At 35.3% G+C, this 144,179-nt stretch overlaps 6 protein-coding genes across 10 annotated transcripts in view; 4 read left to right on the top strand and 2 right to left on the bottom strand.

Annotated features, from left to right (window-relative positions):
• LOC148953709 (uncharacterized) overlaps nucleotides 1-13,986 on the top strand; it is a 123,955-nt gene extending 109,969 nt beyond the window's left edge. The window contains exons 9-10 of the mRNA XM_089108441.1: nucleotides 9,852-10,011; nucleotides 13,803-13,986. Coding sequence (XP_088964567.1) covers nucleotides 9,852-10,011; nucleotides 13,803-13,847 — 205 coding nt within the window. The 3' untranslated portion in view covers nucleotides 13,848-13,986. The remainder of the gene's footprint in view (nucleotides 1-9,851; nucleotides 10,012-13,802) is intronic.
• A 28,175-nt stretch (nucleotides 13,987-42,161) lies between these two features.
• On the bottom strand, nucleotides 42,162-43,901 carry LOC148953708 (serine/threonine-protein kinase pim-3-like). The gene is given in 1 exon segment (XM_089085815.1): nucleotides 42,162-43,901. A coding segment is annotated over 1 exon segment (1,740 nt).
• A 12,427-nt stretch (nucleotides 43,902-56,328) lies between these two features.
• Nucleotides 56,329-79,260, top strand: LOC148953707 (polycomb protein eed-A-like). 3 transcript variants are annotated; one of them, XM_089108448.1, is made up of 3 exons: nucleotides 56,329-56,429; nucleotides 73,268-74,587; nucleotides 79,124-79,260. In XM_089108448.1, exon 2 carries the CDS (start codon nucleotides 73,296-73,298, stop codon nucleotides 74,565-74,567), a length of 1,272 nt encoding a protein of 423 aa, XP_088964574.1. In that variant the 5' UTR covers nucleotides 56,329-56,429; nucleotides 73,268-73,295; the 3' UTR covers nucleotides 74,568-74,587; nucleotides 79,124-79,260. The 3 variants fall into 3 exon arrangements, with proteins under 3 accessions (XP_088964574.1, XP_088964573.1, XP_088964575.1); XM_089108447.1 differs by lacking the exon at nucleotides 79,124-79,260 and having other exon boundaries at nucleotides 73,268-74,660; XM_089108449.1 differs by lacking the exon at nucleotides 79,124-79,260 and having other exon boundaries at nucleotides 56,349-56,463; nucleotides 73,268-74,660.
• On the top strand, nucleotides 79,192-86,837 carry LOC148953706 (polycomb protein eed-A-like). Of its 3 annotated transcripts, none has more exons than XM_089108446.1 (2): nucleotides 79,192-79,304; nucleotides 85,288-86,837. In XM_089108446.1, exon 2 carries the CDS (start codon nucleotides 85,317-85,319, stop codon nucleotides 86,586-86,588), a length of 1,272 nt encoding a protein of 423 aa, XP_088964572.1. In that variant the 5' UTR covers nucleotides 79,192-79,304; nucleotides 85,288-85,316; the 3' UTR covers nucleotides 86,589-86,837. The 3 variants fall into 3 exon arrangements, with proteins under 3 accessions (XP_088964572.1, XP_088964571.1, XP_088964569.1); XM_089108445.1 differs by lacking the exon at nucleotides 79,192-79,304 and adding an exon at nucleotides 79,314-79,453; XM_089108443.1 differs by lacking the exon at nucleotides 79,192-79,304 and adding an exon at nucleotides 79,558-79,615.
• A 4,515-nt stretch (nucleotides 86,838-91,352) lies between these two features.
• LOC148953704 (uncharacterized) lies at nucleotides 91,353-139,131 on the bottom strand. Its single transcript, XM_089085814.1, has 5 exons — nucleotides 139,105-139,131; nucleotides 124,428-124,538; nucleotides 107,790-107,982; nucleotides 100,445-100,486; nucleotides 91,353-97,941 (listed from the first exon to the last, which is right to left on the bottom strand). The coding sequence occupies exons 1-5, from the start codon at nucleotides 139,129-139,131 to the stop codon at nucleotides 97,802-97,804; spliced, it is 513 nt and encodes a 170-aa protein (XP_088941940.1). The 3' UTR covers nucleotides 91,353-97,801.
• On the top strand, nucleotides 101,731-103,071 carry LOC148953705 (acidic mammalian chitinase-like). Its single transcript, XM_089108450.1, has one exon. The coding sequence runs from the start codon at nucleotides 101,788-101,790 to the stop codon at nucleotides 103,009-103,011; it is 1,224 nt and encodes a 407-aa protein (XP_088964576.1). The 5' UTR covers nucleotides 101,731-101,787; the 3' UTR covers nucleotides 103,012-103,071.
• Nucleotides 139,132-144,179: the final 5,048 nt, after the last annotated feature.

Here is a 144,179-nt window from a genome sequence, read left to right as displayed (position 1 = left end):
TTCTGCAGATCTAGAGATCACCAGTTCAAACGTGGTTGTCCCCTGATTTTAGTCACAAGAGAGTGAATAGCTATAACATTGAAATTTAATACAAAGTAATTAAAATTTTTATCAAACAGTTTTAAAAAACAGTTTATCATACAGTTATATGTAGTTTTGTGTTATTTGAAAAACGATCAGAAATTAAATAAGAAAAACAAGTTTTTTTTTAACTGAAAGTAAGGAGCGACATTAAAAACTTAGAATGAAATGAAATATTTCGTTTATGAAAGGGCTGTCCACTTTTCAACACCTCCCTCTTTACGCTAAAGTTTCACTCTGTCGCAACTCAAGTTTTTAAAGTAACAAAAAACTTTAACGTAAAGAGCGGGGTGTTGAGGAGGGGACAGCCCCTTTCATATACGGAATACTTCCTGTTCCTTTTAAGTTTTAATGTCGCTCCTTACTGTCAGTTAAAAGAAACTTTCTTTTTAATTTAATTTGCTGAATAGGATTAATCTGCTCTCAGGTCATGATATACAGACCTAAATAACCGGTTTTGTTGATCTTTCCCACATCTTTTGAAACCTTTGCTAGTGGTATGGACAAGGCCGTATCCGTGGGAGGAGGGGGGCTAGGAGGTTTGACCCCCTCCCCCAAATGTTTGTTCGTCTCATAAAAATGTAATAACAATGCATAAAAACAAAATTTTGATGGGTTTTTTAGAGTTTTTTTTTGTAATCCCCCCAAAACAAATTTCCTCCCCCCCCAAAGCAGAATCCTGGGCACGGCCTTGGGCATTGAAGAAAAAACGCAAGAATTTCACAAAAACACAGGCTGTCTATAGTATTTTATAGATTTCGGCGTCTTTCGTTTTGGTTAGCTTTTTCTGATTGTTGATGAATTTTCACTAATATTTGAAAAGCTATGTTTTACGGACTATTTAAGAACAACTGAGAATTAATAACATAAAACTTATTCTTCGAGGAGGACAACAAATGTAGTAGCAACCCATCTAGTATCTGAGCTGGCAGCATAAATCAAGTATGTTCTTTCAGAAACAATCCGGGGCATGTCAATGGACGCACATATGCCTCTGATTTGAGGCTTAAGTTGATCCCAGGTACCTCTGTTACGCAGACAACATTCAGCTATTATCAGACGATCTCCAAGTTTTCCAAAATGCAGTTGATATAGTTTGCTCTGGTCTCAATAAGATCGGCCTTTAAAGACGTCTCCTCTAAATTGAGTTTCTCATCTACAGTTCGTCTCAGTCACCTCCGATGACTATTTCCAGCATCCATTTCCAATTCTAGCATTCATTTCCAATTTCCACCATTCATTTCCAGCATCCATTTCCAGGCCCAGCAACTATTCCGCATCGTGTTCTCAGGAATTTTTAAGTTTCCCGTTTGGCTCAAATGTCAAAACTATTAAAACACCTGTCATCCTATATACGGGAAACCTGCAACCCCCAACAATAAACAAATTTAAGGCCCTTAGGCGGGCCTTTCGTAAACATAAATTCAGACAATCTTGACAAGCAGCTTCTGTAAATTGATGCCCTTGACTATCCTAATACTTTACTTACCTCACAAGCACAAAACAATTGTGATTTAAGTTAGCGAAGAAGAAAACAATTATGTCAATCACATGATCATTAACCAAAACTACCCCCTACCCATGTACAAGGTTTAGCTGTGGTAGATTTATTTGGCAATTGATACGTCTATGTTTCAAATTTATTTTTGAAGATACCGACATTGTAACTGAAGTAACTGATAGGTATCCGCGGTAGCATCAGTAAGTAATAGCGCCACGTAAAATATCCGTGGCACTACTGCTTTGAATATTCTAATTTCCAGTAGGACTACTTTTTAGTTATTTATAGACATTTGTTAGTTATTTATTGGCTATGACCACAGTATGTAGTATAACTACATAACTACGAATATATTTGCCATAACTAGAGTAATTGACTTCATTTTCGTATTTAGCACTTAAGAACCCTTCCTAAAAAGGTGAATTTGTACCAAAAGTCTGTTTCTGATGTTTAGGACCCCTCCCTAAATACAATTTAATAGGGAGACTTTACTGGGATCAATTATAATTCTCTAATTATTTGAAATTGAACGATTAAATTTGAGCGTAAGCACTGAGGTTGAGGGAGTTATCAGCCCTCTTCAACTTCAAGAGAGCTCTAGATGATACTGAAAGCGAAAAGAATCCAAATGAGAGCAAAAGAAAGATATTAAAACTTATAAAGAACAAAATAACCCTATGCAGATGGGAGGTTGTCACCATTCTCAACCTCCTACCCCTTACGATACATAAAGCTAATCTTTTATTGCCAAGATTAATTTCTACAACAAGTGGAAACTTCAGCTGAAAATGAAGGGGGGCTGATTGATGCGGTTGCATCCTTATATTGAGGATATATCAGGATATTCAGGATCCGTTCGTTTTCAGCTTTGTCAGGATAATTCAGGATGTTCAGGATCTGTTTGTTTTCAGCTTTGTCAAGATAATTCAGGATATTCATGGTCTCTTCGTTTTCAGCTTTGTCAGGATAATTCAAGATATTCAGGATCTGTTCGTTTTCAGCTTTGTCAGGATAATTCAGGATATTCAGGATCTGTTCGTTTTCAGCTCTGTCAGTTTCGAATCTTATCAGTGCCCTCTATCCTTTTGGGTTTACCAAAAACATAAGCATCAATAGGATTTTGGTATCCCTCTGATGGGCCCTGACTAATAAGATATGGCCATTTAATTGCTGTGTTTTTTTTTACAATTTACTTATTTTAAAGAGTACTCTTTTGTTTTATTTTTGTATTATTGTAATCGTTATTTACAAGCATTAAACATGACCTTGTCTGGCCTAGTCTATCATGACCTTGTCTGTCCTCGGCTTTTCTATGACCTTGAATATTTATGACTCTAAACATGACTTTGACTGGCCTTGGCTATTGTATGGATATTGTGACGTTTATAAATAAGTTCCTCAGCTGGCTAAATATAACAAAAAGGGAAAAGTAGGAAAACTACAAAAATTGGAAAAATTCGCAGCCACTGAATAAAAAGGAAATAAGGCAAATATTTAGTATCCACTCAGCCGTCCACAGAGCCAAACAATAAAAATACGGTATGAATGAAGTTCAAAAAGAATTGAGTCCATGAAATAGAGTAAAAAGACAAACCTCAAAATCAAGGCCATATCTATTAGGGAGGGGGGTAGGGGATTTGAACCCCTCTGAAATTTCTGCCCGACTCGTAAAAACGTTACAAAATGTATATAAACAAATTTTGATGTGTTTCTAAGAGTTTTTTTTTTTGTAACCCAGCTTTTTTTGAGATCAGTAAAACTTAAAATGTAACTTTTGGATTATAAGGTAGCAAAGATGTTAGGGAACTGCTTTTTAACCTTTATAATTCAATTTTAAATAATAACAATACATTTCAACCCTCTGTACAATCATGAAATTCACTTAGATGAACAGAAAGACATAGAAAATTGAAGAAAAGTGAAGGCAATATCAAGAAATAACTCACGAGAAAAATAACATCTCAACTACGTAGACAACGCAATTACGTCATCACGTCAACGTCATCCCGTCAACAGCAACGTCATCCCGGCCCTCCTTTACACAGCCGAAACCTGGAGTTTGAAGTTTGAACCAACAGTAGGAGAAGAGAATCCTTGCATTCGAGAACAATTGTCTTCGAAGAATTTTAAATATTCATTGGTCAGACAGAATCACAAATGATAAAGACCGCAGACTTGCCAACCAGCGTCTGGTGACTGACATCATTGGAGCTCGGGGGTGGAGATACTTTGGCCATGTTCTCCGAATGCAGGACACTCAGATCCCAAAAGCCACTTTACATTGACATCCAGACGGCAGTCGAAGACGGGGAAAACCTCGGAACAATTTGTGACGAACATACCAGTCTGATCTGCACAGTATCCATGCTTTTCTTCAAACCGATTGGGAAAACAAATACGCAGCTGTCCAATTCAGAAAAGATTGGCAAAGTCGCGTTGATAACCTGGGTGCCTCTGGCGGCACAGGTGGATCTAAAGTAAGGTAAAGTAAGTTAAACGGAATAATTTCACGACGCTTGTCCTGTTCACAAGCTGGTCCATTTTTAAAGAAATATCAAAAACGCTATATCTACTATAAATGTAACGGCCACGAGTCAAAAGTGGCAACTGTAGAAGATATTTTCAAAAACAGAAGAATGCAGACAGAATTTTCTTCCCTTCAGATAGTGTGAAAAACTCAATAATGGGACCAAGATGAAGACATGTGGGGACATAAAAAGCGTTGTAAAGTTTGCCCAGGGTTATTTGGTGAACCTAGCCTTTAACTAGAGCAAGCATCCCGTACGATTTTCTACGCTTTTCTTTCAATGCTCCACCAAACCGTCTTCAGTGCTAAAAAAATTTGTTTGTTTTGTTTCGGTTTTAGTACTAAAAACAGCTTGGTGGAGGTACATGCCGAAATATCTGCTTTTGTCCTTTCGTTTCGTTTTGTTCACTGGCTGAAAATTACCCCCGTTTTCTTGTTTGTTTTCTAATTATATTTTTTCGTTTATTTTTTTTTTCTAACGTCATGTATAGTTAGTGTGGTCTTAGAGCGTATTTAGGAAGAGCTGACGAAGCTGTGTTGGCTTCAAGTAGGCTGGTCCTGCGATGAGTGGTCAGTAGCAGTAGCAGTAGTATCTTTGTTTCATTAGATCTTAGTTTGTCTCCGGAGAAGAGGAAAAGTTAATTAATGTCCTATCTTTATTATTCTGTTTATTGTAATTATTTATTTTTCACCAATACTATATAATTGTATAATAAGTGGAGTAATCCATAAGAAAGGAGAAAAAAAAATGTAAAAGGAGAAGAAAAAACTCACAACTGGAAAAGGGCAGTAATGCAGAGAAATACGAACGCAAACTGTGCATTAATTCTAGTTTTACTGAAATGTCAGGAGATAGAAATTTCTAATAAGAACCTGGTTTTTTGTCCAAAGAAGAAGAAACAACAAAAATTAAAAAATCTTAAATAGCAAACTGGATTATTTTTTCTTAAGAAGGGGAACAAATTATAATAATAAAAAAATTGTGCCATCTATAGTATTTCAATGCAATTATGGATGAGTTTGCTTCCTTGTTGTTATCTGGAAAAAGTGTCTAAATTATTTTGAAGTTTACTTCCTATTTGTTTACCCTCTAATGATAGATTATCTGCTAAGTAGTGTTTGTAAAAACTTGAACAATTGGAATAGGGCTTTTTCTTTAGGCCTTCTTACCAGCGCCATCTTTTTCTTGAGTAAATTGGCGCGCCATCTATAGTATCATTTATAATTAAATTTTACCAATAAGCGAGCAGAAGAGGGGAGTTTCTTGTCGCAAGGGCCGTTGTACCTGCCGGGAGTGTTACTCCCTTAAACTGCGGGGATCAGGTAGCAAGAAACTACGCTTCCCTCGCTTATTAGCACGCCCACTGACTAATTTTTGGACTATTCTTTGGCATCCGATTGCAATGTTGGAGAAAAGCGACAAAGATGAAAAGCTTATTATCAATCCGTTACTGAACTTTTTAACACGTGTCATGAATGATGGACTGAAAATAGAAGTGATCACGGCAACTCCCCTGAGTTTTTTCACTCTTGAGTACATTATTGAAGCTAAAGCTGTACTGCATAAGGAACTAAAAGACGAGACCTGGCTGATTAAGCATAGTAAGAAGGAGGATGAGAACGTAATAGATATGTGCAGATGGTTTAACCATGCTGCAACTCGCGATAAAAATCTGATTCCTACCTTTGTGATCCTAACGCCATGCTCTGTTACTACTGTCGGGGAATCCACCTCAGCGACAGCTATCTGTCGGCTCAACGAAATCAAGCGTAAGGTCGATGGACTATACGAAATGGCACAAAATCGGCCACTGACTTGGAAACCGAGCGAACCCGCTAAGGAGCCCCCCCCTCCGGCCCAGGTACGCTGTTGTCATCAAAAAATTACCTGACAGCTTAAATACACCAAGGGCGCGAAAGGAAATTATTGACAAGGTCTGTCCGAACAGCGAGGAAATAAGTGAGCTTCGTAAACTGAAGGGTGACTGGAAACTAGTGGTGAAATCGAAGAAAACTGCTGATACAATTGCCTCAACACTGAAAACTGATAAATGTGGTGTTACTGCGTCCGTACGCTCACCGAGCTATATTGGTGTACTCAAGCGCGTCCCTGAAGACCTGAATGAGCAGTCATTGCTCGAACTTATCCCCCGTGCTACAAAAGTTATGCAATGTGGATCCTCTCGTGCGTTCAAAGTTTATTTTGAGTCACGACACGAGCTCGAAATCTTCGTCCGCAACTCCATTAAAGTGCACTACGAAAAACTACCCGCCGAAGTATTCGTGTTCACTCCAAGACGATGCTACTCATGTCATACAGTCGGTCATTTAGCATCCGAGTGCACCAATCAGCCCAAATGTTCCAGATGTGGATCTGTAGAACATACATCTGATCGTCTCAATCCCTGTAAACAACCGCTTTTTTGCATAAGCTGCAACACTAGTGGACATTCTTGCTACAGCGTCCGTTGCTCGGCAAATAAACCTGAAAACGCAGACTCAAAAGCTAATAGGCTTGCCCGTGCTACTCAATGAACATTTTATCTTGGAATATGAATGGGAATTTCGCAGAAAGGCACCCAATAGTTTGTGAAATGCTAAAAAGCAATCAAATTGTGTGTATCCAAGAGCACTTTGCTCTTCCTATTTCTGTAGGTCAACTGGACATTTTCCGTGCTAATAACAGGTATGTTGTTCCTGCTGTCAGAAAAAAGGACCAAGGAAGGCCCTCCGGGGGTCTTGTGACGTATATTAGTAACGATGTTGAATCAAAGTTGTTTTTTTCAACGCAAAACATTCTAGCGGTTCAAGTGTGTAATTTTGTTGTTGTGAACGTATACATGCCAACTGACTATCGTGATGACGCATCTCATTCCGAATTTGCGCAAAGTTTACGCAAATTAGCTGAATATCTTAGCAAAATCCGATTAAAAAGATTGCCTTGTGTAATATTAGGTGATTTTAACTGTCCTATGAGTGCTGATTTTACTGAAACTAACGCGCTTTTTACTGGTGATCGTGAAAGTATGGTACATGGTCTCCTAGATGATACATTTATCATTTTAGAAAAAAAACAAAATTTTACATACATACACAACACAGGAAGTACTTCTAATCTAGACCATGTTATTTGTTCTAAAGACCTACTCCCTACTTCAGTACGGGTGTCTGACACCACTTTTACTTCTGACCATTTTTCAATAGAACTGCAAATCACACCTCCCGCTACACAATCTGAGCATCCACACCAAAATAACGCAGCAAAAACTACAAAAAAATGGACACAAATACGGGATTGGAATAATGTTAATGCGTCGGTTTACACGCAAGTTTCGGATGAAATTTTAGCTAAAATTAAAATCCCTTTTAACCTTCTGATCCAGTCACGACGAATTGAACCAAAAGAGGCCCGACTTGAACTTGATATATATGCCGCCCAAATTACACACGCTCTTCGCTCAGCTGAGGAAGCTGCTGTTCCCATAAAGAAAATTAAGACTGGTACGCAAGTTTCAGGTTGGTCGCAAAATGCTGGCCTAGTTAATGCATGCAACCAGGCAAAATTTTGGCTTTCTGTTTGGAAGGAGTGTGGACGGCCGAGAATTGGGGTTGTAAATGCCGTTAGACTCCTTACAAAAAGAAAGTTTGGAAAAGAATTGGCTCTCCACCGGTCTAATGTAATTGCTAAGTCTTCTGAAGATGCTCTACGAAATCCTGACCTTATATGGAAGACTCTTTCCAAAAGAAAGTCGAATTTTGCTGCATCTTCAATTTCCCTTGAATCTTGGAGAACTTATTACGAACAAGAGTTTAAATCCCCCTGTCCGACTCTTAGCGCAAAATACAAGGCAGAGCTGCATAATTTCCTATCAAGCACCGACCGTTCTGACGTTACTGTGTCGGTATCCGAGGTTCAGAACGTGCTCCGTCGCATTAAAAAGAAAAAGTCATGTGGTGCTGATGGAATTTCTGCTCTTCATTTAAAAAACCCATCTTCAATGCTCATTCAGCACCTTGCCCTGCTTTTTCAGATGATTTTTGTGCAAGGTGTGGTTCCCAGTAATTTTTGCATAGGGTCCCTTACCCCTGTGCCAAAAAAGGGGAAACACCTGGAAGAACGTACGTCTTTTCGACCCATTACTATATCAACAACTTTTTGCAACATTTTTGAGCTACTTATAATTAAAGAAATAAATGAGAAATGTTACGCACCACCCTCCCAATTTGGCTTTCAACCTGGTCTTGGTTGTGGCCATGCGCTAAGCGTCGTGGCTTCTGTCCTTATTGACGCTGAAAGCTCAGGCGAGTCGGTCGCGATTGGTGTTCATGATGTCAAGCGTGCGTTTGATTCCCTTATCCACGACCAAATTATTCTAGAAATGGGAAAGAGAGGCGTCCAACGAGATGTCATAATGCCATTAAAGGACATGTATGAAAACCTCCAGGCACAAATAAAAGTTGTTTCGCCCGAGAAGAATATAAGGGAAATCTACCCAACCGTCCCAGTACGAAAAGGCGCCCGGCAAGGTGCTCCTACTTCTGCCCCGGCTTTTAATAACAGTGTTCTTCCAGCACAGGAAAATTACCAAATAACGTGTGTTCTGGATGGTGTTGACCTTTCTCTTCTTTGTTATGCTGACGATATTTTAAATATGAGCCGGAATATTGGTGGCATCGAATGCAATTTTGCTATTTTTCAAAAGCAATATGCTGCGATAGGCCTAGAATTTAACGCTGCAAAATCAGAGGTATTACTGTTTAATTGGCCCGAAAACCAAGTCCCGCCTACCATAGACCTTGGACAGACAAGTATTAAGCCAGCAGATCACATCATTTATCTTGGACTACCGATTGGTAAAACGCTGAGACACACACGACAGCTATTAATTCAACATCTCGAAAAGCGTACTGGTTTTGCATACAGCAGATTGGTTGCAACGAAGTTCAGCTTCAACCGGTTTATCCTTGCTCGGCTGTATACTGCACTAGCATTGCCCCATTTTTTATACCTGAGCCCTTTTTGGCGAACATTTCCATGCACCGCTAAACAGAAACTTCGAGCAATATTTTTTAAATATGCTAAGTACCTTTTAAGACTCCCCCTGGACACGTAACACATACCTCATTAATAGGTATAAACTGGCAGATCCCACTCTCATAATTGAAAATCAGATTTCCCGTTTTAACAGTAAAATTGGTAACCACCCCTGGCATAGTTTACTCAAGCACTAGTCAAGTGTAGAATTGTTTCTTATTTCTTGTCAGTTTAGTGTTTTTCTCGTTTGTATCCGTTGATGTATTATTTGTCCCTTTTTTTTTCTTTTTTATTTTTCTTTATCTTTATTGTACTCTGTCTTGTGTTTTTGTAACGACGGGTTATAAATAAATAATAATAATAATAATAATAGAAAGTAATATAGATTAAAGAAAAACTTTTAATTCCATTGCTTTACTTTTGGGACATAATTTCGCAAGATAAGCAACTCATTCGTTATTTCTGTAGAGAGAGACATCCTTGCCTCTAAAAAATATGGTAAACTAGTACTGAGCGACAAATCTGTACAGGCAAAGAAAAAGATAACTCCGTCTTTTGTTTGGCTGATTGCTTCTGCTGTGGGAAATATTAAGCCAGTAAAAAAGAGCGAAAGTTTTTCGAGTCACAACGCTTTTTAAAAGTAAAACCTCTGTTTATCTGTGTTTCCTCGCATTTCTCTTCCGTTTTTATCTGTATATTTTTTTCAGTCCGGGTACTGGTCGTACAGGTACCGTCATTGCAATTGAACTCCTTATGCGAATAATAGATACCAAAAAGCCCATTGATGTCCCGCGGACTGTATACAAACTGCGCAGAGATCGAAGTGGCTCCGTACAAACTAAGGAGCAATACCAGTTTATTTACCAGGTGATATACTAAGTAACATACTGCACTGCATACATACATACTAAATAACATAAACTGCACTGCATAACGAACAAGGCACAAGTAGCTCCTACTCTAGTAATGATATTGGTATAGATGCCCTTTTCTATTTAGAGTATTAATGGTAGCAAAAATGGTTTGAATTGTTTAAGTGGATACCTATGCAGCTATGTATTTCTTAAAAGGCGGAAAAATCAGTTATTCAAATTTAAATGAAAAAGAAATCCATATTGAGGTACGCAGTTTTTAATACTAGCGGATGTGACATTAAAAAAAAAAAAATGGCGGTAAAATTCAGCAAAACAGATTAAAACATATGACCTGAACAGCTTAAAAAGGTTTAGTTTTTCTTAGAAGGTTTAGTTGTTTTTGGAAATCAACATTTGTTAACGTTCGAGTGTTTAAAGACGAACAACGTTGTCAGTTTTAAGTTATTCATTTTCATGGTTGAATGTTGCAACACTGATGGAAATGGTGTACTATTAATTTTTTTTTATATAATTTTGAAGCAACCAACGCGGAAAAGTCAGACAATTTTGGTTTTTATGTTTAAATGCACCTAAGACAGACTCGGGGGGGGGGGAGGACAAAAAACTTTTTTATTTTGATATCCTTTGTAGGTTAATAATAAGATTGGATTAAAGTATTGGCATTGTGTATATGACTGTTAGTTACATAACTGTCTAAAACGCTCGGTTATGCAAAATACCCCCCAGGCAAAAATTATAAATAATACAGCCATTACCAGTATTTCATAATCTATCAGGTATATTAAAGAAAAAGAAAGTATATGTTTCAAATTAAAGGAATACAGCTTAAACTGCAGGTTTTTCTTTTGCAAGTATAATTCTCGGACTTCAATTTTTGCTTTAGAATTACTATAGTAAAACCTCCCGAATGAATGTATCGACTTTTTCTTTGTAAAATCATTTAAAACGCAGCGTTATGTAAAATAAAATCCAACAGTAAAAAAAAAAATGCTGTTGCATCGATTCTCCGCAGTTAAGAATCTATTAATTACTTAAGAAACAAGAACAGTTTTTTTCTTCGATCTGTGCAAACTTTTTACTTTAATTTCGGCATCTAAATTATTCTAGAGAAGTAAATGATGCAGTATTTTCCGAATTAAGACATCGGTTTCTCTTTTCTAATCATTGGAAACGCAGCATTATGCAACAAAATTCAGCAGCTAATGTATCTCGGATGTGATAAGTCAAAATTGCTTCGTAAAAAGTCTCTTGGTGATGTTTATAACTTACCCTAATAATCCTAGTATGTTCAGTCGATTGGTAAAATTGCTTTTCAAAGTCCTATTTGGTTCTTTAAATAATTAGAAGTTTATATTTGCTCTAAAATGTGTTCTTTCAAGTGCATGAATTAGTTTTCTAATGGTGCTTTCTATTTCAAAATTGTGCCTTTCTTATCTTGACGACTAGGCAAACATACCCCACTGAACGTGGTATGTTCTAAAATTGCTTTCCTGCATCTTATTTGGTTCTCTAAATTATTAAACGTCTTTATTTGTTCTAAAATATGTTCTTCAAATGCATGAATTAGTTTTCTAATGGTTCTTTCTATTTTAAATTTGTGCCTTTCTTATCTTGACGACTAGGCAAATATACCATACTGAACGTGGTATGTTCTACAATTGCTTTCCTGCATCTCATTTGGTTCTCTAAGTAATTAAACGTCTGTATTTGTTCTAAAACATATTCTTCAAAAGAATAATTATTTTTCTAATGGTGTTGTCTATTTCAAAATTGTGCCTTTCTTATCTTGACGACTAGGCAAACATACCCTACTGAACGTGGTATGTTCTAAAATTGCTTTCCTGCATCTTATCTGGTTCTCTAAATTATTAAACATCTGTATTTCTTCTAAAATATATTCTTCAGATGCATACTTAGTTTTCTAGGTGCTTTCTATTTTAAAATTGTGACTTTCTTGTCTTGACGACTAGGCAAAAGCAATTCTTGCTCCACAATTTTTCAACAGTAATGATTACAAAATCCATGCGTGTTTTTATTTTGCCCTTTTTTGTTCTTCTGTACAACTTAGATTGTGTAACATATCACCGTTTGAATTACCATAGATGAGCGATTGCCGATGCTTCAAAACTTATAAAACGAAATTAAGAAAAGCAAAACTATATTTTTATGCGAAGGTAGCTAGTATATGCTACAGTTTAGTTTCTAGTTTCTAGCTATCTATCTGTCCTTGATAGGTGCAATTTTTAGCCTATAATAGTTTAAATAATTTATAGTAGTATAATATATAATACTATAATATAATATAATAGTATAATATTTATAATAGTTTATAAGAATTTACAATATATAAAATAATTTATAATAAAAAATTATAATAATTTAAATAATTTAAATAATTGATAAATTATAATAGTTTTTAATAATTAAATAATTTAAATAGTTTCTTAGACCACACTGCTTTTTCATTCATAAAATTCACCAAAATGAAAATATTGAGAAAACGGGTATAATATTTTAAGAAAATGAAAACGGCAATATAACCATTTTATTGTGCGTATTCGTGCTATTTTCGCACGAATTTTTTGTCCATTTCATTGTGCGTATTTGTGCTATTTTAATGGTCATATAGGAAGCTGTTAAAATGTGAGTTTTGTTTATTGTTTTGTTTTTTTACGTTGATAAAGGCTTCCGGACGTGGAGTCGAATTTTTCGGTATTTTTTATTATTTAAAGTTTGTTGGCTTTCAAAGCCCGGAAATATCCATATGGTAGCTTATATGCTGAATATTGAAATTTGGTCAGTTTTGTTTCAACTGTAAAAATTGTAAAACAGTAATTTGTAGAATTGTAAATAATTCAGCTTTCAGAAGTAGAACTGCCTAGAATACAACATTTAACAAAAGAACCCTTGCGCAAATATTGTAAAATGTCAGGGAATTCTAACTATATTTTTAAATTTAGAAGAAAAATTGAATTAGTTGCTGTAGTAAGGCTTCAAAAACAGCATATAACGTTTTTCTTTTACAAACAGTCTTGGTACTAGAAATTCTAATATATATTCTGGGATTGAAACATGTTAAACTAGTGCATAATCTCGAAGGCACAATTTAGAATTTAACAAAAATAAACTAAAATTTTCTAACAATTTTTTAATTCGGAAAGCAATTCGGAAAGGTGATTTGTTTTTTATTTTGTTATACAAACGATCTCAAATGAACATGCTAATCAGAATATGCAAGGGAGTTTTTAATTTTCAACACAATAAACCATTTTTTGCATAAAAATATTTTTAAATGTTGAAATTTGTTTGACTTTTTTTTTAGAAAGCCGAAGAAATACCTTTTTTGGCTTCATAAACCGAAGTTCCTGATTTAATAGGAACTTACATGAAGACTCGCAGCAAAGACATACGCAGGGGGTTGCCTTGGGGCCTAGCTCCCCCCCCCCAAAAAAAAGATCCAGAGTTCTTCTGAATTTCTAAACATTTCTTGTTGAAGCTAGAAAATATTTTCTTTTCACTTGCTCCCTCCATGAAAAAAATACGTTGTACGTGCCTGATTGATAGTTATCGTAAATCATTTGACCTTTTGATGCAAAACTCTTTCCAAGTGACCGAAGGAATCTGACGATTTTAAGGATTCTGGCCATTCTAATTAAAATGAATAAGATTATTTAAGCCCTATGTACGTTCAAAACTTGATTTGTCAATTATGCCATTTAAAATTTGATCTTTTATTTTAGTCATATGTGAAATAGTTTAATTTTATCCTAATTTTTATTTCAGGCTCTTGCATCTTACGCTTCAAGACTGTCAGAGAACGAGAATTAAACCCGAATTCCCAATTGAAAATTTTTAAAACTAATATCGTCTTAAGAGTATCTTTTTATGATTTGTGACCTGTCTATTTTAAAAATGCACAACTTAATGTTTTTTTATTGCCTGTGATAATAAATAACTTATTTATTAATTAGTGTTTAAGCTTGATAACAGATTACGAAAGATTGTTTTTTTTTTGGCCATTCTAAATGAAGCCAAACGAAGAGCAGGTCATTCCCGCATTGGATGGAAAGAGGTCAGAAAAAGGATAAAAATCCTCCTGAGCCATAGATGGCGCAAAGAGCGTCTAATAAGCGTTTGAGTTGCTGGATCTTTTAACGGGCACACGTTGCAGACCTGTTGCGTAACCTTGCAGTAGTGGGAGTTGAACCCCGGGCCACACGTTGCCGATTAGAGCATCAATTCACTGTTTTACCGAGGAAAAAGGGGGGGGGGGGGGCAGATTTAAAGGAAATCGCAAGAGAAGATAGTCAAAAGGAAGGATTTTAAGTAAATCGAAACTTCATAGGAGAGGATAAATTTTGAAGCTTGTGAATAAATTAGGGTGGAGAAGGGCCGTGCACGGGTGTATTGGCCTGAGGTGGCCTGGCACTGCGCTGAATGTTTAGTATTAGTAGTAGTACTAGCAGCTTAAGCGTACTGTATGTGTTTTGTTTACTTAGTATGTACACTTTATTAGAAGCTCAAAAAAAGTAAACTGATTCTGGAGCTCTGGAACCCCCCCACAAACGGTTGTTTTGTGAGAACTGTAAGAAGTTGTTGGACATATTGCTAAATCTTAGGATTTTGTATCTTCAAGTTACCAGCTTCGTTAGAAGTTCAAAAAAAGTAAACTAAATCTGGAATTGTTGACCACTGGGGAGTTCCAGAGTTAACTCATCATAAATGAAAAAAATAATTGTTATGTGAGAACTGTAAGAAGCTGTTGGACAAATTGTTAAATATCAGGATTTCATATCTTTAAATTACCAGCCTCGTTAGAAGGTTAATATGTAAACTAGTTCTGGACTTTGGAACCCTGGGGAGCTCCAAAGTCAATTTGTTAAAAATGTGAAATAGTTTTTTTTCGGAAAATTTAAGAAGCTATTGGATAAATTGTTGTTCTTCTGTTTTTCTGTTAATCACTTGTTTAAGTTTGTGACGTTTTATCACAAGTCTATGATTATGCTCCTTTAGCAGATGTTACAAAGGTAAACCAAATAGTCCCGCTTTCTTAAAACCTGGTAAACTCTCATGTTTTCGCATCCCACTAATCTTGATTATTTACTGCGTTTGTTATAGTTTTTGTAATAGGGTGTTAAAAAGGCTATAACAGGGACTATTACATAGTCCTTCTCTGTTTCTTAGTCCTAATGACAATGTTTTACAACCCGATGTAAATAATAACGAAGATCATACTGCGATAAATATTGTGAAAATTAGAAACAACAGAGTGAATACAACGTAAGCGAATATTTCGGCAATATAAGCAACATCCATCGTTGCCGAAATATAATATAAAACAAAGCAAACTACTCAAAAACACATCGATAAAAGATATTTAAACTAAAGTTGCAAAACAAAAATATACATTTATAAGTTTTTCTTAGTCTTAGTTTCTGATTTTAGTTGCAACAATTTTATTGGATGACGTTTTTAAGATAGAGATATTTATTTCAAAAACATCACTAAGCCTACAAAGGGCCGAATTCGGACTTTAGAGTCGACAATATAAATGGTTGCACTAAAACTGGAAGATGCAAAGAACAACAATGAAATAGAAAAATCATAATGAACAATCATTTCAAAGTCAATAATTAAAACTGTAAAAAGTCAATTAAAAAATTAAAAAGATAAAAACTGGTCAAACTAAACTTAAACAGATACAAATCAGAAAAAAATTTAGAACGGGCATAAAAAAAAGGGGAGGGGGGAATAAGCAAAAATACACACAAAAAAGAGCGAGACATAAATACATTTAAATTAAAAGGGACACTAAGAAAGTGTCAATAATTCAACTACAGTAAGTCAATAAAAGAGTTAAAAACAATAAAAACTGGTCAAGAAAGGGGGGGAGGACAAAAAAATAAACCCCCGAAAAAAGAACGAAAAATAAAATATAAAAAATTACAGGGGAAACTGAAAAAAGAGGGGGGGGGGCAAGCAAATGAGTGCAAGAACTTGGGCAGTACCATCAGCTGATAAACAAAAAGAGGGGAAAAAAAGATTCTTTCGTATCTGGAAGTAACGCAGTGAATGGGGGACAAAGCAGGGATGGGCTCAGAAACAGCTCGAGGCGGCCTTAATCTGGATGGGGAGTGATGTTTGGGGAAAATACTTGCCGTCCGAGGGTTTGTTATGGCATTTTTCGCAAAACGGAGGTACAGCGAAACCCTCCTTTGCTCCAGGGTTTTCAGACTAGCTTTTTTGAGGAGCAGAGACTATGGTACCTCTTCTTTGAAAATTATTCGCAAAGCCCTTTTTTGAATTGATTTGATTTTTTCAGATTCTTCGCGAGAGATACCAGGGTGCGAAACTGGACAAGCATATTCTAGATGCGGGCGGACAAAAGACGTGTAAATTCTTAAGGAGTGGGAAAGGGGGTCACTAATTTGTTTAAGAGCTTAAAGAGGGTGATAGACACATTAGCTCTACGGATGATGTCTTTAAAGTGGATATTCCACTTTAAATTTGAAGAAATTGTGACGCCAAGTAGTTTAAATGAGGACAAAGAAATTTCAGGAGGGAAAGGAGTAAGAAAATAGGGTGAGGATTTGAGGAAACAAATGGGCATTATCATGGACTTAGAGGGGTTTACGGTCATGTCTAAGTCTAAGGCCTCGTCTCCAATTTCATTGAGGATACTCGTAGGGTCGCTTATTAAATTTCTGAAGCAAGTTTCAACAGTCGTTAGGTCATCAACAAATTTCCATCGGTCAGGAAATTCCTTTGCGAGGCTGTTGATCATTACTGAAAAAAGGAGGGGACCTAAGAAAGTACCTTGGGGTATGCCATTGTGGACAGGGAGAGGATTTGAATAATGATTTTGGTATTTGACAACTTGCTATCTATTTGTTAAGAAGGAGGTAACCAATTCCACCAGTAAGGGATCAATATTGAACTCGTTAACAAGTTTCTCAATTAAAATATTGTGGTTAACAAGGTCAAATGCTTTCTGAAGGTCGATGGAAATTAAATTTAGCCAGGAATTAGGCTTTTCAAGGATTTTCCCGATGTGATCAATAAGAGAAACGAGGTAATGGGAAGTAGAGGTGGATTTTAGGTTCCCGAATTGTTTTAAGTCAGTAAAAGGTAGGATTTTTTCCTTTAGTCAATCTGCAAGTAATCCTTCATAAAGTTTCGAGAAAATAGGAGTAAGAGTCATAGGACGGACACCTTCAAAACCAAGCTTTCCGTTTTTCTTTTTCAAAGGGGTTATGAGACCCTGTTTCCAAATTGTTGGAATTTGCTCAGACTCGGTAATCTTGTTAAACAAGAAAGACAAGGGTGTAGACAAGAAATCACCGAAGGCACTAATAAGAGGAAAGGGGATATCCAAAGGACAACTACTTGTCTTTCTTAGTTTTTGAATTCTTCTTTCTATCTCAGACGGGGAAACAGTGGGTAAATAAGGGAAAGGGCTTCGGTTGGTAATTGGTCAGAAAATGCTGAAAAGCTCTGAACATGGAAATGATGGATTTATTTAGATTACTGGCATTAAGATTAGAAGAATCGGGAAAATTGGAGTTAAGCTGTTCTAGCCTCCCGTCACGTAGCTTTTTAACCTCAAAATGCCAATTTTTGGGTTTATTAGTGAACAATGCTTCGACCTTGTTTTTGTAGTACGATTGTGCCAATTTATGAATTTCTCTTTTAATTGATTTTCTTAGTTTATTTGCTTCATCCGGTTTACTATTTTTGAAAAGCTTCAATTTGGTTCTAATAAGCGTTTTTATAGTTTATTTAATAAGGGGTTTATCACTGGAGCACTTGTTAAAGCTTTTTTCTGGGAAACAAATTTGATAGATATCAGTTAGCCTTTTGTGGAACGTAGTAATTTTCTCATCAAGATTTTTTAAACTATAAATATCAGACCAATCTTCAGCATTCAGCCGCACACCAAAATAAAGAAGACCAAGATTTTGAAGGTGGTGGTAAGCGCCATAAGTTATCTAGAAAGAATACCTAAAACTTGAGGTGAGGGATAAAAGAATCGAAAGATGATAACTCCTACCTAATGGAGGCAAAGCTGAAGAAGGGCTGTAAAAATTATACATATTAGTTGAAATAACATCAAGAGAGGTATTTCCCCGAGTCGTTGGTATTTTAACAATTTGCTTTACTTTAAGTGAGGAGTAAAAAGAATCCATTTTAAGGTCTTTTGAATCGCCAACTAAAAAAAAACCAGCATTGGGGTATTTAGAAATAACAAAATCAGCACTTGTCTGCAATTGCTGGATGAATTTACGTTTTGACTCGATATTTTGACTTGGGGAGTAATAGAAAACAGATATTGCAATAATATTAAATGGACGAGGGAGAACTTTTGGTCTAATACTTAGCCAGAGGATTTCATCATACTCGGATAAACTAGGGACTCGAATAACTTTTGGATAAAGGTTACTCTTATTAAATAACAAAACACCGCATCCTTTTTTTCCGAGTGGGTGGTCTAAAGGACGGAGTTTTATAAACTCTGAATAATTTGTCAGGCGCAGAAACCCTGGGTCATGGGACTGTACTTCAGTAATAGATATAATATCGATGAGATTTCATTTTGAAAGCACCTCGAGTTCGGTAAGATTTTCAAAATTAAGACTTTCAGCATTAGTAACTAAAAATTTAGGAAAAACAAACCGATTGTGGAATCTTGACAGGGATAGCCTACTTGGTGTGTTTGAGAATTTCCTGAGTGGGATTTCAATTTAATATTATGATGCTGCGGAGAAGTAGGGTAAGAGAAGGATTTACCTTGGAGATTCGGAGGTGGAAGGAAGGGCGAGGATACAGACGAAGCATGATGAGGAAGGTGCGACTTGTTTTCAGTTGTCAGGAGGTGCAAACAATTAGGATTTAATAAAAGACAATTATTAAATGCAAAAGGTCTCAGACCTGAGTCACACTGGTAGGGTGGGCACGAGGGATAAAACGAATGAGTCGGAGGCGGGGTTTCGTGGATATAAGGTAAGAAGTAGTTGAATTGGGAGGATTTTTGGTAGAGAGGAAAGGGGGAGATATGAAGGTAAGAAGGTGCTGGGAAATGGAAATGGGGTGGGAACTTTCTGGGAGGAGGGAGTTTGGATTTGCTTTGGCAAATGACGGATGGAGGCCAGAACCGGTCAACAGCATCTTGGGCACATGGAGCGGGTAGGGTATACAAGGGGGCTTGTGACTGGGAGGGATATGAGTAAGAGGGGATTGTGGGAGGGTTTTGGTTCAGTAACGTCTGTGATGATGATTTGACTGGTCGTGAGTAAAATTTAGGGTTGGAGGGGCGTTTTGGGTAGAGGATGCCTGGGGCATGTTTCTTTGTAAAGGATAGAGAGGTAGGTAATGAGGGGTAATTACTGAGGGAGGAATGAGGTCCGTAGTGCTGCCTAAAAAAAGGGGCTTTCCAGTGTTGAATCCTTGACTGGTAACAGCTGGGACTGCCCAAGTTTGTGCACTTGTTTTTTGTTTGCAGCTTGATTTTTTCGTAAAATGGAAGGGGGGACATAAATATGCAGGCTTTCACACCCGAAACAACACCCACTTGATGCTAACTTACATAAAGGAACGTGGTTAAAATTACACTTTGTTTTAGTACACTTGTCAGTGAGGTAAAAACAACATAAGTGCAATAACGAGCACTTCTTTTGGTCGCACTTGTTATATAAAAATCGAGAACAAACTCTTGGAACAAACTTCATTTTGTTTTTTGAAGTTACGGGTGATAGATCCATGATTATAGGGGCACTTTGGACCTAATTTACAATTTCCTTGCTTAAAAAACTTGCAATTTTTTATAGCACTATTATCAGGAATACTTTTTTTCCTGCAGCTTGCGTGGAGCACGATCATGTCCAAAATGACATTTATCACCTAATTTGCAAATACCTGCCAAAATTATATTAGCACATTTGCGATTATTTGCAGAGAAGTCCTTATTATTAGTCAGAATCACTTCCGTACTTTCAAAACAAATGGCGGCTATGTGTTGTTCATTTGTATTATTCACATTAGATGAGGTTTATTTATTAAAGATATCTTTCTTATATTTAGATTATCAAATGTGTTCAGATTGATTAGGTATATCATTCATCTTTTTAGTGCTCCTTATTTCTTCTCAAGTGGTAATCTAGTCTTCTTATTATATGAGTGAGGAGGTTTTTATAAGTGTCAGGATTATAATTAGGGTGAATAGAGGTAATAATGGGGTCAGGTACAATTTCTGAACTTAGATTTATGTCACTCGTAGTTATCCATTGAGTCTATCGCCATGTGTCTATCGCCCTCCTTAAGCTCCTAATTAAATTCAGCGTCCCCCCTTCCCACTCCTTAAGAATTTACACGTCTTTTGTCCGCCCGCATTTAGGATATGCTTGTCCAGTTTCGCACCCTGGTATCTCTCGCGAAGAATCGGAAAAAATCGAATCAATTCAAAAAAGGGCCTTGCGAATAATTTTCTAAGAAGACAAGGTGCCATACTCTCTGCTCCTAAAAAAAGCTAGTCTGAAAACCATGGAGCAAAGGAGGGTTTCGTTGTGCCTCCGTTTTGCAAGAAATGCCATACCAAAACCTCGGACGGCAAGTATTTTCCCCAAACGTCACTCCCCATCCAGATCGGTACCTGCATACCGCAGATCTTTGGGCAGCATGCGAAAAAGTTTAAGTTAAGTTAGTCATTTTCATGGTTGAATGTTGCAACACTGATGGAAATGGTGCACTGTTAAATTTTTTTTCGTAATTTTGAAGAAATGTACCTAAGACGGCGAGGCAACCTTAACCTACTAACCATGAAATGTTCAGTTGTTTGCTAGAATTGCTTTCATACTTCCTATTTGGTTCTCTGAATGATTAGAAGTCTGTCGTTGTTCTAAAATATGTTCTTCGAATACATGAATTAGTTTTCTAATTGTTCTATCTATTTCAAAATTTGCTTTTGTTATCTTGGCGACTAGACAAACATACCATAGTAAACGCGGTATGTTCTAAAAATGCTTTCCTGTATCTTATTCGGTTCTCTAAATGATTAGAAGTCTGTCTTTGTTCTAAAATAAGTTCTTTAAATGAATGAATTAGTTTTCTAATGGTTCTATCTTTTTAAAAATTGTGCTTTTGTTATCTTGATGACTAGGCAAACATACCCTAGTAAACGTTGTATGTTCTAAAATTGCTTTCCTACATCTTATTTGGTTTTCTAAATGATTAGAAGTCTGTCTTTGTTCTAAAATATGTTCTTCAAATGCATGAATTTTTTTTCTAATGGTTCTTTTTATTTCAAAATTGTGGCTTTCTTATCTTGACAACTAGGCAAACAGACATTAGTAAACGTTACATGTTTTAAAATTGCTTTCCTACATCTTATTTGGTTCTCTAAGTGATTAGAAGTCTGTCTTTGTTCTAAAATATGTTCTTCAAATGTATGAATTAGTTTTCTAATGATTCTTTCTATGTCAAAATTGTGCTTTTGTTATCCTGACGACTAATCAAACATACTGTATTAAACGTGGCATGTTCTAAAATTGCTTTCCTGCATATTTTTTGGTTCTCTAAATGATTAAACGTCTGTATTTGTTCTAAAATATATTATTCAAATGCATACTTATTTTTCTAATGGTATCTTCCATTTTAAAATTGTGCCTTTCTTATCTTGACGACTAGGCAAACATACCCTACTGAACGTGGAATGTTCTAAAATTGCTTTCTTGCATCTTATTTGGTTCTCTAAATTATTAAACGTCTGTATTTCTTCTAAAATATATTCTTCAGATGCATACTTAGTTTTCTAGGTACTTTCTATTTTAAAATTGTGACTTTCTTGTCTTGACGACTAGGCAAAAGCGATTCTTGTTCAACAATTTTTCACTAGTAATGATTGCAAAATCCATGCGTGTTTTTATTTTGCCCTTTTTTGTTCTTCTGTGCAACTTAGATTGTGTAACATATCACCGTTTGAATTACCATAGATGAGCGATTGCCGACGCTTCAAAACTTATAAAACGAAATTAAGAAAAGCAAAACCAGTATATGCTAGATATACTACATCTAGTATGCTACATATAACACATATAGTATGCTACATATACTACATATAGTATGCTACATATACTACATATAGTATACTACATATACTACATATAGTACATTTTTATTTTTAGTACATTTATATTATATAGTACATTTATATTTTTTCCTTGATAGGTGCAGTTTTTAGCCTTTAAATAATTTAAACTTAAAATTATAATTTACTATCATGTAATATAATATAATATAATACTATAATATTTATAATAGTTTATAAGAATTTACAATATATAAAATAATTTATAATAAATAATTATAATAATTTAAATAATTTAAATAATTTATAAATTATAATAGTTTATAATAATTAAATAATTTGAATAGTTTCTTAGGCCACACTGCTTTTCCATTTATAAAATTCACCAAAATGAAAATATTGAGAAAACGGGTATAATATTTTAAGAAAATGAAAACGGCAATATCACTTGTTCATTTTATTGTGCGTATTCCTGCTATTTTCGCACGAATTTTTTGTCCATTTCATTGTGCGTATTCGTGCTATTTGGTGACATAGGAGGCTATTAACATGTGAGTTTTTTTTATTGTTTTGTTTTTTTCCGTTGATAAAGGCTTCCGGACGTGGAGTCGAATTTTTCGGATTTTTTTTATTATTTAAAGTTTGTTGGCTTTCAAAGCCCGGAAATATGCATATGGTAGCTTATATGCAAAATTTCTAAATTTGGTCAGTTTTATTTGAACTGTAAAAATTGTAAAACTGTAGAACAGTAATTAGTAGAATTGTAAATAATTCAGCTATCAGAAGTAGAACTGCCTAGAATACAACATTTAACAAAATATTCTTTGCGGAAATATTGTAAATGTTCTAATGGGGGGGGGGGGGGGGTTAAGGTAGCCGATTCCCATGGGGGGATTTTAGTTTGCGTTATCAAATGGGGATTTTTTATACTTCTTTGTAGTAAGGCTGTATAAACTTTATACCATAGTTTGAGGGGGAATTTCGTGTGGCGGGGGATTAAATTAGTGGGTCAAACGGGGAGCGTATGTTAATTGCCATACTTAGTCGAAATTAGATTACTAGGATCCAGGTTCCCTATAGAGCGATTGGAGGCACAAGGACTAATTTTCTTGAGAAATACTAACTTGAAGAGATAAAATTAAGATAGTAATGTATTTATTTTTACTCACATTGGCGATACAAAGCTGATACAGGAATATCAAATTATCTGCACTTTAATTCACGGTTATAAGCACTTTGATAAGATTATACACTGAGATGTATGTAATGCAACGTTGGTCTCGACTGTCTGAAAATTGCCAAGTTCTAACTAACTATACTATCCAACTTCGCCAGAGGTTACATTAAGGCGTTTCTAAAAAGTATATTACGTTGGACCTTTTGGTCAAATAGCATGTCCTATATTCTTATTGGACGAGGAATATACCAATTGGCTGCATGAGCTTTCATACGATTTATAGCTATAAAATTTGCATTTTGGATTTTTTTTTGACAAAACAAAATATTACTTTTGTAAATTTATTGCTAACGACTTGTCACTTAGTTTCCTGGTGGCTTATAATTTATCGCGATGAAACTTGTTGCAGGACAATATAACTTGGTTACATTGGAACACCTGACTCTAAACTCAGTTTCGAAACAATGTATGCGAAAATTCTTTGTATCTCTCATGGCTATTTTTTTGTCCAATAATTTCTACCTACTCTTGACAGTTCGAAAATTCAAGCTCTTAAAATTTAAATATATTGTTGGTCGCCTGTCGCATAACATCTAGTCACACTGATATTTATTGCATATTTTTGTGATACAGAGATGGATTTATTTATTGCTACTACATTTTCTGTGGGAAAGATTATACAAAGTTTGTTCAATCAAGATACATTTGTTTGCTTTGTTTAAAGCAGCAAAAAAATCGGGAGCTACTCGATCTGTGGGTTACCTGAATTTTTAGGTTCATATTTTGGGTGATTCTATTTTACATGGGTAACTTTAATTTGGAAGGTTTGAGGTTTTTGAATTTTGATACCGCTACATATCATCCTTCCCATCGTTAACGATGTTCTCATTGTTGTGTTTACTACTTCTCTTTTTATTTTTTGAATTTTGATCCCGTTTTGTCATTGTTAAATTTTAAAATTTGGCACTTTTCATTTGCCTAAACTCATATTTAGTAAGACGTATATATTTTTTTTTAATATTCCCCATTGCTTTATGTGACTACATATATGAAAACATTACTTAAAAGTCCATCACCTATTCACTCTATTTGGCGAAAGGGCCAACGAGTTTCTACTGACTAATATATTGATTATATGATTAAGTACGTAAATATTACTTTCCTTCACTTAATACCGAAATGCCTTCACCTGATATGCTAATAACTCTACATGGTTTAATTTTCTAGTTTCTGCCTTTGCAATTATTCCCTTACCTGACATGATACTGATTACTGAAAATAAATGTTTACTAGTTTTAATACTACACTGTGCTTTCACCTGAGGCTATACTGATATGATAAGCTATTTAACTCTAATGTAGCTTATTACGTATAATTAATAAACACACAAACATATTAATAAAAACAAACCTGTGAAGTAAATGATTTTATGAACAAAGTACAAAATTTTAACCTGGGATATGGGAGCGACACCGGAAAAATGTCACTTGCACTTGTTTCTTCTATTTTTTGGAATTTTTCTCACTATTCATAAAAGTTACATGTTAGATACATAGGACTTCACACTTAATTCATCATCCTACGTGTCTATAATACTCACATACGTTGTCACTTTATTTTGGGCTTCCATTGAATTAATTACTGTGTCGGCTAATTGTTTATGGCTTGTCTTCATGGTGTTTCACTTTTCGGCACTTATTGCTTGGGATAGGCATTTAAAATTTTCATAAGTATGACTTCTTGCACAAAACTGTCCCTGCGTGGTTTGTCACCTAGTGTACGAGGGGTTGGTGTTATAGAGTCGTTGATATTTTTACTGGGGACACATCTCTTGGGGAATTAGTTACTGGGGATGGGTATCTTGATAACTTTGGTAGGCATCTCTTCTGATCACTTTTATCCTCGAGAAAATTTAATACGCGTTCAGTTTATTTTTCCCGTAAATTGTTCACGTTCGGCCCTTCTTTTGTTTGAACAAAGGGCTGCATTACGACATATATAGGTGATTATGGTTGGATCAACGCTTGATCTTAGGGTCTAGGTTCGACGCATTGTCTTTGATTCCTGGTTCAATGATACACGATCCTTGAGGGCTTAATCACTGGGATTATAATTATAATAGCTTGATTGGGTCTCTTCTCAGAGCACTTTATTTTGGGAATATTTAGCACGTACAGTTTATGTTTCCCACAAAATTGTTCATGTTTGGCTCTTCTTTTCATGGAGGATGGTTTGTTTTTTGCAACACCTAATAATTATTGGGTAGGGTCAAGACTTAAACTTGGAATTTTTTTCACATATTGTCTTTGACTCGGCGTTTAAGATACATAATTATAGAGGGATTAACCTTCTGGATTATTCTTGGTTATTGGTATAAGGTTTGGGGACTTTGCCGTCTAAGGATAGTTATTTGACGGATTTTTATGCAGTTTTATGACATGACTGGTCGGGGTGGTTCTCTAGATAATCATCGATTCAGATATATATACATGTGGGGTTTTTCGTTTGACGATCTTGTTTGAGGTAGTGTTATCTGGTACTAGGCTTTGGTGACTTGGATTGTCATCAGGGTACTGTCTTCAGGGATTTACTTGGTGGGTACTTATCGGTGGTTGACCAATGATGAGAGTAGATGCTACTAGGTTGTATCTGTGTTGCGTGCTGCTATATCATGTTTGAATTTCCACTGATTACTCCGCTTCCTAGAATACAAATATCTAGGCAGAATCATATGCTCTTGGAATCACATAGGTTAAAACACATAAGGCAATAGTACATACTTTGTAGCTACAAAAAAAGTAGTAGCTACATCAGTAAAATCTTTTAATTCGAATATACCCTTTGGTACTTAAGATTAATGATTCAAAGGTGACTCAAATGAGTTCAAAAGTGACATCTTCTTCAAAGGTGACTCATGAAGATGATTTTACAGCCAAAATATATCAAAGTTTAGTATTTTAGTATTACGAGGTTTAATATACTGAAAGGGTTTCTTTAGATCCACATTTTGAATATCTCAACTACGATCAAAGTATGTATTGAATTAACGTGATTTGGGGTTGTGCATTAAAATATTGTTAAAATCAGTACATGGAGAGCTCTAGTGAAAAGAATTTTATCTTTTTTTGAATTATGGTTCACTTTTTTGAATTAGTAGGTAAATATGGGGTTCACTAGGGATAGGTAAAACTGAGACTGCTACTTCAATTATACATCAGCTTCTATTGCTGAATCTGAAATACAGTATTTTATACTGCTCATCTTCAAATGCGGGTATAGACGAGATTATTTAAAGAACCAGGAAGGAAATGAAAAGCCTTAAAAGGATTTAACATTATTTGCTATGGCGTTAGCAATAATTTAAGGTTCCTAGTTTAACGTCCAGCATTGCTGCCAACACTATGCAAATATGAGTCCTCCAGTTTAACTTGAATCTCGCACGAATTGTTTGATTACCGCTATACCCTTGTTTGCACAATTTATTATACTAAACTTGTAAAAAATATTTTTTTTTGTTTAGGTATTTAAGCGAGAAAAAAGAATTTTACCTTTTTTGAATTTAAATAGTCGCCATGATCAACATTTTCTTAGTTTTCTATATCTGACGTTATCGGTTGCACCTTGGGCGTTCCTTGTGGTGGAGAGATCTTTGAGGAGCCTTGGCCAGTTGTATCATGTACTTTGGTAGTGGTGTATTGGGTCCTAGCAGTTATGCTATCATAGGTTGGAGGGTTTTGTTGAATTGGTTCTGTTTGGGGGTTTATAAAAGGATACTGAGCCTGACTGGGAATCGTAAAATATGCGGGTTGTGGTGGTCTTTCATTATATGTGTTAGCAAGAATGTTTTCCAGTTGTGGGTTGAGGGGTAAATCGACTTCAACTGTAACTAAGATTTCAACCATTTTCTCTAAGTTGGAGCAAAATTCTCTTTGTTTTTGCAATTCTCTGTTGATTTTGGCTTTGTTTCCCTTCAGTTGTTTTTCGAAGCTTTCCTGTCGTAGTTTAATTATTTCTTTTTGTGCTTTTAAGTGGTCGTATTCATACTGTAAGTTTAGGAGCTTGACTTGTTCGGGTACCAGTGCTTTTTGTACCTCTGATGTTAAAGTTAAGACAGTATTGTTTCTATAATCTTCTACTTTTTTACCGATTTCTTGCATTTTATTATATAAGCCTTGTAGTTTTAGGAGTTTATCGAAGTAACTGTATCCCTTGACAAGTTTAGCGTCGCTTATTGATTCCATTTCATTCTGAATTTTTTTGGCCTGTTCCTTAACTTCCATAAACTCAGTCTCGATTAGTTTATCTATTTGTTTAGTCACAAGGATCTCATTTATTTTTTGTTTATTTTTTCCTTGGATGCCTTGACTTCGCTAAGATATTTAAGTATGGCTTCTATCATGTTTTCGATTTTCAATCTTTCTGTTATCAATTGTGCCGAAGTATCTAGGAGTTTCAATCGCCTCCGAAGTAATTGGTGCATATTCGTTTCGTCGGCTACGGGATGGCACCAGGTTTTTGGGGGAAAGGTTGGACAATTCTTGTTCTGATTCTACCCTCAGGGTTTTCTATCAAGCCGGAATTCATCTTATCTGCAAAAGTTAACTATTAATTTCCTTCAACCTTTTACAGATAGCTTTCATTGAAGTGTCGTATCCAAGCACATTTGTTTTAAGTTTTTTTTTCTTATTTATCCTACTCAAATTTGCATCAACATTATTTTATGAGTTTTTAAGTACTTGGTCTCTAGACGTATTTCCACTTATCTGGTTTCTTAACCACCCTACCAGATTGGGTGGCAACTTCCTCTTCGCTTTCTTGCCTTTTATTCTTTTTAGACTTTCCTATAGAGATTAGGTCAAACTTCTTGTATTGCTTCAACAGGAATTTTTGACTTTTTAATTTAGCCTCTTTTGTATGGGCTGCAGCCGAAGTTGGTTTTTGTTGTTGTGTGTCATGGGGTTCGTCTGGAACTGGTTCCTCGTCTGATTCAGTAGAACTGGTTTCTGAAGATTCATCATTAGGGCTTTCCGGGGTGTTCCTTTGCGATTTTGGAGTATCACCTGCCCTTACTTCATATATTTCGTCTCCTCTGGAAGTCGAAGGTTTATTTTCCATTTCCTCATACTGAATTCTTGTTTCGGGAGAATTAAAAGATTCTTGAGAGCTTTGGGAGGAGTCAAATGTTTGTGCAGGGTGTCTCCATTCTTTGAACGCCATATCTTCAGGGGGTGGGGTATTTTCTGTATCATGGTCTGTCTCCAGGAGGACGATTCCTTGGGCCTAACTTTGGACACCGTTATGTCATGATATTGTCCTAGATTTACGTCTTCAGGGGATTCTTGGGTCCAAGGCAAGGTACTTTGCCATGTTTTTATAGGATAATTAACTATGTCCATGGCTTCTCTCAAATTTTTCTTGTTTGTTTCCTTAGGTGGAGTTTTCTTTATTTTTACACCAGGGGTTTCCATAGCTCTGTTTAATTCATCCTGTAACGATAAGGGCCTCTCTATTGGGGTTGCTGGTGATACCATATCATCTGGAAACCTTTTTGGGGGACAAGGGGTCGAGATTCTATCGGGAAAAATTGGGTTTTTCGGGACAGCGTACAGTCTAATACTTCTGTGCTTTTTGACGATGCACCTTAGGGTCTGTTAGGTGTTTTTATTTCTACTGGAATTAAAGATTTCCTTTTGGGAAAAACTAAATTTTTCATAGCTAGGAATACTTCGAAATTTTCATCATTACTGTCATTTTCGAAATAATCTTGTTTGAAATTAAACGGTTTCAATTCAGCTAACCTTGACTTGGGGGATTTGTCTTCCACTTCAGACGAATCGGTAGATGTGGGTCTCGATACCTATCTTTCTGGGTATTTGGCTCTTTTTATACGGCTAACATGTGCCTTATATGTTCTTCCGTTATCTGGGTTTATCACTTTAAAGGTAAAATTATTGACGTATGATTTGATTATTCTGTAAGGTCCAGAATATTTATTGGAAAGTTTTTTTGCCTTCCACTTTTGCCACATTTTTTAGGTACAAACAGTCCCCTATCTTAAAATTTATGTTTCCTTTGACTTTGGGTTGGCTTCTTAACTCTTGGTTTCTTTTACATTTTCCAACTCTTGTCTAACTATTTTATAGGTTTTCCTCATCCTATTTATAAACTCTTGTTTGTAATCCTCCGTGTTATTATAATCTTGTCGAGACTCAACAACTTCATCGTACGGCACTCTGAAATCGCCACTAAATAACAAATAAAAAGGACTTTCTTTAGTTGTTTCTGAATAGGCAGTATTGATCACATTAGTTAAATAAGGTAGGAATTGATCCCAGTCATTTCTGTTGTCTTTTGTATAAATGAAAGCTTAATACATTGGAAAATATTTTGTGCCTGTTTTCGGTTTTCCCATTAGCTTGTGGATGATAAGGAGATGTCACCAATTTCTCTACGTTAAGAAAACTCATTAAATATTTTGTTACCTTAGAAACAAAATTATTTCCATTATCGCTTATAACCTTGTTAGGAATGCCAAATTTCAAAAATACTTTCGCTAACGCTTTACTCGTAGCGTATGCGCCTTGATTTTTCAATGCTTTAGCAAAAGTGAATCCGGAAAAGTGGTCCATAACTGAAAGAATGCAAGTATAGCCCCTGTTGGAAATAGGTAAGCCTCCACTGGTTCCATATGAATCAAATGAAACAATATCGAAAGGGAACCTCGCTACCGGGACTCTCCCCATTGGAGGGTTAGGATAAGCTTGGGGATATTTTCTTAAGTTACACGCTTCGCATGTACTTACAAAATCTTTATATTTGTTTAACGCCGACGGTACATAAAAATATTGTTTTAACTCGTGGAAGGTTTTAGGTATCCCTAAATGTCTACCTATATCTGAATTAAAATATTCAAAGGCATGTATTATTAAGTTTTGGGGTAAAACTGGGATTATTAATGTTTGATTTCTATTCGTATCGCCTGTTACTATCCTGCAAAGGATTTCCTAACCTAACCTAACCTTGCCCAAAATACTTGATAACTTCAATTCAAAATCAACGGTAATAAAAATTATCTATTTCCCTTTTTAGGGCTTTGAACTTATCGGGCAGGTTATCAAAATCATCAAAATAATTAATGAGAGTCAAACACATTTCATCCTTAATTTGGTTTCTTTTAATGTTCGCCAGCGATAAAGGGCAATGATTATCCTCGTTTTCTTCTATTTGAGATTTATGTTTATTCTTCTTGTGCTTTCGTTTACTGGGATTGATGGCATCTATTTTTTTTGTTTTCATTATCTGAGGAGTTATTTTCGGGGTATCTACTTAAATAATCACAGGGGGCATTTTGTTTACCCGTCAAATGTTCAAATTCGTAATCCAGATCTTGGATTTTCATTATCCATCTAGCTAAAATTCCCGTTGGATTTTTGAATGTGCTTAGGTACTGTAAGCTCTTATGGTCCGAACGCAAGTTAAAATTTCGACCCACTAAATAATGTTTTAAATTTTTCCAAGTGGTAAATTATAGATAGTAGCTCTAATTGCGTTGCAGAATAACTGCTTTCGCCTTTCGATAAAGTTCTACTTGAATAGCATATGACTTTCTCTATATACTGAGGGGTTTTTTTCAGAGGGTCGGTGTGATTTTCTACGGGGATTAGTTGGGAAAGGATTGCACCGATGCTAAGAGCCGAGGCGTTAGTGGTGACCACAAATTGTCCTTTTTCGGAATCAGGTAGCGACAATACTGGTTCGGAAGTAAGTGCTTTCTTGAGAGTGTCTAAGGAAGTTTGAGCTTCATGCGACGTAATACTTTGGGGGGTCCCTTTAGTTAGGTCCGTTAGAGGTTTTGTGATTTGGGCGTAGTTACGTATACATTTTCTAAAATAACTGGTCAAACCAAGAATTGCTCGCAATTGTTTTATAGTTTTTGGGGGTTTGAGGTTTTCTACACATTTTATCTTGTCAGGGTCTGGTGATATTTGACCTTGGGTCACTATCATTCCTAAAAATTGTATTTTAGATTGAAGTAAGTTTACTTTTTCAGGTCTACATTTCAGATTAGCTTCCCTGAATTTTTCGAAAACGTTGGCTAATGTGGCTAAATGATCCTCTGGGGTTTCTTCTACACGAATTACATCATCCGCAAAATGAATAATATTTTCTACGCCTCGTAATAAATGTAACAAAGGTCTACATAATGCACTTGAACTAGTTGTAAGTCCGAAGGGTACTCTTAAATATTCATAAGAGCCACATTCAGTTGTAGAAAATGCCGTTTTATAAATGTCATTATCTGTTATCTCGGCTTGATGATACCCCTGTGTGTGGTCAAGAAAGTTAAAAATTTTATTTTTGTTTGAGATGGTGTCCAGGATCTTGTCGATTGGGGGCAAGGGAAACTTATCGCTAACTACTTGCTTATTTAGGGCTCTATAGTCTACTACGAGCCTAATGTACTTTTTATTTTTTGGCACAAGTATAACTGGGGCTGAATACGGGCTTATGCTTGGGCTGTATACTATTTTTTCTCTCTAATTTGCGGATTTTGTTTCTAACCAGTTTTTGTAGGGATGAGGGATACGATAGGGTTGTTTAGCTACGGGCAACCCTGTAGTTTGGATAGAATGTTACCAACCCAATGTCCTCTTTACACGTAGTAAATATATCCCTAAATTTCCAGAGCAATTTGCATAATTTTTCTCTTAATTCCGTATCTTGGATATGATCTAATTTAAATTTTTCCCAAATTTGGGATCTTGTTAGTGTGTATCTATCCCTTGGATTTCTATCACTAATAGTATCAACTAAGCTCCTTTTGGAGTTTTTCAACTCGTTTAGCTCGCACTCGGAAATCACTTGTATTTCAACGAGACATGTTCCCTTTTTTAATGTAATTGTATCATTTTCATGTGTGTTTGTCAACCAAATAAAACTTTCCCCCTTTTTCATATAAAATGATCTGTTCTTCACAAAATAGATTCTCAAGGATTTCTCCCCACGGGGATGCAAACCAAATTTCGAAGTTATCATTTACGGGTGTAACCATTTGTGAGATCTGAATCTTTGCATTGTTTTTGGGGGAATCTTTGTCTTACGCACTGCGAATGCATAATATTTTTCTTCCGAATTATTTTCTATTAAGTTAAGATTGGCGTTAGGTTGCGTCAAATCTTCCGCTAGTGGGGTTGGCTGTAAGGGAACGGTATCGAGGTATATTATCTCGTACCATAAATCTGCTATTTTCTTAATTTCCGTTTGCCTATACTCCTGCATTTTCCTTATTTTTGCTTTTATTGACTCGATCCATTTGCCACTGGAATTTCTCTTACAGGACGAGAAACGGGGTACAAAAGTTTTTATTCTATTCACTGTTGCTTCCCCTTTCTCCACACGTCGGAGAATAGAATTGGATGGATATACGAGTCTGTGATTAGCTATATCTAATAACACTTTATTAGATTTTAAAAAATTAGCACCGATTATAGCCTCATATGGAAAATTCTTGCATATTATGAAGTTGGTAGGAAAGATTCTATTATCTTTTGTCACATCTAGGCGTATCGAGCCTATTGCTTCCAGCTTATCCCCTGTGACGCTAGTTAAACTGGGAATATTAAAATTTTTCCGTCGCTTGATATACACTGGTAATTTATTGAACACATTCGAGTTTATTATGTTAACTGACGCACCGGAATCTATTTGCGCCCTGAAATAGATATTTGCCACACCAAAATCATTAGATATCGGTAATATATCATTATTATCACTTATAGAAGGTACAACTACTGGAAGGGACCTATAAAAAATTCTGGCCTCCAGGGTCCCGGTTAGTTTTCTTGGGGGCCTGATTCGTTTCCTTGTGCATTAATTTGGTAGGTTGGTGTTTGACATTGGGGCTCGGTAGGAACCTCTCTAGCAAGCTGATTGACGCTTGATTGTCTTAATTGCCAAGTACTATTGTGCGGGTTGGCATTTCTTGTGCCGACGGCTTGCGGCATTTGTTCATTTTGCATTGACAAAAATTTCCGGATGGGTAAAAATATCCTCTGTTATCATTCGTATTCATGCTAAATCTGGTAGGATACACTGTCCGTGAATTAAATTGGTACATGTTTTGCCGCGTATTTGGGTTAGGGAACCGATAATTATTTTGTCTGTTGGGATGAGGGTTTGCATATTCCAATCCCTGTTGGTAGGGGTTGCGGAATAATGGTAGGCGTGGGGGGTTACTCCTATAAATTCCTGACCCATTGACGTTTAAGTTTGTTCTCCCAAACAAACGGTTATCATAACTTGGGGTTGCTCCTGCATAGTTGTTTCTAGTACGGCATTCCCTTGCAATATTCCCTTGTTTATTACATGCGTAGCATATAATTGGGGGGTTATTTAAGTAGTTTGTCGTGTTCGTGGGTACGAAACGTACAGTTCTTTGCCTGGTAGGGGTTGAACTTCTATTTTGATTTGTTTTAGGGGAAATATCTCTTGAGATAAATTTGGGTGAAATTTCTCCTGATCGTCCCGGCATTGATTCTCCTACATTATTTATTCTTGACTTATTGTGGTTGGCCAAAATCGTGTCGATTTCAACCATTCTTTCTACTTCTTGAACTGCTAATTCTAATGTTTGCATATTCTTAGCACAATTTTAGCTACATCATTCTTAGCACAATTTAGCTACATATTCTTAGCATATTCTTAGCTACATATTCTACATATTCTTAGCTGCATATTCTTAGCACAATTTAGCTACAGAGGTATTCTTAGCACAATTTTATCATATAAGCTACCAGATTCTTTCCCGTTTTTTGCTTCTATTGATACCATTACATTGTGTAGGTATTCCCTGACATTTTGTGTTTCGTCAAAACATACTGTTCCGTGCTTTAATTTGTGTGTGGAACTGGTTTCAACGAATCTTTCTCGAAACACTTTTAGTAATTTTTCTATGGAGTTTATTGGGAGGTTATTATCTTCCCCTATAATGTTTGTTATTTGCTTTAAAAAAGTTAACGTTTACCTTTTTAGTCTCATAAACAGATTACCTACCAATGATTTTAAGTCCGTTTGGGTTACTTCTACAAATTGGTTTAATTGTATACTAAATTCATCTACATCAAAATCTCCATTGTATGAGGGAAAACATTTTGAAATTTCTACTGTTTTAGCAATAAGTTTTTGTATTAACAATTGTTTGTTTGGATCTAACGACATACTGGTAATTATTTCAAAAACAATAAAATTCGGCACTTTAGGGGTTTTCTTTGACAGAACTTAAATTTGACACCTTCAAATTTTACTTGGCTTATGGGGGGATTATAATTCTTATCTCTTTCTTAAAAAAAAACACTACTATAGAAAACAATTCTAATGGGGGGGGGTCTATACTTATTTTCTCTTTCTTAGGGGTGTTCTTTTTTTCGTTATTATCTTAAGGGAACTTAGGTCTAACAAAATATTGCACTTTCTCTATGCGTAGTATTTCTCAACAATTTATATATATCACTTCTTTTTTGTCTAAGGGAATATTTTGTCCTTGTGTTTTACTCCGTTAAACAGGCCGCGCCGATTCTAATGGGGAGGTAAAGGTAGCCAAATCCCATGGGGGGATTTTAGTTTGCGTTGTCAAATGGGGATTTCTTATACTTCTTTGTGGTGAGGCTGTATAAACTTTATACCATAGTTTGAGGGGGAATTTCGTGTGGCTTGGGATTAAATTAGCGGGTCAAACTGGGAGCGTATGTTAATGGCCATACTGAGTCGAAATCAGATTACTAGCATCCAGGTTCCCTATAGAGCGATTGGAGGCACAAGGACTAATTTTCTTGAGAAATACTAGACATGAGGAGATAAAATTAAGAAAGGAATGCATTTATTTTTACTCACATTGGCGATACAAAGCTGATACAGGAATATCAAATTATCTGCAATTTAATTCACGGTCATAAGCACTTTGATAAGATTATACACTGAGATGTATGTAATGCAACGTTGGTCTCGACTGTCTGAAAATTGCCAAGTTCTAACTAACTATACTATCCAATTTCGACAGAGGTCACATTAAGGCGTTCCTAAAAAGTATTTTACGTTGGACCTATTGGTAAAATAGCATGTCCTATATTCTTATTGGACGAGGAATATACCAATTGGCTGCATGAACTTTCATACGATTTATAGCTATAAGATTTGCATTTTGGAATTTTTATTGACAAAACAAAATATTACTTTTGTAAATTTATTGCTAACGACTTGTCACTTAGTTTCCAGGTGGCTTATAATTTATCGCGATGAAACTTGTTGCAGGACAATATAACTTGGTTAAATTGGAACACCTGACTCTAAACTCAGTTTTGAAACAATGTATGCGAAAATTCTTTGTATTTCTCATGGCTATTTTTTTGTCCAATAATTTCTACCTACTCTTGACAGTTCGAAAATTCAAGCTCTTAAAATTTAAATATATTGTTGGTCGCCTGTCGCATAACATCTGGTCACACTGATATTTATTGCATATTTTTGTGACACAGAGATTGATTTATTTATTGCTACTACATTTGCTGTGGGAAAGATTATACAAAGTTTGTTGAATCAAAATACATTTGTTTGCTTTGTTTAAAGCAGTAAACAAATCAAGAGTTACTTGATCTGTGGGTTACTTGAATTTGTAGGTTCATGTTTTGGGTGATTCTATTTTACATGGGTAACTTTAATTTGGAAGGTTTGAGTTTTTTTTGAATTTTGATCCCGTTACAATGTCAGGGGAATTCTAACTATATTTTTAAATTTAGAAGAAAAATTGAATTGTTTACTGTAATAAGGCTTCAAAAATCGCATATAACGTTTTTTTTACAAACAGTCTTGGTACTAGAAATTCTAATATATATTATCACGCACAGACTTCTGGGATTGAAACATGTTAAACTAGTGCATAATCTCGAAGGTACAATTTATAACTTAACAAAAAATAAACTAAAACTTTCTAACAATTTTTTAATTCGGAAAGCAATTCGGAAAGGTGATATGTTTTTTCTTTTGTTATACAAACGATCTCAAATGAACATACTAATCAGAAAATGCATGGGAGTTTTTAATTTTCAACACAATAAACCATTTTTTGCATAAAAGCATTTTTAAATGTTGAAATTTGTTTGACTTTTTTTTTAGAAAGCCGCAGAAATAAGTAAGAAGTATGAACAACGTACGATATTTAGTAAAAATATTCTATGTAGGTAACCAGGTAAACCTTTTTTTGGCTTCATAAACCGAAGTTCTTGATTTAATAGGAACTTTCTTGAAGACTCGCAGCAAATACATACGCAGGGGGTTGCCTCGGGGCCTAGCTCCCTCCCCCAGAAAAAGATCCAGAGCTCTTCTGAATTTCTAAACATTTCTTGTTGAAGCTAGAAAATATTTTCTTTTCACTTGCTCCCTCCACGAAAAAAATACGTTGTACGTGCCTGATTGATAATTATTTCGTAAATCATTTGATCTTTTGATGCAAAATTATTTCCAAGTGATAAAAGGATTCTGACGATTTTAAGGATTCTTGCCATTCTAATTAATACGAGCAAGATTATATAAGCCCTATGTACGTTCAAAATTTGATTTGTCAATTTTGTCATTTAAAATTTGATTTTTATTTTAGTCATATATGAAATAGTTTAATTTTATCCTAATTTTTATTTCAGGCTCTTGTGTCTTACGCTTCAAGACTATCAGAAAACGAGAATTAAACCTGGATTTCCAATTAAAAATTTCTAAAACTAATATCGTCTTAAGAGTATCTTTTTATGATTTGTGACCTGTCTATTTTAAAAATGCACAACTTAATGTTTTTTTTATTGCCTGTGATAATAAATAACTTATTTATTAATTAGTGTTTAAGCTTGATAACAGATTACGAAAGATTGTTTTTTTGGCCATTCTAAATGAAGCCAAACGAAGAGCAGGTCATTCCCGCATTGGATGGAAAGAGGTAAGAAAAAGGATAAAAATCCTCTTGAGCCATAGATGGCGCAAAGAGCGTCTAATAAGCGTTTGAGTTGCTGGATCTTTTAACGGGGACACGTTGCAAGCCTTTTGCCTAACCTTGCAGTTGTGGGAGTTGAACCCCGGGCCCCACGTTGCCGATTAGAGCATCAATTCACTGTGTTACCGAGTAAAAAGGGGCGATTTAAAGGAAATCGCAAGAGAAGATAGTCTAAAGGAAGGATTTTAATTAAATCGAAACTTCATAGGAGAGGATAAATTTTGAAGCTTGTGAATAAATTAGGGTGGAGAAGGGTCGTGCACGGGTGTACTGGCCTGAGGTGGCCTGGTACTGCGGTGAATGTTTAGTATTAGTAGTAGTACTAGCAGCTAAGTGCACTGTAGGTGTTTTGTTTACTTAGTATGTACACTTTATTAGAAGCTCAAAAAAGTAAACAGATTCTGGAGCTCTGGAACCCCCCAAAAACGGTTGTTTTGTGAGAACTGTAAGAAGTTGTTGGACATATTGCTAAATCTTAGGATTTCATATCTTTAAGTTACCAGCTTCGTTAGAAGTTCAAAAAAGTAAACTAATTCTGGAATAGTTGACCACTGGGGAATTCCAGAGTTAACTCATCATATATGAAAAAATAACTGTTATGTTTGATTAGTCGTCAAGATAAGAAAGGCACAATTTTGACATAGAAAGAATCATTAGAAAACTAATTCATACATTTGAAGAACATATTTTAGAACAGAGACATACTTTTAATCACTTAGAGAACCAAATAAGATGTAGGAAAGCAATTTTAGAACATACCGCGTTTACTGATGTCTGTTTGCCTAGTTGTCAAGATAAGAAAGCCACAATTTTGAAATAAAAAGAACCATTAGAAAACTATTTCATGCATTTGAAGAACATATTTTAGAACAAAGACAGACTTCTAATCCTTTAGAAAACCAAATAAGATGTAGGAAAGCAATTCTAGAATATACAACTTTTACTAGGGTATGTTTGCCTAGTCGTCAAGATAAGAAAGGCACAGTTTTGACATAGAAAGAACCATTATAAAACTAATTCATGCCTTTGAAGAACTCATTTTAGAACAAAGACAGACTTCTAATCATTTAAAGAACCGAATAAGATGTAGGAAAGCAATTTTAGAACATACAACGTTTACTAGGGTATGTTTGCCTAGTCATCAAGATAACAAAAGCACAATTTTTAATAAGAAAGAACCATTAGAAAACTAATTCATTCATTTAAAGAACTTATTTTAGAACAAAGACAGACTTCTAATCATTAAGAGAACCGAATAAGATGTAGGAAAGCAATTTTAGAATATACCACGTTTACTAGGGTATGTTTGCCTAGTTATCAAGATAACAAAAGCACAATTTTGAAAAAGAAAGAACCATTAGAAAACTAATTCATGCATTTGTAGAACATACTCTAGAACAAAGACAGACTTCTAATCATTTAGAGAACCAAATAAGATACAGGAAAGCATTTTTAGAACATACCGCGTTTACTGAGGTGAGTTTGTCTAGTCGCCCAGATAACAAAAGCAAATTTTGAAATAGATAGAACCATTAAAAAACTAATTCATGTATTCGAAGGACATATTTTAGAACAACGAAAGACTTCTAATTATTTAGAAAACCAAATAGGAAGTATGAAAGCAATTTTACCAAACAACTGAACATTTCATGGTTAGTAGGTTAAAGTTGCCTCGCTTTCAAGATAAGAAATACAGAATTTTGAAATAGAAAGCACCATTTGGAAACAAATTTCACGCATTTGAAACACGCATTTTAGAACAAATACATACTTTTAATCATTTAGAGCACGAATAGAATGTAGGAAAGCAATTTTACCGATCAATTGAACATACAATGTTTAGTAGGGTAAATTTGCTCAGTCGTCAGGACAATAAAGCCACAATTTTGATATAGAAAGCACCATTAGAAAACTAATTCATGCACTTGAATGAACACATTTTAGAGCAAATATAAACTTCTAATTATTTAAAGAACCAAATAGGACTTTGAAAAGCAATTTTACCAACCGACTGAACATACTAGGATTATTAGGGTAAGTTATAAATATCACCAAGAGACTTTTCACGAAGCAATTTTGACTTATCACATCCGAGATGCATTAGTTGCTAAATTTTGTTGCATAATGCTGCGTTTTCAATGATTAGAAATAAGAAACCGATGTCTTCATTCGGAATATACCGCATCAGTTACTTCTATAGAATAATTTAGAAGCCGAAATAAAAGTAAAAATTTTGCACAGATCAAAGAAAAAACTATTCTTTTTTTTAAAGTATTTAATAGATTCTTAACTGCGGAGAATCGATGTAACAGCATTTTTTTTAATGTTGAATTTTATTCTTTTTCTTTAATATACCTGATAGATTATGAAATACTGGTAATAGCTGTATTATTTATAATTTTTGCCTGATGAGTATTTAGCATAACCGAGCGTTTTAGACAGATATGTAACTAACAGTCATATACATAATGCCAATACTTTAATCCAATCTTGTTATTAACTTACAAAGGATATCAAAATAAAAAAGTTTCCCCCCCCCCGAGTCCGTCTTAGGTACATTTCTTCAAAATTATGAAAAAAAAATTTAACAGTACACCATTTCCATCAGTGTTGTAACATTCAACCATGAAAATGAATAACTTAACTTAAACTTTTTCGCATGCTGCCCAAAGATCTGCGGTGTGCAGGTACCGATCTCCTGATTCAATGCCTACAGCCGGGAGCGCAATGCGTGGTTGAGGGCAAATCATGCGACAATGAATAACAATCAAAAATGAATAATAAATACTAATTAGTTAAAACTGACAACGTTGATCGTCTTTAAACACTCGAACATTAACAACTGTTGATTTCCAAAAACAACAAAATTTTCTAAGAAAAACTACATCTTTTTAAGCTGTTCAGGTCATATGTTTTAAGCTGTTTTGCTGAATTTTTACCCCCATTTTTTTTTTTAAGGTCACATCCACTAGCATTAAAAACTCGTACCTCCATATGGATTTCTTATTCATTGAAATTTGAATACCTGATTTTTCCGTTTTTTTAAGATATACATATCTGCATAGGTTTCCACTTAAACAATTCAAGCCATCAGATTTAATTTTTGCTACTATTAGTACTGGAAATAGAAAAGGGCACCTATACCAATATTATACTAGAGTAGGGGCTACTTGCCCCTTATCGTGCAACATTTCTTTTGCTGTAGTTATGTCGTCTTTACTAAAGAAAACAGTTGTTTTACAGACAATTAAATCAATTTTCGCACCTTCTGTCATTGATCGATAAATAAAGTTCAGAACAGAGCTTAATATTAATCTTGTCATGGTACCAGAAACTTGTCTAACTTGATTTATCACCTGGCGATTAAACTCCAAATCACTGTCAAAATGTCCAGTCTTATATCCAGGGCAAAAGTCCGTTCATTTCACTAGGTAAAATAAGTTCATAAAAACTTGCCAAACAGCTACTTAATATCCAGAAAATTGCTATTTTTTATTCGTCCACACCGAATGAAAGCTAGTTGAAGACTTTGAAACTATCTGCAAAGATATATTTGCATACACTATGAAAGTCCCAAATAGCAGCTATTTTTTACAGATGATTTACTAGTCCATTGTAAAAAATTCTCCTTATCTTACTCATGTAGTAACGGGTTGTAGCTGAAGCTCAGTAAACTAAAGTGTTAATTCCATACATAACTTGTTTTTAATCGGTGTTATGTATGCAAGCTGCCCACTTCACAGACCACCATTTTATATAAACATGATTGTTTATTCTGGCAAGGAAACACATTTTTATTCTCTTATTCAAAAGATTATCATAGTGACGACTAATTTGGTACCAGCCATTACTTCTTCAGTCTTTCGAAAGGGAGTCTTTCAGTCTTTCAGTCTTTATGTATGCACACATTGTGCATACATAAACAATACATGAATACTAATACATAATACTACATAAATAAACCACAATACTTTTTAAATATGCAGCAGTATTGGGGCCATTCGTAACTAACACCTTCAAACATTCGTAACTCACCTCCATCCGCTCTGTGTAACACAGAATATGGCAATTAGAGTTCTTTATGGTAATCAAATTGACCTATCTGCATCGGTGAGGCATCTTTACCGCGAGTATAAAATTCTACCGTTGGCAGGAATATGTGTATTCTATAATGCTCTGTTTATGTTTAAATATTTAGCTTCGGAGTTACCATCATGTTTTTCAGGAATGTTTAGTCTTGCGTCTACTATTCACGATCATTTAACACGATCTTCTCAGTTGGTGCGAAGACCAGCTATGGTCACGTCTAGGTCTAGGTTTTCAATTCGCCATGTTGTTCCGTTAGTTTGGGAGAGTTTGCCAGAGGATTTGAGGACTGTTGGGGGTTTGCAGGATTTTCGTAAGTCGCTAAAGAACCATTGTTTTGATGTGTATATTTTGAATGGATTATTCCACGCCACTTAAGTTTTGTTTTTGAGGAGGGTTTAGTTGCAGCTGAATATGATTATAATTATTATAATTTTGTTGGGTGTTGTTTGGAGGTTGGTTGGTTTTGGGGTCCGGTAAGTTGAGCTATAATTATTTTTTTTTTTTTTTTTTTTCTATTTCTTTTTTTTTTCTTTTTTCTTTTTTTTTTCTTTTTTGGTTTCTTGGTTTTTTGATTTATTAGATGGGTTTTCTCCCGCACAAGCATTGCTTCAGGGAATCGATGATGTATATATATATTTTTTTTTTTTTAAATAAACCCATTGTTACTTAAATAAACCCATTGTTACATTAGGAAGTCAGCATATATTGTACATACATAAAAATACATAAGCATACATAAATAATAAATTATGACCACATGACTTTTTACATATGCAGCAGTCGAACATCTGGGGCATATCCGAACACAAAAACTATACCAGATTCAGTCTTCTTAATGGAAATGGTTTTCTTCCTTTTCATTAAAATATCTGTTTCATTATTTACGATATACGGTAGATTTAAATTTAAATATTCCAAAATTTCTTTGGTGTTTGGTCTTTTGGTTGGATCTTGGTTCAGACACATAAACAACAACTTTCTTCCCAGTGGGGAAACTGAGGATTCATATATTCTGCTTTCCACAGCTTCTAAAACTGAGTCTGCACTCTTCCAAAATGTAAGTGGTTCAGCAAGTAAAAGTTGTGCCAAGATTACTCCCAAGCACCATGTTGTTATTGGACCATAGCCATAGAGTTTAGTCACTTCTTCGGCGATTTTACCGTCACTTTCTGAAATGAAGTTATAATTAGGAGTATTATATTTTTCTTTCATTCTTTGGTGATGGCTGTTTAATTCAGAAGGGGGAAAGAGACGTTGAAAAATAAGAAATGGCTTCGCAATTTCCTCTTCCATGTCTCTGGAGCTATCAAAATCAATAATGGTTACTTTAAAATTGAGATCTATAAGTATATCATTTGTCCTTATATCTCTATAAGATATTCCACACTCTTCTAATCTTACAACTATAGACAATATTTGTTGGTATGTTTTAAGGACTTCATATTCACTCAACCAGTTATTGTTTAATCTATCCTGCCTATAGAATTCTTTGAATCCTACCAATTGCTTGATAAAAGTTTCCAAATCAAGTGAATTTTCTTGGAATTCTGTAACAATAACAGCATATTTTTCGTCAACATAAAAGTCAATATATTTTTGGTAGCCTTCTATATCTTTGACTTTTTTCAGCCAATAAACTTCTTGTGGGATAGTAATTCCAGATGTTTAATCTCGAAACTTACTAGAGTTTTCTAGCTTTACAATTTTTACGGCAACTTTTTTTCCGTTGTATTTCCCTTGGGCAAGAAGGACATCTCCATTACGTCCATATCCTACTACTGTCCTGCTCAAGCGATATTCATCATAAAACATCTCCATACTTGTCTTTAACTTCTTTACCAGGTCACAGCTGCTCCTGGAAGCATGGCTTATATTGGATACAAGTACATCATCACATTTAGCTTGAGAAATCATAGGTCTAACATGGTCAATAACATTTTTCATTCGTACCACTGCCTTTCTCCGAATATTGTAAAAAATACTCTTTACCTTACTCTTGTAGTAAAATATTATAGCTGAGAAACGATAGACTACAGTATGAAGTCCAATCATCATTTCTTTTTTTATCGGCGGTATATTTTCAAGCTTCTTGTATTCCATTCTACTGAGTATCCTTTTTACAAAAACAGGACTTTTCAGTTTGTCATAGCTATGCATTTTTGTTTTCTTATTCAAGTGACCATAATATTGGCAAATAGTTTGCCGGCCATTACTTCTTTCGGTATTTTGTATGGGTATCAAGTCTGCACACAGCTTATTGTTGTAGTTGTGCTCCTGACTCCGTCTGCTCATCACAACATGGCTAATATTAGATACAAGCACATAATCACATCTAGCTCTAGAAAAATTGGCTCTAGCAAGGGTAATAATATTTTTCGTCCCTACCACTGCCTTTTTCTGGATTCGCCTGCAGTCCAAGTACTTTTTGCTTTTCAGTTTACCGAACAGCCTTTTATTATGATTATGACACTGTTCTTCGTTAGAAACATGTATTATTGTTTCCATATTCAAGTTATCTTGACAACCAAGAATAAGTTGGTACTAATTGGATCTTGTGTCTCTTAACTGAAACTGTTTGAAACCCAATTGTCTTCTAATATGTGATTTTACAGCATACCAAAGATCAACATGTTGAAAGGGCTCCAGAAATCCCCCATTGTCTATACTACCTACAAATATAAATTTGTAAACACTATTAAAGTCCCAAATCGCAGCTAGTTTTTGCAGAGGATTTAGCACCACATTATCACAAAATGTCCTTATCTTGCTCATGTAGTAGTGTATTATAAATTATTGTCTCTTCCCTGCGGTTGAGATGAACGTAATTTCCTCAGGCTTTCTTGTAAGAAACGAAAATTTAGAGAAATACATGGAGAAGATTATTGAGTTAGTTGAAAAGGGCAAAGTAAGTGAAGCAGTATGCGATTTAGAAGAACCGCTGAGGCAGATATGCGAACTACGAAAAGATAAGAAATCGACGAAAAAATTTTTGATTACGAGTGTGGGGGTCTTCGACTCATTGTAGCATAAATGATGGCTGGTATGTAGATGGCTGAAACCTAGTAAAGAACAAGCAAGCAGTATAGAACTGACTGAAACCTAGTAAAGAACAAGGAAGCTACACTTAAGTTAAAGAGACACTGCTAGACAAAAAATGTAGATAGCATCCTGAAAAGATAAATGCCATGGTATTTAACAGACCCACGGGAATCAAAAAATATGTTTATTATGAAGAGCAGTATCTGAGGTAAGTGAATCCAAACCTAACCAAAAACCGCTAGGTTTTTAGCCCAGAGAGGTTTGATGAGGTTTCCATACACCCAACAATCATGGGCTAAGTGCTCAGCGCACTTCCAATCCGCCAAGCTGCTCTCGTCAATAGGTGTTATCGAAGTGGTTTATGATGTATTTAAGCGTAAGCAATGTCTTTTTAAGACATGTCCATATAAAGAATCAATATATAGAAGCTTGCCGCGTGCCGAGTGCAAGCAGATATCAAATATCTTTGAATAGACTGCAGTATGAAAATACATTTAACTGCGTAAAGAGCAAATCTTTTAATTGCAAAACTATTTGTATATATTTTAACAAGGGATTACAATAATTCAAAAACCTTAAAAAATAAAACCAAAAGTATGAAACTTAGTAGAAATCGTTGTTAGAACTCGAACTTGCTGTAATAATCAAATATTTTTAATAGAACGCAGTATGAAAAAACATTTAATTGCGGTATGAAAAAACATTTAAATGCGTAAAGAACAAAAAACAGGTAATTGCAAAAATATTTGTATATATTTTAACAAGGGATTACAACAATTCAAATCCCTAAAAAAGAAAAACAAAATTTTGAAGCTTAGTAGATATCGGTGCTAGAAATCGGACATGCTTTAATAATCTATTGAGGTCTTTAAAAAGACCTCATTTTTTAAATCTACTCATACTGAGGTCTTTAAAAAGACCTCAGTATGAAAATCAACAAATTTTCTGCGGTTAGAAGACAAGCGACAATGAGAATCCATATATTGAAGCACACCACGTGCCGAGTGCCGGGGTTCTGTGACGAAGCCACCGGGCTCCCGGTACTATAACTATATCTACATGCTTCTAATTATGTTAAAAATAATATTTTGATCTTCATATGCTCTTCATATATTCTCTTCATATATATATATATATATATACATCAAATATTCATATGAATATTTTGATCTTCATAAGATTATGTTAATAACATTTGTTATTACATTTTCGTAAGTTTTTTATTATAACATAAGCTACTACAGTGTTATAGAAACATGCAGTTTTCCGTAAAAAATTGATTATATAAAAATTATTATAACTAAAATAGGCACTAGATGAGGCAATTTCCTTTAAAATGAGCCATTAAACGGCTCTTAAGTTATTCCAATGCCCAGCTATCTGAGGAAAAAAAGAAAAAATGCCGTATATGCAGAATATCGTGATTGTAACCATTTTTCTTGATTTTCAAACCAATATATTTTCCTTGTTATTCAAGCCAAGGGACAGTTAGTTTCCTATATTGGGGTATTGGACAAGGCGGTTATAAAAATTTACTTCTGTTTTTGATATGACTAGTTTTAGGATTTATGGGCTATTTAGTTTTTTTCTGTGGGACATGATCGTCTATTACTAGGTTACTAGCTACTGCAGCAACCCGGATTTAAATGAAAATTCGTTCTCATTTGATAGCTTTTTCAAAACACGTGTTCAAATTCGTTTGCTGCTTAGTTCCCTTATGGTTGCATACAGGATCGATATTGTAAATGTCGATTTTGTATTGTATAATAAAGAACGTACTCTACTCTACACTAACTGGAATATTGATCCGGCTCTCAGCGGTAACTAGCAACCTAGTAAGAGACGATCACGTCACATAGTAAAAAACAAAATAACCCATAACTTATAAAACAAGAGTCAAATCAAAAATCTGCTGAATAGTAACCGTAACTATAAAAAACAGAATTTTGATACCAATAGATACATCAAAAGAATTGGATTCTTATGCTGATTTTAAATATATAAGTTTCGAAAAAATATACAAGTTTTTACAACAAAACTGAATTTTCTATATGTAAGACGGGACCAATAAGGGCAGGTGAAGCGATAGACATTGGTAAATTCTCTGAAGTAATGAAAATCCAATATGAGGGAGAAAGAAAAATGGAGTTAGAAGATAAGCGACAGTGATATTCAAAACTTGACAAAATTGAAAGTGATAACAATGACAATTAAAATGATAATTATTTGGAACTACCTGAACTGTCAAACGTGATAAGACCAAGAGAACAGCCCGAACAAATAAAATTCACAACGGGTGAAAATCGACAACCTTGACTATCAACCTGAGCTATCAAAGTTAAAGGTCCAATAACAAAAAAAACGTTATTTTACAAAGTTGCTAATTCTAATTGATGGTCATTTAAAATGTTCAAGCATTTAATTGATAAAAATAAAGCACAGATTAATGTTATTAAAAACGAGTGAAAGTGAGAATCGCAACAGCTTAAAAAAAGGCATGGAAAAAACGACAGCGAGAATTACATTGAATTGTAAGCCAAATTTTGAACAGTGATATATGGTTGAAAACTGAAAAAGACACATATATTATCCATAATGCCTTAAAAATTAAATGAGATGATGTATGAATCTAAACTGATAAAGCAAAAGGCATGAAAAAACTTTCTGAAATAAAGATGAAAAAAATGGACAATGAAATCTAGGGTTGAAATACAAGAAACAGCGATGACTGGCCACAAAAACGATCTAAATAGGAGGTGGATGTTATAATATCGTCATGGTGTCATGATGTCTTCAATTCCGTAGTCGGATGAAACTGAATGTTATGGTAACATATTATATAAAAAAAATCCAAACTGTTGTCTATGACCACTGAAACACTAAACATTAATACACCAAAACATTTACTACTACTACTAACAACTCAACCCCGAAACAAGCCCCCTGGAATCAACACAGCTACCTGCTTTCCTCCTCCATCCTAATCTACTCAAAACTTTCCCCTTTACACCCTTCCAGGGAGCTCCCATTTTACCTAAATCTGTCCCTAAGACATCTTTTCATCCCCACGGAGGACAGCCTGTTTTCCATTTAGCCCTAGATGGTTGGCGAAAAACAATATTTGGCAATCTTACAGCCTATGTCGGCAGAACATATTCTCGCCATTTCAACCTTTGTTTCAATAAAACCCTAGAAAGTGCGATTAAAAATGCCTTTAAAACAGCTTACTGTTATCTTGGGATAGTGTAATGTAGGACAATATGGCTTTTTAACTCTGTGATAGCAGTGGCACATTTGCATCAAAATCCTGGAGGGGGGGCAAAGTTGGAGCCAATTTTTGCAAATCAAGTAAAAATGACAGTGAAATACGAAAAATGAGGCATATAGTACCACAAGGCGAAATATATTCTAAAGAAAACTTGCTTGTTTCTCTGGAAGCTTGAATTATGCAGGCTTATTTTAGTTTTGACAAGTTTTTTTTTTGCAGAAACAAATTTCAGCTGGGGTCCAAAATGAGGTCTTAGAGACGGCAAAATAATGTCTGGAGGGTGCAGTTCCCCCCTTTCCCTGTCCCATAGTTAATTACACCCCTGTGTGATAGTTTGTGGTGTTTTAACAAATCGTACTTCGGCTACATATAAACCTTTAACATTCAATTAAATAGCTGATTACAATTTCATCGAATACTTTTTTAGATCGTTCAATACATATTTTTGATGAAATTAACAATTGTAAAGCTTCAAATAAATGATTAATCCTCATTGCGTAGTAACAGTGAAAACGTCCATTTACCGCTTCAAATAATTCAACAGCTTCATTTATAGCTTCGAATAAATGATACATCTACTAAGCGTGGTAACATAGTTATGACAAATTAACCTTTTTCTTATGATGTGTTCCTAAGAAGTTAAAGGTAACAAAATCAATTATAATAGAATATATTATTTTCAAGAATTTTGTTTTATATTGGAACTTTTGCCAAAGCTTTGTGATAACAATGCTGGTTATCGCCCTGGGAGCCATCATAGCATTGGTCTTGACTTGGAAGAGAAAATATGATTGTGGTGTGTATTTCTGCGTATTATCAGTGATTTTGAATATTTTTGCAGTTCAGTATCTTTTATCTGATAATGTCGAATACCGCAGAATCTTGAAGTCAGAATTAAACAACTCGAAACCTATTGTAACTACCTGGATTGATGAAGTTCAACAGAGCTTTTACTACTGTAGCATACAGGCTTTTGTCGAAATAGATGAGGGTATCCCTGATTATATTCCTTTTAGGCACTGGAATAGTAATTTTACTGAAACAGAGTGTTAGAATGATGCTGCAGATTTCGAAATGAAACTATCCCTGCATGGCTGAATCAAATAAACACCGAACAGTCGGCAATGATTTGTCACAGCTCAACCGATCTGAATAAAAAACAACAGGAATTCCTCCTCCAGTTCTTCCTCCTGAAGATTAAGAAAACGCAGAAAAAGAGAAACAGGAATTCATCCTCCAGTTCTTCCTGAAGAGGAAGAAAAAGCAGAAGAGGTGAAACAAGAAAGATTCAACTGCAGCAAAGATGCAAATCCTGAGACAGCCTATACGAGTATAAACGGTTGTGACAAAAGCCTAAAGCATATAATGGAATCTAAAAAAAGTTTGATTTATTTGATCCAATGGATATCCTCAATTATCATTACGATGTCAACAATTCCCTTTTTTGTATTTCTTGTTGTCCAACATGTTTTCCGAGTGGGGAAGATAGTGATGACAACGGTTAAGATGACGATGATGATGATGAAAATGATGGTGACGAGGATCACGATGAAGATGAAAGTGACAGTGACAGTGACTAATTAAATAGTGTAGTTGTCTAAATAGCTATTCAGATTTGAAGAGTTTTATGAACTCTAAAAAACCTTATTCCTTTGACCCAATGGATCTTATCCATTGTCTTTGCAACTATATCAATTGTTTTTTTTTTATATGTCATGCTTTCCACCTCTATGCTTGGAAGATAACAAAGTTAATGAAGAAAATCATTGTAGTCCACCGCTGAGTGGGGAATATAACAATGATGATAGTAAAATCATGCTGGTCTATCTCCAAGCGGGGAGATGACGTAGGTAATGATGAAACTGACAGTGACTAAATAAATGGCGTTTTGTGACATAGTTCCTGAGATATTGGAAGATTTTGCTACTGTCATATTCCCTGTATCAAAACAAGTTCAAATTTATTTAAAAGTAAACACCATTTTTTAAATGTGTCAAAAGAATAGAAATAAAAGTTGAACTTCTTATTCTCTCTCTCATTTTGAAAGAGACATTCTTGAAACTGTAGGGCTAGAAACTTTTTAGGGCTAGAAACCTCTTTTTACTTTAAGGCTTAAACCTCTTTTTAGGGCTAGAAACCTCTTTTTACTTTAGGGCTTAAACCTCTTTTTAGGGCTAGAAACCTCTTTTTACTTTGGGGCTTAAACCTCTTTTTAGGGCTAGAAACCTCTTTTTACTTTAGGGCTTAAACCTCGTTTTAGGGCTAGAAACTAAGTCTTGTTGTTGCTTTAAGCAGACTCTGGGTAAATTTCTCCCACTAAACGCCGCTTCTGAAAATATTGAATTCTGTTTATAAACTTCTTCACCCAGAGTTCTTTAAGAAACAATCCGTCAATGGGTAGCGCTCTTAAAGGAAGCAAAGTAGTTTGAGTCGGTACTCAGTATTCGCTGAAAACTTGATTTTACTTCTGATCAAATGAGCCAGGGGGGGGGGGATTGTCGTACTTAAAAACATAATTTCCTGACCCTTCAACTACGTTCAACAAAATGGCTATATCGAAATGTTGATCGTAAGTGTTTGGGGAAACGATGGGAATGTGGGGGGGGGGCATCACTTTTGATCATTAATAACAGCACTAGCCCTCTCAATTCCCAATTGAATGAGCCCTTTTTGAAGTTTCTATGACAACGCTTTCTATAAAATGCTAATATGACCCCAGGGCATAACTTACACCCCTTGCCCTGAGGGCTCTACAGGGATTATCCTCCTTAAAGACGTAATATCCAAGACTTTCAACTACGTTGAAAAAAATGACTATCTCAAAGTTTTGATGGCATGTGTTTGGGGAAATGGTGGGCGTGAGAGGGGTGTTAATTGCCCTCCAATCACTTCCAACTATTGAAAAGGGCACTACCCGTTTCAATATCCAATCGAATGAGCCCTTTCTGAAGTTTCTACGACAACGTTTTCTATAAAAACCTTATAGATAGATAGATAGATATTTATTGCAAAAAAAAGCCTCTTTGGGCCATGGCAAAAACAAACACAGTTGCATATAAAGTCAAAACACATGATAATAACATATATAACAATAACTAAACATAGCCCCTAGCAAATAAAATTAAAATTACATAACAATTGCAACATAAAAGCACACATAATACTATAAAACTAACTCACATAATTACACACAATGTCACACATAATAATAATAATAATAATTCTGTATTCAAAAGCCTTTCTACAGGGCCATATACACTATACATCGAATATAACAGGAAAACAAAAGTAAAACTCCCTTCAGCATTTTCATTCCAAACCATAACAAATCTTCTTCACAATAGTTCCTTTCTTATCTTTAGTGCCTGATCAACAAATCTACATAATCTACACATGAGACTAGGTACCGTCTGAGACAACATGCCCCGAAGTGAAAAATTACTTTCCCCCAAAATACCCTCCCTCAAATCAGTAAGCCCCTGGCACCGGCACAGAAAATGGTCCAGATTTTCCTCTTCAATATTACAAATGGGACACGTGTACCTAGACGCCGGGAACCCGTTACCTCTCTCAAATACTTTACTCCTCCATCTTAAAGGCAAACAGTTGGCCCGCAGCTGAAACCAATATGACAAATACTTACTTGGCAAATTAAATTTAAAGTAAATCTCCTGGCCAACCACCTTTTTAAAATCCTTATAAACGCTTAATGTCTCCGATCTCTCAATTTCATTCTCCCATGTCTGTATCTCCTGATCTTCTAATCTTTGTTGAACTATTCCTATTATATCAATCTGACTATTAGCGGGGCCTCTACCATCATTCCATATATATAACAATCCTAATCTGTCTAATAAGGATTTAACCCTAAACGGCCACGACCTCTTACACCCTAAAGAAAGTAGCTCTTCATAGGCCTCTCTAATAAGTTTACCTCGTGGTACCTGCACTATCTTCATCCAAAATCTAACTACCTGAACCAGCCTATGTTTACGGAGCGAAAAAAGCCCTAGCTTCGCTTTCAAAAACTGGGTATGCGTAGTCCTATGGAGGCCGTAAAGCCTTTTGTAATAAGTTACCTGAAGGGTCTCCAGCTGTTCTGCCGCTTCTATCCCCCATAATTCCCCACCATAATGAATAACTGGTATAATCTTCGTTAAGAATATTCTCTTATGCATTGCTAGACTTTTAATACCCATAACTGTACCATTCCTAAAAACCGTCAATATAGCCGCTTTCCCCCTTTTTACTGACTCTTTAATGTGGGCACACCAACTACCATTATTTTGAAATACAAAACCTAAATATTTTGAATTTTCAACTATCTTTATTTCGTCTCGATTAAACATAAACCTACCATTACATTCTTCATCCTTTCTTTTACCAAAAATAACTATTTCTGTCTTGTTAACATTAAGTTGGAGCTTCTTCAGATCTAAATAATCTGCAACAAGATCTAACAAAATCTGTAATTCATGGGCAACATCCCATGTTTCCTCTCTATTATAGGAACTATTCTGAGGCGCTATATACACAGATCCTAAAGTCATCCATTTATTTCTCACTAACTCCAACCGTACCCAAAGAATGTTCTCTGAATTACTAGCAATTCTATGATAACAACGGAAACGAGCTTTACTTAATAACACGGTTATCCCTCCATAGCAGCGCATGTTTCCAGCTGGCTTTCGCGCAACATGCTCAACACTAAAACCGTCGAATATCGGAGGGTCACTTGCGCTATGCCATGTTTCAACTAACCCTATAATATCGATTGACTTTAAATCTTCACTAATCTGTTTCACTTTATTTTTCACACCTTGTACGTTCCAGGTTACTAAACTTATTCGATGTATATGGCCGGGTTTTTCCTAGTCACTGCGTACCTCTCGCTCTTCAGTATTAGCTGCATCAAAATCTGAAACTTCCGGAGTAATGCTGTAATAGTCATGATATCTGTCACTATAGGGGGTACCTCCACGGGAGCCCCTCGACACGTACCGACCAGCTCTATTTGGCCAACCTCCCGTGGGCGACACTCGCCTGGAAACATTCCTACTGTTTCCCCTTGATTGTTCTTCAGGACTAATAACTTCCGATAATTTTCGCGTCTTCTTATCATTACCCTTTAATGGAGACCTCGCTAAAATAGTGTCTTTATGGTAGGTTTTACTGCCAATAGGTGCGGGGTTATTCACATCAACTTCAACTACTGTTTCCGCATCGCTATCCGACATTGTTGCATCGCTACCCGAATTGTCTTCCGCATTTCCTCGAATAACAACTTCGCTGCCTTTATTAATGGCGCCTGCAGTAGGTACTTTTGCCTTTTGTACTTTTTGCGTGGTGTGCGGAGTCTCCTTTATAACCTTATTCGATAGCTCATCATATTTAAACATAACATCGTTCACATAGAGATTGACACCCCTGAGACAGGCAGAATGACCTTCAGAAAGAGCTTTATTCATTTCTACTCTGAGGTGCTTTCTAGCTTCACGCTGGGCAGGGCTATAATCGGGTGCAGCAGAAAGTCCATATTTTTGTAGAAGTGGATTTCCCCTTAAAATATATTTCTTACATCCATCGAATTCAGCTTTAGCACAATAGGACCCGCCTTCAATTAGAAAGAATCTCTTACTTCACTGCGGGTGAGGCGCAAATTGGGAATTACGTCGTTCAAAATCTTCATAATCTCTTCAATAAGGGTATACCTTCTCGGATCCACCGCCTCAAAGTTTTAGATTATATCATTGCTGTGCCGCAACTCATCCCTTAAATGGTCAGCTCTAAGCTTGGCTGACTGTAAATTTTGGCGAACCAGTATCAATTCACTCTTCAGTTTCTCGTTAGCTTCTGCGTTCGATTTTAGCTGAACATTCACTTGTGCTAACTGTGCCTCGACAGAAGTTACACTTTCCACAAGTTCCGGGAGCGTCCATTTTTTATGTCAATTCCGGCAGCAAATCCAGCTTAAAATTTATCTCTTGTAGAAACTGACTGTTCCTTGTCGAATCACCTCTATCCGCTTGCATTGTAACAATAACTAATCAGTGACGTCACCGAGTAAAGAGAATCCAGTCAAAAAAAAAAAAAAAATCCAATCTCCGATATTTGAGTGCATTCAGGTAATTGCGTAAGATTTAATCCTTTACAAAATTGTGTCACTCTTTAATCCTTTTCAAAATATATGTGACCTTCACTGGCGGATGCTGAATGAGAACTGATATGTACAAGGGGCATAACTTACAACCCTGGCTCTGAGGGCTGTAGGGGGGGGGGGACATCCTCAAAGACCTATTTCCAGAACTTTCAACTACGTTGAACAAAATTGCAATCGAAAAATCTTGATTGGATGTGTTTGGCGGATCTGGTCTGCGTGAGAGGGGGTTAGTTTCCCTCCAATCACTTTCAACTATTAAAAAGGACACTAGCCCTTTGAATTTCAAATCGAATGATCCCTTTTTCAAGTTTCTACGACAAAGCTTTCAACAAAAACCTTATATACCCCCAGGGCATAGATTACAACCCTTGCCCTGAGGGCTGTTGGGGGAGTGTCATTCTCAAAGACACAATTTCCAGATCTTTCAACTACGTTAAACAAAATGGCTATCTCAAAATTTTGATTGGATGTGTTTGGGGAAATAGTGGGCGTAGAAGGGGTGTTAGTTGTGTTCCAATCACTTTCGACTATTAATAAGGGCACAAGCCCCTCCAATTTCCAATCGAATAAACCCTTTTCGAAGTTTCTTTGACAACTTCTTCGATACGAAGTGCCCTTGTCTAAAGGATAAAAAAATAATATATTGTGCCAACATCCTTCTTTGCTTATGCAGCGCTACTGCGCTGCCGAAAAATGATATTTCCGAAAAATAAGTTTTTCAAAGAAAAGTTAAGGCTATTTTAAACTTAAGCTCAGCAGATAGAAATACCTGTTAAAATTCAAACTCAAAACAACTAGAAATTACTATTAAAGAATAAATGAAACCCAAAACGAACAGAAATTAAATAAACAATCATAGCTAAAAAAACATACAACTAGTACTAACATAAATGAAAAAATAGATCTTAAAGCGAGTAATGCTTAGATTGCATATGAAAATCAAGCTTAAAACGAAAAAGAATATTTTGTTATTGAAGTATAAATGAAACTTATAACAAACAGAAATTAAATATACAATCAATGCAAACTAACTTGCAATAGATATTAATTTAAATGAATAAATGAATCTTAAAACGAGTGAAACTTAAATTGAATATGCAAATCAAGCTTGAAACGAACAAAATCCTAAAAACAAGAGTTTGGGTACTGCCTCCTCCTCTCACTGTAAGTCTAAAACCTACTGCGTCATTGTCGTTTTAGTTAAAACCAATTTTAATACAAATATTATCTTTTGTACTTAATAGTGAAAATAAACATTAAAATTATAATAAATTTTGAACTGATGAGCTTTCAGCAATTAATATCATTATACATCAAATATTCAGTTTAATTTATTAGTTCTTTCTAAAGTTGTTAAAGACGAATATAGTTTCACTACAAACAAAAGTTTGGATACTGCCCAATTCCTTAACTGTAAATAAAAACCAAAAGCCTACAGCGTCATTTGCGCTTAACTGAAAACGAATTACATTACAAATATTTTCCTTTTCAGTTCTTACAGTCTTTCAGCATCGACAATAAAAATAAAATTACCGTGAAACAAACTCTAGAACTGATGGATCTTTCAAAAATTAATTTCATTATACATCAAATAATCAATTTGATGTTGTTTATACTCTCCAAGACTGTTCAAGACCGTCAAGACGCATATAGCTTTCAGTAAAGCGCCAATGACGCAGTAGGCTTTAGACTTCTACAATGAGAGGAGGAGGCGATACCCCAAGATCAAAGATAGAATCTTGGGGAATGATATTAAGATTTAATTTTCAGGTCAACTTCAGGAGGTATAAAACTAAATTACTAAAAATTGTTGGAAAAGTTTCTCCAACATACACATAGCAACCCAAGCCATGGGTTCTTATAGAAAAAAAAAACAACAAAAGATATAAAATATTCTCTTTTTTTTTCATGAAAAAGACTATGTTGATAAAATGCCCAGATATACCTTCCACTAGAGGCCTGGATTCGCTTTCCAGCAAAACTGCTGCTGATCAGTATACAAAAAATAAACAGAAGAACTTTTTTTCAATTTAAAACGCAATTAAAGTAAGGGACAATTCTATCAAACATTTTGTGATAACAAACCAGGCAAGTACGCAGGAATTTGTTTCGGGGGAGAATTTGTTCCCTTTCCTCTACATTTTGAACATTGTCTCTTGTTTGCATTATTATAAATAAATACAAAAGAGTATTCCAAAGCACACATAACTATATCAGAGATAGAAAAAATAATCATCTCTCCCAATCCCCCTCCCCCCCAAAAAAAATGACAGGTCTAGCCAGTCCCGGTCTTCTCGCGAATAACTATCGTGTCCGCTAATTGTGAATTTGATAAATAATAGCCCCCTTAGCTAGCTAGCGCAAATACAGCGCCATCTAATAAGACAAAAGAAGTATCTTTTAAATTGAATAGAGGCCATGAGATGCATTAAACAATAAGCAATAGAAGAAGGAGATCATTACATCTGTTTTGTATTTTTGGACATTTTAATCCACAGCTGTTTTGGGCTCTAAGAAAGTGAGGGCGAGGATTATTTCTGATTGAGATAAGACTGAATTTTGAAACGTAAGTGAAAAGGAGTAAACAACTTCATTGGAAGGTAAATGTTTTGTTATTCATATTATTGACTTATGAATAAAGTAAACATACCACTCGATGCCATTTTTATGCTCTTTCCAAATATAACAATCATTTTTGTAGGAAATAAATCTGATCCCCACCCTTATATACACCAATTCAGGGTGTATATATGCATATTAGGGGGTGTGGGGAGTTTAAACTTACCTCTCATCTACATCAAATAAAATTTTCCCCCACCCCCCTAATTTGCAAATATATACCCTGAATTGGTATATATAGGGGCGGGATTAAGCTCATTTCCGCCAAAAATGATTATTATATTTGGAAAGAGCATAAAAAAAACCATCAAGTGGTTTGTTTACTTTATTTGTAAGCCAATAATATGAACAACAAAAAAATTAGGTCAATATAGCCTATACCAAATCATATTATTGAGTTAGGACTAAAGTAAATACACCATTCAATGCCTTTTTTTATGCTGATTATGAATATAATAAGCATTTCTATCGGAAATGAATTTCAGCCCCCCCTATATATGCCAATTCAGGGTTAGGTTAGGTATAGCCTATATAGGGGGGGGGGGCTGAAATTCATTTCTAATAGAAATGCTTATTATATTCGTAATCAGCATAAAAAAAGGCATCAAATGGTGTATTTGCTTTATTTGAAACTCAATAATATGATTTGGTATATATTGACCAAAAATTACCCATCAAAAGTCAGCTTTTAGCTTGGCTGGTATAAGGATATGCTAACCTAGTGGTTGGATACTTTTGAAGGAAACATGTTAAACAAATTAGGGTAAAACTCTACTTTAGAAATTTTAGTTCACTTCTCAAGTGTGAACCATATAATAAGTATAGAAGTACTCCCCCCATCTTCTAAGCCATAGAAATAAATAAAGGGTGGAGATAGTATCTTGGTAGCACCCCAAGCTGTTCCTAGGGTTAGTGGTGCCCAGGGCCTAGGCTAATTGCAGCACCACTCTGCTGACTAGGCCTAGCAAAAAAGCTGAATGGGTAAATATTTACCAAATCATATTATTGACTTACAAATAAAGTGAATATACCACTTGATGGCTTTTCTTATGCTCTTTCCAAATATAATAGGCCTAATCATTTTTGTTGGAAATGAATTTTACCCCCACACCTATAGCCTATATCAATTCAGGGTATATATTTGCACATTAAGGGGGTGAGGGCAAATTTTATTTCTGATGTAAATGGTAGGTAAGCTTAAACTTTACCCCTACCCCCCTGATGTGCAAATATATACCCTGAATTGGTATATATATAGGGGTGGGGGTAAAATTCATTTCCAACAAAAATGATTATTATATTTGGAAAGAGCATAAAAAAAGGCATTGAGTGGTATATTCACTTTATTTGTAAGTCAGTAATTATTATTATTATTATTATTCATTTATTGCCCATCAAAAAAAGGTACAAAAGGTACAGTAGACAGAGTAATCACTAAAGAAAACAAAAAGAAGAAAATGAAGGACACAAACACACATTGAAAATTCAAATACATGACAAAAAAAATACTCTTCATTACATTAATATGAACAATGATGCTAATGAAAGGATGATAAAAGCTTCTTTTAAAACAGGAGAGAGATTTGTTAATACTAATATTAAATAATATGATAAATATATAATATGATTATATGTTTAATATGATTTCGTAAAAATTTACCCTTAATTTTGCTAACCAGTAGCCAGAATGTAGCCAGAAACAAACATTGCCCCAGAAAACAATTCATTTTCCAAATAGTTGACTAGTAACTTCTCCTCAACAAAACTTTATTTTTTCAGTAGGCTTTCACCCTGGCCTATTTATTATAGGCTGGGCTACTTGAAACTGTGAGTACACACATCTCTAAGAATAGAAGGGTAGATTAGTCAAATTTCCAAATACAATAAAATTTCAGTTTAGCAGCACTTCTCAAAAAACATGGCAGGCTAATAAAGTAAAAATAACAATGTTCTTATTTTGTGCTCTTTTTTCAATATATTAGTTGTTATCCTGACAACAAAGCAACCCTCCCTCCCTGATGATCCCATCAATATATAAAAAACTAAAAGAAAATTCTAAAAAGTGCATGACAATTTGCTTGATGTTTTCCATAGAAATTTCCTACAGATTGTTCTGGGTACCTGGATGACTGACCTTATTTTAAACAGTAGGCTGTACTAACAATGTGGTTCAATCTAGCTTCCTAGGGCTATGATAAAAAAAAGATTGAGATGGCTAGGGCACATTCTGCAGACGAATATTGACAAATTGCCAAAGGTTTTCTTTTTTGGCCAACTGTCTAGGGCTAAAAGGAAAGAAAGTTGTCCTTGTTTAGGGTGAGAGGATGTCATAAAGATAGATTTAAAGGAGATAGGAACTTCCTGGGAGGGGAGAAGTTACTAGTTCAAAAATGAATTGTTTTCTGGGCTAATGTTTGTTTCCAGTTAGTTGGCAAGATTAAGTTTTGCTGGGGAGAAGTTATTAGTCAACTAGTTGGGAAAATTAAGTTTTGCTGGGGAGAAGTTATTAGTCAACTTTTTCGAAAATGACAGTTCTGCTGGGGCTACATTTATTGTCAACTAGTTGGCAAATTTAAGTGTTGCTGGGGAGAAGTTATTACTGTAGTCAACTAGTTGGAAAAATTAAGTTTTGCTGGGGAGAAGTTATTAGTCAACTAGTTGGAATGAATTGTTTTCTGGGGCAATGTTTGTTTCCAGCTAGTTGGCAAAATCAAGTGTTGCTGGGGAGAATTTATTAGTCAACTAGTTGGAAAAATATAGTTTTTATAGGGAGAAGTTACTAGTTAATTAGTTGGAAAATGAATTATTTTCTGGGGCAATGTTTATTTCCAGCAACACATGAATTGAAAATCAAGTATTTTGCAGTAGGCATCAAGGCATGGCTAATTGTAGAAAAAGCCAAGACAGATAGTCCAAGTGATTGAGAAGGAAATCTGGGATAAGCCCTTTTTAGGATTATATAAAAATGATGTTGTAAAGAGATTGGATAGTAACATTCTATATAAGCTTATAAAGTAATTTTTTCTAATAGTCAAAGGGTAGAATCCTTTTTGCAATAGACTTCCACCCAGGCCAATTTATTATACGCTTAGCTACTTGGAAACTGTGAGGGCACATATCTCTAAGAATAGAAGGTCAAATTAGTCAAATTTCCAAATAATGGTAAAATTTCACTTTAGCAGCACTTCTAAAAAGAATGGTAGGCTGATAAAATAAAAATAACAATGTTCTTATTTCATGTTTTTTTCAGTATATTAGTTGTTATCCTGACAACAAAACAACCCTCCCTCCCTGATGATCCCATCATTATATTCAAACCTGAAAGAAAATTCCAAAAAGTGGATTACAACTTGCTAGATGTTTTCCATAAAAATTGCCTAGAAATTGTTCTGGGTATCTGGCTGACTGACCATATTTCATGCAGTAGGCTGTACAAAAAATGTGGTTTAATCCTCCTTTCTAAGGAAAATGAAACTTTCAGGGATGGGTCTACAGGCTAAAGTATGTCCTGGGAAGATGTTTTGAAGTACCTAACTCCACTCCTTCTCCCTCTAGAGGGTCCTGACATTTGATGACTTTTAAAACACTGTGTGTTATAAAAGTGAAACCTTGCAAAATAGATCTTCTGCTTAACTGAAGTACAACAAAATTGTTTTTGAGCTTCACAACTTTGCTCAATCCCAATTTATAAGGTATTTCCTAAATTTGGAAGAAAAAAAATCAAATGATATGGCTTAAAATTTTACTTAAATAAAAGGAGTTGCATTTTCAAAACTAAAGCCAGAGAAAAAGAAACTGATAACTGAAAATTAAGGTAAAATGTTGTTTTTTCAAAATTTGAATAGGTATAGATGTCATGTAGGCAAATTTCAGGACCCTCTAGAGGGAGAAGGAATGGAAGCAGGTGTTTCAGAATACCTTCCCAGGACATACTTTAGCCTGTAGACCCATCCCTGAAAGTTTCATTTTCCTAACTTAACCCCTTTCCAAGATAGCCAAAAGTAGCTAAAGTAGAATTTTACTGAATATGTATAAAAGGCAACAAAAAACTAGAATAGAACTGTTATTATTTCTTGAATGAAGAAATTTGGGTAAATATCTTGATTAACAGAGTATTCAGATAGCTAAGAAACAAGCTTACATTTACAATCAGAACTTCATGTTGAATCCAAATATAGTGTTTGTTTCTGTTGCAAATTCAATTTTAACCTAACCTATCATTTCTAACCTTACCCAAATATATAGCCCAAATTGTATATTTCCCATGCATTTATTGATTCTTGATTTTGTCACTATGATTCATTTTATGGGTAAACAGATTTTAACAAGATTGATGCTTATACAGATATATTAGCCATATCATAGGCAGCATAATAGCACTGCCAAAGTAAAGAGAAATGTGGGCACAATGTAATTTTTTTTGGGGTGGGGGGGATTTTTAGACCTGGGCACTTCATATCAAAGGAGTTATTGTAGAAACTTCAAAAACGGCTCTTTTGATTGGAAAATGAAAGGGCTAGTGCCCATTTTAGTAGTCAAAAGTGATTGGAGGGCAATCAACCCCCCTCCTACACCCATCATTTATACAAACATATCCAATCAAAATTTTTAGATAGCCACTTTGATCTGGAAGTTTTATCTTTGAGGATGACAACCCCTCCCCCACAGCCCTCAGGGCAAGGGTTGTAAGTTATATCCTGGGGACATAAAAGGCTTTTTTTATAGAAAGGGTGGAAGTAAAACTATGAAGGGGGCACATTGGATTTGTAATCAGAAGCTCTAGTGCCATTTTCAAGATTCAAAGTGATCAAAGGGCAGATACCCCCCCCCCCCTCATATTTTCCCAAAATTTATCTGATTGAAATTTTGAGATTGCCATTTGTTGTCATAGAAGCTTTGAAAAGGCTCATTCAATCGAAAATTGAAAGGGCCAGTGTCCTTTTCAATAGTCAAAAGTGATTGAAGGGCAATAAGCCCCCCCCCCTCCATGTTCATCAATTACCAAAACATATCTAATTAAAATTTTGAGATATCCATTTTGTTCAGTGTAGTTGAAAGGTCTAGAAATTATTATTTGGAGGATGACCCCCCCCCCCCCACAGCACAAGGGTTGTAAGTTATGCCCCAAAGGCATATAAGGTTTTATGGAAAGGGTGGTTGTATAAACTCCAGAGGAGGCCACCAAAAAAAATTCACCAAAAAGAGAATAATATTAACCATATAAAGCTGGTAAAATTCTACTTTAACTACTTTTGGCTATCTTGGAAAGGGGTTAGGTTAGGAAAATGAAACTTTCAGGAACAGGTCTTGAGGCTTATGTATGTCCCAGGAAGGTATTTTGTAGTACCTGCCTTCACTCCTTCTCCATCTAGAGGGTCCTAAAATTTGCCTACATGACAGGTCTATTATATCTACTGAAATTTTGACAAAATAACATTTTACCTTAATTTTTAGTTATCAGTTTCTTTTTTGTATTTGTTTAATCAAATAGCTTTCATAGCAAACAAAACTGAACACAAAACTATGCTATTTTTACAATGCATTAAGAAAAAAAAATCACATTTTTCTCTGGCTTTAGTTCTGAAAATGCAATTCCTGCTATTTGAGTAGAATTTTAAGCCATACCAAATTTTTTTTTTTCTTCAAAATTTAGGAAATGTATTTTCTTATCTTTAAAACCTTATAAATTGGGATTGAGCAAAGTTGTGAAGCTGAAAACAATTTTGTTGTGCTATATTTAATCAGAAGATCTATTTTGCAAGGTTTCACTTCTTTAACACACATATTTTTAAAGGTCAATTGGTCAGGACCCTTTAGAGGGAGAAGGAGTGGAGATAGTTACTTCAAAGTACCTTCCCAGGACATAAATTTGCTTGTTAGACCCATCTTTGAAAGTTTCATTTTCCTAACCTAACTGCTTTCCAAGATTAGCAAAAAGTAGCTAAAGTAGAATTTTACTACATATTCTTAAGGAAAGGCATCATTACAAGGAAGCATTTGAAAGGGAAACCATTATTATAATTAGAAAGAGCATAAAAGAGCCAAAAAATAGTGTTTTCACCTTGCTCCTATGTTAGTAATGGATTCATGTAGCCTACATATTCACCATTGAAATCTTAGGATGCATCATAGGTTCTTTGTTCAAACAGGTTTCTGCTGTCTTGACTTAATGCAATTTAGTTTTGCCTTAGTGAATTACAATGAAATATGATATCAGTACATTGATTTAACCTTAACAACAATGTACATACAAAAATTAATATGATTCTCCCAAAATCAAATGGTTGACATGGGGTGAATCAGGTAAAAATAAAACACATACATACAGGTAATATATCATATGATTTTTAAAGATAATATCATATGATTAAATATCATAGTAAATATCATATGACTTTATGATAATATGATAATTTGATTAATAAAAATATCCTGCATATTATAAAATAAAATTTTTTAGTGTTTCCTTTTAGTTTTATATTTCTATCCTGAAATTGCAGAATAGTAGATCTCCAGAAGGAGACATGCTAGACCAAAAATAGAGGTATTTTTAAATTGCTAATTTTATGCTCTTTTTTATAGTTAAATTTGTGTTTGTGACAAGCACTCACACCTCTGATGGTTCTATATATAGCCTTAGAATATATGTGCAATCAAACTAAAAAAATGAAATCCTTACTTTATAATATGCAGCATATTTATATTAATCAGATTATCATATTTCCTTGTATTGTTATCTACTTTTTTAGATCATTCAGTATTCAGTGTAATCACTCAGGCTAAACTAGATATCTTGAGTCCATACAATGCAACCAGTTTTACAACAGATCAACAAATAGAAAAAAAAATACATTATTAGGACTATATATGTGTCCATCAGGGGGGTGAGGTGCATTATCAGAATAAAAATCCTTAGGCTATGTTCAAAAGCAGCCTGTAAGGAATCTAATTGTACCATTTTTTTTATTTTTATTAGTTTTGCTTATACCCCAGATCCATTGGTGTATTTAGGGTTTCTGTTTGGGAGGGGGGGGGGCACCAGCTAAAAGCTAGCCTACTCGAAGTCAAGAAACTTTCTAACACTAAGAATATTAAGGTCATAGCCCTTTTTTGAGCTTATTTATTACTATGCTACTAAAAAAAGATAAAATTACCAACCCAATTAACCAAATTGAAGAGCTCTCCTTAAACCAAATACAAAACAACATAAGTATTTGTAAATACTCCTTATGTTTTGATCTATTTTGTTTTCATCCCATAGTTGCTTAAATATCTGTTAATATCCACCTTGACATCACTATTGATAGACATGTGTGTGACACCATTCAATGTGTCTTCTCCTGTCTGATTTTGGAGGTCTGTTTCAAGCTGCTTTAGCCTGCTAAATGCAGAAGCATTTACTGAAAACACTCTGCAGATGCTTTGGTAACAGGGAGGGTAGAGAATACAGCCAAAAGTGAATGTACTGTTAGAAAAAAGAGGCTGTTGCATGCATCAAGAGTTTCAGAGACTATATATATTTTTTTATTATTATTATAGGCTTCATGGCTCCATCACAGATGATGATTTGCCGCTAGTCCTGGTAGTTACCTCCTTTTCTAATACTGAGGTACTTATTATACCTTCTCTTGAATGCATCAAGGGAAGGATTTTCTGGGATTACCTCTGCCAGCAATCTATTTCATGTGGCAACTGATCACCAGGCAAAACTTATTTTCAGATATTCTTGGTGGGGAGTACCTGCTCAAAGTAGTCCTGATGAGCTGTACTTTGGCAAGTTGATTGCAAGGGCTTTGCTTTATCAGAAACAAGCTTTGATAGCTCCTCTGATGGAGGGTTATACAATTGCTTGTAGAAAACCGACATGGACATTACATAGCTCCTTGTAGGGTTCACTGGCAAATGAGACTTGCCTGTAAAACTCCATTTGATTTGGCAGGCAGTCAGCTCAGCAAGAGCACTAGTCTCAGAGAAGCAGAACTATTAATGGTTTGTGGTGCTTTTCCATAAATAGCAGGAAAATATGCTTCTGCTAGTTCTTTTAGTGCAAACTTCCATTGATCAATATGTTTGCAACAGGCAAGTAACTTTAAATTTTCCTTCTGCAGAGAAACAGAAGTGGAAAGCTGAATAAGACTTACTTTTCCCATAACAATCAGAGAGAAAATGAACTTGGTTATGGCTGCTACTAAGGAGTTGACTTTTGCCAATAGACTTGCAACAACAGGAAAAAGCTCAAGAAAAGCTACTGATCATCCAACTGCACCTGGTCACTAATTACAATGAAACAAACTTCAAACATCAAATCAAGAGCATCACTAGCAAAAATCGTTAGATTACTCCAAGCTGTAATTTAAAGTAAAAGTTATAATACCATCATACCTTTTAACCCACTATGTGTTACAGAAGTGAAGGAGCTTTTCTTTTTTTTTGTATGTGGCAGAAAGGATGATAGTGCAGAAGCTAATCACTCCATTTAATTGGGAGAGAAGGAAGAAACAACTTCTTGGACATTGTTCATTTGAATTAAGTTCAGTCTGGAAGCCTCCACAAAGGTGAGGTTTAAACAATGCAAAGCACAACACATGTAACTGGCAAGTGGATGCTGCTTTTGTATATCTACTTGAATGCCTTACTGAACATGTTACTACTTTTGTCAAAGCCAATTCCAACTAAATTGTTCATTAATAATCCAAACTCTAGTCATGGTCTAATTATCTGTTTGTTCATTTATATCTGTTCATTTATATGTTCATATGTCTGTTCAATTATCTGTTCATTTATAATCCAAACTCTAATCATGGTCTAATTATCTGTTTTGTTCATTTATATGTTCATTTATAATCCAAACTCTGATCATGGTCTAAATATCTGTTCATTTATAATCCAGGCCCTAATCATGGTCTAACTATCTGTTTTGCAAGGCCAATGCCAGTCACGTCATTCATGGCATTGAAGCACAGAAACCTTTTTTCTATTTGATGATCATCATAGAAACAGATGACAAGAACAACCAGTTCTTTTGAAGTTATACCACTTTTCTCATTGGCCCAAATAAAAAAGAAGAAAAAAACTGCATTTTTGCTCTGTTAAGAATGGTGTCCCAATTGACATTGCTCAGACTATTGATGATATTGCTCTGTGCTAGAGGAGATACATATTTCACATTGTTAGCAGATGATTCAAAATGCTCCTTTGATTTTGACCTTCACAGCTGCATAATTGTCAGCCATGTTTCATATGTAATTTAATTCTTAAGCTAATTCCAAGAGGAGATAGGAGAACTGACCTCAAAGTCTCCTTTTCCCTTTTCTTTGCAGGCCTTGGGAGATAAGGCTTGGTCAAAATAATGGGAAAATTAACCAAGGCCTCATAAGATAGTGGACAAAAAATGCTAATATTGTTGTCCATGTGTTATTGCATGCCTTTGCTCATTGACAGTCCTCTTCCCTTATTCAACAAGGATTTTATGGCACTTACAGTTGGTGAAATCAAGCAACAATTGTGCAAGCTGATTTTATTTGAGCTTGAGTCATGAGATTAGAAAGCTGGTAGTTATAAAGCAGCCACCAGAACTCTAGTTCTTGTATCTGTCTTCATTTCTTTGAACATTTCTTAATTTCTTAGAGCTTTGTTTCATCTTGAACAGCTACTTGGCAAATGATTAAATTGTGTGTTTTTTTTTGAAATTAAACAAGCCCCCTCTTTCTAAGTATTTTCAATTTGTGGGGAAAAGCCAGTTAGAAAATCAACATATTAATTTCTTAAAACTACTTAAGTTAATTAAAACTCTCTGTTAAAGAAACTACTCTGCTAAGTAGCATAGCTTTTCTGATAGACTTGCAGCAGCTGTTTTATAGCTAAAAAGAAGTTTAAGAATTTTTGAAATCCTCTAAGGTATTATAGAAAGTTATTGTGTTACTAAGGTTTTCGATTTACAAGTAAATTATTCAATTAGAATTTGAAGGGAAATAAGGTATTTTAAATGTTGTTCATGTTGGCCAACAATGTCAACAATAACTGTAAATCTACGCCCAATATAAAGCTGATCTGGATGATTAGCATCAATGCAATGCTGTTATAAGTTTAATCTGTTTCTTTCTTAATATTCAATCTTTCTTGGGCATTTAAAAACGTGAAAAAAGGAAAATGGTGTATAAAGCTTCAAAAAAAGGTCATCAATTAATGATCCTTTTGAGTAGAATAGTTATGCCAGGAATGAGATTAGACAAGTACCTTCCACCCTTGCCTCAATAACTGAAACAGTAGGAGTCAAAGCACCAACTTCATTGACTGAACACACTCTTTTTGAAAAAAAAAAATTATAAAGAGATTGTTGACAATTTTCTTTTGCCATTATGTTTTATGTCAATATTTTTTTTTTTTAATATCACCAATTCACTTTCTTTCTGTCTCTCTCTTTTTAAATGTCACTGAATTATGTCAAGTCAACTACTAACAACAAAGATTACACAGCTTTCAGTCTGATCAAATGTAATCATAATAAGTATGAAATAAGACTTACCAGAGACTTGAGGAAAGTGATAGGATGACTGAGAGAAATAACAACTCTTGGCTAAGGATGTCAGAGAGATCTTGAAAGTGCAGGATCTAGACAGACTAATAGATATATAAAAGCAAAAAAAAAAAAATGCAGGACTTCCAATATATTATCAAAGTATACAAGGAAAAATCAACAGGACTGCTGAAAGCAAAAAATTAAACTCTCCTTTGAATAAAACATTTCTTTGGGAACTTACGGGGGGGGGGCTTGGGGTGATAGTCATATACACAGCTTTAACTATAAAAAGAGCATAAAATTAGAAAATCTAAAAATGCCTCCCTTTTTGTTTTAGCATGTCTCCTCCTGGGGAGCTCTGTCCCTTCCTCTAGGAACCACTGTTGAAAAAGTGGGGTAATATAGTAGCAATGCTACTTGGCAGTTTTCATGGCCTAGTGAAATTTGTTGGCAGTTTTGGCAGCTTTTGGAATTCTAATGCTGGCAGCTTTGGAACTTTTTCCATACCGGTCTAGGAACATATAAAAACTAAAAAAAAAAAAAAAAAACTAAAGCAATTAAATTCTTACTTCATAATATGCAGGATGTTTTTATTAGTTAGATTATCATGCTTTATTCTGTTGTTATCTACTTTTCAAAACCATTTCAAGTAATATTTTATCCACATTCCATTGTAATTTATTCAGGCAAAACTAGATTTTATTACATGAGACTACTGAAGCCTGTTTGAACAAACCCAAAATTCTAACTTAAGTAGGATAAATAAAATTTGTGGAATATACTTTGTATTGTTTTAGTATTTGACTTCTAAACTTATATTATTATTCTTAGATTTATAATCAGAAGCATCCTAAATCCTTCAATATGAACTTAATTGAAAATTAAGCAGTATCTGCAAAGTATGTATTTAATGTTTCTTGATTTTGACACTTATATGTATAAGTCTATGGAGCATGGATACCATAATGCTTGAGAAAAAAGTAATAAGAATTTTTATTTTCCTTGAAAGTGTACCAGAAAAAAGGCCAAGAGCTCTTTTTTTTATTTAAAAAGTGGCTCCTGTAATACAGAGAATGAAAATTGCTAAACTAACTTTTTTTTAATGGATTCAAATATTCAATAATTGTTGCCTGGGCTAAAGGGCTAAGGGACCCTGTATCTTCCCTGGGCTAAATTGTTGCCTGGGCTAAAGGGACCAAACATCTTTTGGGGTCTTCCTGTGCCAAGTGGAACTTGGCCCCAAAAAATAAATCCTAAAGGACCCAATTTTTTTTTTTATTGTTCTCATGTTTTACTATTTCATATTCCTAAGTCCTTAGGTTCATAGGATCCCAATGCACAAAAAAGAAAAAAATGAATTCCCCCCAATAAAGCCAAAAGATCTATATTTCTCTGATTGGCTTGAAACTTACACCTGAAAGGACCTGAGCAAAGGGAAATCACATGCTTAAGAAAATTTGATTAGGGGCAAGGGTTTCTAAAAACTAGCAGTACAAAGATGTTTTTTTCAGTTGGGTTGGGACTTATATATGAAAGTTCTTGCTTCAAGCAGACCCATTTTGTAAAAAAAGGTAAAAAAATAATATTATTTTGCCTGTAAATGGTGTCCTAAAAAGGGCCAATCAGCTGTTTTTCTGAGCTGTTTGAAATGTGCAAACATAACATAAGTCCCTTGCCAAAGAAACATACAAACATAAAACAACAAACATAAGTCCCTTGCCAAGTAGACTAATGCACAAAATAAATTTAGTTTGGGGGCATGGATCTTTCAAAATTGCAGCCCAATGTAAAGATCCAAAAAAATGAGATATATATCCTTTTCAGTAAAATATAAACAACACTCAAGCTGTTTAGATTGTCTGACGAAAGATGGTCTCTCTAACACTTTCCTTATCAGTAATTATGGTCTCTTTCCTATCTTTATCTGAGACAACTCCAAATTCACTACTCCTTATCAATTATTTACTTTGTCACAATAATATTGTACTACTATGCCATCTGGCTGCATCTTCCAGATCCTGACTAATCCCTGTGTTCCACTCCATGCCTCCTTGATTCATATTATAATACTTCTTTTAGAAACCCCTCCTCTTTTCTACCAAGCTCAAAGCATTTTCACTAATATTCCTAGCTGTGTTTCTAACTTTCCTCTTTAAGACACTGCATGCTACTTCACAAAGTATTTTCCTAAAAGTATTCCATCTATCTTCCACATTTTCAAATTTTAGACCTTCCACTTATAGGTTCAATTGTTCCTTGAAGGTTTTTCTCAAATTCTCATACTGGAGTTTACTAACATCATAACTGTCTGGAAGGTAATTACTTTTCCGAAGTTTCAGCTTTAATTAAGTATTTCACTTGTGTCTGGCTTTATTTTTAGTCTTGAGAGAATATTTCTTTTTTGTTTGCTGACTAGTGCAGCAATACTAGTGCAGCTAAAGATGAGGTGTTGTGAAGTCTCTGGAACCAAAGAACAAAGTCTCCAGTATGTGTCCCTTCTTTTTTTCCAAGTAGAAATTGGAAATTTTTTTACGACTCTTCTTTCCTATGTTTGATGGGATTATTCATTTTAATTTTGTTTGTTTTGGGTTTCACGCATAGATTTTCGGGGATATACCCTAACATTTGGGGATATTGCAAGCCCTGCTTGATTTCTAACCAGGAAAATCGAAATACTAAACCACACGAGACGCCGCCACCTCTGCCGGTGGCGGTGCGCTGGTGGCGTAGTGACAAATGGGTGGCGGTCAACCGTGCTTCTCGTTGCCGGCGTTCGGTCGATCTGCCGTCGCGGCGCCGGGGTCTAAATATGACCATAGCAGGATAGTGATGGGATATGCAGACTAATGTCTGTAATTTCAACAGGAACGCTCTGTACAATTTCTTAGTACAACACCATGATATTCTTAAGTTTTATGTTGATAGTAATTCCTGTTCATTTTAAGTTTTTAAGTATGTGACTTTATTTCTAATTTATTTATGGAGCCCAGTAAGAGCTAATTTTATGACAAATATGAAAAAACATACTTGTCTTCCCCTTGAATTATAGTTGCTTGTATTGCTCTGCAACTGTGGCATGTGGTTTAAAGTTGCTGCAAAACCTTAAGGGATTTTGGCACGCGAATTATATTCTTGTTTGAAACTCGCTTTTTTGGTAAATACGTTTTCGGTACTCTTACAGGATTGTTATATTCTCCTGATGTACCTACTGAATGGTGGACTGCGCTCTGCCCCCCTCCCCCTCAAGGATTCATATAAAGAATCCCCTTAAGACTAGGGAATATCATCTTGAGAAAATCCCGAGAGAAAATGCTAGAACAAGAGTAAGGATGTTTTTTGAGCATTCTGAGTCTTTTCTCTGTTTCTCTTATTCTGGAAATATATCTGATTTAGAACTCTTTAATTTGTGAACTGGGACCTCATTTGTTTTACCTGGAAAATTGTTGTTGAGGCATGATTTCTGAGCTTCTATGGATACTTTGTTTGCTCTTCGATTTACATCTTCCTCGCCCCTCTTATTAACGTATCTTCGCTCTACATCAAATTACATTATATTATCCTAATCTTTATTTACAACTATACGCCCTGCGTCTTCCGCTATAAGAGCGTACCTGAAGTGTTGGAGCCTGAGTTATGGTTCGAGCCCCTTACCCCTCCCCACGTCCCTGATGATTTGTGAATGCTCTCTCCCTTTTGTCAATCCTTCTAATTAGAAGTGTACTGCATTCCTAATTATTATTACCCATTTTGAGTATTTGATCTGGCAGTCATATATTCATGAAATCTATAATCCGTGGAGGGATGTAGGAGCTTTAATTGTGGGAGGATGTTGGCTTTTCCTTCACAAACGTTAAAAGTTAGGAATGTTTTACTTTAATATGAGTAAGAGTAAGAGCATAAGGTCATCAATTGTTTTCTAGTTGTTATTGTTGCATTGCAATACCTTGGGTTGTTTTACACTGAAGCTTGTATTCAACTTTGCTTGGCAGGGAGTCTTAATTTTATTTTGAAATTTCCTTCATTCCCTTCCTCCATGTGGATTAATTGTTTTTGGTTGGGTTAAGCTAATAAATTAGAATAAATTATTATAGGAAGCTTGATTTAAAGAGCCTATGAGCTAGGATTTAAGCTTGGACTGCACTACTGTAGATAAATTTACAGTGTTTCCGTATTTTTTCCATAAAAAATTCCATATTTCAACCATTAGACAAAGCCGGACCAAGATGTAAGTGCTCTGGAGAACATTTAAACAAGTATAAACATAAGCGACATTCGATTTTTTCATGGATAGACAAGTCAGATCTCTCTTGAACGCGAGACTTGGCTTCACCTTTGTAACACTAACTTTAACAGAAACTAATTTTAAATTAATTTATTCCAATACATATATAAAAATTGGTAATTAGTAGTGTAATGTTATTATTAGATGCCTTTAGAAATTACAGGTTGGTTTCAAAGTCTCGAGTTGGTTTCAAAGGCATTTTGAGAAAGTTTCTGCCAAAATGCGTGTTCCTGGATAATATACACTGGACTGCTGATGGTAGATTAAATGGGAGGAGCTGTTTGTACGCGCCGAGAATGTAGTAGCCAAAAATTATTGATTTTGATAATACTTTCTTAATTTATATACAGTACACTGTACCTAGACATAGGAGGGGTGGTGAAAGGTTTACCCCCCCCCCCCTTGAAATTCGTGTTTCAATCGAGCTAAGAGTTGGAACAAGTTATGATAGTAATCCTGATTTAATGAATATGCACTCATAAATCTGCTTTGGCTGAAGCTTGAACTGCACTTTGATGTAGGTAGGAGAGAGGGAGGAGCCCCCTCCCTGAAACTCGTGTTTCAACTGAGCTAAAAATTAGAATAAGTTATAATGAGAAATCTGATTATTATGAGTGTAAGAGCTGTGATTTAAGCTTGAAATGTACTTTAACCTAGGTATGGCAGGGAGAGGAGTTAACCCCCTCCCTGGATATCTTGTTTCAACTGAGCTAAAAATTAGAACTAGTTATGATTGGCAGCCAGATTTGATGAGTGTATAGATTTAAGTTTGGAATGTTCGTAGACACAGATAGAGGAGGAGAGGGGGTTATCCACCCGTTCCTGCACATAGGAGATGGCAAGCTTTTCTAGAATTTCAAAAAAGCCGTTAAACCGCTCTCTATGTTGTTCCAGTACCCTGTTAGCAGGGAAAAATAAAACGAGGACAATTCAGTGATGGCTAATATATTAGCATTTTATAATACATTAATAAACAATTTATAATATAATAATAAATGAATAATAATTGAAATAATAATAAACTAAATAAATGATAATTTTCCAAGTTCTAATAAATTTGTTTCCAAAGGAAAACTTTGCTATATAATATATATAATAATAGCTATATAATAATAGTTACCATTCCTGAATCAGCTACAAATGGTGTTTTTTTTCTCACTGGACTGTTACTATGGACCGTGGTTCTTACTTTATTAGATTGCAGCTATTGCTGTAACCATGATAGGTTAAAAATTAGATAGACTAAGTTATGCTGAATTATCAACGTGCTTACTGCTGAGATTTAGAACAAACTATAGCATTGAAATTTAGTATCCTGATACCTACTAGATGTCACTGTCTTATTTATGAAAATAGCTGGTAGAGCTTGCTGTCTTCTGCTAGCTTACTTCATGGAATTTAGAAGTGTACATAACTCCCAGCCAACCACTCATCTTGAGCTAATTACATGGTGTTATATATATGGTGGGGTTATTCAAATTATTTGCTCATTTTTTAAATAGTAGTTAGTTATGTTCCCAGACCTCACAAGGTTTAATTTTTTTTATGCGTTTAGCCAAATAGATTTCCAGCTAGTTTGTTAATTTCAGTAGTGGTTTGAAAAGCAAATGTAGGCTTTCAATGTATAATAGTTATTTATAATTATAATTTATAAATTAATAATAAATTATAAAATTTATAAATTAAAATATAATTTATAATATTTATAAATTTATAATTATTAGTAGTTTAATAATTAGGTATTCAAATCACAATGAATAAATTAAAAAATATTTAAAAGATAATAACTTAAAATAAATATAAAGTTACAAGATAAATAGTTAAAGAATTAACAATTAAAAAATTATTAAATATTTTTGGTAATTAAAAATAATTAAATAGTATTTTAATAATCAATAATAATTTAAGTTAAAGTAAAAAAAATAATAATACTATTTAGTAGTTATCACTTGCCATTTAATTGTAAACATTGCTGTTCTTCCAGGCACAAATCTTTCACTCTATTCTTTAAGATGGGATCAAGAGCAGTTGATGATAGTTCTGGTGAAGTTGCTTCTGATGATGATACATCGAGTATGCACAGTTTTTCAACAATATCATCAAGTGACACCAAAGCCGTTGGTAAAAGAAAAAGAAAGAGTAGTTCCAAACCAGCTCCAAGGGTAGGCTATGTTTTAAAGTCCAGTGTAACTGAAGATCATGGAAAATCACTATTTGGGGTTCGATTCAATGACCATCTTAAAGACAACTCGCCCAAAATATTTGCAACAGCTGGGAGCAACAGAGTTACTGTTTATGAATGCTGTCCGTCTGGTGCGATTAAGGTGATATGTGTATTTTCTGATCCAAGCCCTGGTCCTCATGCTGAAGAATTTTTTACATGTGCGTGGTCTTTTGATAAAGAAACCGGGAGGCCAATTCTCGCAGCTGCTGGCGAAAAGGGTGTAATTCGTGTATTCAGCTTAGCGACACGAAAGTGTATAAAGAATTACATTGGTCATGGTACAGCTATTAATGAATTACAATTCCACCCCTTGTTAACTGATGTACTAATGAGTGTGTCAAAAGACTATTCAATTCGATTATGGAATATAAGATCTGATAAACTAATTGCAGTATTAGGTGGGGTTGATGGGCATAGAAGTGAAGCAATCAGTGCGGATTTTAGTAGGGATGGGAGGTGGATTGTTTCTGGAGGGATGGACCACTCATTGAAGATTTGGGATATTGGGAGTGAGCTAATGAAAAGAGCTCTATGGGATTCAGCTAAACAAAATAATAAACATTTTAAAACAGTTCTGGTTAACTTTCCAGTTTTCTCTACTAGGGATATACATAGAAACTATGTGGACTGTGTTCGTTGGATTGGTGATTTTGTGGCATCAAAGGCATGCGAAAATGAGATTGTCCTTTGGAAACCAGGGAAAATTAACAGCTCTGAAATTAAAGGCTCGCAAATTAGTAAACTTCATGTTTTAACTGTGGCCGATTGCGAACTTTGGTACATCAGATTTGGTTTGAATGTAAATAATAAAGTGCTCGCACTTGGGAATCAATTTGGCAAAACTTATGTATGGGATCTAGATATTGATAATTTGATACAGACTAAACATGTTTTACTATCACATCCGAAGTGCAACACAGCAGTGAGACAAACTGCCATATCACGTGATGGCTCAGTTATTATTTGTGTTTGTGATGATCAGACGATTTGGAGGTGGGATAAAATCAAGGATGAAGATGATAGTAGTGTTAATGATGATTCTCCAGATCTCTTGCGCTAAACCTTTTATTCTCATTGCATGTTAGTCATGTTTTCTTTCCACTGTCATTTTTAATATATATATATCTACTAAAATTAAAGATTAATTTTATGATTGAATTTTTTTTCCAAATTTCTGGCCCTGCAAAAGAGGCCACAACACTAGCAGTCTTAATAATTAGAATATTTTATTTGGTTTATTTTCGTTGCTTTTCAACATGTATAGTACAAAGAAAGTTCCTTATCGTCCCATTTCCAAATGGAATGATATGAACGAGTTATGTTAGTCATGTGTTTTTTCACTGTCATTTTTAATGTATATAAAACAAAAATAAAGATTAATTTCATGATCGAAGCTTTTTTCAAATTTATGGCCCTGCAAAAGGGCCGCAACACTAGCAGTCTTCATAATTGGAATATTTTATTTAATTTATTTTCGTCTCGGTAATTAATTACACTTTTCAAATGTTAAAAACAAAGGAAGTTCCTTAGTGTCCCATTTCCAAACAGAATGATATGTATGAGTCATGTTAGTGATGTCTTTTATCACAGTCATTTATTATATATATATATATATATATATATATATATATATATATATATATATATATATATATATATATATATATATATATATATATATATATATATATATATATATATATATATATATATAAATAAAGATAAATTTTATGATTGAAGCTATTTTTCCAAATTTCTGGCCTGCAAAAGGGGCTGTGACTATAGCAGTCTAGCACTCCCCTCCCCTTCCAGGAAGTATTTTGAAGACTTTTAAGACCATTGGACAAAAAAATCCTTTAAATAGCACTAAAATCCTAACATCAAGACTAAAATGTACTTTCCCTTATAAATGTTTTTTTTTTTTATTGAGATTCCTAAGCAAGGATTTTTTTTAGATTTAGGCGTGGGAGGTGGAGAGCAACTGTGTCCTACCAAGATTTTCCTGATTTCTATGAGAAATTTTTTTGTTCCTTGAAAAGTTCACATGGGTAAAACCTGACTTGGTTACACCCAGCAAAAATTTTAGTTTTTGTGTGAGCTACGTAAATGTGTTTGAGATATTTACAAATTTTCAACTTTTTTTAGTTCCTTTGTTAATGAGTACAAGGGACAATACGACTGTATACAATTGAAAGCTTTTAATAGATGGATGTGTTACTATCCTGTATGTTTGGTAGGAGGGGATGGAGTAACAAGTGTGCATCGCTAGAGAAAAGGCGGCTACGACCCGACCCTCTTAATCTAGGCCCAAACTGTATTTCTAATTATTATTCCATCATAAATGGGTAGCCTATGTGTGGTGCTCGAATTTTAAAAAGGTACGAATTTTACACGAGTTGAATAATAATTGTCTTAAGGTTCTTTTTATTCAAGCCAACACGTATCTATTTTTTTAGGTTTTAACTATAAAGGTAAAATAGACTATGGGAAAAAAAAACTGAAAAATAATCGTGTTGTCGAAAATATGATACTCTAAAAACGCTGAGTTTGTTCTTTTATGAACTTGTTGGAGACATGTAGAAAATGGACTGTACCAATTGATTTAACTTGAAAATTTGGCTAAGAGAATGTTTTTAACTCAAATTACTATCTTCTTGCACCAGTGCACTTGTCAAAAATTACTAAACAATACAATATTTTATGCTTTTCAGAAATTATTTTTGTCTTCCAGGGGTGAAGGCACTGCCTACTTACCCTCCCTTATGGGGAGAGTAAGACGGCAAAATGCAAACAAGTACTCTACATTCACAAAGTAAGTGCATATTCTTTACCATAAGATTTGGACACAACAAAGATTTCTTTCTAAGTACAACCTTGTCATACAAAAAAGGAGAATAAAACAATAAATAATTTCTTGCTAAGACGCCAAACAAAGGAGGATGTAGCTCCTTCTACAAAAGAAGGAGGATAGAACAGTAAATAAATTCGTGCTGAGACGCAAAATAACAGAGGAGGTGAATGTAGCTCCTTCTGCAAAAGAAGGAAAATAGAACTGTAAATAAGTTCTTGGTAAGACGTCAAATAAAGGAGGAAGGAGGATGTAGTTTTTTCTACAAAAGAAGGAGGATAGAACAGTAAATACATTCTTGCTAAGACGCCAAATAACAGAGGAGGAGGATGTAGCTCCTTCTGCAAAAAAAGGATGATAGAACTATAAATAAAATCTTGCTAAGACATCAAATAAAGGGGGAGGAGGAAGGAGGATGTAGTTTTTTCTACAAAAGAAGGAGGATAGAACAGTAAATAAATTCTTGCTAAGACGCCAAATAACAGAGGAGGAGGATGTAGCTCCTTCTGGAAAAGAAGGAACAAATAACTATAAATAAGTTCTTGCTAAGACGTCAAATAAAGGAGGATGTAGTTTGTTCTACAAAAGAAGGAGGATAGAACATAAACAAACTTGCTAAGACGCCAAATAAAGAAGCAAGGAGAATGTAGCTCCTTCTGCAAAAAAAGAGGATATAACTATAAAGAAATTCTTGCTAAGACGCCATATAAACGATAGTTTTATTACCAAAGCGATCACTGAAAAGCATACTACTATAAAATGCATAAAAGTCGGGAAAATAAAGCCATAAAGTGCTTACAACTTTTACAATGTTGAAATACATACAAATTTTGGATATGAATCCCTAAGCCTATTCAGCTTTTGCAATATTTGCTCTTTTTGCTCTTTTATTCAGCTTTTCGCCATTCAGACGCAGGCTCATTTTGATTGTCTGCGTACTTTGTTTTATACTGTATTAAATCATTTTTATAATTAAATGTCTGTACATTTACTCACCCAAGTCTCTATTTAAAGATATATTGCTATTTAATTTTTTTTTAGTTTCAACTGTCTTATGGACAGTTTTTTGATACTTATTTGTTTACTCGCGTAACTCATGTACACAAATTTAATTACAAAAATAGTAAAATGCAGCATAAAATGAAATCAGTGGCCCAAAAAGATGAACCCGTGTCTAAAAAGCGTGCAAGACTATCGCAAAAAGAGCAAATATTGCAAAAAGGAAATAAGTTCAAATTTTCAATCAATTCGAATACCAAGAACCAATAGCCCTTTTTTCAGTCTTGGCTGAATTCTTGTGAGGTAAATGTAATGACGGTAGGACTCTATCAAAATTTATATATATATATATATATATATATATATATATATATATATATATATATATATATATATATATATATATATATATATATATATATATATATATATATATATATATGTATGCGTGTGTATTATGTATTGTATTTTATTTAATGTCTTATGAGAATTCCTCATGATCTTCTTATATTTTGTACTTTTTTATTTTCACGGTTCAACATGGCAACACTGACAAGAGTGTGATTCAGTCCTAAACATTTCATATTTTTAGACAACCAAAAGAAATAATCTTTGAAAATCGCGGTATTTAGGTTTGTTTGGGGTAATCCTGTGTATTGTATTAGAAACCAACAGAAAATTAATGAAAAAAAAATTCAAATGAAAGGGTAGAATGACATCAAAACTTAAAATGAACGGAAAATGGTCCGTTTATGAAGGGGACTGCTCAACTCCCCGTTCTTTAAGCTAAAGTTTGGCATTTTGTTCCCAATGCTTTAAGAACGACTGCTGAAAAACAAGGGCATTTGTAATGGGGTCAAAAGTATCTTTCACAATGCCGAACAACTAAATAAGTGTCTAAATAAATGGACTTATCCCCATTTGAACGTTCATTTTTTCGTGGTAGAAAGGCAGTTTGGTCCGGAAAAAGGAAATCAAATTTAAGGTATTACGTCGAAAATGTTACGTCATAGTGCCTCAAGAATAAACAGGGCTTATTGATGTAAATTTGCTTGAAACAATAACATTTCCACTTTAAATGTTTTGAAAGGCATTCGGTAAATAAGACACTTTGAATTACCCATTAACTAAATTTGGTCAGACTCATAAATGCTTTCCATGAAGGATTATAACACTTTAGCATGAAGAGCAGGGGGATGAGGGGGAGGCAGCCTTCCCTATATTTGGAATAACTCTTCTTCATTTTAAGCTTTAATGTCACTTTTGCTTTGATTTAAAACCTTTTTTGTTATTTGATAATATACAAAAATAGGGGAAAACACAACTGTTTTGTGTAAATAAAATGCTGACGATACAATGTCACAAATCAGCATCACATTATCGAAAGATAAAAAAAAAATCAACGAAAAATGAGCATTGAAAGAACACACACACTGGTTTTATGGTAGAACATTAACCAGGAAAATAGTATTTAAAAATGAAGCAACACACCGCAACTGAAGTGAAAATAATATTATTAATAACATTATTATTAATAATAGTGTATATTATAATAATGATAATAGCATAAAATAATATTGTTATCTATAATCTGACTGTCTTATTTAAGTTATTATACAGATTCGAATTATAATTTGTTTATACATTAGAATTAGCTTAAGTTATTAAAGTTAAAGTTGATGTAAAAGTTATTATACATTAGAATTAAATTAGTAAGCCTATCACACTTCTTTGTAATAATGTCCTATACATATTCTATTTTATTCTAGAGAATAGCTGCTTTCCATTTCTATGCTGCTGCCCTACTTGATCTCCATCAGATCCATGGTTCTAAAGCAGTGCTGGAGTATCTTCCCATAGTTCTACCGTGTATACTTAGAGAAATAAATAGTAGTGAAGATAAATCATCCCACGAACTCTCAGAGCTGGCAACTCTGGCTAAAGAATCAGGTGAATTTATGAAGCAACTTGTTTGACATGAAGCATATACAGAAAATCTGGTGAGCTGTAGGAAAGTTTTGCAGAAGAAGAAAATGACAAGGAAAGTGGAGAAATCTCAGCTTGCCGTCACAAATCCTAAGATTGCCGCAAGAATGAGGGTGAAGAATTAGATTTTGAAAAATACCTTTTTAGGGGGTACATTCCTAAGTCTTTTTTATGCTTCCATTGAAGAAAAAGCGAAAAAAGACGAACTTGCCCTATAGTTTGCACCATATAGTAGTATATGGTGGCTTGATGTTATTGTCTAATGATTGCTTTAGGTACCCTTTTGATTGACGGTACTTTAAACAGTAAGCTGTGCGAAAAATGTGGATCTATTCCACTTTCTATGACAATAATGAGAGAAAGGTTGAAATGGCTAGGATACGTTTAGCGAATGAAGGATGATAGATTGCCAAGAACCGTCCTTTTCGGCTGCCATCTTTGGCGGCCAAAAAAAATTTTTCCTAGTATTTGACTTCTAAACTTATATTATTATTCTTAGATTTATAATCAGAAGCATCCTAAATCCTTCAATATGAACTTAATTGAAAATTAAGTAGTATCTGCAAAGTATGTATTTAATGTTTCTTGATTTTGACACTTATATGTATAAGTCTATGGAGCATGGATACCATAATGCTTGAGAAAAAAGTAATAAGAATTTTTATTTTCCTTGAAAGTGTACCAGAAAAAAGGCCAAGAGCTCTTTTTTTATTTAAAAAGTGGCTCCTGTAATATAGAGAATGAAAATTGCTAAACTAACTTTTTTTTAATGGATTCAAATATTCAATAATTGTTGCCTGGGCTAAAGGGCTAAGGGACCCTGTATCTTCCCTGTGCTAAATTGTTGCCTAGGCTAAAGGGACCAAACATTTTTTGGGTCTTCCTGTGCCAAGTAAAACTTGGCCCCAAAAAATAAATCCTAAAGGACCAAAAATTTTTTTTTTTTTATTATTCTCATGTTTTACTATTTTATATTCCTAAGTCCTTAGATTCATAGGATCCCAATGCACAAAAAAAAAAAAAATTGAATTCCCCCCGAATAAAGCCAAAAGATCTATATTTATCTGATTGGCTTGAAACTTACACCTGAAAGGACCTGAGCAAAGGGAAATCACATGCTTAAAAAAATTTTATTGGGGGCAATCGTCTCTAAAAACTGGCAGTACAAAGATGTTTTTTTTCAGTTGGGTTGGGACTTATATATGAAAGTTCTTGCTTCAAGCATTTTGTAAAAAAACTTGGCCCCAAAAGAACTTGGCCCCAAAAAATAAATCCTAAAGGACCAAAAATTAAATTTATTTTATTATTTTCATGTTTTACTATTTTATATTCCTAAGTCCTTAGGTTCATAGAATCCCAATGCACAAAAAAGAAAAAAAATGAATTCCCCCCAATAAAGCCAAAAGATTCTATATTTCTCTGATTGGCTTGAAACTTACACCTGAAAGGACCTGAGCAAAGGGATATCACATGCTTAAGAAAATTTGATTAGGGGCAATCGTCTCTAAAAACTGCCAGTACAAAGATGTTTTTTTTCAGTTGGGTTGGGACTTATATATGAAAGTTCTTGCTTCAAGCAGACCCATTTTGTAAAAAAAGGTAAAAAACATAATATTATTTTGCCTGTAAATGGTGTCCTAAAAAGGGCCAATCAGCTGTTTTTCTGAGCTGTTTGAAATGTGCAGACATAACATAAGTCCCTTGCCAAAGAAACATACAAACATAAGTCCCTTGCCAAGTAGATTAATGCACAAAAAAAAATTAGTTTGGGGGCATGGATCTTTCAAAATTGCAGCCCAATGTAAAGATCCAAAAAATTGAGATATATATCCTTTTCAGTAAAATATAAACAACACTCAAGCTGTTTAGATTGTCTGACGAAAGATGGTCTCTCTAACACTTTCCTTATCAGTAACTATGGTCCCTTTCCTATCTTTATCTGAGACAACTCCAAATTCACTACTCCTTATCAATTATTTACTTTGTCACAATAATATTGTACTACTATGCCATCTGGCTGCATCTTCCAGATCCTGACTAATCCCTGTGTTCCACTCCATGCCTCCTTGATTCATATTATAATACTTCTTTTAGAAACCCCTCCTCTTTTCTACCAAGCTCAAAGCATTTTCACTAATATTCCTAGCTGTGTTTCTAACTTTCCTCTTTAAGACACTGCATGCTACTTCACAAAGTATTTTCCTAAAAGTATTCCATCTATCTTCCACATTTTCAAATTTTAGACCTTCCACTTATAGGTTCAATTGTTCCTTGAAGGTTTTTCTCAAATTCTCATACTGGAGTTTACTAACATCATAACTGTCTGGAAGGTAATTACTTTTCCGAAGTTTCAGCTTTAATTAAGTATTTCACTTGTGTCTGGCTTTATTTTTAGTCTTGAGAGAATATTTCTTTTTTTGTTTGCTGACTAGTGCAGCAATACTTGTGCAGCTAAAGATGAGGTGTTGTGAAGTCTCTGGAACCAAAGAACAAAGTCTTCAGTTTGTGTCCCTTCTTTTTTTCCAATCAGAAATTGGAAATTTTTTTTCCGACTCTTCTTTCCTATGTTTGATGGGATTATTCATTTTAATTTTGTTTGTTTTGGGTTTCATTTATTTGTTGATAGTAATTCCTGTTCATTTTAAGTTTTTAAGTATGTGACTTTATTTCTAATTTATTTATGGAGCCCAGTAAGAGCTAATTTTATGACAAATATGAAACAACATACTTGTCTTCCCCTTGAGTTATTGTTGCTTGTATTGCTCTGCAACTGTGGCATGTGGTTTAAAGTTGCTGCAAAACCTTAAGGGATTTTGGCACGCGAATTATATTCTTGTTTGAAACTCGCTTTTTTGGTAAATACGTTTTCGGTACTCTTACATGATTGTTATATTCTCCTGATGTACCTACTGAATGGTGGACTGCGCTCTGCGCCCCCCCTCCCCCCTCAAGGATTCATATAAAGAATCCCCTTAAGACTAGGTAATATCATCTTGAGAAAATCCCGAGAGAAAATGCTAGAACAAGAGTAAGGATGTTTTTTGAGCATTCTGAGTCTTTTCTCTGTTTCTCTTATTCTGGAAATATATCTGCTTTAGAACTCTTTAATTTGTGAACTGGGACCTCATTTGTTTTACCTGGAAAATTGTTGTTGAGGCATGATTTCTGAGCTTCTATGGATACTTTGTTTGCTCTTCGATTTACATCTTCCTCGCCCCTCTTATTAACGTATCTTCGCTCTACATAAAATTACATTATATTATCCTAATCTTTATTTACAACTAGACAACAAGAGCGTACCTGAAGTGTTGGAGCCTGAGTTATGGTTCGTGCCCCTTACCCCTCCCCACGTCCCTGCTGATTTGTGAATGCTCTCTCCCTTTTGTCAATCCTTCTAATTAGAAGTTACTGCATTCCTAATTATTATTACCCATTTTGAGTATTTTATCTGGCAGTCATATATTAATGAAATCTATAATCCGTGGAGGGATGTAGGAACTTTAATTGTGGGAGGATGTTGGCTTTTCCTTCACAAACGTTAAAAGTTAGGAATGTTTTACTTTAATATGAGTAAGAGCAAAAGGTCATCAATTGTTTTCTAGTTGTTATTGTTGCATTGCAATACCTTGAGGTGTTTTACACTGAAGCTTGTATTCAACTTTGCTTGGCAGGGAGTCTTAATTTTATTTTGAAATTTCCTTCATTCCCTTCCTCCATGTGGAATAATGGTTTTTGGTTGGGTTATGCTAATAAATTAGAATAAATTTTTATAGGAAGCTTGATTTAAAGAGCCTATAAGCTAGGATTTAAGCTTGGACTGCACTACTGTAGATATATTTACAGTGTTTCCATATTTTTTCCATAAAAAATTCCATATTTCAACCATTAGACAAAGCTGGACCAAGATGTAAGTGCTCTGGAGAACATTTAAACAAGTATAAACATAAGTGACATTTGATTTTTTCACGGATAGACAAGTCAGATCTCTCTTGAACGCGAGACTTGGCTTCACCTTTGTAACACTAACTTTAAAAGAATATAATTTTAAATTAATTTATTCCAATACATGTATACAAATTGGTAATTAGTAGTGTAATGTTATTATTAGATGCCTTCAGAAATTACAGGTTGGTTTCAAAGTCTGGAGTTGGTTTCAAAGGCATATTGAGAAAATTTCTGCCAAAATACATGTTCCAGGGTAATATACACTGGACTGCTGATGGTAGATTAAATGGGAGGAGCTGTTTGTACGCGCTGAGAATGTTGTAGCCAAAAATTATTGATTTTGATAATACTTTCTTAATTTATATACAGTACACTGTACCTAGACATAGGAGGGGTGGTGAAAGGTTTACCCCCCCCCCTTGAAATTCGTGTTTCAATCGAGCTAAGAGTTGGAACAAGTTATGATAGTAATCCTGATTTAATGAATATGCACTCATAAATCTGCTTTGGCTGAAGCTTGAACTGCACTTTGATGTAGGTAGGAGAGAGGGAGGAGCCCCCTCCCTGAAACTCGTGTTTCAACTGAGCTAAAAATTAGAATAAGTTATAATGAGAAATCTGATTATTATGAGTGTAAGAGCTGTGATTTAAGCTTGAAATGTACTTTAACCTAGGTATGGGAGGGAGAGGAGTTAACCCCCTCCCTGGATATCTTGTTTCAACTGAGCTAAAAATTAGAACTAGTTATGATTGGCAGCCAGATTTGATGAGTGTATAGATTTAAGTTTGGAATGTTCGTAGACACAGATAGAGGAGGAGAGGGGGTTGTCCACTCGTTCCTGCACATAGGAGATGGCAAGCTTTTCTAGAATTTCAAAAAAGCTGTTAAACCGCTCTCTGTGTTGTTCCAGTACCCTGTTAGCAGGGAAAAATAAAACGAGGACAATTCAGTGATGCCTAATATATTAGCATTTTATAATACATTAATAAACAATTTATAATATAATAATAAATGAATAATAATTGAAATAATAATAAACTAAATAAATGATAATTTTCCATGTTCTAATAAATTTGTTTCCAAAGGAAAACTTTGCTATATAATATATATAATAATAGCTATATAATAATAGTTACCATTCCTGAATCAGCTACAAATGGTGTTTTTTTTTCTCACTGGACTGTTACTATGGACCGTGATTCTTACTTTATTAGATTGCAGCTATTGCTGTAACCATGATAGGTTAAAAATTAGATAGACTAAGTTATGCTGAATTATCAACGAGCTTACTGCTGAGATTTAGAACAAACTATAGCATTGAAATTTCGTATCCTGATACCTACTAGATGTCACTGTCTTATTTACGAAAATAGCTGGTAGAGCTTGCTGTCTTCTGCTAGCTTACTTCATGGAATTTAGAAGTGTACATAACTCCCAGCCAACCACTCATCTTGAGCTAATTACATGGTGTTATATATATGGTGGGGTTATTCAAATTATTTGCTCATTTTTTAAATAGTAGTTAGTTATGTTCCCAGACCTCACGAGGTTTAATTTTTTTTATGCGTTTAGCCAAATAGATTTCCAGCTAGTTTGTTAATTTCAGTAGTTGTTTGAAAAGCAAATGTAGGCTTTCAATGTATAATAGTTATTTATAATTATAATTTATAAATTAATAATAAATTATAAAATTTATAAATTATAATATAATTTATAATATTTATAAATTTATAATTATTAGTAGTTTAATAATTAGGTATTTAAATCACAATGAATAAATTAAAAAATATTTAAAAGATAATAACTTGAAATAAATATAAAGTTACAAGATAAATAGTTAAAGAATTAACAATTAAAAAATTATTAAATATTTTTGGTAATTAAAAATAATTAAATAGTATTTTAATAATCAATAATAATTTAAGTTAAAGTAAAAAAAATAATAATACTATTTAGTAGTTATCATTTGCCATTTAATTGTAAACATTGCTCTTCTTTAAGGGCACAAATCTTTCACTCTATTCTTTACGATGGGATCAAGAGCAGTTGATGATAGTTCTGGTGAAGTTGCTTCTGATGATGATACATCGAGTATGCACAGTTTTTCAACAATATCATCAAGTGACACCAAAGCCATTGGTAAAAGAAAAAGAAAGAGTAGTTCCAAACCAGCTCCAAGGGTAGGCTATGTTTTAAAGTCCAGTGTAACTGAAGATCATGGAAAATCACTATTTGGGGTTCGATTCAATGACCATCTTAAAGACAACTCGCCCAAAATATTTGCAACAGCTGGGAGCAACAGAGTTACTGTTTATGAATGCTGTCCGTCTGGTGCGATTAAGGTGATATGTGTATTTTCTGATCCAAGCCCTGGTCCTCATGCTGAAGAATTTTTTACATGTGCGTGGTCTTTTGATAAAGAAACCGGGAGGCCAATTCTCGCAGCTGCTGGCGAAAAGGGCGTAATTCGCGTATTCAGCTTAGCGACACGAAAGTGTATAAAGAATTACATTGGTCATGGTACAGCTATTAATGAATTACAATTCCACCCCTTGTTAACTGATGTACTAATGAGTGTGTCAAAAGACTATTCAATTCGATTATGGAATATAAGATCTGATAAACTAATTGCAGTATTAGGTGGGGTTGATGGGCATAGAAGTGAAGCAATCAGTGCGGATTTTAGTAGGGATGGGAGGTGGATTGTTTCTGGAGGGATGGACCACTCATTGAAGATTTGGGATATTGGGAGTGAGCTAATGAAAAGAGCTCTATGGGATTCAGCTAAACAAAATAATAAACATTTTAAAACAGTTCAGGTTAACTTTCCAGTTTTCTCTACTAGGGATATACATAGAAACTATGTGGACTGTGTTCGTTGGATTGGTGATTTTGTGGCATCAAAGGCATGCGAAAATGAGATTGTCCTTTGGAAACCAGGGAAAATTAACAGCTCTGAAATTAAAGGCTCGCAAATTAGTAAACTTCATGTTTTAACTGTGGCCGATTGCGAACTTTTGTATATCAGATTTGGTTTGAATGTAAATAATAAAGTGCTCGCACTTGGGAATCAATTTGGCAAAACTTATGTATGGGACCTAGATATTGATAATTTGATACAGGCTAAACATGTTGTACTATCACATCCGAAGTGCAACACAGCAGTGAGACAAACTGCCATATCACGTGATGGCTCAGTTATTATTTGTGTTTGTGATGATCAGACGATTTGGAGGTGGGATAAAATCAAGGATGAAGATGATAGTAGTGTTAATGATGATTCTCCAGATCTCTTGCGCTAAACCTTTTATTCTCATTGCATGTTAGTCATGTTTTCTTTCCACTGTCATTTTTAATATATATATATCTACTAAAATTAAAGATTAATTTTATGATTGAATTTTTTTCCAAATTTCTGGCCCTGCAAAAGAGGCCACAACACTAGCAGTCTTAATAATTAAAATATTTTATTTGGTTTATTTTCGTTGCTTTTCAACATGTATAGTACAAAGAAAGTTCCTTATCATCCCATTTCCAAATGGAATGATATGAACGAGATATGTTCGTCATGTGTTTTTTCACTGCCATTTTTAATATATATATATATATATATATATATATATATATATATATATATATATATATATATATATATATATATATATATATATATATATATATATATATATATATATATATATATATATATATATATATATATATATATAATAATATATAACAAGACATGTTAGTCATGTCTTTTTCAGTGTCATTTTTAATTTATATAAAACAAAAATAAAGATTAATTTCATGATTGAAGCTTTTTTCAAATTTATGGCCCTGCAAAAGGGGCCACAACACTAGCAGTCTTCATAATTGGAATATTTAATTTAATTTATTTTCGTCTCGGTAATTAATTACACTTTTCAAATTGTAAAAACAAAGGAATTTCCTTAGTGTCCCATTTCCAAACAGAATGATATGTATGTGTTATGTTAGTGATGTCTTTTATCACAGTCATTTTTAATATATATATATATAAAAATAAAGATAAATTTTATGATTGAAGCTATTTTTCAAATTTCTGGCCTGCAAAAGGGGCTATGACTGTAGCAGTCTAGCACTCCCCTCCCCTTCCAGGAAGTATTTTGAAGACTTTTAAGACCATTGGACAAAAAAATCCTTTAAATAGCACTAAAATCCTTCCGTCAAGACTAAAATGTACTTTCCCTTATAAAGGTTTTTTTTTTTATTGAGATTCCTAAGCAAGGATTTTTTTAGATTTAGGCGTGGGAGGTGGAGAGCAACTGTGTCCTGCCAAGATTTTAGATTTTCCTGATTTTTATGAGAAATTGTTGTGTTCCTTGAAAAGTTCACATGGGTAAAACCTGACTTGGTTACACCCAGCAAAAAATTTTAGTTTTTGTCTGAGCTACATAAATATGTTTGAGATATTTACAAATTTTCAACTTTTTTTGCTTCCTTTGTTAGTGAGTACAAGGGACAATACGACTGTATACAATTGAAAGCTTTTAATAGATGGAGGTGTTACTACCATGTATGTTTGGTAGGAGGGGATGGAGTGACAAGTTTGCATCGCTAGAGATAAGGGGGCTACAACCTGACCCTCTTGATCTATGTCAAAACTGTATTTCTAATTATTATTCCATCATAATTGGGTAGCCTATGTGTGGTGCTCGAATTTTACAAAAGTACGAATTTTACACGAGTTGAATAATAATTGTCTTAAGGTTCTTTTTATTCAAGCCAACACGTATCTGTTTTTTTTAGGTTTTAACTATAAAGGTAAAATAGACTATTGGAAAAAAACTAAAAAATAATCGTGTTGTCGAAAATATGGTACTCTAAAAACGCTGAGTTTGTTCTTTTATGAACTTGTTGGAGACATGTAGAAAATGGACTGTACCAATCGATTCAACTTGAAAATTTGGCTAAGAGAATGTTTTTAACTCAAATTACTATCTTCTTGCACCAGTGCACTTGTCAAAAATTACTAAACAACACAATATTTTATGCTTTTCAGAAATTATTTTTGTCTTCCAGGGGTGAAGGCACTGCCTACTTACCCTTCCTTATAGGGAGAGTAAGACGGCAAAATGCAAGCTAGTACTCTACATTCAAAAGTAAGTGTATATTGTTTACCATAAGATTTGGACACAACAAAGATTTCTTTCTAAGTAGAACCTTGTCATACAAAAAAGGAGAATAAAATGATAAATAATTTCTTGCTAAGACGCCAAACAAAGGAGGATGTAGCTCCTTCTACAAAAGAAGGAGGATAGAACAGTAAATACATTCTTGCCAAGACGCCAAATAACAGAGGAGGGGGATGTAGCTCCTTCTGCAAAAGAAGGAAGATAGAACTGTAAATAAGTTCTTGCTAAGACGTCAAATAAAGGAGGAAGGAGGATGTAGCTCCTTCTACAAAAGAAGGAAGATAGAACTGTAAATAAGTTCTTGCTAAGACGTCAAATAAAGGAGGATGTAGTTTTTTCTACAAAAGAAGGAGGATAGAACAGTAAATACATTCTTGCTAAGACGCCAAATAACAGAGGAGGAGAATGTAGCTCCTTCTGCAAAAGAAGGAAGATAGAACTGTAAATAAGTTCTTGCTAAGACGTCAAATAAAGGAGGATGTAGTTTTTTCTACAAAAGAAGGAGGATAGAACAGTAAATACATTCTTGCTAAGACGCCAAATAACAGAGGAGGAGAATGTAGCTCCTTCTGCAAAAGAAGGAAGATAGAACTGTAAATAAGTTCTTGCTAAGACGTCAAATAAAGGAGGATGTAGTTTTTTTCTACAAAAGAAGGAGGATAGAGCAGTAAATACATTCTTGCTAAGACGCCAAATAACAGAGCAGGAGAATGTAGCTCCTTCTGCAAAAGAAGGAAGATAGAACTGTAAATAAGTTCTTGCTAAGACGTCAAATAAAGGAGGATGTAGTTTTTTCTACAAAAGAAGGAGGATAGAACAGTAAATACATTCTTGCTAAGACGCCAAATAACAGAGGAGGAGAATGTAGCTCCTTCTGCAAAAGAAGGAAGATAGAACTGTAAATAAGTTCTTGCTAAGACGTCAAATAAAGGAGGATGTAGTTTTTTCTACAAAAGAAGGAGGATAGAACAGTAAATACATTCTTGCTAAGACGCCAAATAACAGACGAGGAGAATGTAGCTCCTTCTGCAAAAGAAGGAAGATAGAACTGTAAATAAGTTCTTGCTAAGACGTCAAATAAAGGAGGATGTAGTTTTTTCTACAAAAGAAGGAGGATAGAACAGTAAATACATTCTTGCTAAGACGCCAAATAACAGAGGAGGAGAATGTAGCTCCTTCTGCAAAAGAAGGAAGATAGAACTGTAAATAAGTTCTTGCTAAGACGTCAAATAAAGGAGGATGTAGTTTTTTTCTACAAAAGAAGGAGGATAGAGCAGTAAATACATTCTTGCTAAGACGCCAAATAACAGAGCAGGAGAATGTAGCTCCTTCTGCAAAAGAAGGAAGATAGAACTGTAAATAAGTTCTTGCTAAGACGTCAAATAAAGGAGGATGTAGTTTTTTCTACAAAAGAAGGAGGATAGAACAGTAAATACATTCTTGCTAAGACGCCAAATAACAGAGGAGGAGAATGTAGCTCCTTCTGCAAAAGAAGGAAGATAGAACTGTAAATAAGTTCTTGCTAAGACGTCAAATAAAGGAGGATGTAGTTTTTTCTACAAAAGAAGGAGGATAGAACAGTAAATACATTCTTGCTAAGACGCCAAATAACAGAGGAGGAGAATATAGCTCCTTCTGCAAAAGAAGGAAGATAGAACTGTAAATAAGTTCTTGCTAAGACGTCAAATAAAGGAGGATGTAGTTTTTTCTACAAAAGAAGGAGGATAGAACAGTAAATACATTCTTGCTAAGACGCCAAATAACAGAGGAGGGGGATGTAGCTCCTTCTGCAAAAGAAGGATGATAGAACTATAAATAAAATCTTGCTAAGACGTCAAATAGAGGAGGAAGGAGGATGTAGTTTTTTCTACAAAAGAAGGAGGATAGAACAGTAAATAAATTCTTGCTAATACGCCAAATAACAGAGGAGGATGTAGCTTCTTCTGCTAAAGAAGGAACAAAGAACTATAAATAAGTTCTTGCTAAGACGTCAAATAAAGGAGGATGTAGTTTTTTCTACAAAAGAAGGAGGATAGAACATAAACAAACTTGCTAAGACGCCAAATAAAGAAGAAAGTAGAATTTAGCTCCTTCTGCAAAAAAGAGGATAGAACAATAAAGAAATTCTTGCTAAGACGCCATATAAACGATAGTTTTATTACCAAAGGGATCACTGAAAAGCATATTACTATAAAATGCATAAAAGTCGGGAAAAATAAAGCCATAAAGTGCTTACAACTTTTACAATGTTGAAATACATACAAATTTTGGATATGAATCCCTAAGCCTATTCAGCTTTTGCAATATTTGCTCTTTTTGCAGCTAATCCTGTTCGCCATTCAGACGCAGGCTCATTTTGATTGGCTACGGATTTTGTTTTATACTCTATTAAATCATTTTTATAATTAAATGTCTGTACATTTACTCACCCAAGTCTCTATTTAAAGATATATTGCTATTTAATTTTTTCTGGTTTCAACTTTCTTATGGACAGTTTTTTGATACTTATTTGTTTACTCGCGTAACTCATTTACACAAATTTAATTACAAAAATAGTAAAATGCAGTATAAAATGAAATCAGTGGCCCAAAAAATGAACCCGTGTCTAAAAAGCGTGCAAGACTATCGCAAAAAGAGCAAATATTGCAAAAAGGAAATAAGTTCAAATTTTCAATCAATTCGAATACCAAGAATCAATAGCCCTTTTTTCAGTCTTGGCTGAATTCTTGTGAGGTAAATGTAATGACGGTAGGACTCTATCAAAATTTATATATATATATATATATATATATATATATATATATATATATATATATATATATATATATATATATATATATATATATATATATATATATATATATATTATGTATGCGTGTGTATTATGTATTGTATTTTATTTAATGTCTTATGAGAATTCCTCATGATCTTCTTATATTTTGTACTTTTTTATTTTCACGGTTCAACATGGCAACACTGACAAGAGTGTGATTCAGTCCTAAACACTTCATATTTTTAGACAACCAAAAGAAAAAATCTTTGAAAATCGTGGTATTTAGGTATGAAATGAGCTAAGCTTAGGGGGGTCCAGGGGGCAAAATAATTGTCTCCATTTTGGTGTTCTTGGTATTCTAGGGGATCATTCCCCACTCAACGTGTATTTGTATTGATTAGAACTTACTACTGGAGTAAGCTCTTCTCTATTTAACTTGAGTAAGCTTAGTTCTTTTAAGAAAAACATAGATGGTCACGAATCATAAGGGATAATGATTTCTTAATAAAACAGGACCCTTTTCCGTATTATTTTTATGTGCTTTTGAAGATAGGCATATTTTAAACGTCTATACATACCTCTAGCCTGTAATAACCCTTCAAAATAAAATCTAAGCGAATATTTTGGTCATATATTCATCAACCATCTAAAATACAAAAAATGAAAGAAAACTCAAAGTACCAAGGACAGTGAAAATGTAATCTGTTTTGATTGGTTAAGTGTAAACTTACACAACTATATATATCTTTAGAAATTAGGAAAAATCGGAACTCAATTTTTAATGAAGGAGAAGTCAGCATGGATTTTATGCAACTTTGGTTGTAGCGGACACCAAACTAAAGAAGAGAAACATGGGTGAAAATAACCAAAAAATATGATACCAAGCAACTGAAGAAGGTATAGATTTCCTTTGAAGGTGGCGTTGTCTTTGGGAATCAGCAGGTTGTTCTTGTTTGGGATTTACGGGCGAAAATTTGGCTTTTAGGCGGTTTTCGCGACTTGGAAGCAGATCCTTAATAACTTTCCACGGGTTTCCGTGGATGAAAACGGATAGGAATAACTTTCCATTTGGTTTTAAGCGAGTTGGAAACGCTTTCCGCTCTTTAGGAAAGCGAATCCAGACAGGTCGCGGAAAGTGGAGCTGGAAACCAAATTTCTGGCGTAGTTTTCAAACAGGTCGAAAAACGTGGCAATTATTGTGAAAGAAAATTTTGTGGCACAAATAATGACGACCAGTTTCTTTTCCAAAGTAGCCTACAGGTAAGCTAGATAGTAGCCCTGAAACTTATTCCACTAGTTTCCGCGATCCAAGTGTCGTCTTCGTTTTCCACTTACTTATTTTCACTTTCCAGCGGTTTTCGAGACGTGTTACCGAGCAGGAAAGCGTTTTCGGGAATCTCGTGAAAACAGCCCGTAATTAGTTATTTATTTTCACGGTTCAACTTGGCAGCACCGACGAAAATCTGATTTGGTCCTAAAAATTCATAATTTTAAAACACGCAAAAGAAAAATATTTGAAAATTATGGTTTTCAGGTACGAACAGACCCAAGATTAGTCTAAAGGAAAAATGTTTTCATTTTGATGTCCTTGGTACTCTGGAATCATTTCAGTCCCCCATCTAGCCAGTAACTATTTGGTATGATCAGAACTTGCTGCTACAGTAATTTAGTTCCTTTAAAAAACATGGATAATCAGGAATGATAGGGAATGGTGGTTTCTTAAAAAAACAGGCCTCCTGTTCTTATTATCTTTGGCTGCATTTCAGGTTGCAAATCCTAGTAGTTTTACTTTAACTATAGAACTATAGTTACTTTACTTTAACTTTTTATTTTACACTAGCTATAGTTACTTGAAGTGACATCCACCTGGAACAGTTATGAAGTAACTACTGACTTATTAGGTTTGTAAGGGTTTATTCTTAATGAGTTTCAATTGTATTCATTACTGTTTCATTATAATTTAGTCTAATAATACTTTCAAACTGATATTAATAGCACTGATGATAATCATTTTCAGTTACTTTATTAAAGCTACTCGTTAACTATCTTTAGTAAAAGTTACTAAAAAGTAAATCCAAAGTTACTATTCTGTTGTTCCAACTACTATGAAACATCAGCTCGAACGAAAAAAGTTACTTTTTCGAACCTTTTAGTTACTTTTCGTTAAACAGTGAGGCCTGTATGCACTGTTGATGACACATATTATTTACACGTCTACTCCTTCCCTTAGCCTGGATTAATCACTTTAGGTTGTGAACAGGAACGTAATTCCGTCAAAATCCTGGGGGGAGGGGGGAAGTTGTAGCCAATTTTCCTAAATCAAGTGACAATGACAGTAAAAACTAAAAAAAAAAATCAGCGGTTTGGTATCATAAAGGTACTATTTAGTACTCTAAAAGTACTATAAAGGTAAATATGTACTAAATAACTGATCTGTTTCTGTTGATGCTTGAGCTATGCAGGATTATCTTAGTTTTGGCAAGATTTTGGAAGAAACTAAATTTCAGATTGGGGGGGGGGAAACTGGGGTCTGGGAGGGGAAACAAACTGAGGTCTAAGAGGGGCAGTTGTCCCCCCTGTCCCATAGCAAATTACCCCCCTTGTTGTGAAATCTTATTCAGTTTACGAGTTAAAATTAATAAGTCAAAATTCAATCTGTTTTCCTTCTACGGAAATGACCTAAATCTTATAAGGAAGAAGAGGAAATCGTAATTCGAGCTCTACCGATTAAGAAAACATTAAGAGAAGAGTTTAAAAACGCTTCTTTCAGAAATTGGCAAGGTAATCATTATAATTTGGCTCATTACACAAAAATAGACTTTTAAAATAGATGACTGTAAATTCTAATAAGTTAAGTAAACATTGAATCAGTTTAATCACTAATTAAATAGAAATTGATGAATCAACTAAAAAATAAGTAAAGATATTATTTTTGCCTTATTACAGAAAAATATTCCTTAGAATAGATGGCATTGTCGTATAAGTAATAAATTTCGACTTTCTGCAAAGTAGATCGGCTGCTATAAATCAAAGAGCGGTATGTTGCTCAGTAGAGGTTGAAAAAGCTGAAAAATATGTTATGGGTTTTTCAGTTGTCATTGATGAATAATCGTTTTTACAAGCAAGATTTTAACTCAGTAGAATCATAAATAAATTACTACGCAAAGTGAAAGATTACGGAAGACATTTGATTAATATAATCTTTTATGCAGAAATCCATCTACGGTTAAGGCCATACCGAAAACTTTTATTCTATAGAAGATAAATTCAGTTGACATATTTGAAAAGCAGAATGTTGTTTTTTCCACTTTCTTAGGTATTATATTGAGCCAGAACAATCTTCGCATAAGAGTGCCGCCAGAAAACTTTGCAGGTAGGGAAAGTGCCACCAGAAGTTCTGTTTTTGCAAAAATTCAAATGGGAGCAAAAAAATGCCACTTTCACCTTTTGATACTATAAATGAACTTTTTACGAAGGGGAAAAATCGCTCCTCTTAGTTCGTTTTTGGTGGAGTCCATGAAAAGACTTAAGGCGTGCGCAAAATTTGGTGGAAAGATACATCTGTGGTCCCATACTGACTGCGGAATACCATATTGCATCCCCCTTTGTGCTACTCAGGACTAGTGAAAACGAATTGCCACAAGGGCTTTCACAACGAATTGCCACAAGGGCTTTCACAACGAGTTGCCACCAGGGCTTATAAATAGCTCTATGAAAGCACTAAAACATTTTAGCGTAAAGAGTGAGGTATTGACGAGGGGTGAGTCCCCTCATATACGTAATAGTTTCTGTTTGTTTTAATGTTGCTCCTTACTTTCAGTTGAAAAAACTTTTTTTTAAATATTTTTTCTGATCGTTTTTAAATAATGCTGGGAAATCCGGCACCCCCTTCATGGAAAATCCCTTTCCCCCATAAAAAATTCCGTCATGGAAAGATCCTCTCACGTAACTTAAAAAGGACACTAGAACTTTTAATTTCTATTCGAATGAGCCATCTCGCAATATTCTAGGACCACTGAGTCGGTACGATCACCCTTGGAAAAAAAAAACAAACAACTAATAAACACGCATCCGTGATCCTTCTTATGGCAAAAAATACAAAATTCTATATTTTTGCAGATAGGAGCTCGAAACTTCTACAGTTGGGTTCTCTGATACGCTGAATTTGATTTTGTGATTTTCATTAAGATTCTATGTTTACCCCTTTTTTCGAAAATAAGGCAAATTTTCTCAGCTCAAAATAAGGCAAATTTTTTCTGGCGTAACTTTTGATGGGCAAGACTAAACTTGATGAAACGTATATATTTGTAATCAGCATTAAAATCCGATTCTTTTGATGTATCTACTGGTTAAAAATTCTGTTTTTAAGGGTTTCGGTTACTATTGAGCCGGGTCGCTCCTTACTTGCAGTTCGTTACCACGATCTGTTTGATAAGAAAGTGAATAGCACAAGAAACTGAATCTCACCGCTTAATTAGATAATATCTAAGGAAAAAATAATGGCATTTAAAGTAATAAGAAACACATATGATAAATAAGTATAAAGTATAATAACAATATCCGTTAAAGTATAATAATAACAGTAATCCGTTTTTCAGATTCTTTTGATGTATCTACTTGATGTATTCTTGATGTAGATTCTTTTGATGCATCTACTGGTATCAAAATTCCGTTTCTTACAGTTTCGGTTACTATTGAGCCGGGTTGCTCCTTACTTTCAGTTCGTTACCGCGAACTGTTTTCTGTGAGGTGGGAATTGGTATCCCTCAACCCATCAATGAAATGTCTTAGCACCATCTTGGTGCTAAGACATTTCCTCAACCCATCCTCAACCCATCAATTTCCTCAACCCATCCTCAACCCTTGGTATCCCTCAACCCATCAATAAAATGTTTTATTCAAACACTTTAGCTTTTTCGCTTCAAGATGTATTTAGCGGAATGTTATTACTGATAATATTCAATGATCTGGAATATATTTAACTAATAATTTTTTTTGGCGCAGTTTTAACAAATATTATCTGCAACTTCTAAAACAAATGCAGAATACTACACGTTTTTGCAAGCTTAAATGGCAGGTGTTGCCCACTTTCTATAACTGTGTACATCTGGGAGCTCGTGACATGCATATCTAAAGTATGCCATGCGTGGCGTGAAGAGATCTGACTTGGCAGATGCGTGCTCCGCGTGGCTGTACAGGTAGCACTCAGAGATATACACCAGGCTGTTGAGAGTTGGCTACCCCTTGTTCAAATGTCAGGTAATGTTTTTGTTCCAAAAAATTTGTCTTTAAAGAATGTTGTCTTACTTGATCTTTATAAAGTTTCTGTTTCAAATATTGACTTACTAGATCCACCGGCCAAATTTAGAAAAATCATGCGATTCAAGATACTAAAACCTAGTCGGTTGTCAAGATAATAATTCATATTTTTACAAAACGTATTATTTTCCTGAAATAAGCTAAAGAATGTAGAAATACATATGTTTTACAAAATTGATCAAGAACATAGAAACTTTTAGCTATGATTTATGATCGCAGTTCAAAAGGTGTTATGTAACGTCTTTTGTCAAACTGACATTTATAATCCAACCTATCATAGTCGCGACCCGTTTTACTAAAACCTAGTTAGGTCTCAACTATAAGTTTCTAACTATAGGCATGTAGAGCTATAGATATTCTAATTATAATTTCTAACTATAGTTGGATTTGTTTCTTTTTTAATTTAAGCTCTTTTCATTGTATCCTGGATGTCCAAGAAAATCTTCCTTTTACAAACAATTGCTTATTTATAATAGTAAAAAAAGATCCTAAACATATTTTTCAGTTTTTCCGCTCTCCTTTAAAATATACATTGTGCTGCACACCTCTTTTCGGATTGTTGTGAACGAAATGGTCAAAGCATAATCAGTGCCTAAAGTTAGACCAGTTTACGCTTGAAAAGCAAAAGGTAGCAAAGTCCCGCCTCCACCGTAAGTGTAAAGAATGCCTAAGGGAATACTCCTTCGTTCCCCTCCTTAGAATGAAATTCACGTTTCACACCAGCTTTGTGTGTGTGTGTTTTTTTTGTATGTGTATTTTAATTTTACTTATGTTCGAATTAGCTTTTGAATGTGTTGAAATTAATTGGGTCTAATTAGTGCAATTTAATTAATTATTTGCTGGTAGAATCGGTATTTCTGATTTTAGAGTACACTCATGGTCGTTTTATTAACGAGTGTTTATGTTGATTTTAAATTTCTTTGTTCAGTTTTTCTTTTGTTTAATTTTATTTATCTTTTATTTTCGGTATTTTATTTGTGTTCTATCGATTTTCTTTTTCTTTTATCTATTTATTGAATCTTAACTTATATATTATTTATGACGTTGAGGAATATATGGCCTGAGCATTGAAAAGAATGCCATTTGTTTTGTATACCTTAAAACAGTCTTAAAACAAAATTATGGATTGTTAATAGCTTCTGGCTTGGCTATGAAGATTTTCCAGTCATTGCAAAAATTTTCTGAAACAGTTTTACAGGCATAACTTTGTTTATAGCCACTCTTTCCCGACTTTTATTGGAGTTAATCATAACAGAACCGTCCCCTCATGAGGGCCCTCTGTTTGGCTATCTAATTCCTCGGCTAAGTTATTCACAATCACATGTCCACTATTTAAGGTTTGCATCACTTGTAGTTTCACACTTTCATTCAGCGTGGAATCAGCAACTGAAAACAAAAGAAGAAGAATTAGTGAACTTTGTGGACATATTCTCACACGGTATTAAAGTGGAATTATGGAAACAGAGGGAATTTCTAAAAGAAAAACTTACAGCAAAACTTAAGCAACATTAAACTTAAAGCGAACGGAAATTATTCCGCCTCTGAGGGGGACTACTCCTTCATCAACCCTCGCTGTTTACGCTAAAGCTTGATTCTTTGTCATAATTCTTTAAGAAAGACTACTCAAGCACAAGAGTCATTGAATTTGTACGAGAAGTATTCTTAAACGAATTTGCGACTTTAGTGTAAAGAGCGAGGAGTGAGTATGGTGCAGTCCCCTCATATATGGAATAGTTTTTGTTCGTTTTAAGTTTTAATGCTCCTCCTTGCTTTCAGTTGAAAAAAACTTCTTTTTTGTCATTTAATTTCTGCGCCATTGAATATATTAACGATCTTGTTTGGATAAAATACATATGAGCCATTTTGAAGCGAAATACTTTAACTCCAAATTCAAAATTTTGTGATCTCAGCGTTTTCTAAGTTATGCCACAAAATCTCCCCCCCCCAGTGTACTATTTCTCCTGGATAACTACTCCGGGAACTTTCATCCTCACGGAAAATTCTCCCCATGGAAAATCCCCCCCCCTCCCGGTAGAAAATTAATCAGAAAAATTTTCTTATGTTTACCAATAACAAATACTATATGTCAACAATATGGGCAAACTGCGTAGCTTACAGCCAGGGACTTTGGAGGGTCATTTCATCACCAAAAGCATAGTTATTGGACCTTTCAACTATGATTAATCAAATAGCTATCTTAAAATTTTGCCTTTGGGGAAGATTGGGCGTAGGAGGGGGCTAGGTGCCTCCCAATCATTTTGGTTACTAAAAAAGGCCCATGAACTTTTTATTTCTGTTCGAATGAGCTCTCTCCCGATCTTCTAGGACTATAGGTTTGATACAATCACCTCTTGAAAAGAAAAAACACACACACAAAAAACAAACAAACAAATAAACACGTATCCATGATCTTTCTTATGGCAAAAAAAAAAATACATATACAAAATCCCTCATTGTTGTAGATAGGAGCTTGAAACATCTACAATAGAGTTCTCTGATATGCTAAATTTGATGGTGCAATTTTCATTAAGATCGCTTGACATTTCGGGGGTCTTTCAACCCTCTTTTGGAAATCAGGCAAATTTTCTCTGGCTCGTAGCTTTTAATGGGCAATATTAAACTTAATTAATTGATATGTTAGTAGTCAGCATAAAAGCCAATTCTTTTTATGTTTCTATTGTTATTAAAATTCCGTGTTTTTTAGTTTCGCTTACTATTGGGTCTAGTAGCTCCTTACTTACAGTTCAGTGATTGGTTAAGTGAAAACTTAGACAAACGTATATATCTTAAAACCGTTAATTAGGTTTTTAAATAAGAAAACCTCTATATTCAGTTATGAGTTTTTGACAGTAGCAGCTGGCATCAAATTTAAAGAAAAGAAACCCGGGCGAGAATCAGCAACCTTCAAGCTAAAAACATCCAGCACCGAACAGTCTCAGTAGGTGTAGCTTTACTTTGCAGCTATAGATATTTTTTTGCAATCTGACCTATTGTTGATTTTTAAATTTTTACAGGCAAAAGCGTCGTCGAATTCAATGCGGCAACATTGACTAAATTGAGGTACTGCCTGAAAAATGTTCATAATTTTGAAAAAACCGAAAGAAAATTCTTAAACTATTCCATGTATGAATAGACCTAAAGATGGTCCAAGAGGCAAAAAAATATTTTGTATTTTGATGTCCTTGGTACTTTATTGCCTCCAACTACTTGGGTAAAAACCAAGTTGTTTAATAAAGACAATCTTAAATTTCGAAAAGTACCTTTTTTTAGTATTTCCCTTGAACAGTATCTTTTTTTGGTAATTTCATTAAAGAATGCCTTTTTTTGTATATTCATTCGAAAATCGAAATACCACAAAATTAATCATCTAGGTTTTGAAGTATTCACTTTGCCCCACCCCCACCCCTACAGTTTCGTGAATTGACACTTGAAATTGTTCACTTTTTATAGAAAATTACAAATATGTAGCGTGGAAGTTACTTTACTCTGTTCCAATACATAATTAAGAATAGTCAATACGAATTGACTTCTTTTTTCCTTTAGAGCTAATAAAAAATAACTGTCTTGTTCATGTTCCTACATGGAAAGAAGTACCCCCTTAAACAAAATAAGAGGTAGTTCCCCCTTTCTGTTTGTTTTGCTGATGGAAGCCCATAGTCAAATTTACTAGGTTTGTTTGTTTACAATTCGAATTGTATCATATAACTATATTTCAAAAGTACTTATTGTACTTTGTATATTATGCCACTTATTGGAAAAATAATAATATAAAAAGAATATTAACCTAAAAAAGTAAATAAAACAATATATTCTTGTGCTTCTTAATTTTTTAAGATAAAATGCAAAAAATAAATTATTTTAAAAGTATTTTTCTGGAGTTTGTTCTTACCTTCTGCTTCAATAGACTTGTTACTTGATAGCAGTGCCGGCCCTGAAAGAATATCGGAGTTTTAGAATTAATTGTGGTGGAATATTAAAAAGATTTCCAAAATTGTTTACGCCTCAATTGGACATTAGATAGGTTTCCTGAGAAACACTTTATTTGGCACTGCGTGTGTTCATCCATCTATAATCTTCTCCTTTAAGGAATTATTTTACCAAACCCATCTGGATATTTACCAAAGCTACCATTAGAGTATATATGTCCTTTTTGGTATTTCACTCTGAAAAAAGAAGAAGGGATAGAAAGTAATCAGAAGAGATTACTACAAATCATCTACGGAGGTTCCCGCTTGCCTGATCTTTTTATGTAAAAGGATTTGAAATCGACCCCCTTTTTGTCCGTCGTGACAAACTGTGTCGGAAATTTGGCTGAACCCTCCTCCTTAACCCAAGAATGTTCTCTCTTAGATTCTGACTCCCTAGGAAAGCGGCTGTAAAAGCTCCAAAACTGACGCCGGTTTACTCCAGGTCGCAGCATTATTCTCAAAGCTTTGTGCCGAGTTTTTTTTGTGCTTTTGACAATTCATAACTTATACGTTTTGACAAATGCGCTCTAATTTTTGCCTTCTTTGACAAATTTTTCTGAATTTTGAATATTGTAGAATTTTCTATTTTATAACTAATTGACAGATTAAAATATATCATGTCATATATATACAACCTAGCTCAACATATACATACAACAAAGTTCAACATATACACTCAACCTAGCTCAACATATACATACAACAAAGTTCAACATATACATACAACAAATATATATACAACCTAGCGATGGAACTGGCTAAGTGATTCTTGGTATATTCGGCACTCCCCAAAAATATACCTCCAGAAATTTGTTATAGCCTACATTAAAGAAAAAATTATTTCCGTAGCCTCTCCCATCCTCAAAATAAATTTGCCCCCTGAAAATAATACTTATGTTACATCAATATGTTTAATCTTTTCTCCATCTGTGTACTACAATTTTCTCAATAACTTTGGTGTACACAAATTTGTTTCTATCATAGCCCCTTGATTAGGGTCATCACAATTTCTCAGAAAAACAATTGTTTTTGATGACTCTCAAATTTGGCAAATTTTTCAGAACTCTTTTCAAAAACAAATAAAACTATATGATAGCAAGATCAAAGAACAACTTTATTTACGTAATTTTTAGAGAGTTCTATTTTCCCAATGATAAGATAAAATCAAATCATGCATACTTAACAAAAAAGTTGTGCAGTTCTTGTTCAAGTTATAAGTATTTACAAAGTAGTATAATTAAAGCTGTGCGGTGTGAACTGAAATATGTTTAACAAACAGTGGATAGTTTCAATAATTCTGATTGCATATTTACAGCAAAGCTTGTGTTCACTTGCGTTATTCTGCTATTGGGGATCCTGGTCCACGTATAGAGCGAGCCAAGGGGCCTTTGGTGTTGACCAAATAGACCCGACATTATGTACCCATTACGTATATGCTTTTACAGGGTTGACTAATGGTGTTAATGTGATGGCTTCTGTTGATCCATACTTGGATATGAATGATTGTGAAGGTGGCGGACCCACGTCGAAGGATAGTTTTAGAAAATTTACTAGACTGAGAGAATTTAATCCAGAAGCAAAATTTCTGCTTGCAGTTGGTGGTTGGAACGTTGGGTCTGTTCAATTTTCCAATTTAAGTCTAACGAATGAAGGAAGACAGCATTTTATCGTCAGTGTCATAGATTATGTCATAAGATTTGATTTTGACGGTATTGATGTTGATTGGGAGTACCCTGGGCATAGAGAAGGTAGCAGGCCCGAAGATAGAGATAATTATGTGCTGCTTATAAAAGAGCTAAAAGAGGCACTCTCAAGTATAGTACGAGCACCGGGTCGAAGTGAGCTTCTGGTAACTGCTGCCATACCCGCTGCGGAGATGTTGCTTGACATTGGGTATGATTTACCTGAACTTGTTAATTATATTGATTATTTTAATGTTATGACCTATGACTATCATACCATCGCTGACGGTATGTATACCTATCATCATTCTGCACTCAACCCCATGCCAAGTGATACTGGTGATGATGCCAAAAAGAACTGGGCATATACCTTCCAATACCTTTCGTCTAAAAATTTACCTTTATCGAAGTTTACCTTAGGCATTAGTACATACGGACATACTTATACATTGGCAGATCCTCTTAATTATGGGCTTAAAGCAGAAATAACCAAGTTATACCCACCTGGACCGTATACACAATCAGCAGGTTTTATGAGCTACCCTGAGATATGTCGTAAAATCAGTGAAGGTGCTGAGGTTATATTTGATTGGGATGCAATGGCACCTTATGCACATCTTCATGACTTCTGGGGTTGTTATGACGACGCTGATAGTGCCACGGAAAAGGCGTATTTTGCTGGCATGAACCAGTTAGGTGGTATTATGATTTGGGCGATGGAAGCTGATGATTTCCGTGGAGAGTGTGGTAAAGGAATCTTTCCAATTATCAACGCAGTTAAAAATATTTTCGAAATACTTGGGTGAAATAAACTTTATATAAGCCTTGCCATAATAAAATTATATTATTAAAATAATTTAATTTTTCTTTATTTTTGTAATTTTACTTTATTTTTCAGTTATTCTCTTGTTTTCAGAAATAGATTCACAAAATAGGCTTCAGTTGTATGGTGACCTAATAGGCAAACTCCCCTTATTCACAAGTGTCGGATAGTATCAAACTATTGGCACGGGTGCCCATAAGATGAGTTTTAGGGGGGGGCTTACCTGGTCTAATCAGCACTTCCAATGCTGTATATTAGAAATCGCAAAACAAAAATATAAAATATAAGGCAGCGTCATTCAGCCGGGGGGGGGGGAGGATTGAAGCCCCCCTCTGCCCCCCATGTGGGCGCCCATGACTATAGCTGGAAAATATACATGCACATACAGAAAATACGAAAAATTACTTCTTTTTAACTCACTATTGTGGTCTGCCTGTGAACTTACAAAAACAAGTTGTCCTAAGGATGTGCTAGGGATAAAGGTGTTCTCAAAACTAGTTATAAGCATATATATATATATATATATATATATATATATATATATATATATATATATATATATATATATATATATATATATATATATATATATATATATATATATATATATATATATATATATATATATATATATATATATATATATATATATATATATATATATATATATATATATATATATGTTGATTGGCAAGAACTCTGCGCACAGATCCACGCATGCTGAACCAGATTTCTAATATGAATACGGGAGCCAAACCTTATAATTTGTGTTTTTCGATCACTTTCACCTGTAGCTATTCCAAATAATTCATGCCTGTGTTCCCTGTGAACAGGTTTATTTACTCCCTGTGAAACGTGCGACTTTGTGACAAGCTCACAGATGTAACCATCACCAAAAGTCAAGATACTGTCATAATTGGATTCATTAGTTTTAGATTTATCCATTCAGAGTTTCAAAATTATGATTTCTCTTCGAAAATGTCAAAATTTTCCGAAAAATATGAAAATTGTCTTTTCTTGAACGATTTTTAGCGATGTTTTAACGTGTTTTCCATCTAAAAGAATACAAAGCAAATTCCAGAGAAATTTTCCATGGATTTTTGGGTACCCGCATGATTGACTGTACAGTCAGATGTATTGACTGTACAGTACTGAACAGTCAGATGTATGAAAAATGTGGTTCAGTCCCGCTTTTTAGGGCTATAATGAGAGAAAAGTTGAGATGGCTAAGACATGTTCTGCGGATGAAGGATTACAGATTACCAAAGATAGTCCTTGCTGGCTAACCATCTAGGACCAAACAAAAAGCAAGTCGTCTCCGAATGGGATGGGGGGATTTGGCAAGGAAATAGTTAAGGGAAATTAGGACTTCTTGGGAGGGTAAAAAGAGGAAGGCTCTGAATAGATATGGCTGGAGGAGGAGCTTGCGTAGCTGTTTGGCCTCAGGTGGATTGGTGATACAGAGAGTTGTTAGTAGTAGTAGCAGTAGTAATACATGGTTAAAGGCAAACCTGGGCAATCGAATGACAGCATAATTGTCGTCTTACGTTGAAACACTAAAACTGTGGGACCGATGAAAAATAACTTGCCGAAACTTACATAAAAAAAAAACTTTAAGTCTTAGTCACTCTCACCCTACTTCACTCGCCTCAGAGGCTGGTAGTAGCTTCTTAGTTCATGGATAGTTTTGCTCCGTTCTACTTCTTCAATATGATTGTTTATTTTTGCCATTTTTCATATACAATTAGGATCATAATTACGATAAATTAGGAAATAATGAGAAATATTTCAAAATTTAGGGTGTGTGAATTACCCTGACCCCCCTCCAAGTCAGTGTACAGGCCTGCGGACAATCTAGTATTTCCCTATTATGGAGTAACATACTATAAAAAAAAGAATTTTTCGAAATAGCTTAGAATCATTCTGCTATTTCCAGGGTTTATGTATACGGAACGATTTCAATTTAGATTCACTCGACTGAAGAAAGCATTCAACATTACTGAGCACACTTTCTTCAATTTAGAATGAATACTGAAATAAAATAAATCATATATTCAGGATATAGAATATTTTTTTAGTAGATATAGTCCTCGGTTTAATATGTTTGAAAGAGCCATTTTCAAAATGGAAAAGGTTGCCAGAGGAAATTATTTTGAAAAGATAAGAAACTTTCACTGGTGGGGATTTGAACGAAGAAAACAAGATGTCTAGATCCAATTTAAGCTTACCGAATGTTGAGTATAAGCAGCCCTCGGCCGTCCAAATGTGGAAACGCGTATATGCATTTTCATTATTCCGGAAAATCGTCTTCAAAGTTTCTCAAGTTTTGCAGCACTTTTCCCACCCATTGCGCCACGCTAGACACAGGATTCAAGCTAAAAGTTTCTAGGATTGATTTTAGACGGTATTCTTTCCAATTATGCAATTAAATTACATGCCAAAGTTTGCTGACACTGTTAAATGTTGATTTTTCAACTTTGGCGAACGGGCAAAATACTGCAGATACGTGGTTCTGCTAGAAAAATCTTTGTAGGGGATTTTATTAGGACATTTTTGCATATAACATTTGATTCCCCTCTTTGAACTGATTTCAGTGGTATATCTAACTTGGAAAGTGACTTTTCATGTATATACGCGTTTTGGTACTTATTTGATAAAATCCCTACTGCTTGTTCATTCATTGACGCATTATATAGAACGGTTTTTGTTTTCGTCAGTTTCTTTTCAGCTTAGCGTGAGACAAGACAAAGAAAAGTGACAGAATAGATGGAAAATACATAATTTGGGCTATGTATTTGCACATTATGGGGTGGGGCTGGGGGTAAAGTATTTGGACAGTGTGAAGTTACAAAACAATACTTACTTGTTAGGTACAATTATTCGGTATATTAATGCAAAACAATTGTACCTAACTTATTAGGCATGCAGGCCCGCTTTACTTTACCCCCACCCCACAATGTGCAAATATATAGCCCAAGTTTGTTTCTAAAGTACTATATTTTTCGCTTACTCTCGTATATTTCATTAGGATTGAGCGTCAGAGAAACATATTAGAAGAATATTAGGTAGGGGCATAACATACAGGAACCCGCGTTTCACCTTCGAACGACCCCGAACTTGGCACCGTATCTGAGTGATGGGGGAGGCTGAAGTAAAAATAACTGAGCGTAACCTAAACCTGGAGAAGAATACCTACCCAATCTTCAATTTGGACAAAGCCTCAAACTTTCCCCAACTTTGGAGTGTCAAAATTTAGAAGTGAATGTACCAGCTGTTACATATAGGCGTCTATTCCCTAGACTTTTTGTGGAAATGGCACGAATTTATAACTTTATAGAAACAAAACAACTCACAGGCACAGTATAAGTATATACAGTAGCGAAATCTTTGTCCAAACATGATACATATTTCATAGCGCGTAATTAGACTCTGAGCAAATACATCAGAGCCATAGTTTAAGTTGCTACTTGGATTTACATCGGAGACGTTAGTCATTGCGCGTGCCCGAAGGCGGGGTCATCAATCGTGTGTGGTTTTAGATATGTGTCAAAAATTTTCAATGGAGAGTTTAGGACTTTTCGATGTTACCTTTATTGTGCTCACAGGTGTACTGATAGAGTATTAGCAAAGGAATGAAAAAAGTAGCGTCACGCGAACTTTAGACCATGTAGGGATGAAGGTGGCGTACCTATTATTGATTCCTTTTCCCGAAAAACACATGTATTTTTATTATCATCATAAGAACCTATCGGTTAATTTTGAAAGCGGCCTGTTTAAGCTGAAGAATTAGACTGGGAAAGCACCCATTAAAACTGTTTAGTTTTACCTATCACTTAAATACTTATTTTATGCTCAAGAAATTATTTTATTTTATATTATTATTAGTATTATATAAAATACTTTATTTTATTATTATTGTTTTTAGAAATTTTCTTGTTCATGGTCTGGTCAGTTGGACTATATTTATGGCTTTTTTGATGACATTTTTTGTCGTTTTTTCATGACTGTTTTTGGATACTTTTAATTTCAGTTTAAGACCTGCAAGGAAAAATGAATTGTATCACAAGGATCAAAATCATACGCATACAAATATTTTCTTAGATTGATATCACGGGCAGTCATAGACAGGTTATTTTTAAGACCTTAAAACTTGATGGAAACAACTGTTTATATAACTCTCAAGGACAGAATTAAATAATCAAAGAATAAAATTCAAGAGAAATTGATAATTTTAAAGGGAAATGGTAAGTAATATCAAAGAGAAATGGTTTATGTGGGTGTTATGACCAGCGCTAAATGTATCCCCTCGTTTAAGTACATAATCTACTAACTTCCTTTCCTTAAACTTTAACATTACCCCGTTCTTCTTTCTGTATTCCTGAATTTCGTCTCCATTTTTTGAATGCTTAAATTATCTGTTGGATTCCTAAAGATGCGTTCAACTGCTGTACTATTAGTGGCCGAGCGTCCTTATGCTATTAACCTGTGAACAGCGTCATTTCTTGCGTTCCTTCCTAGGCAAGCTATTTTATACTCCAACTTCGACCATCCTTCATCCCACCAGCCCTCATCTATCTTGTATCAACACAAGGACAGTCTCCTTTTATACGGACACCTTCGTGCTAAGCTTCATAACAATTATGGGGAAGTCAATATCAACCTTGAGAAAATTTCTTTTCACACATTCCTTTCTCAGTGAGGCAAGTTTGAAGGTGCAACCCTGATCACTTCAAACAAATTAAAAGAGGATAAATGACTTACCGTGGCTAGCCTGAGCTACAGCGGCTGCTATTGCAGCCGCAGGTGGGCGCTTGTAGGTAGCTGCATTGAGAGTCAATTTGCGTACGTTTTTATCTGGATGCAATACAATAATATATACTTTGGGTGAATAAAGACACACCAAAGCCACTGTGGCACTTAGACTTATGGCGATGCATAGGGTTGTTATTTGAATCTAAAAAAAAGAAAAATAATGCTATTAAATGCCTACGTTTCCGAATTAAGATTTTCAACAGAATAATACCAAAACAATTTATATGGCCAATTTGAAAGCACTCAAAGTCGGTGCTGCTTTAAATGAATCCGATCTATAAGCTTGATAAAAAGGTAAGTACTAAAAAAAAAAACCAAAAAGAGGCCGCTCTTTACTTAATAAAAAAAGAACAGGTTCTCTTTTTTTGGAGTTTTGTATTTTAGGATTTTTTTTTTGATCAGGTTGTTTTTGCATTTTGGATTAGCTCAAATAAACAACCATCGCACGAGAAATAGCAAAAAGTCGAGACCAATTAAATTGTTAAAATGCTGTTCAGAATTGAACAACTTCAGAATATAACAGGTTTGAACAGAAATGAACAATCGAAGATTGTGGGAGAAACAGGATCAATTAAAGTGTGAATAGGCTACTTAAGAACTGAACAACTTTAGAATTGAGCGGGGTTGAACAGAATCCAACAATCAAAGATTGAACGAGAAATAGCAAAGGGCAAGAACAACCAAGACGTGAATACGCTGTTTCAGAATAGGGCAACTCATTTTTTTTTTTTATTATATTTAGTTACGTAGCCTTCACAAGAATTTATTCCAAAAAATGACATTTCAAAGGATACAAATTGGAATACAGACAAAAAAGGTGAATTATCTGAAAAATATGAGAATTCATTAAAAACTGTAAAAATATTTATCTTTCAGGGAGAAAGATCCTGAATGCCCCGCCCAACCCATGTACACCATTTAAAAAAGGGAAAGCCAAGCAAACATGTCCATATATAGAAATAAGAAGTTTGAAAATAACAACTTGTCAAACGAAAAATATCTATCTATATTCTGAATGATTTGTCGTAAATTAGGGCTCGTTTCAGAAAAAAGGAAGCACCAGCAGTTCTGAGATTAAGTTTATTATAATAGAGTAAATCGTGAAAACTAAAAAAGAAATTCCATTGCAGCTTTTGGAAAATTTGTGGGAAAAATTTTCATACTTATATGTCAGAAAAATTTGCATTATTGAATTTTAAGCACTGACTATGGCTTATTATGAGTCAGATGTTGGCTTCTGATATCAAATATTAATCAATATTTGATACCACCAATCACTGTAATACCCTTGTATTATTTGTTACCCAAAACGATGGTTCCTAATAGTTTTACCGGTATATTTTAAGCATGGATATTGGGAAATTGGCTTCTGACAAAACATTATTAATTATTTAACACCCACATATTTACCCCTATAGTATACCATTTTTGCCCCTGTAATATTTCACATCTAGAAAGGTAACCCGGATCATGATATTGCGATATTTTAAGTATAATATTGGTCAAAAAGGCTTTTGATGAAATATTACTCAGAACTTAATACCTAATAATTTACCCCTCTAATTAACTCCTCAATACTCGTATTTATTTATAATATTAGATGAACTGTAAACAGACACTCTGATTACTTTATTAACATATTAAGTTGCAAGTCAATATCTGGGTGAGTTAGCTTCTGAAGAAACATTATGGCGTGTTTATATTAAAAAAAATACCCTTGTAGTATTCCCACCTCAATAGTATTTGATACTCATAAACACTTTTCAAGTCACTATATTTATTTTAACTATGAGCATTAGGAATTTGGCTTCTGATTGACTATTCAATACCCATATATTTATCCTTTAGCATGCCTGCGCCCCCTTGTTATGTTCGATACCCAAATGTATACCCCTGATTATTATAGTAATATATTATAAGCATGAACTTGGGCAAATTGACTTTTGACCAAACATTTTCTATAACTCGATACCCAAGAATTTATCCTTGTAGCACCCCTTTAGTATTTCATGCCCAAAATTACACCCTTTATCAGTAAGTTATTTTACAGAATACGATTGCAGGATTGTACAAAATACGATTGCAAGATAGAACCACCATGATTTCACAGCAATCCGTAGAAATGAAAAAATTATGAATAACACGTACTATCAAAAAATAAGTGGTCAAGTGGAAAATCTTATGGACCATAATGTTCCTAGGAGAGGCGGGACAAAGGTTCTTCGCAATGCATACCTATCTATGAATTACTAAGACACGAATGGGATTAGAAGGGTTTCAGCGTTGACACGTTCCATTTCCCAAATGTATTCGGTCTAAGATAAGATTTATTTCCAAAAAATATACATAATACAGCGTAAATCAGTAAAAAATAAGCTCACATCTCACAGCTCATATTTCAAAACCCCATCTTTGTCCCCCCATCATTAAGGTGCTGATTTTCTACTGGGAACAATCAGAAGAGGGGAAGGAACCCCCCAGAAGTGCTCTATTGCACTCGCTGGTATTAAATTACCCGCAAATTGCGGGGAAAAGGTGAGGGAGTCCTTACACTTCCATTGTTCCTGAGCGATTTCAGTATACTCTGATGACTATTTGCTCCACTGCCGGCCACCCTTATTGGACTACGCTCTGTGATTTTGCATCTGAAATTTGACCACCAACTGATTTTGCTTACTGCGTCAGAGGTCATTTCATTCCGAAAGAGAAATGAGCGGTGTGAAGCCAGAATTAGTATATAGCCCGGTTTTGAAATTTGTCTTCCGAGCAATCTAAGCGGGTAACAAGTATGATGAAAAAGTGGCGAAGGCAATACAGTATTTCAAAGTTGATATGCTGTCTAAGACAAAGGATGAATTATAGTAGTTAGCCGCTATATCTACTTATTCTATAGATCGTGTTAAACCCCAGGACATGGTTGCCGATCTGATAAGAGCCACCAGACTAGTGACGAGAAGAGAATAGTCCTCCCCAAGTTTGTAATCTATGAGCCTGACGAGGTACCAATACTCTCAGGGGAGGTTACAGAAACACTGACCCGCCAGGTCAATCAGCTTCATTCTACTGTGAACGATCTTATTGACCACCTAAGCTTCTTCAGATCGGCACAAAATAAGGCTAGTGTGACTGCAGGTGCAAATGTAATAAACCCTCCGGATACAGCAAAACCTGTTTATTCTGTGATTCTCAAACAACCTCCGAAAGGACTCAAAAAGCTCAAGAGTCGCAAGGAGTATCTTGAGGGCCTTGCTGGTGATTGCTGCACCCATATAGTGAACCTGAGGCCCCTTAGCTAAGAATGGCGCGTGATACTTGGTGACAAGGATGCAGCAAAGTCTCTTGCTGAAGCGCTAAACAGCGCTACAGACCCCCGCTCATTGAGGTATTATAAAACATGTTCCCGATGAGGTCTCGCCGAACGATCTATCTTCAATGATTAGGAATTGCATGAAAACCGCGAGAATTCGACGAACTTGCTCATACAAGCTTGCCTTTGAAAGTAAAGACGGTTTACAAGTAGCAATGAACAACCCTACAACTCTGGGCTATAAGCGCTTTCGAATAGACACGTATCGGTATTTGCCAATAAGGTGTTTTCAGTGCCAAGAGTACGGTCACGCTGCTAAAGACTGTAAAAATGCTATTCACTGTTTCCGTTACAGCGGCAATCATACGAACAATAAAGATAAACCCTGCAAGGCTGCACTGAAGTGTGCTCTCTGTAAGCAGACAGACCATCCGTGCTTCAGTGTTAAGTGCCCCGTAGCCAGAAAGCTCATGATGAAGCCATGGACAACTCTGAGCTAAAAGTGTCTTCGTGGAATCTGAATGGTGGTGTCGTAAAAAAAAAACTCCCTCTGATTGAAAGCTTGATGTCTTGCAGCGAAGTTTTGTGTCTACAAAGACATTTCCTTTCAGCCGGCACGCTTTTCCTGTTAAAAGTGAAGGAGAAAACTCGCCTTTACGGGGTGCCAGCTAAGAATTTGTGCAGAAGAAGACCTTCCGGTGGACTGGCGATACTAATTAGTTCTCACCTTTCGGGATCAGCATTTGTCGAGAACGAGTGTTTCCTTGGAATAAAAGTTGCAAATCTGACATTATATTGCTGCTACTTACCAATTAGTTACAAGAAATTGGCTTCCGAAGAAAAGTTCTCTCGTGCAACAATAAAGCTTGCTAAATCTTTGCAGCACTGTGCCTATGCATCTCATCGTGTTATCCTCGCCGGGGACGTGAACCGCGATCTCTCAGTGCCAGATCTCTCAAGATCTCAAATACTTCTGTCTGCTCTGTCCAATCTGTATGTTGTCCCAAATGACCGTTCGCATACGCGTATCCATAACTCCGGAGTGTGACTGCAAATAGCTGAAGCCATGTTAACTTTAGCATATCGTTGTTGGATCATTTACCAATCTCCAACTCTTTTGTTATTGATAGTGTTCTCTTTAAAAAAGATGAAAAAAAAAACGGAAGTCGGAATTCAAATGTGACTGAAAGAAAAGAAATAGAAGAAAATACTTCTGTCTGCTCTGTCCATCCTGTATGTTGTCCAACCTCTATGTTATATCCATAACTCCGGAGCGTGACTGCAAATGGCTCAAGCCATGTTGACTTTAGCATATCGGTATCGGATCATTTACCAATCTCCAACTCCTTTGTTATTGACAGTGTTCTCTTTAAAACGATGAAAAAAAAGAAGTCGGAATTCAAATGTGACTGGAAGAAAATAAATGCTATTGTGTATAAAGCAGAGCTTGATGCCACACTTGACAAAATTAAGGTCCCTTTTTAACTGCTGCAATAATCCTCAGTCCTCACCGAGACGGTGAAAAAATTCTAATCAACATTTACTGTAGTGGAATCACACATGCAATGCGTTGTGCTGAGCGTTGGGCCTTTCCTGTACGTAAAGTTTGTTCGGGTTCAGAAATACCTGGCTGGTCGATAAATCCGGCTTTACAGCAAAGTTGCAAATCTTTAAAGTTTTTGCACCAAATACGGAATAATTGCGACCGGCCGAAATCTGGTGCCATTAATGACATAAGGTTGTATACCAAACGTCGTTTTACTAAGTATTTTGCCAATCACAAAGCTGAGATTATTGACTGCATGAGCGAGCGTCTTGCAACTAACCCAAATGAAATTTGGAGGTTCATTGGGGGAAAAAAGTCAAAAGGTGTCGCTTCAAAGCTTCCAAGTGATAGTGACTGGATCAACTATTTCACCAGTGGATTTTCTCCACCTGATCCAGTGTAAGAAACCCGCTATGAATCACTGCTAGTGGATAGCCTAGTTGATACTGAATCGGATGTTGGTTTTGTAGGTACGACCTCTGATATTTATAGTGCTATCATTCACCTTCGAAAAAAGGTCTCTCGTGGTTATCATTAATTATGTGGTTTTCATCTATTACATGCAAGTGATAAGCTGCTGCAGCATCTACATTTGTTTTACCAAATCATTTTTAATTCTGGTATTGTCCCCGATTCTTTCTGTGTTGGTACAATGACTTTTATTTCGAAAAAGATGGATACCCGGCAATGTTGTTCTTTTAGGCCTATAACAGTTTCTTGTTTTCTGTGTAAATTGCTGGAGTTACTAGTGATTAAGGACATAAATAAGGCTTGTTCAACTCCTGACAACCAGTTTGGATTTAAGGGAGGCTGTAGACGGACCATGTGCATTATATACTTGCCAACGTTCTGATGGATATTGATAATAGTGACGAGATCTTCGTCCTTGCGGCTCATGATGTATCTCGTGCTTTCGATTCTAGTGTGCATTCCCATTTGCTGTATAGTGCGCAGCAGCGAAGCCTCAACCGTTCAGTTGTGCAGGTACTTGAAAATCTGTATGCAAGGTTATGTGTTGTCGTGAAAGTACCTACTCGTCAAGGTTCCGTAATGTGTAAAGCCATAATTCGAGTTTGGAAAGGAATCCGCCAGGATGGTGTAACTTGGCCACCATTATATGATAATAGTGTGGTTTCACCCCAGAAAAAACTAGAATTATTTTTGTTTTTAAAGGTTTGGACCTTTGAATACTCAATTACGCTGACGACATCCTGAATTTAAGTAGAAATGTATCGTTTTTTGAGGAGAATTTTTCTGTGCTTAGTAGGGAATATGCCGAAATTGGTCTCAATTTTAATGCTTCGAAGAGTAAGGTCCTTACTTTCGGCAAATCTGTTGGTGCTGTTGGATGCGTACAGTTAAGAAATCAGAGTGTTCAGTTATCTGTTTGTATTAATTATCTCGGTATCCCGATAGGGGATACTGTAAAAACGACAAGGGCTCTCCATATCTTCCATCTAAATGAGAAACTTAGAAAAGCGTTTGGTGTGCTAGTTTGCTGTAAAGCTTTTTACAGCAAGCGGATTCTTGCCCATGTCTACAACGCTTTTGCAATGCCCCATGTCCTCGCATTGACTCCATTTTGGAATATGTTTACGGCTACTGATAAAAAGACTATTAAATCCGTATATTTTATTTTCGCGAAATTTCTCTTGTGCATACCCCTATGGACTAGAAACAAAAGACTAGTGTCATTCTACGGCTTAACTGAGCCACTAACCATGGCTGAGCATCGTCGTTGTCGCTATTTTTCTAGGCTTGATAGGACAAACAGCCTCCATCCTGCTATGTGTTAGTAGAAATATTTGAATCTATTCTTGGTAGTTAAGTTTTCTTTGTGAGTGTGTTCTTCTTTCTTTTTTTTTGTCTTCTCATCTACTCCATATTGAACCCTTGTGTGTTTTTTTGGCAATAAAGATATTGATTGATTGATAGATAGAGGATAAAAAATAACTAAAAAACACTATTCCTAATAATATTTTAAATACGAACACCAGAGAAAATCAAGTCACCCACCTCAAACATAACGAAAAACACAGCCTAAGAACGCAACCAATCCATAAGCATCTGGTCAAGGGAATAGAAAAAACGCAGTTACTAGTTAGAAATTTCCTGACCTTCTTTTTTTAGATACCAAACAAGCTCGGCGTAGACTCTGAGAGTCTATTCAAAATCATTTTACAAGCTATCAGGGCGTTGAGGTCGGACCTCATGGATGAAGTTTGAAAAACATTTAAAATGTTGGGAGTGCAAAAATGATATTTTCCATCTACCAAAAATACGGTTCTTACTTTAAATAAAAAAGTTATCTTTAAAATATACTGAAAATTAAGAGTAGAACTAACAACGGCATTGAAAGTTAGACACACAAGAGATTATGAAATTTTATAAGTTATACAAGAAAAATATCGTAACGTTATTTTTTATTACATCAAAGTAGATGTCATCAATCGACAAACTACCAACCCCCTGAAGCTACTAAATACATAGTGCTTGACTAAGAAGTCAATGCTCTGCTGGTAGGTAAGAAAGGTAATAATATATTGCTAATAAAAAAGTGGCTTATCGGTAAAAGGCTCATCACGCTAAATTTAAGGTTAGGGTTCTTTGAAGCTTCGATTGAACTGTCAAAATGGAATTGCCTCACTTAAATGTACAGAAATAGCCCTACCTAGATGCACACAACACGAGGAGCTAAACACTCTTATGACAGATTTTAGCAGGAGTAAACTTTTGTTCGGTAGTCAGCTTTCGTGTCTTGCGATTATAAAGACCTCCTCATGTGGACGAACATTCGTTTTGCTTTTGTTTCGGATTATAGCTCATAAATTACTGATCTCTACACTATCTAACTACAGACAATACGAGAAGCTGAACGAGGTTGAGCTAGGCTCTAGTATGAGTTGAATCGTCCACCTGATTTTGTGTTGTCTAATAAAAAAAGTTACTTCATGGGGGTGAATATTCAGTTCACTTATGTTACGGATCAGAGTTCAAATTTTTCTTTCCCCAACTGTCTAAATCTACCTAACCTGTGAATCACTGTTGAACTTAAATGTATAACGGAACTAGACCCTCAAGGTCAAAACCGGTGTTGCTGATCTCCGTTTCGTGGCTCTTCAGCCAAGAAGTGTAAGGGGAGGGGCAGACATCCTTTACTTTTGCACACCCTTCGTGCTTACCTTCCCCATACTTCTCCAGGTACCCATTTAGAGCTGAGACGACTCTGGCTGAACTTACACAGTCACGCTACTGACCCCTGTCCCAAACCAAATATCTGGCCAGGCCAGGAATTGAACCTATGCCCCTCGGAAAAAGGATTCCCAACCCAACGAGCCAACCATCGTTGAACTAGAATGGGTAGACAACACTGCATCAGAGGGATGATTGGCGGCTAGTCCTTGATGCCTTGGGTACCTCTGGAGGCAGAGGGATTCCTAAGATCTACGTTCAAACAGTATGAGGAGCTGAATTCTCTCAAGCTAAGTTTTGAAAGGAGGCGAAGTTTGAATAGTCTACTAGATCTGACCTCGTCCAATCAACGTAATGGGTGAATATTCGAGCAGTCGGTGAATAAGACGGGGCTTAAAAGAATCCTATTCTAAACTAAACTAAAAAAAGAATCAAGAAGTTTTCTAAGTTAATAAAGGTAATTAGACATATCTTTGAGGAATTTTTCAAGCCTAAGAAGTAGGGACGATGTAAAGGTTAAAAATCCCTTAACAACTAAAAATGGAATTGCCTAGCTTAATTGTACAGAAAGAATCCTACCTACGACTTAAGAACTCCCTCGCTCTAATAAATTAGGTTTTCTAGCAATTTCTGAAATTTTCATTTCCCTAGTACAACAACGTTTTGAGTGGTTGAAAAGCGCTATTATGCACTTTTACAAAAAATTATGTATTTGGCCACAGACCAGAAAGAGAATTGAAATATAACGTACCATGTATATTTTTGTCGTAAAAAAAACGAATTCAATATGTTAAAATGGGAAACAAATCCGAATATTCAGGCCTGAAATAAACTATCAGATATCAGTCAAACCTTATGGAAACCGAAAATAAGCCGTCTGATAGGAGCTTTTGGATCTTTGGACAGAAGATATTCTCCACGGGAGGAAGGGGTTTTAATTAATTTTAATTGTGCAAATACCCACCAACACGACTAGATCTCGTCTTGTCTAATGAAAAAAAAGTTTCTTCATGGGGGCGAATATTCAGTTAACTTATGTTACGGATCAGAGTTCGATTTTTTTTTCCCAACTGTCTAAATCTACCTAACCTGTGCGTCACCGTTTAACTAGAACGCGTGACGGCACTAGACCCTCAAAGGCCAAACCAGAAGTGCTGATCTCCTTTTCATGGCCCTTCAGCCAGGAAGTACAATGGAGGGTTGGGGGCCAGCCATCCTGTGCTTTCGTACAGCCTTCCTGTTTACCTTCACCAGATTAACCAGGTACCCATTTAGAGTTGGGTCGAGTCTGGCTGAGATTACCGAGTTTTGCCACTGACTCCTGTTCCAAACCACCGGCCACGCCAGGAATCAAACCCATGCCTCTCGGACAATAGATTTTCAATCCAGCGTGCCAACCAGCGTTGAATTTGAATGGGTGGACATCACTGCAGCAGATAATCTGAGTGATGATTGTGTGCTCGTCCTTGATGCCCTGGGTACATCTGGAAACATAGGGAGTACTAAGGTCTACACGTAAACATTACGAGGAGCTGAACGCTCTCAAGGTAAGTTTTAAAAGGAATCAAAGTTTGAAGAGTCTGCTAGATTTCACATCGTCCAATCAACAAAACGTGTGAATATTTGAACAGTCGGTGAATAAGACGGGGCTTAAAAGAATTCTATTCTAAACCAAACTTGAAGTAAATAAAGAAGTTTTCTAAGTTAAGAAAGGTATTTAGACAATCTTTGAAGTACTTTCCAACCCTAAAAAGTAGGGACGATGTGAAGCTTAAAAATTCCTTAAAGACTAAAAATGGAATTACCTAACTTGATTGTACAGGAAAAACCCTATCTACGATTTAAGAACTCCCTCCCAATAATAAATTAAGTTCTCTAGCGATTTCTGCAAAAAGTTTGTATTTGGCCACGGATTACAAGGAGATATATTTTTCTTAAAAAATAAATGAATTCAATATGTTAAATGTGAAAAAAGTCCTAATATTTAGGCCTGAAATAAGCTCGCAGTCAAACTCTATGGAAAGCGAAAATAAATCGTCTGCTAAGAGCTTTTGGTTTTTTGGACAGAAGATATTCTCCAAGGAAGGAGGGGGTTTAAATTAATTTTATTTGTGCAAATACCAGACAAGAAGGATGCAGGCTTCGTGTGGACTTTGTGGGAGAGGGAAAGGGGAAAAATTCTTGAATTGTTCCTAATAGAACATATTGCCAAATCGGTTACCAAATCCTAACTAAAAATTGGTCGGAAAAAAGATTAAATATCTCAGATGTGTCTCATGAAGGTCCATATGTGCTTTGACCTTCTGTAAATTCTTTTTGGCCACATATCTGCTAGGCTGGGTCATCAGATCTTAGTCAGAACTGGTGGGAAGCAAATGTGGCCTTTCCTCTCATCCCATTTTACCTGAATAACCTCTGGCGAAAACTGTGGAAATTAATATATCTTTGTGGCTTTAGATACCTTCATCCTCCAAATCATAAAAAAACCCATTTAATCATACCTCCTAAAAGAAGGTGAGTTTATACGCGATACTATACATAAATCGATGAATCCTAAATGAATCAACTCAAAACAAAGAGCTTTAGACCAACCATTTTTAATAATCGCTCTTTTTGTATATTAAATAAAAAAAACAAGTTTTTTAAACTGAAAGTAAGGAGTGACATTAAAACTTAAAACGAACAGAAATTATTCTGTATATGAAAGGGGCTGTCCCCTTCTCAACGCTTCGCTCTTTACGCTAAAGTTTTTCATTGTTTAAAAAAAATAAGACTTGTGAGACAGTCAAACTTTAGCTTAAAGAGCGAGGCGTTGAGGAGGGGACAGCCCCTTTCATATACGGAATAGTTTCTGTTCGTTTTAAGTTTTAATGTCACTCCTTACTTTCAGTTTAAAAAACTTGTTTTTTTTTTAAATTTCTGATAGTTTTTTAATTATTGCAGCTTTTATTTTGGCTCACCGTCATTGAATAAGTAAACAAAATTTGCATAAAAATTTTACTTTTCTTTTGCTAAATGACTGTCTCTAAATTTGGTTATGACGTAATTTACAAATTAACTTACGTAACGAACTTCTATATTCGTATATTTTTCTTCTGGCAAAAAATACAAAGTTGCAGGCTTTTGCAGATATGAGCTTGAAACCTTTGTAATAGGGTTTTCTGATACGCTGAATCTGACGGTGTGATTTTCATTAAAACTCTTCACTTGTAGGGGATGTTTCCCCCCTCTTTAAAAAATTAGGTAAATTTTCTCAGGCTCGTAGCCTTTGATAAGTAATACTAAATTTAATAAAATGTATATATTTAGAATCAGCATTATAAGCCCATTCTTTTGATACATTTATTGACATAAAAATTCCGTTTTTAAAAGTTTAGATTACTATTGAGCCGTATCGCTTGTTTTTTTTATTGTTTTGTTTATTACATATATGTTATTATGTATATGAGGGGGTTCTCCCCTTAGTCAATACCGTGCTCTTGACGTTAAAAGTTAAAGTTTTGTTTAATTCACAAACCCCTGAATCACAAAGGCCGTTTAATTAGAATAGATAGCTCTTTTGAAAGCACTAAAAAAAAAAACTGTAGCGTAAAGAGCGAGGTATTGACTTGGGGGAGACCACCCTCGTACACGCAATATTTTCTTTTCGTTTTAAGTTCTAATGTTGCTTCTTACTTTCAGTTGAAAAAACTTGTTTTTTTTATTTAATTTCTGATCGTTTTTTAAATAATGCTTGGAAATCCGGCGCCCCTTCATAGAAATGTCCCTTACCCCAAAGAAACATCCTCCACTGAAAGATTCTCCCGAGTAAACCCCTCCTCCAGCCCCCCCCACCAGAAAAAAATTCTTCCTGAAAATGTCTGTATACTTGCCAATAACCAATACAATATGCAAGCAATGGGCAAAGTTCATAACATGCAGCCCTTCCCCTGGGAACTGGGGAGGGGGATTAAGTCATCCTAAAAGACATATTTATTAGATTTTGGGTGACTTTGAGAAAAAAATGAGCGTGGGAGGGGGCCTAGTTGCCCTTCATTTTTTTTGGTCACTTAAAAAGGGCACTAGAAATTTTAATTTCCGTTCCAATGAGCCCTCTTGCTATATTCTAGGACCACTGGGTAAATACGATTACCCCTGGGGAAAAGAAAAAAAAAACAAAAAAAAAACAACAAATAAACACGCATCCGTGATCTTTCTTCTGGCAAAAAATGGAAAATTCTACATTTTTGTAGATAGGAGCTTGAAACCTCTACAAAAAGGTTCTCTGATACGCTGAATATGATGGTGTGATTTTCGTTGTGTGATTACCATTGAGCCGGGTCGCTCCTTATTTACAGTTCATTACCACGAACTGTTTGATCAAATAAAAAAATATGTTTTTTCATCTGAAAGTAAGGAGCAACATTAAAACTTAAAATGAACATAAATTATCACACATATGATGGGGGGTGCTCCCTCCTCAACACCTCGCTCTTCACACTAAAGTTTTTTTTAACCTTTGAAAAAGCTTCTTATTGCTCTAATTAAACGACCCTTGTGTTTCAGGAGTCGTTCTTAAGGAATTGGGACAAAATTCTAACTTTAGCGTAGAGAGCAAGGTGTTGAGGAGGGGGCGAATTCCTTCAGATACGTAATAATTTCAGTTCGTTTTAAGTTTAAATTTTGCTCCATACTTTCAGTTGAAAAAAATTGTGTTTTTTTTTATTTAATTTCTGATCGTTTTTCAAATAATGCCAGGAAATCTTGCTCACTTCCACAGAAAATTCCCCCTCTCCTTGGAGATTTCATCTAGGCAATTCAATCCCGATAAAAATTTACCCCGGACAATTACCCTTAATATCTCTAGTTGTAAAATTGAGTAGGCAAAGAGAAATCAAGACATATAAAAAGTATTTCGTTTAGAAATTCTTGCAAATTCCCCCCAACATAAAATTTCACCCGAAAAGTTCACCCCCTGAAAAATTCCCTCTCCGTGGAAAATTCTTCCCATGGAGAAACATCCCAGCAGAACCCCAGCCACTTGAAAAATGTGGCGACCCCCCCGCCACTTGAATAGCAAATACTATACGTAAATAATGGACAATTTTTATAACTAAAAAAAAATTCCCCTGAGACTGTGGGACACCATGTTATCTCCAAGGGTATAGTGATTGGGCCTTTCAACTATGCTGAACAAAATATTTATCTCCAAATTTTTATTGGATGATTTTGAGGAATAAAAGACTTCGGGCGGGCCTAGTTGCCCTCCAATCTTTTTGGTCGCTTAAAAAGGGCATTAGAACTTTTAATTTCCGTTCAAATGAGCAATCTATCGATATTCTAGGACCACCAAGTCGATACGCTCATTTCTGGAAAACGCAAAACAAATAAACACGCATCCGTGATCTTCCTTCTGGCAAAAAATACAAAATTCCACGCATCTTGCAGATAGGAGCTTGAAACCTCTACAGTAGGATTCTTTCATTCGCTCAATACGCTTCATTTAGGAGGTGTTCCCCCTTTTTTGTAAACCAGACAATTTTTTCAAGTTTGTAGCCTTTGACGGGTACCACTAAACTTGATGAAAACTTGTTTATTTAGAATCAGCATAATGTTGATATCAAAATTCCATTTTTTAGAGTGTCGGTTACTATTGAGCCGCGTCAGTCCTTACTAACAATTCGTTACCAAGAACTATTTGAAACTCCACAAAACCCCATGAAACCCCATGAAACAAGCATAAAATGAATGCACCACCCAAAAATATAGTAACATTTACCTTGTAAAGTTTTTTCTTATTTATTGAATTTTTTTTACTAAAAATATCTTTTCGAGCATCCTAATTTTTTTCTCGCCTTCCGGTTTCAAACAGTTCGTGGTAACGAACTGTAAGTAAGGAGTGACCCGGCTCAATGGTAACCGAAACTCTAAGAAACGGAATTTTCATACCAATCAAAAGAATCAAATTTTACTTCTGATTTCAAATATATAAGTTTCATCAAATTTAGTCTTACCCATCAAAAGTTACGCGCCTGAGAAAATTTGGCTGATTTTCGAAAAAAGGGGGAAACACCCCCTAAAATTCATAAGACCTTAATGAAAATCACACCATCATATTCAGCATATCAGAGATCCTTATTGTAGAGGTTTCAAGCTCCTATCTACAAAAATGTGGAATTTTCCATTTTTTGCCAGAAGAAAGATCAGGGATGCGTGTTTGTTTGTTTTTTTGTTTCTTTTTTGTTTTTTTCTTTTCCCCAGGGGTGATCGTATCGATCCAGTGGTCCTAGAATATTGTTGGAGGGTTCATTGGAACGGAAATTAAAAGTTCTAGTGCCCATTTTAAGTGACCAAAAAAAACGAAGGATAACTAGGCCCCCCCCACGCTCATTTTTTTCCCAAAGTCACGCGATGAAAATTTTGAGATAGCCATGTTGTTCAGCATGGCCGAAAATATTACAACTATGTCTTTTAGGATGACTTAATCCCTCGAAGCCCCCAGGGGGAGGGCTGGAAGTTATGAACTTTACCCAATGTTAACATATAGTATTGGTTATTGGGAAGTATACAGACGTTTTCAGGGGGAATTTTTTCTGGTAGTGCGGGGTGGGGGTGGGTCGGGGGTTATATGGAAGGATCTTTTCATGGGGGAAGGGAAATTGCTATGAAGGGGGTGCCGGATTTCCCATCATTATTTAAAAAAAAAATCAAAAATTAAATATAAAAAAAACAAGTTTCTCAACTGAAAGTAAGGAGCAATATCTAAACTTAAAACGAACAAAAATATTAGCTATATGATTGGGTTCACCTTCTTGTCAATGCCTCGCTCTTTAAGCCAAAGATTTTTTAGTACTTTCATAAGAGCTATTTATTCTAATTAACGGCCTTTGTGATTAAGAGGTCATTTTTAAAGAATTGGAACAAAATTTGAACTTTAGCTTAAAGAGCAAGGTATTGACTAGGGTTACGTATGTTAATTTGTAAATTACGTCAGAACCAAATGTAGAGACAGCCATTTAGCAAAAGAAAAGTAAAATTTTTATGCAAATTTGTTTAATTATTCAATGACGGTGAGCCAAAATAAAAGCTTTATTAACTCAAAAACGATCATAAATTAAATAAAAAAATAAGTTTTTTAAACTGAAAGTAAGGAGCGACATTAAAACTTAAAACGAACAGAAATTATTCCGTATATGAAAAAGGCTATCCCCTCCTCAACGCCTCGCTCTTTATGCTAAAGTTTGACTCTATCTCAAAATTTTATTTTTTAAATAAAATAAAAAGCTTTAGCATAAAGAGCGAAGCGTTGAGGATGGGACAGCCCCTTTCACATACGGAATAATTTCTGTTCGTTTTAAGTTTTAATGTCGCTCCTTACTTTCTGTTTAAAAAACTTGTTTTTTTATTTAATATGAAAAAGGACCGAATATTGCGTACTGCTGCGTTTCAAAAATAAAAATTGTATTAAGGAAAAAATGTAGTTAAAACAAATAAGTTGTATTGCTTCTTAAACAATGTGTTTTTTTCTCATTATCAGGGGTTAGATTTGATGTTAAAATGTATCAAGAAATACATTATATCGCCTCCTGAAAAATACTGTTTTCTCATGGTCTGAGGTGCGCAATGAGGTGAACAATGGGTGCTAGTTATAGTTACGGTGTTACTAATAGCCAACATTTGAATCCAAAAATGCAATACAGGATAATAAGGTCACGTAGCATGGCACATTAACTGTTATTGTTATAATTTTTTTTTTATTTCATGTTAAGCAACCATTAGTATCCTGTAAATAATGAAGTAAGGTATCAAATGTAAAAGTATCAAAAATTGGGGATGTCACTACCTAATTTCAGTGCTCACGAAAATTGTATGAACGGCATATAGATGTTATAGATGGTATGCTACTACCAGAGATTACAGGGTACCGATGGGGGACGGGAAGGACAATTATTTGTGTTATTTTCGGTCGTAAGCAAACCTTGTAAAGGTGTTATCTTTAAAGATTTTTTTTGTTTGCCAAAATAACTTTTCGTGCATCCCAAGCTAATTTCATTCCTCAACTTCTAGTTTCTTAAAAATAATCTGAAATTGAATACTTCCGCGATTCAACAATAAAGAATTCATATTAAATAAAAAGTTTAATTAAAACAAATCAGCTATATCGCTTCCTAAACAATGTGTGTTTTCATCACTAGAGGGGTGGCGGGAAGTGAAAGTAAGATACTATAAGTGCTTTCATGTCAAGGTTACAAAACAATCTCATACAATTCTCAACAAATCTCAAATCTCAAAAAATCTTAACAATTCATATCAAAATTTTTATGCTAAGCTGTATCAAGAAATAAGCTTTATCGTCTCCTGAAAAATATAATTACCTCATGATCTGAGGTGTGCAGTGAGGTGACCAATGAGGCGTTAATTACAGTTATAAAAACTATCGTGCATAAAAAACAAATTCATATAAATTATTTATTATTTATTTATAAAACATTTATTTTTCTCAAAAAGTATTCATGGTTGCTTTTTTATATCGTCAGTATCAAGCAGAAACGATGCATCTCACCTTATCAAAATGGCAGAAGCTGCAAAATACGCTGTTTCCGTTTGACAGCCCTCCATATTCATCAAAGACACGTTGTTTTTCAGCTTTTGACGCAAAACCTGTTGGCGAACTCTGTCAAAAAGGGGAAATCGTGGTTTCCAGATACGCTGTTTCCGAATGACAGCCCTCCATATTCATCAAAGACACGTTGTTTTTCAGCTTTTGACTCAAAACTTGTTGGCAAACTCTGTCAAAAAGGGAAAATCGTGGTTTCCAGATACGCTGTTTCCGCTTGACAACCCTTCATATTCATCAAAGACACGTTGTTTCCAGATTTTCACGCGAAACTTGTTGGCGAATAGGACTCTGTCAAAAAGTGGAAATCGTGGTTTCCAGATACGTGGTTTCCGCTTGACATAAATCGAGGGAGATCGTATCATCTATTTCAGTTGTTCTTTTTCCCACCAAAAAGTCAGCGAGCTTTTACTGAGAATTTGGATGCTTTTGGATTCCTAAATTACAAGGCTGCTACCCCAATATTATATCCAGACTAACACTGTCCCGGGTCCACATATCCGATTCTAGAAAGAGCCAGACCAGGGACTTAAGTTTTTACGAAGAGAGAATATGCTTAAAAGCCCCCCTGGGCAGAAATTCCGTACAAAATTAGGGGACCACTCCCCCAAAGGCCCTCCACCGGTCCCCAACTGCCCCCCGGACCCCCAAAGGCCCTCCATGTGCCCCAAAGGCCCTCCCTGTGCCCCAAAGGTCCTCCCTCGGCCCCCAAAGGTCCTCCCCCGGTCCCCAAAGGTCCACTGGGCTCCCAAAAGACCACCCACTTTATTTGATATTTTTCATGGATGTCAACAGCAATTCATGTCTGTTTTATGGTTTTTGTCAGTGAGAATGGAAAAACAGGAACTTTGTCACTTGGAAATCCATAAACCACGTGGTCCTGTCACGAGTAGCACCTGTGCTGTCGACCTCAATTCACCTATCGTGACTCTATAATTCCCCTTAGAAACAACAAATTAATTTCCCCTTTCTTGACAGATCAATCAATCAATGACATCATCTGTCAGATTTTAAAAATTTTCGCCTAGAAACATTTCTCCAGGAATAGATTCAAATCATTAATGTCTTTGCCTCGGGAACAGTTCTACTGGTCGAACTCCAAAAGATATTAATAACCAAAGGCCATGGAAACAATTCTCCAAGAAACATCTTAGCGATGAATTGTTTTAGCGCGCGAAAAGGTTTCTTATTAATTTGAAATGTGCCAGCGCAGGGATGCCAAACAAAAGGAACACGCTGAATTTACGTTTAGGGATTATTTGGGCGAAACCGTTTTAGACAGGTTATGGAACTATTTCGGCGAAACAGATAGAGACATTTTAAAAGATGATTTTTGAAGAGATTTTAGAAGAGAATTTAATGGTGAAACTCTGTGGTCATTATAGTAAACAAGTTCTATTTGAACAGTGTTGCGAGGTCCTCTACCCCAACCCCAAAGGGTTCCAATCCTCCTACCCCAACCCCGAAGGAAGCCCCCGGTCCTCAAAGGCCCCCCACGCTCCCAAAGGGCCACCGGCGCCCCCAAAAGGCCCACCCAGACCCCCAAAGACCAGCCCCGGACCCCCCAAAGGCCCATCGAGCTCCCAAAGGACCAACGGGGTCCCAAAGACCCTCCACCGGTCCCCAACAGCCCCCCCGACCCCCAAAGGCCCTCCAAGTGCCCCAAAGGCCCTCCCTGTGCCCCAAAGGTCCTCCCTCGGCCCCCAAAGGTCCTCCCCTGGTCCCCAAAGGTCCACTGGGCTCCCAAAAGACCACCCAATTTATTTGATGTTTTTCATGGATGTCAACATCAAATTATGTCTGTTTTATGGTTTTTGTCAGTGAGAATGGAAAAATAGGAACTTTCTCACTTGGAAAACCATAAACCACGTGGTCCTGTCACGAGTAGCACCTGTGCTGTCGACCTCAATTCACCTATCGTGAATCAATAATTCCCCTTAGAAACAACAAATTAATTTCCCCTTTCTTGACAGATCAATCGATCAATGACATCATCAGTCAGACTTTAAAAATTTTCGCCTAGAAACATTTCTCCAGGAATAGATCCAAATCATTAATGTCTTTGCCTCGGGAACAGTTCTACTGGTCGAACTCCAAAAGATATTAATAACCAAAGGCCATGGAAACAATTCTCCAAGAAACATCTTAGCGATGAATTGTTTTAGCACGCGAAAAGGTTTCTTATTAATTTGAAATGTGCCAGCGCAGGGATGCCAAACAAAAGGAACACGCTGAATTTACGTTTAGGGATTATTTGGGCGAAACCGTTTTAGACAGGCTATGGAACTATTTCGGCGAAACAGATAGAGACATTTTAAAAGATGATTTTTGAAGAGATTTTAGAAGAGAATTTAATGGTGAAACTCTGTGGTCATTATAGTAAACAAGTTCTATTTGAACAGTGTTGCGAGGTCCTCTACCCCAACCCCAAAGGGTTCCAATCCTCCTACCCCAACCCCGACGGACGGCCCCGGGCCGCAAAGGCCCCCAAGCTCCCAAAGGGCCACCGGCGCCCCCAAAGGCCCACCCAGACCCCCAAAGACCATACCCCGCCCCCCCAAAGGCCCCACGAGCTCCCAAAGGACCCACCGGGTCCCCAAGGCCCTCCCCCCGTCCCCCACTGCCCCCCGGACCCCCCAACGCCCACCCAGTGCCCCCAAGGCCCCCCCGGTGCCCCAAAGGTCCTCCCACGGCCCCCAAAGGTCCTCCCCCGGTCCCCAAAGGTCCACTGGGCACCCAAAAGACCACCCAATCCTCAGGGGCCCCGGATCCCCAACCGCCCTCCCTGGTCCTCAAAGGGCCCCCGGCCCCCAAAGGTCCCCCGGACCAGAGAAACGCTGCCGAGATGCGCCGTGGGCCAGGAAAGCGCCGCAGGATGTGCCGCAGGGATGCACCGCGGGTCAGGAAAGCACCGCAGGGGATGCGCCGCAGGGACAGATCAATCAACCAATGACATCATCTGTCAGACTTTAAAAATTTTCGCCTAAAAACGATTCTCCAGGAATAGATCCAAGTCATTAATGTCATTGCCTCGGAAACAACTCTTTTGGTCGAACTCCAAAGGATATTAATAGCCAAAGGCCATGGAAACAATTCTCCAAGAAACATCTTAGTGATGAATTGTTTTAGCGCGGTAATCAGGTTTCATATTAATTTGAAATGCATTAGTGCAGAGACACCAAAAACAAAAGGAACACGCTGAATTACGTTTAGGGATTATTTAGGCGAAACTGTTTTAGACAGGTTATGGAATTATTTCGGCGAAACAGCTAGAGACATTTTAAAAGATGATTTTTGAAGAGATTTTGGAAGAGAATTTGAGGGTGAAACTCTGTGGTCGTTATAATACACAAGTTTCATTTGAACAGTGTTGTGAGGTCCTCTATCCCAACCCCAAAGGGTACCGATCCCCTTACCCCAACCCCCAAGGGCTACGATCCCCCAACCCCAACCCCCAAGGAAGCCCCCGGTCCTCAAAGGCCCCCCAAGCGCCCCAAGGGCCACCCGCGCCCCCAAACGCCCTCCACAGACCCCCAAAGGCCCTCCACTGGTCCTCAAAGGTCCCCCGGACCAGAGAAGCGCCGTCGGGATGTGCCTTGGGCCAGGAAAGTGCCGCAGGATGCGCCGCAGGGATGCGCCGCGGGTCTGGGAAGCGCCGCAGGGGATGCGCCGCAGGGGATGCGCCGCAGGGAGGCACCGCAAGAAAGTGCCGCAGGATGCGCCGCAGGGATGCGCCGCAAAAAAAAAGTAAACTAAAAAGTAAAACTTTCGATCACAGAAGGGCACCCTCCCACAAAGGTCCCCCAAACACCCTCCCCGGGGCCCCCAAAGAGTCCCCTCTCCATTTTTTAATATTTTTTTATGGCTTTATTATATCCTTTCTGAACAAGTTCCATTCATAATGTCATTCCTAAACCCATTTTCCAACCTCAAAGAGTCCCCATCCCCAATTCATAAATACTTTCTTGAATTTTTTAACACGGTATTTTTTTAACTTTTTACGTATCTTAAAATGACATGAAATATGTGTACGGCTCTACCAATCATACTCTGTGCTTGTTCATGGACACGACGCGGCTTTTCCACTGGTACTCTATGCCAGGTTATCGACACTAGCGAGTTTATTGCATGCATTAAATCAGTATTTTTTACGCAGTGGAAGGATCAACACACAATTCATATCTGTAAAAAGTGAAGATGAATTATTCGATAAAAGTATGCGCACATGAAAAAATCATTGTCGTGTTGAACGCTGACAAGGAGAAATACCCGAACTATGAAACGAGTGCAAGTGGAGATCTTATTGGCAATGTATGCACACGTTGTCATAACAGTGAGGAGTTAAATTCCTTTGGTGTACCCAAGAATTTCCATCATGCAAGTGGTGGATATGCGAGAGTAATATTACCAGAGAAATTAGTAGTCAAAGAGAATGCCAACTTAAAAATAATAGTTGATGAAGAGGGACAACTTCTAGCAAATGGTTCTGGTAGCATGTTAGCCGTTGATAGATCTTATCGCAATTCTTCCGGTGTTAGCATTCGAATGAAAGCAAAAGGAAAAAGAAGACATGCATACAGCTGCACCAACATCATAAATCATATCTTGTCAATGTGCCAAAACTGCTATCTATGTAAAAATAATGTGACAATAGACAGTGAAATCTTAGGCAGAATAAAAAGGACATTAGCAGACAATATCATCAATGAATATAAAGATGAATTGACGGAAAGTGAAGCGCAAGTGTACTAATAATGTATAATAATGTATTTAACATATTTTTATATCATTATTCTACATGTCCTTATTTCATTAAAAATATCTTATGCATTATTTTGTTAAGTGTTCATTATTTTTAGGGTATGCTAGAACGTCAAACATTCAGAATATCTATTAAAAAGGTCAGAGATGTAAGAAAAATAATTTTAGAGATAATGATACTACTAGCAGGCTCAATTTTTCATAGAAGATAGAAAAGTTCAAGTTCTTTTCTGAACTTTACCAAAGTTAGGTTAGGTTAAGTTAGGTTAGGCTAGGTTAGCCTACGTACGCGCGCGTACGTAGGCTAACCTAGCCTAACCTAACTTAACCTAACCTAACTTAATCTAACCTAACCTAACCTAATCATATACCTAACTTTTTGCCTGTCTCTCACCTAACCTAAACTAACCTAAGTGAAACGTATCTAGGCTAACCTAACCTAACCTAGCTTAATCTAACCTAACCTGACCTAATCATACACCTAATTTTTTGTATGTCTTTCACCTAACCTAAGCTAACCTAAGTGAAGCGTACGTAGTCTAACCCAACCTAACCTAACTTAATCTAGTCTAACCTAACCTAACCATACTCTTTCTATCTTCCTCTGAAAAATTTAGAATTGAACTTTAAATTTTTTATTGGGGAAATTAGAATTGAATTGTGATCTTTGGTAAAATTCAGAATAGAACTCGAATATTCACGATAAAAGTATAACTTTTCCTGTCTTCTATGAAAAATTTAGAACTGAGCTAACTTTTTTTTCACTTCTTTAAGAAAATTCAGAAGAGAACTTGAACATTTTGCACTTCCTCGAGAAAACTCAGAATTAAAGTGATGCTCCTTATCTTCATGTCGAATATTCACAATCAATGTATAACTTATTCTATCTTCTAGAGAAAAATTTGGAACAGAACTTTAAATTTTTCATCTCTTTGAGAAAAATCAGAACTGAATTTAAGAAAAATTATAAATAAAGTGAAACTTTTACCTTCATTGAAAACAATCGCAGTCATAGTATTACTTTTTCTATCTTCCACCTAAAAATTTAGAATAGAAGTTTAAATTTCTTTTATTTATTTGGGGAACTTAAAACTGAAGTGGAAGATTGTTATTTTCTCTGGAGACATTATAATTGAAGTATGATCTTTGGCAAAGTTCAGAACCGAACTTGAACTTTTCTTCACTTCGTTGAGAAAATTTTAAATTAAACTAGAACTTTTTATCTTCCATGAAAATATTCACTAGTATGGTATTACTTTTTCTATCTTCAACCGAAAAAATTAGAATTGAACTTTAAATTGCTTTATGTCTTTTGTGAAATAAAGAACTGAAGTGGAAGATTTTTATTTTCTCTGGTGAAATTAGAATTGAATTGTGTTCATTGGTAAAATTCAGAAGAGAACATGAATTCTTCTTCACTTCATTGAGAAAATTTTAAATTGAACTAGAACTTTTTTATCTTCCATGAAAATAAACACAAGTATGGTATTGATTTTTATTTCTCACACCGAAAAATTTAGAATTGAACTTTAAATTTCTTTATGGCTTTGTGAAATAAAGAATTGAAGTGGAAAATTTATGTTTTCTCTGGAGAAATTAGAATTGAAGTGTGTTCTTTGGAAAATTTCAGAAGAGAACTTGAACTTTACTCGACTTTGTAGACAAAATTTTAAATTGAACTAGAACTTTTTATCTTCCGCGAAAATATTCACAAGTATGATATTACTTTTTCTATCTTCCACCGAAAATTTAGAATTGAACTTTAAATTTCTTTGTCTTTGTGAAATAAAGAACTGAAGTGGAAGATTTTTATTTTCTCTGGAGAAATTAGAATTGAAGTGTGTTCTTTGGTAAAGTTCAGAAGAGAACTTGAACTTTTCTTCACTTCGTTGAGAAAATTTTAAATTGAACTAGAACTTTTTATCTTCCGTGAAAATATTCACAAGTTTGATATTACTTTTTCTATCTTCCACCGAAAAATTTAGAATTGAACTTTAAATTTCTTTATGTCTTTGTGAAATAAAGAACTGAAGTGGAAGATTTTTACTTTCTCTGTAGAAATTAGAAATGATGTGTGTTCTTTGATAAAATTCCGAAGAGAACTTTAACTTTTTTATCTTCAGTGAAAAATTTAGAACAGAACTTAAAATTTTTTATGTCTTCGAAACAGATCTGAAATAAATTGGAACATTTTTATATTATTTCGAAAAAATAGAAATAATCAATGACTAATTTTTTTTTTTATTGACAGAATTCAGAAGATAACTTGAACTTTCCTTGACTTCGTTCAGAAAATTTTAAATTGAACTAGAACTTTTTTCTTCCGTAAAAATATTCAAAAGTATGTTATTACTTTTTCCATCTTCCACTGAAAAATTAGAATTGAACTTTAAATTTCTTTATGTCTTTGTGAAATAATGAACTGAATTGGTAGAATTTTGTTTTCTCTGGAGAAATTAGTATTGAAGTGTTCTTTTTCAAAGTTAATAAGATGAGCTGGAACTTTTATTCACTTCGTTGAGAAAATTTAAAATTTAACTTGAACTTTATATAGTCAATGACAATATTAACAAGTATTGTATTACTTTTTCTATATTCCACCAAAAAATTTAAAATTGAACTTTAAATTTCTTTATGTCTGTGTGAAATAAAGAACTGAAGTGGAAGATTTTTATTTTCTCTGGAGAAATTAGAATTGAAGTGTGTTCTTTGGTAAAATTCAAACGAGAACTTGAACTTTTCTTCGCTTTGTTGAAAAAATTTGGAACAGTATTTTAGATTTTTCATCTCTTCGATCCAGATCTGAACTAAAGTGGAAAATTTTTATATTATTTGGAAAAATAGAAATGAACAATGACTAATTTCTTTTTCACTGAGAAAATTCAGAAGAGAACTTGAATTTTCCTTGACTTCGTTGAGAAAATTTTAAATTGAACTAGAACTTTTTATCTTCCGTGAAAATATTCACAAGTATGGTATTACTTTTTCTATCTTCCACCGAAAAATTAGAATTGAACTTTAAATTTCTTTATTTCTTTGTGAAATAATGAACTGAAGTGGAAGATTTTTGTTTTCTCTGGAGAAATTAGAATTGAAGTGTGTTCTTTGGTAAAATTCAGAAGAGAACTTGAATATTCACGATCAAAGTATAACTTTTCCAATAGTCTATGAAAAATTTGGATTAGAAATTTAAATTTTTTTCATCTCTATGTGAAAAGTCGGAACTGAATTTAAGAAAATTTAGAATTAAAGTGAAACTTTTATCTTCACGGAAAATAATCACTATCACAGTATAACTTTTCCTATCTTCTACAGAAAAATTTAGAACAGAACTTTAAATTTTTTATGTCTTGGTGAACTTAAAACTGAAGTGGAAGCTTTTTATTTTCTCTGCAGAAATTAGAATTGAATTGTGTTTGTTGGTAAAATTCAGAAGAGAACTTGAACTTCTCTATCTTCTATGAAAAATTTGGAATAGTATTTTAAATTTTTCATCTCTTTGAGAAAATCCGAAGTGAAGTGGAAAATTTTTATATTATTTTGGGAAAATAGAATTGATCAATAACTTATTTCATTTTCAATGAGAAAATTCAGAATCGAAGTTGAACTTTTCTTCTTCCGGGGAAATATTTGGAATAGAACTTTAAATTTTTTCATCTCTTTGAGAAAGGTCGGAACTGAATTTAAGAAAATTTAGAATTAAAGTGAAATTTTTTATCTTCATGGAAAATAATCACTATCATAGTATAACTTTTCCTATCTTCTACGGAAAAATTTAGAAGTGAACTTTAAATTTTTTATGTCTTGGTGAACTTAAAAGTAAAGAGTAAGCTTTTTATTTTCTCTGGTGAAATTAGAATTGAATTGTGTTCTTTGGTAAAGTTCAGAAGAGAACTTGAACTTTTCTATCTTCTATGAAAAATTGAGCCTGCTAGTAGTATCATTATCTCTAAAATTATTTTTCTTACATCTCTGACCTTATTAATAGATATTCTGAACGTTTGACGTTCTAGCATACCCTAAAAATAATGAACACTTAACAAAATAATGCATAAGATATTTTTAATGAAATAAGGACATGTAGAATAATGATATAAAAATATGTTAAATACATTATTATACATTATTAGTACACTTGCGCTTCACTTTCCGTCAATTCATCTTTATATTCATTGATGATATTGTCTGCTAATGTCCTTTTTATTCTGCCTGCGATTTCACTGTCTATTGTCACATTATTTTTTACATAGATAGCAGTTTTGGCACATTGACATGATATGATTTATGATGTTGATGCAGCTGTATGCTTGTCTTCTTTTTCCTTTTGCTTTCATTCGAATGCTAACACCGGAAGAATTGCGATAAGATCTATCAACGGCTAACATACTACCAGAACCATTAGCTAGAAGTTGTCCCTCTTCATCAACTATTATTTTTAAGTTGGCATTCTCTTTGAATACTAATTTCTCTGGTAATGTTACTCTCGCATATCCACCACCTGCATGATGGAAATTCTTGGGTACACCAAAGGAATTTAACTCCTCACTGTTATGACAACGTGTGCATACATTGCCAATAAGATCTCCACTTGCACTCGTTTCATAGTTCAGGTATTTCTCCTTGTCAGCGTTCAACACGACAATGATTTTTTCATGTGCGCATACTTTCGTCGAATAATTCATCTTCACTTTTTACAGATATGAATTGTGTGTTGTTCCTTCCACTGCGTAAAAAATACTGATTTAATGCATGCAATAAACTCGCTAGTGTCGATAACCTGCCATAGAGTACCAGTGGAAAAGCCGCGTCGTGTCCATGAAGAAGCACAGAGTACGATTGGTAGAGCCGTACGCATATTTCATGTCATTTTAAGATACGTAAAAAGTTAAAAAAATACCATGTTAAAAAATTCAAGAAAGTATTTATGAATTGGGGATGGGGACTCTTTGAGGTTGGAAAATGGGTTTAGGAATGACATTATGAATGGAACTTGTTCAGAAAGGATATAATAAAGCCATAAAAAAATATTAAAAAATGGAGAGGGGACTCTTTGGGGGCCCCGGGGAGGGTGTTTGGGGGACCTTTGTGGGAGGGTGCCCTTCTGTGATCGAAATTTTTACTTTTTAGTTTACTTTTTTTTTTGCGGCGCATCCCTGCGGCACATCCTGCGGCGCTTTCCTGCGGTGCCTCCCTGCGGCGCATCCCCTGCGGCGCATCCCCTGCGGATCTTTTCTGACCCCGCGGCGCATCCCTGCGGCACATCCTGCGGCACTTTCCTGGCCCAAGGCGCATCCCGACGGCGCTTCTCTGGTCCGGGGGACCTTTGAGGACCAGTGGAGGGCCTTTGGGGGTCTGTTCCTTTTGTTTTTGGCATCTCTGCGCTAATGCATTTCAAATTAATAAGAAACCTGATTCCCGCGCTAAAACAATTCATCACTAAGATGTTTCTTGGAGAATTGTTTCCATGGCCTTTGGTTATTAATATCCTTTGGAGTTCGACCAAAAGAGTTGTTTCCGAGGCAATGACATTAATGACTTGGATCTATTCCTGGAGAATCGTTTCTAGGCGAAAATGTTTAAAGTCTGACAGATGATGTCATTGGTTGATTGATCTGTCCCTGCGGCGCATCCCCTGCGGTGCTTTCCTGACCCGCGGCGCATCCCTGCGGCACATCCTGCGGCGCTTTCCTGGCCCACGGCGCATCCCGGCAGCGTTTCTCTGGTCCGGGGGACCTTTGGGGGCCGGGGGCCCTTTGAGGACCAGAGAGGGCGTTTGGGGATCCGGGGCCCCTGAGGATTGGGTGGTCTTTTGGGAGCCCAGTGGACCTTTGGGGACCGGGGGAGGACCTTTGGGGGCCGAGGGAGGACCTTTGGGGCACAGGGCGGGCCTTTGGGGCACATGGTGGGCCTTGGGGGGTCGGGGGGGCTGTTGGGGACCGGTGGAGGGCCTTTGGGACCCAGTTGGTCCTTTGGGAGCTCGATGGGCCTTTGGGGGGCCCGGGTATGGCCTTTGGGGGTCTGGGTGGGCCTTTGGGGGCGCCGGTGGCCCTTTGGGAGCTCGGGGGGCCTTTGAGGACCGGGGGCTTCCTTCGGGGTTGGGGTAGGAGGATTGGAACCCTTTGGGGTTGGGGTAGAGGACCTCGCAACACTGTTCAAATAGAACTTGTTTACTATAACGACCACAGAGTTTCACCATTAAATTCTCTTCTAAAATCTCTTCAAAAATCATCTTTTAAAATGTCTCTATCTGTTTCGCCGAAATAGTTCCATAACCTGTCTAAAACGGTTACGCCCAAATAATCCCTAAACGTAAATTCAGCGTGTTCCTTTTGTTTGGCATCCCTGCGCTGGCACATTTCAAATTACTAAGAAACCTTTTCGCGCGCTAAAACAATTCATCGCTAAGATGTTTCTTCGAGAATTGTTTCCATGGCCTTTGGTTATTAATATCTTTTGGAGTTCGACCAGTAGAACTGTTCCCGAGGCAAAGACATTAATGATTTGAATCTATTCCTGGAGAAATGTTTCTAGGCGAAAATTTTTAAAGTCTGACAGATGATGTCATTGATTGATTGATCTGTCAAGAAAGGGGAAATTAATTTGTTGTTTCTAAGGGGAATTATTGAGTCACGATAGGTGAATTGAGGTCGACAGCACAGGTGCTACTCGTGACAGGACCACGTGGTTTATGGTTTTCCAAGTGACAAAGTTCCTGTTTTTTCATTCTCACTGACAAAGAACATAAAACAGACATGAATTGCTGTTGACATCCATGAAAAACATCAAATAAATTGGGTGGTCTTTTGGGAGCCCAGTGGACCTTTGGGGACCGGGGGAGGACCTTTGGGGGCCGAGGGAGGACCTTTGGGGCACAGGGAGGGCCTTTGGGGCACATGGAGGGCCTTTGGGGGTCCGGGGGGCAGTTGGGGACCGGTGGAGGGTCTTTGGGACCCCGTTGGTCCTTTGGGAGCTCGATGGGCCTTTGGGGGGTCCGGGGATGGTCTTTGGGGGTCTGGGTGGGCCTTTGGGGGTGCCGGTGGCCCTTTGGGAGTTTGGGGGGCCTTTGAGGACCGGGGGCTTCCTTCGGGGTTGGGGTAGGAGGATTGGAACCCTTTGGGGTTGGGGTAGAGGACCTCGCAACACTGTTCAAATAGAACTTGTTTACTATAATGACCACAGAGTTTCACCATTAAATTCTCTTCTAAAATCTCTTCAAAAATCATCTTTTAAAATGTCTCTATCTGTTTCGCCGAAATAGTTCCATAGCCTGTCTAAAACGGTTTCGCCCAAATAATCCCTAAACGTAAAGTCAGCGTGTTCCTTTTGTTTGGCATCCCTGCGCTGGCACATTTCAAATTTATAAGAAACCTTTTCGCGCGCGAAAACAATTCATCGCTAAGATGTTACTTGGAGAATTGTTTCCATGGCCTGTGGTTACTAATATCCTTTGGAGTTCGACCAGCAGAACTGTTCCCGAGGCAAAGACATTAATGATTTGGATCTATTCCTGGAGAAATATTTCTAGATGAAAATTTTTAAAGTCTGACAGATGATATCATTGATTGATTGATCTGTCAAGAAAGGGGAAATTAATTTGTTGTTTCTAAGGGGAATTATTGAGTCACGATAGGTGAATTGAGGTCGACCGCACAGGTGCTACTCGTGACAGGACCACGTGGTTTATGGTTTTCCAAGTGAGAAAGTTTCTGTTTTTCCATTCTCACTGACAAAAAACATAAAACAGACATGAATTGCTTTTGACATCCATGAAAAACATCAAATAAATTGAACAACACACATATCCATCCATGAAAACAACCATAAATGTGACAAAATTCATGTTTTTTCAAGTGAGAAAATTCCTGTTTTTTCATTCTCACTGACAAAAACCATAAAAACATCAAAATTCCTGGTTTTTCAAGTGTGAAAATTCCTGTTTTTTCATTCTCAGTGAGAAAACCATAAACCACGTGGTTCTGTCACGAGTAACACCCCCTCCTCTACTTCCATTGTCTTGTAAAAAAAGGCCATTAGCACTGAAAAAATAATAATTACTTGTTCAGTTAGTCTAGTGTTACTTCACAGCATAGATAAAGAGATCTTACTTAATGAACCTTTCAAGCAAAATGACCTTGATTTCTAGAAACAGACAAGACAGAAAAAGACACAGATAATCGGAAAGTTAGACAACTTTCTTTAGAAAGTTAGAGGACTAGACAAAAGACAATAGGAATAGTAGTCCTGTCGTGACAGGAATAGTAAAGCTCAGAAGAAAGTAACTTTCAGAAGGAACTTTCAGAAAAAAGTTTTGCAAATGGAGGAAAGCTTGAGTCCCGTCTAAATTATTGCGGCGGTTTGTCTCAATTGTTAATTAATGGTAATAAGGATCCTTCATTTTAAAACAATAATATAAATGAGGCTATTAGCAGTAATAACACCAAAATAACACCCCGTTCTCTATTCATTTTAGTACAATTTTCTTAATTCATTTTAGTATAGGCTACTATTGTAGTGAAAATGCATTAAAAACTTTTATATCTTTTTCTGTTTAGTTCCACAATTTTTTCCGATTTAAAAAAGTTGTATTTTGATTTCTAAAATAAATTTTTTAATTTAACTTTAAAATTATTTAAATTATTAATCTAAAAATGTGTCTTGTTTATTATTAATTTTCCTATTAAAAACTTATACCCGTATTTAATATATTTTCATTACAGTTGTAAATAGAAAAGCAGTGGGATCGAAGAAATTATTTCAATTTGGTACTGAATCAATAGACTATTACATGCTGGAATTCCATGTACTATTAGTATTTAATTTTTGGAATTGATATTGTTTCGAAACGGGAGTAGGCCATGGCTTCTTCTAATCTTATCATATCTACTAATACAGAAGAGGGAGGGGCGGTCTCTTCTAATCTTCTAATGCATGGGTTATAACAAGGCAGAATCTGCATTACACCATTTGTGTATAAGCATTCTAAGTTGTAGCATCCTGATGATATTTTTTACAGGCTTTAAAAGCTCCTTAGCAGAAATTAAGAGCGAAATTAGGAAATATTTTTAGTGTCGTGTAAAAAGGCCATTAGCGCTGAAAAAAGAGTCAATACTTGTTCAATTAACCTAGGGTTACTTCACAACTTTTTGTGAAGACATAAAGAAATATTGTCAAATGAACCTTTCAGCTAAAATAACCTTGATGTTACAAATAGACTAGACAGATATTTGGTCTTTCCTGTAATTTTGCTTTTCTTGCTTACCGGAAAATTACGATGAAACCTGGCCCCAGGAACGAGCTTTCAAGGAAACAGTAGGACAGCTACTAGGGGGAAAGTTCCCTAGTCTCATTAATACTGCGTGATAAGGCTAAGAGACAGAATTAAAATCAGGGACAATAAATTATACAGGTGCTTCAGGTGCTTTCTGTCTTTCGAAAATCAGGCAAAGGGGAGCTTAAACATCATCTAGTGTCATCTTTAGTAGACTTCAAGAAAAATTGGCAGGAAAAAGGGAAAACGTCTTAATTTCAGAAGCCAAACTGCAATTTTTCGCTTATACTTAAATTGAATTGAAACGGCCATATGATAGGATTTAAAGGAGTGATAAGAGAATAAATTACACTAGAGAGATATTCGGTGCTTCGTTTTCTATATTTAAAAATAAGAAAATATTGGTTGAAAAAAAGGACAAAACGTTTTATACAATATTTTATTTAGGTTTTAAACACACCAAGACGTTTCAAACGCTAAAACGTGTTAAACATACTAATATGTTTTAAAGTTAATACGTTTATAACGTATTTTGAGAATCAAATAAAGTGCCGTTTCCATTGGCTTTAGCGTGCAAAGGAATACAATACAAACATTTCTTGTCCCATCTTCTAGACCCATCTTAGATCTATTCATACTTGAAAACAGGGATTTTCCGCAATTTGTATTTTGGTTGTTTCAAAATTGTGAAGTTTTTAGAATTTTACAACATCTTAGTCACTGTTGCCACGTTGAATCGTCCAAAAAAATTGGCACAAATAAGTAGTTAAATTTGACAACGCTTTTGTCTGAAAATATTCAAACATTAGTGATCTGTTAAATTTCAGACTACCACAGCTTCAAAAGAAAGCTCTATCTTCTTAAGCTGTTTGTTGCCATAAGTTTAAGCTTATTTTTCTAATTTTCCCTTAATATTTTTTTTTAAGTTTTGCACCCGCTACTACCAAAATAGAAAATAACAGCAGATAAGGAGGAATTTTGTGAAGAAAGTAAACAATATAGTAACACAACCGAAGTGAATATTTTGGCTACATAACCAATAGCCGTTATAAGGCGAAATATAATATAAAACAAGCATAAAACCCTATTGCTCTCTTTCTTCCAAAAATTGCTCATTATCCTGTGTTATTTCTATGACAGCAAGTCTACGTCATTAGTAACTACCAAAAAATTGTATAACTGCCCATAGAGCTGTTTTCTATTTAAAATTCAAGTCCTAATTTTTTCCACCTTTTTTTGGATGCGGTTATTTAAGATTCCATCTAAAGAGTCTAAACAATCAGATTTCATTTTTTACTTTTCAGATTTCAATCTCCGCCAAAAGATTTAAATACAATTTTTGGATAAAAATACTAGTTGAAATAATGTTGGAATAGGGATGACAATGGAAAGAAACATGATAAACCGACTAATAGAAACATGCTGCAATCAAACAGTTCGTGGTAACGAACTGTAAGTTAGGAGCGACCCGGCTCAGTGTTAACCGAAACTCTAAAAAACGGAATTTTGATACAGAATTTTTTTAGGTACATAAAAAAAATCAGATTTTATTGCTGATTTCAAATATATAAGCTTCATCAATTTTAGTCTTACCCATCAAAAGTTACACGTCTGAGAAAATTTGGCTGATTTTAGAAAAAGGGGGAAAGACCCCCTAAAAGTTATAGAAACTTAATGAAAATCACACCATCATATTCAGCGTATCAGAGAACCCTACTGTAAAGGTTTCAAGCTCCTATCTACAAAAATGTGGAATTTTTCATTTTTTGCCAGAAGAAAGATCACGGATGCGTGTTTATTTGGGTTTTTTTTTGTTGTTTTTTTTCCCAGGGGTGATCGTATTGACCCAATAGTACTAGAATATCGAGAGAGGGCTCATTCGAACGGAGATTAAAGGTTCTAGTGCTCTTTTTAAGTGACAAAAAAATGGAGGACAACTAGGCCCCCTCCCACACTCATTTTTTCCCAAAGTCACCTGATCAAAATTTTGACATAGCCATTTTGTTCAGCATGGTCGAAAATATGATAACAATGTCTTTTAGGATGACTTAATCCCCCTTCGGCCCTGGGGGGGGGCTGAAAGTTATGAACTTTACCCAATGTTAACATATAGTATTGGGTATTGGGAAGTATCCAGACGTTTTCTGGGGGGATTTTTTCGGGTAGGTGGGTGGGGGTCGGGGGTTATATGGGAGGATCTTTCCACAAAGGAAGTTTTCATGGGGGAAGGGACATTGCTATGAAGGGGGTTCCAGATTTCCCAGCACTATTGAAGAAAAAGATAAGAAATTAAGTAAAAAAACAACAAGTTTTTCAACTGATTTCAACTGATGAATTGATTGTGATTAAGGGGTCATTTTTAAAGAATTGGAAAAAAATTCAAACTTTAGCTTAAAGTGCAAGGTATTGACTAGGGGGCAAACCCCCTAATATACGCATTAAAAATCTATGAATATAGAAGTTCGTTATGTAAGTTAATTCGTAAGTTACGTATATTTATTACTAATAAAAACGTTCGTAACTAAACTTAAACAACTTTCGAGAATGCCATTTAACCAAATAAAAGTAAAATTAATATGCAAATTTTGTTTTAACTATTGATCTACGGGGAGCTAAAATCAAAACCTGCATTAATTAAAAAACGTTCAAAAATTAAATAAAAAAATAAATTTTTTTAACTAAAAGTAAGGAACGACGTTAAAACTTAAAATGAACAGAAATTATTCCGTGTATGAAAGGGGCTGTCCCCTCCTCACGCCTCGCTCTTTACGCTAAAATTTGACTTTCTCACAACTCTATTTTTTTTAAACAATAAAAAAACTTTAGCGTAAAGAGCGAGGCGTTGAGGAGGGGACAGCCCCCTTCATAACGGAATAATTTCTGTTCGTTTTAAGTTTTAACGTCGTTCCTTACTTTCAGTTAAAAAAAACTTGTTTTTTTTTATTTAATTATAAAGTAAGAATTTCATTGTTCTAATGTTTTCTTTTAGCTTCTTATATACCCTAGGGAAATCATAGCGTTCCTGGGGTTGGTGGTGGCCGGTGAACAATTAGTTTCAGCACCCCTACCTGACTGAAATATAAGAAAAAAAGGGTACTGTTCTATTATCTGTAACACACGCGAGAGGTGAAGTTTGGTTAATGCTAATGAAACAAAATAGAATGAAAAAAAAAATAGGATGGAAATATAATAGTTTATAAACAAATTCCGGCTATATATTTTCACATCAGGGGGGGGGGGTAAAGTAGAGCATATATTAAATACGTTTAATCTGCCCATATAGCTGTTTTCTATTTAAAATTCAAGTCCTAATTTGTGTCACCTTTTTTGGATGTTGTTCTATAAGATTCCATCTAAAGAGTCTAAACAATCTGATTTCATTTAAATTGTCCTTGGTATTTTAAGTAGAATAGCCATCTGGTCCTTCATAGGCTGCGCTTCACAAATTCACGACAATGGTTAAATTGCTCCTTAAGATTTTTCAATGAACCACAAATATATTATTAACCTTGACATCACTAAAGGAGATACAAGTTTTTCATTTTTGAAAACAGTGTATGAAAAATCTGAATAAATTGGATTAGAAACTTCACTGTACTGCTTATATCCCTTCTCGCTGTCCCTGACTCGCTGATTGAGCCTGCAGAGGCGTTATCATAGGCAGCGCGCTAGCGCTGCCTAAGTAAAGAACGATGTGAGCACAATGTGTTTTTTTTCTCCATACCCGGGCACTTCGTATCGAAGGAGTTGTCGTAGGAACTTCGAAAAGGGCTCATTCGATAGGAAATTGGAGTGGCTAGTGCCCTTTTTAATAGTCGAAAGTGATTGGAGGGCAACTAGCCCCCCCACACGCCCATCATTCCCCCAAACACATCCAATCAAAATGTTGAGATAGTCATTTTGTTCAGCGTAGTTGATTTCCAGATAGAAAATATGTTTTTGAGGAGGAGGCTCCCTCACAATCCTCGGGGCAAGGGTTTTAAGTTATGCCCTGAGGGCATATATGAACGATGTCGGCACAATGTATCATTTATTATTTTTTTTTCCTTTAGAGCAGGACACTTCATATGGAAGCGCTCGTCGTAGAAACGTCAAAAGGGGCTCATTCGATTGGAAATTGAGAGTTCTAGTGCCCTTTTTAATAGTCGAAAGTGATGGGAGGGCAATTAGCCCCCCCCCCGTCCATCATACCCCCACACACATCCAATCCAAATTTTGAGATAGCCATTTTGTTCAGCGTAGTTGATTTCCAGATAGAAAATATTTTTTTGAGGAGGACCTTCCCCCACAACCCTCAGGGCAAGGGTTGAAAGTTATGCCTTGGGGGCATATAAGGTTTTTACGCAAGGTGTTGTCGTATAAATTTCAAAACAGGCTCATTCGATTGGAAATTCAAAGGGCTAGTGCCCTCTTTAATAGTCGAAAGTGATTGGAGGGCAACTAGCCCCCCGCCCCCCCCACGCCCATTATTCCCCCAAACACATCCGATCAAAATTTTGAGATAGCCATTTTGATCAGCGTAGTTGATTTCCAGATAGGAAATATGTTTTTGAGGAGGACACTCCCCCACAACCCCCAGGGCAAGGGTTTTGAGTTATGCCCTGGAGGCATATAAGGTTCTTAAAGAAGGCGTTGTCGTAGAAACTTAAAAAAGCTCATTCGACTGGAAATTCAAAGGGCTAGTGCCTTTTTTAATAGTCAAAAGTGATTGGCGGGCAACTAGCCCCCCCCACGCTCATCATTCCCTCAAACACATCCAATCAAATTTTTAAGATAGCCAGTTTGTTCAGCGGTTGATTTCCAGATAGAAAATATGTTTTGAGGAGTAAACTCCCCCACAACCCTCAGGGCAAGGGTTTTAAGTTATGCCCTGGGGGCATTTAAGGTTCTTAAAGAAGGCGTTGTCGTAGAAACTTAAAAAATGCTCATTCGATTGGAAATTCAAAGGGCTAGTGCCCTTTTTCATAGTCTAAAGTGATTGGAGGGCAACTAGCCCCCCCCCCACGCCCATCATTCCCCCAAACACATCCAATAAAAATTTTGAGATAGCCACTTTGTGAAGAACAGTGCGGTTTTAGAAAAGATAGAGGATGTGTCGACCGAATTTTCACTCTTAGGTTAATAATTGAGCAGTGTCTGAGTTTTCAAACACCTTTGGTCCTCAGTCTTATAGATTATTAAATAAAAAAACAAGTTTTTTTTAACTGAAAGTAAGGAACGACGTTAAAACTTAAAACGAACAGAAATTATTCTGTATATGAAGGGGGCTGTCCACTCCTCAACGCATCGCTCTTTACGCTAATGTTTCTATTGTTTAAAAAAATAGAGTTGTGAGAAAGTCAAACTTTAGCGTAAAGAGCGAGGCGTTGAGGAGGGACAGCCCCCTTCATATACAGAATAATTTCTGTTCGTTTTAAGTTTTAACGTCGTTCCTTACTTTCAGTTAAAAAACTTGTTTTTTTTATTTAATTTTTGAACGTTTTTGAATTAATGCAGGTTTTGATTTTGGCTCACCGTACATGAATAATTAAAACAAAATTTGCATATTATATTTGGTTAAATGGCTTTCTCGAAACTTGTTTAATTTTATTTACGAACGTTTTTATTAGTAATAAATATACGTAACTTAGAATTAACTTACGTAACGAACTTCTATATTCATAAATTTT

Source organism: Artemia sp. Qi Xiang Cuo, chromosome 3 (genome assembly GCF_049724085.1).
Source record: "Artemia sp. Qi Xiang Cuo chromosome 3, ASM4972408v1, whole genome shotgun sequence".
NCBI lineage: Eukaryota > Metazoa > Arthropoda > Branchiopoda > Anostraca > Artemiidae > Artemia > Artemia sp. Qi Xiang Cuo.
Note: the sequence above shows the minus strand (reverse complement) of the source record. Positions and strands in the feature narration are given on the sequence as shown.

Excerpts from the sequence above, each read along its gene's own strand:
- LOC148953705 (XM_089108450.1), top strand. The coding sequence starts at position 101,788 with ATGTTTAACAAACAGTGGATAGTTTCAATAATTCTGATTGCATATTTA.
- LOC148953707 (XM_089108448.1), top strand. The coding sequence starts at position 73,296 with ATGGGATCAAGAGCAGTTGATGATAGTTCTGGTGAAGTTGCTTCTGAT.
- LOC148953704 (XM_089085814.1), bottom strand. The coding sequence starts at position 139,131 with ATGGGTCTAGAAGATGGGACAAGAAAT. Across the intron at positions 107,983-124,427 it reads GCTTCTGCCATTTTGATAAG|ATTCAAATAACAACCCTATG; the intron begins GTGAGATGCATC and ends TCTTTTTTTTAG. Across the intron at positions 97,942-100,444 it reads CAAGTCTATTGAAGCAGAAG|TTGCTGATTCCACGCTGAAT; the intron begins GTAAGAACAAAC and ends TTTTGTTTTCAG.